The following is a 117,137-nucleotide window of genomic DNA, read 5'->3' on the forward strand; positions in this document are numbered from 1 at the left end:
GGAGCCCACACTGGAACAGGATTCCTGGAAGGACTTGTGACCCCATGGGAGACCCACTGGAGCAGCCTGTTCCTGAAGGGATGCCCTCCATGTGAAGAACTATAGCCTTGGGAGATGCTCAAATTGGAGCAGTTCATGGAGGACTGTCTCCTGTGGGAGGGATCCCATGCTGGAACAGGGAAAGAGTGTGAGGAGTTCTCCACTGAGGAGGAAGGAGCAACAGAAACAATGTGTGATGAACTGACCACAGCCCACATTTAATTTCCTGTCTCCCTGCATCACTGTGGGGGAAGTAGGTGGAGAATTCCAGAGTCAAGTTAGGCCCGAAAACAAAGGAGGCATGGGGAAAAGGTGTTTTTAAAATGTTGTTTTATTTCTCAATATTCACCCTGATTTGATTGGTAATAAATTATTTTTCCCCAAGCCAAGGCTGTTTTCCTGTTACAGTAATTGCTGAGAGTTGTGTCTCTCTCCTTGTCTACATCCATGAGCCTTGAGCAGTGTTTATTTTCCCCTGTCCAGCTGCAGAGGGGAGTGATAGAGGGGCTTTTGTGGGCACCTGGTATCCAGCCAGGGTCAGCTCACCACCAGAGTATCACTGTACTTATATCCAGGCATTGGTAGCTGGTGACAGAGACTAGGAAATAGCAATTTGCTATCTAATATAACTTTTATTCAGACTGTTTATAGCGATCACATTTATTTCTTGCTATTATTCTGAAGTGAAAATGCTCAGTTTTAGATTTGACTGTACTGCATTTACTGCAGAAGAAATAAATAATTCTGTTGGTATTTCTAAAAATATAATTAGTTGATGAGTCAGAGCAGAATTTCATTTTCATAAATGTTAAGGCTGGAAAGACTGGGATTATCATGATCAGTGTGTCTGACCTGTGACTCTGTCATGTCTTAGGAGGCTGCCTGGTAATTCCTGCTTCAGTTTGTAATTAAGATGTATGATTCTTCAAAGGAGACTGAATAAAGGGCCCAAACCACATTCTTGAGATGTGCTGAATGTTATTTCACACAAACAAACAAAAGGTATACTCCACAGACAAGACTGAATATGGTGATTCATCATTTTAATTAAAAAGTTTAAGACCATTAACATTTACTTATTTCTTATAGCTCAGTGCAGACTTTTACAACATCATACATAACTACCACTATGTCTGTGTGTTTGTGTGTATATATATATATATATATATTTATATTTATATATAAGGCAATGAAACATATTTCTATTTATGGGAATATAAGCCTTACCAAGAACCTGTGTCAGCCATGGGAGATGTGTAAATAGAAAAGGAAGCAGCTCAGATAAAATGAAAAATGTAAACTAATCAAACTCAAGATTGCAATAAAAGCTGCCATGAAAGAAGAAAATGAAAACCAAAAATTAACGCCACATAGAGCAAAAGATCAATATTTTATTGACAGACTGCTATATACTAATTGGTCAGTCATTATCCATATTGATTTTATGCCACTGCAATTTGGCTTTGTGCATGGTTTAGCCATGCACACTTTTTTTTTTTTTTCACTTTTCTACGTAAAGTAATGGCTGTCTTCAATATGAATGAAGGCCACTCAAGTCAGCCAAATAACTCTATGCAGTCAAGATCAGAGTCTAAAGAAGAATGACTTAAAGACATGCAAGATGAGGACTCAAACTCTGCTGGACAGTGCACAACCTGCCATTCCTAACATCCCTGCTCCATCCACAATGGCCCAGTACACAACCAGGCCACTGTAACACACACTATGGAAGAAGGAAAAAGATAGATGTTTGTAACTCAGCTCTAGATGACCTTTAATAGTAAACATTTGAGCGCTGGCTTGCATTGAGCAAGCAGCTATAAAGGCTGGCTACCCAGAAACTAAGGCCCTGTTCTGCAAGCAAGAGCTGCCTGGCTGGCAGTGACAATCACTAATTCTTGACATGCTGTTAAAAAACACATGTGAATGTGTTCACATAATGGTGAAATTAATCAGGAATTGGTTCTGGAGAATTTATAGCCTGCTGTCCACATGCAGGAATTTACAAGAAGAGGAATGAACTGTGAATCAAAGACCAAGCAGGTAAGAAAGGTCCTTAACAGGGTTTCAATTGCTGGCAAAGAGGTTTTGAATGAAGGAAAGTACAAGATTAAAGGGACCAATATGAGATGGCTCTTGTGTCAACTAATAAAAAACCACATTTTAGGCCTGTATTTGAAGGTATAGCAAAGACAGTAGAAACAGAGTCTTAAGGCATCTTAGTTATGGGAAAATGTACATCAGCACTATTCAATCTTGGGCAATCCTTACCTCTTGCAATATCTGAAAATATGGGTTTATTTATGTTCTAGAGCAGCTATGCCTAAAAAATTAAGTATAGTGACCCAATTTTGGAAAAGGACCTGTGTTGTAGTGCTCTGGGTGACTTCTTTGGGTAGTAATCCCAGTAAGTGAAGGAAAGTGACCTTTTCTCCATTGAATTTGCCCTTGGAATGGGCCTCTCTGACTCTGTGGTCCTCAGTGTGAAAGCATCTCCTAGTCACAATTTCTACTTGTTTTATCAGCATTTTTTTTGCACAAAGTATGGAAGAGTATAATATTTACAAGGTGTTCTCTTCAATGTCCTGATCCAAGAGAAAAATGCTTGTGCCCAGCTATCCATGCCAAGATCTGCATCTGTGAATCAGTGCTAATTCTTCATCATTATTCATATGCCAAACAGATTTTTCATAATCCCTCTTGGTTCAGACGTGATAAAAGGTAAATTTTTAAGCTTCTAACAGCAGAGTGCAGTGTGTTACAAGCAAAACATACTGGAGTTAGGCTTAAAATACATACAGATCTTTTCTGCATCATTTTATTAACCAGTACGGGGCAGTTGTTTAGTTTTTGTTTATAAGCTGTTGAAAAATTATGATAGCGTTAAACTGCTGTTGGAAAGTTACCAGAATGACTAAATAACTGTAGCAACTTTAATCTAGTTTTCTTACAGCAAACCAATGGACTGCATTGTTACAGAGTGAGAACAATGCAGCTGTACAGCTTTCCACAGAACTATGAAGCACAGCCACATTTGTGGCAAAGGATGTCATCCTGCCGAGTGAGGAATTCCTGGTCCACCAGGGAGACAGAGCATTTCGAGCAGGTAAAGCATTCCCCATGCCACTGATGCTCCTCAAATGAGATGTATTTGGCACCTCCAAGAGCTGAAAGAGAGTATGAAAAAAGAAGAAGATTTGAATCCAGTGTTTCTGGACATGGTTCAGTAATGCAACAGATGACTTTCTGATGTGCAATCAGCTTGTCATTCATAGAGCAAATGGAAAAATGAAAAAAAAATCCATAGTGTGAAATATTCTTTAGTAGACGAATTTAAAAATAACTTTGAAATTTTAACAGTGGGAAACATTTCAAGCAAAGCCACAGGTCATTTGCTAGCATATCCCATTACGAGTTCTGCACACAATGGGTTTATCAGAATGTCCATTCAGGTTTGCTGACCTTCCTGCCAAACTCTCTTGAAATTTATTTGTAATGTGTTGAAATATATAGTTTCTATGCAACTCTGGATGAAATTTAATAATTAAGTTTCTTCAAGATGGATTCTTTTGGAAATTACTAGATAATGGGATTCCTTGAAGAATTATCTGAAATAAAATCTTGAGGACTGGGGAAGTTGGAATAGTTTTGATGTTGGTTTTTTGTTGTTGTTATTGAGTAGGTTTTTTTTAATCATGCATATGTGATTGGGTATTGATTTCTTTGTCCAATGACATATGCAGCAAGCACCTGTAAGAATCAGGCAGTACTCTTCAACAGTTGACTCCACACATAATAGGATTAAAATGCACAACACCAGCAAATGCTCTCAGAAAACTTCAGCTACATTGACCAGTGACATTCATGTCTAATTATAAATCATATGTAAGTATACGAGGATGCATGAAACAGAGCCCTGCTGCACTTGGTAAGCATTCTAGTTTGACAGATGTGCCTTACCAGCAAGCAGTTAATCTGTGTTCAGTTTGATCACATTTGCATTTAAAAACAAACCTGAAGAAATCACAGAGGGGCTTGTGTGTACTGTTCTGGGAAGATGAAAAAAAGAGCCTTTTTTAATATTCCTAAGGAGGAATTTTGCTACAGGAAACACTACACCAAACAATGGAGGAACTTCTTTGGGCACATAAAACAACTCCTCATCAGTTAGGGAACATGTGTGATCAGTGTGTCCTGGAAAGATACAGGACATGTGGCACAGAGAGAATCTCTCTGATAGTTAACTCCTTCAGGCCGTCATTATGATGGGGGTACTTTTAGTGTTTTTTTTCTAAAGTGAAAGTCTTCTTTGAGAGGAGACCGATGATCCATTTCTGTCTGGTTCCCTCTAGATGATGACACTCACCTGTAATGGGTTTCTTGCAAGCAGCACACTTCTTGGCACAAAATCTGCTGAAACAGTCTACACAGTATGGGTACTCATCTTTGGAAATGAATCTTTGGCTAGACAGCTGAGTTTTACACACTGCACACACAAAGCATTCTTTATGCCAAGGCTGGTCATCGTAGGTCACTCCTCCAGAAGTTATAACCTAATGTATTGGCAAAGAAGGACAGAGTAAAGAAAAAAAGGTGTGAATCATAAAGGATTGTCTAATCCTTCATTAGTACTTCCACTTGTTTTCTTTCTTCCAATATACACTAGAGAAGAGAGGGTGGTCACATCAACTTTTTTTCATCTGGATTATCCATTTTACTAATCTGCAGTTGAACTCCACGTGCTACTGGTTTGTTATTCTCAATTTTCTATTACCTGTAATTTGTATAACTTGTATAACCTGTAATTTGTAATAAATATGAAATAAAATTTTTCTATTATACTGTACATAAGTGTTTAGAATCAGGCATGCTCTCAGAGGAAAAATTCTCAATGATAGGTAGTGGGTGAGAGAACTGATGCTGAGATAATCTTCAACCAGTATTTTGCTGTCTCTCAACTGAAACAGTATTTTAAATAGGAAGAAAGACAGTAAAGAAACAGAAGTAAAACAGAAAGTAGAAGAAGAAAAAAAATCATGTTTATCAGTGTCATCAGCTTCTCTTTGCCAGCAATGCACTCACAGCTCTGCACTAGTTATTTCTGAAGAACCAAATTTCTAGTTGTTCAGTGTTTCCCATGTGTGTGGTAAAGAGCTGGTTTCACAGAAGCTGTGATAGACTGTACAGAGAAATTTCTATAAAGATGAGCAGTAAGATAGCCTTTCTACTATCAAGTCACATGCATGACAGGGAATGAATGAATGAATGAATGAATGAATGAATGAATGAATGAATGAGTGAATGCTCTTGGAGCAGGAGAAGAAAAAGTTGAAGAAACTTAAACAAAAATAGTGGTATCAGCAAATTTCCTTGAGAAATGCCGTTTCAGAAAAATAAAGAATAATATTGGATCATGTCAAGCAATAAAGAGATTTAAATAGTTTCTGATCCCTTTAACATTCCATAACATTTTGGGTTACTTTGTGGTTATGTTTGCTTTTCCATTAAAATCTAAAATTTACTGACAAAAATTGACAAAAATTGAAATTTCTGTTTGGCAATTTAATCACTTTGGGCTCAATTCTCATGTATGTATTGATGCAAGTTTCAGAAATAAAATGGTTTTAGCTATTATGTAGGGGGACTATTTGCATTCCTAGAATTTTTAAGAAGCAAATCCTGATTATTTCATGTAGGAGGTGCTCACATCAACGCCTGTAATAAGCATCAAGCATAATTACTGTAATCGTCATGTGTTCATTTAATGCAAATTAAAGGCTAGATGTAGAGACATAGGAATATATTAAAGTACTTTCTAAAGTTTAACTACTGAAGAAAAAAGTAGGCAGCCTATTTTCCTGAAATTAAAAGTGTTTATTAGAGGTAGAGGTTTACAGGTAATCATTACATAACTACAGGAAATTATAAGTTATTTGATGAAGTGAAAAAAAAAATGCTCCCAGAGTGATGCAGGTACTAAAGAATAAGTAATTCTGCCATAAAAAATTCTGCCATAAAAAGCAGCCCAAAACATTTGCCTAGAGAAAAGTATCACACTAGAATAGTATGATTCTTTGAGTATTTTCTTCAACAAGAGTCAATCTTAAAACGTGAGAAATCGAGGGAGGGAAGAACTGATTTATCTGTACCTAGGGAAAAAAAGAAATCAAATCAAGCTTTCTGGTACCCACAAGGGTGTCATCATGTGTTGCCTCAGTGGGACTCCTGACTAGTGTTATCAAAATTGAATGTTACTTGATCTGCTAATTGCCTGATACATTTCAAGAAAAAATAGCCAAGATTGTGAATGATTTGCTCAGTTCAGGCTAATCATGCATATGAATACGTGCAAAAAATTACGGAAAGCGACGTATGCCTTACCAAGGCAAAATTAGAAATTTTCAGGAGAGAAGGGTTTTATATAACTTTCCATTTAACATTTGTTAAAAATCACAACCAATAACTAAAGAAGCCCAAAGCATTTGTTTTGACAAATAAGTTTATTTCAGATATAATCAGTCTTAGATTAGCAAGAGTGGACAGCAGACACTGTCACAGTTGACTTTCAGTATCCAATGTCAATAGGAAGACTCTGATCTTACACCACACATTTCACATGATCCAGCCCTTTCTCCTGTGAGCAATGCTGTCTCATTAGGGCATTTTTTGCATTGTATGTTTAATTACCTTCTTGCAAGCGTAGCAATGGTGAGCAAATTGCTTCTCAAAACAGGGCACACAGTAATTCTCATTGTCTTTGGTGATTAATGGCTTTGTTCCCAGTGGCTGCCGACAATACTGGCAAACGAAACAGGATTCATGCCAGAAACTTCCCTTAAATTCCATTTTACGTGAACCTGAAAAACACCAAAGTGAAAAATCCCCTCGGATATGGCCTTGTAAGTTTTAAATGTTGGGAATGTTCTTGTTTTGAACCTTCCACCTCAGCATCAGATTACCCAAGAAAACAGTTACCTTCAATTTAATACAGCTTCTAAGAATGCACTTGAAATTTCAAGAACATATTCAGTGCCATATAATCATCTGGTAAAAGATGTGCTGAATTGCCTAAGCGCTGATTTTTAGAGACTGTTCTTATATGAATCTTTTGGGGTTTCTTCTTTGTGATTATGCTTGAAGAGCTCAGTTTCTCTCTAACCAGCCAACTCAATGATAATGTTCAGATAGCACTTTTATAAATTAGAAATTAATTTATTGGATGTTTAGTACGTTTATTATTGTCCTGTTTTCTGTCTTTTTTTTAAACTAAGGCTCCTTCTCCTATAAAAGCATTATTTATCTTAATCAGTTTAAATTGGCAACTTTCTAAAAGCAAATATTTTTTCTGTGATACAGCACATTACACTGCCTTCTACCATTCTAGCTCACTATTTTTGTCCTAGACCAACAATTCTTTTAACAAGATGCTTTTGATACAGCACAAGGACAGAAAGTTGCTCAGATAAATGTTTGTCAGAGGAGTTTCAGAGCCTTTTATCTCTGTGTACAGTTGTTCTATCTTAATGTAGAAATATAAGTCTAAGATATGCACATGTATCTGGGAGCAATTTTTCCAGCGGATCTCCATCCATAACTTCCTGCCTGTATGTAGCATCAGGCTGCCGTGCTTTACCATCCTTTCCACATGAAGAAGAGGATTGATGCTATAACTGATTAATCCCACTGTATCTGTTTCCAGAATTGTGGGGCCAGTGGAGAAGCTACTGATTGTATTTAGACACAAAAGGTTTGCAGCTTCATCCCGGTAATCAGAAGGCTAATTTCCCTGTCTTTCACAACTAGGTCTTTTCAATACATAGCTAGAAAGCTAAGGAGAAGGAAATTAATGATATAGGGACTGGCTGGCATTCCCATGCCACTGTTGCACTGTTTCTCACACCTTCAGGCACTTGCTGCAAGGATTTAGATTCTGTGACAAAACAAGAAGCATGGATATACACCAGAAGATACTAATGCAAACCTGAGTGTATTCTGGCACATTTTTGATCACATTTAGTGGGATGCGCCTATTTGACAACATTTTTATAAACTATATACAATTTAAGCAGTTTATAATCATTAAAATGAACACAACTATATTGTTACAATATTTGTTTCAACTAATGCAGATTTTACTTGTAATGAAAAGGAAATGAATGTAAAAACTAGTACAAACTAGTGTTACAGTTTGAATACAACATGGGTAATCTAGTATCAATAGTAAGACTATAATGTTGCACAGCCTGGATCTTACTGTTCAGCATTAACAAATACGGAAAAATAAAAGTCCAACATCACTGCCAAATTTACTGATAACTGTTCCAAAAGTTAGGGACACACTTTCAAGTCAAGGAAGCAAGCAACTTCCTTTTGCAACAAATGGTGTTGTGGCTTCTCTCAGATGGCTGTGAAGAGGCAGGTTTTGGGTAATCACTCTGCTGTATCAGCGTTACTGATGTGGTAGCAATGAAAAGCCTAGAGCATGGCCTGAACAGACACAATCAAAAGCTGATAAGCAGTTTAGTGGAAAGTGCAGAATTTTCAAGATTGCTAATGGCAGGAAGTGAGCCTATTGTAAACATGGACAATATGGTAAAATGGGCTTGTATTCATTTCAGGAAAAATGCTGGTAATGATTTGAAGGCAAATTATCATGTTTTGATAATTTAAACGAAAAATAGTTCTGAGTGAAAGCACTAGTGTAAAGACCAAAAGCACAAGGTCTAGTCAATGTGGAAAACATGCAGATGACTTGTCTAATCTGGCACTCCTGCTCACAATAGCTCGTTTGTCTACCTATGCTCACAGCGGGATATGCTTCCTAAGAACTGCAGCAGAATCAAGGACATCACATGAACACATTGATGAACACATTACCCTGCATTGAACTCTTAATATTTTTATAAGGATTCGTAAGACCTGTCAGTGACAGATCAGAAGTCTCTGCCTGCCTTCTCCCCACTGCTGGCAGAGTGCTACACACAAAAGAAGAGTAGTCGCCTCAAAGCTGTTCAGAAAGTCAAGGACCTTGCAGCTTGGTTATTCCAGGAGATGGTTATTATCAAATATGTGGTTCCATTTCTCAGCAAAGGGCCCCTGTTGTCTTACCAGGCATAATGGTCTTCTGGCAGTGAAAGCACTTGGATGAATACTCATCAGAGTAGCACTCGGTACACAGCAAGACCTCGTCCTTGGCAGCAAATGGTTTCTCCACAAGTGAGCGACTGCACTTGGCACACCTGAAACACCCCTCATGCCAGTGGCGGCCTTTGTAGGCCAGATCCTTGGAAAAAGTAAGTTCATGTTAATGCAAACAATGCAAAAAATTTATTTACAGTGTTTTTATCCTTCAGTTCCTTCCAGAACTAAAACAAAAAACATAGAGCAGTGCAGTGGTGGATCCAACCAGAAGTGTGCTCAGGAAAGGTGTAGGTACTCAATGTCACACTGTTGTGTCTATCTTTTGCAGAGGCCATTACAAATATCCTTCCTTATATAACAATTCTTTATATATAGAGGTATGTTTTTATTGGAAGAATCATGTTGTATATTACATTTGTCTTTCAAGGGGAAACAAGCGATCAACATTTTTAATGTGCACAGACCACTGGAGAGGAAGCCAATATGCTATGGAATTTGAAATGAACCTTATGTATTTTCAATGTCACTATTTCTTCTTCCAGCTGACATAACATAATGCTAAATTAAGCCAGAAAACAATCAATTAAAATCTCATTGAGAACAAATGATTATTAGTAAGATTTAAAAAATCATTGGTTTTGTTTACATCTGATATAAATCTCCCTGAAAACTTGGCAGAAAAAATGTTTGTTTAAGACTCAGTAGGCTTAAGGGATAAAAGAGCTAACAGTATATGTATGAGATCCTGACAAAAAAAATTTAAAAGATCAAACAGAAGATTTAATTTTTCCACAGTTTTGGGTTTTTTTTCCCAAGCGAGGGAAAATGCACCTCTAAAAAACCCTCCCAGCTTAAAAAATAAATCCTTCCAGGGCTCTTTTATAAGTAAGAAACATAAAAGGGCACAAATCCAATCTCATTGTTCTCCTTTATCATGTCCCTGCCTTTTAAAGAGCTAAAAAATGAAAGAAATACCATGCTTCATTTCAGGAGGTGCTGAACACTTATGGCTTTCTTTTGCTTTAGTTAGCATTCTGAACCTTACAGGAACTAGGCTGTCAGCCCAGAGCAGCCAGAGTCAAAGTGAGGAGTGGAAGGAAACCAAGCTCTAGCCCCTTGGCAGAGGTGAGACAATCAGCTGTAGATCTCTGTGTGCCACTTTTCTAGATGTCTCTAGCCAGGTGCCCTCCTTTCTTACCATGTCTGCTTTTTTTCCTCCCATTTTTTCCTTCCACTCATTCCAAAGACACGGCTTTTTGTTTATGATCTTCAGTAATATATATATAGTGTGTGTGTATATATATATATATATATGTTACTCTAGTAATCCTGTCACTTATTTAATTTGTGATTTTAAGGGTGAAATTAAGTGAACTCAAAGCATGTGTGTTCTCCCCGTGAACCTGACTGGTGCTATGTGTTCAACATTGCTGTGGGCAAAATGCTGATGAGAGTCTGAGGATTGTCTTCACCCAAATCAGCATTTTCCTTGGATGATTCCTGTGCTCAGACAATATGCATTGAAGTGCCTGAGCTGGCAAAGCCTTTCAAGAGTTTTATCTTAATGACTTTCTGTCCTTTTATTTCTAAGGAACATAGGCAAAGAGAGCATGGGGAGAAGGTGACCAATACACACTGAAGTTGGCAAAACAAATGCTTTTTGATAGGTTTCATTTGACCTTAAAATTCAAAGTCAAGTATACATGCTCTAAATTGAATATGGGCTACTAGAAACGCTGTCAAAGATCACAGAGGAACTTGAATTATTAATTAATATTGTAAAAAATGGAGCAGTGAAAGGAAAGACAAGGTCAGAAACACTGCACTAATACGCCATCTGTGAGATGATCAAGGTAAGCATGGAATTAAGCAGAAATTAATAAATACTTCATTTCCAAAAGAGAGAGAATATGCAAATTATAAACTTGTTTTCTCAGCTTGGCATCTGCTAGTCAACACCTAAAGTAAAAGTAATTTATTCAATGCTCAAAATATTTTTTCAATGAACATCTCTCAGAAATTCCAAGGTGTCAATCAACCTGATACACTGAATTATACCACCCACCCTATCACCCCTCCAGCACTGTGCAGCCTCTGCAGCCAGTGACTGGAGGTGAAGGATGGAGCCTAGCTGAGGTCCACACATACACCACAGCCTTGCTTGAGGTCCACACATACACCACAGCCTTGCTGTATGCTTGGGGTATATGCATGTGCAGATTTCCTCATCTTTGATCCCAGAGCTTTCCTATTCAGGGAAAATAGTGCTGTTTCAGTCTACTGTACAACAGCTATGCTTAAGTCTCTTCAGCTATACAGGGATATGCAAAGGGGTGGATATGAAATCTGCCATTAAAGAAATTTGATTTGTGTATAATTTAACAAGGAACAAAAAGTGCAGGCTAAATCTTTACCTTGGAGTTGCACTCAATGGGTTGCTTGCACTCTTCGCAAGGGTTGGCGTACAGGCTGTCATAACACGGAACACAGTAAGCGTTTTCTTCTCTTAGTGCATATTTCCTGCCACGGAGAGACTGTAGGCAGAAATGACAGTCTGTGTGACTGCTGGTCATCCTGCTGGGGCCCTCCACGTGATCTGCAGAAGATGGAAAAATCGTGTAATTCAGTGCATGACCATTTGCTCGCTCAAATACTAAATAATGCTGCATTACCTGTGGAAGTTAGACAGGCATTTCCTGGTCATTTGCAGTACCCTGGATTTCTTAATGCTGGGTTGTTCTACAATAAAATGGTAGCCTTTAACAACATATACTGAGAATTGCATTACCTACATGATGGGGAGCAAGAGAGCTGCTTCAGCTTATTAAACACTGTTTCAGGTCAGACACCTGAAGATGAAGCCATCTTAACATTCTCTACGTACAACTACTGGCATTATGAGCATTATGTACTGGATTCTGAGATATGTTTCATCCAGAAATCAGGTAATAGAGATAGAGGCAATAATTCAAAAATGAAACCAACTGCAGAGTTAAAAGCCTAAAGAGAAGAAGCACTTTGTAGTGTGCTCCTGACTTTCTCTTGATACTCCTGTCTTTCTGCTCCTTCCTTTCTTCTCAAAATACCCTGACATCTACCTGACCCAACAAAAGGAAGACAAGGGACTCCAGGATATATGACTGTTTTTTGCAACTGTGCTGCTAATATTTGGTGGTGGCATTGTAAGGTCACACAAATACCCCTGGAGAGCAGAAGAATAAAATATAAAGAAAAATGTACTAACTCATAAGTCAAACAAAATCAGAACTCAAAGAAAGTTTCCCTTGTTGTTATTTGAAAAGATTGTTTTTTCTTACATATTTCTTTATTGCCAGATTCCATGTTGGCAGTACCAAAATAATGTGAGATAGTTTATATTTCTGTGCTAGACAAGTGCAGGAAATACCACAAATCTATTGAGAGTCAGTTGTATGAATTTCCCATCCTTCAGTTTTTCAGGGATAAGAGCTTTGTACAAGCATCCAAACCTCAGCTGCTTAGAGATTTGCAATAGTGAATGTTTTAAGGGTTTTAGAGGTGAAGACTTATTTCAGTCTTCTAATTGCTGATTGGATTATCATCACTTGCTAAAATTGGGTCTTAATTCTTGGAAATGAAGGAAGAAGAAACCAGAAAGTTCATAGTGAAGCAACCCCACAAACATCTGCTGGGCTCGTTGGATTGCACTCTTCATTAAACTTAATGGGTGTAGCTGCAGCCAGCACCAACAAGCATGAATTTCAGAGGAGTTGAAAACAGCTGGGGAAGATCTCCTAAAATATTTACATGTCAGTGACTTTGGGCAGCTGAAATTTTTGCACTTTGAATAACAGGGCAAATTAGTTTCTCTTAACCAGATGCAGAGCCTAAGGAAGAACATACAGGAGACAAGATTTGAGGTAGTTCTTATCCATGACAAAGCCTACATCTTGTCCACTTAGAGTTACCCCCTCAAACTTTGCTTTTATACACTCACTGACTGTCTTATACCCATGGTTCAGTTTTAAAAAGGTATAAATTCCTTTTCTGGGTTGCTGCTTTGGTAAGCGCTAAACCAAAATGGTTGTTGAGCTGTTGAGAAAAAAACAATTACTGCAGGTTTCCACTGGCACCAATGCATAAGGTCAGGTGTTTATTAATCTCTTCTGGGAGGTGTAGTAGTAAAACAGTGGAAAGGGGGCAGGGAGAGAGGCTGTCATACTTATTTCAGACCAAAAGTAATGACTATAATGGAAAACTTGTTGCTTCTGTAAACTGAAAATCTTTGGAGTTGAATGGATATACAGTATTTCTTACTGCCCTTAAATATTTGTGTCAGCCAAGACGGGGTGTAGGAAGGAAATAAAATAATCTGGAACTCAGATCAGTGGGAAAAATGCTTTCTTAAAAATATTTCTGATGTGTTTTATGTGATATCCTTGGAAAAATATTATAATAGGGCTTGAATCTGGACTTCCATTTCCTTAAGATCAAACAGAGATTTGAATGTGTAGCAAACAAACCAAACCATTTATATGAGAAAATTACATCTATCAGCTTGTACATTTAGAGAACATGACATATAAAAACCAGGCAGAGCTCAGTGCATTAAACGCACGATCACAGTCATGACCAAAGTCAAGGTTAAGTTTTGCGCATTCTGCTCTGCATTGGGAAAGAAATATAAACTGGTGTCTGAGGACACAATCAAGGAGTGTTTGTGGTTCACTGGGCTCCATAGTCAAGGTCACAGGACAGGCTTGAAACTGGTTTTCAGAGGATTTTAGTTTCTTCTTTTAGTGGGAATTAAAGTTATGAACTGCCTGGGAGGATAACCCCGAGTGAACCACCTTTCTGATCCCCTCCTTGATGGGTCAGTACTCCTGCTTCCTGACAGAGTTTCATCTCAGCCTAAAAGTGGCAACAGCAAAATCCAAACAGGGCATTAATGGAAAGTTTTGTTACTTATAGTGCATTGGAGCTCATCAACAAATAGCTTCCCATATCTGTAGAATAGCTCTGTTCCTTCATTCTAATGAATGTCAATCAGGTTTTTAAGTTATCAAAAAATCTGCATACCAAGTAATTTTCTTTAAAAAGAAGTTTTCCTGAACTTTGCTTCTTTTCCCGAGGAAATCAGTCTATTCCTGGAAGCCAGGCTGTGTGCACAAACAAGACCCACTACTGTAACACTTCATAACTACTGAATTTGTAACATAATTATCCTCCTAAATCCCTATATGGATAAGTGAGCAAAGTGCTATTAATCTTGTTCTACAGATGAGAGTTGTTGATGGAGAACTTTTTTAAAGTACCCCCCAAGAACAGAGTTGAAGCCTCAGGGTGTCCTTGGGCTGCTCCTCTAGTAAAATGCTCAAGTTGCCCAAGACTTTTCTTGAGAAAGTTTTCAGAATTTGACCATGAATCATCGTAAAAGACCATGTTTGGGAATGAAGCAGCAATGGTATGCAAAAGAATAAAGATTTTTGCAAAACTTTTGGCAAAAGTATGGGTAACCTTTGAGAACTATCTTACCATTAGAAAATGCAACAAAAAAAGGTGAATCTCGTCTCTGCCAGCACCGCTTATCCTTGCTTCAATAAATAAGTAATGGTAACAGCGCCACGCAGTTAAGTAGAATGTTTTTCTTGTGCTTTGATCCTAATCTCTAGAGAAATATGTTTACTTAAAGTTTGCTGGAAGCTAGACTTTGTGTTTTGAAGGTCAGTTTAGAAATCTCTGGAGATCTGATGTTATTCACTCTCATGGAATGAAACGCTGACTCCAGCATTCCAGCTGCTAACTTGAGTCCTAGGCACAGGGAAAGACTGCCATGTTGCCATTCCTTGGGAAAAAATGATTTTACTATTTAAACTGTAACATTTTAAATTGGAAGCTAAATACTGTCGATTTTTATGTACCTGGTAGGCAGGGATATGTGGTATCATTTTTAGTGTTATGAATATTCCAAGGAGGTGCAGAGAGATATTGCCAAGGACTTGAGGATATTGTAACTGGAGTCCTTGGGGTCAGATTTGAGAATGCAGCAGTTTGATGGACTGAATGATAAAAGAGATGAAAATAAATAAAAAAACCCAGATCTGGCTAGTCAGCCTGCTGTTAAAGCAGATTAAGACAGAATTTAGCTACAACAAATTAGGACAGGGACTTTCTGGAGAGTCAAAAGATTTCCTCTAAAATGCAGAGCACTGGAAGACTTCCAGTGAAGAAAGCTGTAAGAACTTCGTTGTGAAGTGATGAATCCTGATAAATATGGAATAATCAGGAAAAGAATGCTTGTTTTCTCACTGGAGCTAAAAAGCAGAGCCAGAAGGTTAATATACCGCTCAATAATTTATCTTGATGTTTTCTATAAATATATGTTAATCTCCCTCACACCATACAAGAATAAAAAGCCCAGAACAGAAACACCCATACTACTCAGAAAGTAATTAGTATGTGTATACAGGTAAAACTATTCTATCTTTCACTTTGTGGCAATTTTAATGGACTAATTCCCAATCTAAATATACCTGCCATTGAACTTCATTATCTTTTTCTCTAAGAACATACCATTATTGGAGGAAGGCACTTTATTAGAGAGGCATAAATAAAGAAAAAAGATGGGGAAAAAAATCCTTTGAACAACACTGAAAGATAAGAGAAACAATTTGATCTTTTATGAGGAAGACACCCCTGCAAGCTGCCCTAGGCACTTGCTCATTTTCAGGTAAGTGCATGTTTTTATCTTCTAACGTGATTTATCTTATTTGCATGAATTTACTGACTTCATTTTCCCTATTTTTGTCTCATGTATTTACATATATTAAGGGTTCTGTAATATTTGCTTTTCTAAAAATGGCTAGAGAAGCAATAGGAACTAGGGGCATAGATTAAAGATCAAGTCAAACCAAGAACCTACAGGAAAGAAGACACAGATACAAACTCTGAATTATCTTATCTCTGTGGCACAGGACAGTAATTCAGCATCAGGTCCTGGAAGCATCTGAGTGAGTGCAGAGCTGTCATTGATGAAATTCTACTTTAAACAGCCAGAAGGGATGCCAAACGGGATGCAGCTGTAACAATCCAACTCTCCTGCTTCATGATCCACAGGTGACACTGTTTTGGCGGGATGTCAAGGCAAAGCAGATATTTTAGAAGCTGCTCTGGTATTTCGGACTGAATTGTACTGTGTTTACACACTGCATGACTACAAGCAAAAAGGGCAAGAGCTGTGGCTTAACTAGGGTATCAAGCATCTCAGGAATTTTGTAATTTTTTTCCTTAATTGGTATTGCTGTCTGCTTTGTTTACACCATACAAACTCAAACGGTGTAGTCATCTAAATTCTTCTCTCTCTTTTTTTTTCTGAAATAATTCTTACCCACATTTTTTACAGGTTTTCACATAGTCTGGTAAGCCAGAGTTTTCTCCTGTGTCATTATGGAGCTCATTCCTTTCTGATTACTGTCAAATCTATAGAACAACATGATGAAATAATTCAGCTGTGCACTTTTGTAACTTTTAATGTAAAATCCTGTCAGTATTCTTAGTTGTACTTCCCATATTGAACCATAAAACACGTTTGAGGATTGCATCTGTTACAAAGGACTCATCTGATAAAGAATACTCAAATTAACTGGTGAGTTAGATGGAACAGAGTGGCACCCACAGCAAACTGGCAGATGACACCCAGTGGGAGGAGAGGCTGATACACCATATGGATGTGCTGTTATCCAGAGGAACCTCCCTGTAACTGGACAAGTGGGGTGACAGCAGGCACATGAAGTTCAGCAGGGGGAATTGCAAGGTGATTCTATGATGGACCACAGGAAATTTATCACTGTTGAATGGCAAAAAAGGGAGGATAAAGGCCTTCACAAACCCTCAGTGTTCTCTTATGGGCGTTAGAACAGGAGTGGGGGCATTCTCATAACAACAAAACTCTTGTCTCTTGCAGATTCCTGGTTTTTTCCAAGTACCCTTTCATGCCTTGACACTCGCCTACAATCCATGATTAGGGAATCATGAATAATACTTCAAAAAGTGTTTAAATAAACAGAAAGTGGAAGTTACAAATGAAAACATGCACTGAAATCTTGATCTGACACTTCCACCAGTGAGTTCATCCCTACTGTGCACATCATAGACTCAGAATTTTAAGGGCTGGAAAGGACCTGAAGGATTATCTGGTTCCAACTCCAATGCCATGGGCAGGGACACCTCCCACTAGACCAGGCTGCTCAATGCCCCATCCAATCTGGCTGTGAAAACTTCCAGGGGTGGGGCATCCATAATTTCTCTGTGCAACCTGTTCCACTGCCTCACCACCCTCACAGTTAAGAATTTCTTCCTAATGACTATAATTAATTCCCCGTCTTTCAGTTTGTACCCATTACTCCTTGTCCTACCACAACAGTGACAGAAGAGTCCCTCTCCAGCTTCCCTCTAGCCCCCCTTGGGATGCTGGTAGGGAGCAGCATCAGAGGAGCATTTTGGAACCATCTCTGCAAGAACAGCATCTGCACAAAATGCCTGCGCAGCCGAGCAGAAGTGCCCCAAGGAAACAGCAGCATCTCAGCCATACACTGACACCACTGGGCAGGGACACACCTCCTTGGAAGTGACACAAGCCTGCCTTTGGGACTGGAAGTTTCCTGGGAAAACAGCAGTAAAAAGAAAGGATACCTGTGATACAAGGGTGAGTGAGTGCCCAGGGGTCACCAAACAAAACAGTCTTGCTACTAACAAGAAGTAAAAGAACTTCAATAGGGAATGCTGATTCTGATAGTAATCTCTAAGGTCTTAATAAGAAAATATATAATTTCTGGTCTTTGCAGATATATTAGCTGTAGAGACCAGATTTACCTACCATAATATTTTATTTCAGGAATACCAAGGTGGATGAAGATTACTCAATTGTGTGAGAAGGGGTGCATCAAATGAATTACAATCCTTTTTTTAAAAAACCCCAAACCTACAACTGACTATACAGCACAACTTTTTCTAGAAGGGTTATTTAAAAGCCTGTGACCTACTTAGAACTGCTTTAAGATATAAAATAAGTAAAAATATGAAGATCATCATCTGCAGCATGGTTAGCAACAAGCTAAAATTGGAAAGGATTTTCATCACACTGTTTAAAAAAAGAAAGACTTGCTTCCCCCAAACCCAAAAGTAAATCCCCCAAGTGATAATCAAGCATCTGCTGCAGTGGCTTTTCCTCTTATCTCCAGCTGTGCTATGCCAACCTGACCTAATTTTCTGAGGAAAAATATAAACCAAGACACAGCACTCTTTTAATAAAAGGATGACACCTTTTCAAAATGAACAAAATCTAAAATTTTTTATTCTCAGCCTTGTGAAGAGATTGTGATGAGTTAGATGGCATTACAGCTTAGGAAAAGCAAAGGCTACTGTCTGTAGTAATGGTATTTAAGATCCCTACTTCAATGATCATTGTTCCCAGGTGTTTTGATTTGTAGGCCAAATATTCCATAAGCCAGTTTTGTTGCTTGCAGTTCTCCATTAGGCTTGGCTGCCACCTTCTTATCAAGCTCATCTCTGAAAATAGGGATGATGTGGCTCTGCAGACAAGGCCTAGGCTGCTTATTACACGAAAAGAAATAATTTGTAAGGTCACTGCTGTAGTCTAAGAAATACTGGCCACTGCAAATGCAGCACTGAAAATGTCTTCCCGTTTTATGTGAGGTCTCTGGGGTGATCACTGCTGCATCACTTTCCAATTCCAAGGGGCAGGATCAAGTAATAATGGAATGGTTTGGGTTGGAAGGGACCTTAAAGATTGCCTATTTTCAACTCCCCTGCCATGGACAGTGGACCGGGTTGCTCAGAGCCCCATCCAGCCTGGCCTTAAACACTGTCAGGGATGGAACATCCTCAACTTCTCTGGCAGCAAGGAGAGGAGGAAGCAGGAACATTGAAGAGAGCTAGAAACAGCCTGATCTCCACCTATGGACTCTGGATTTTTGATGACAATCAACACAGTAGGTATGGGTAGGATACTTAGCATTAATGATGCTCTGCAGTTGCACTGTCTTTGAAATACAGAGGTATAATGATAAAAGCAGAAGCATATTAAAATACATAAGCATATATTGCATCTTCTAGGTAGACAGACCACGAAGCATCTAATCTGGTAAAGAAAATCTGAAAGAAGTGTCACTCTCTGTATTCTACCGTTTTTACAGTAATGAACTGGTTATATGATATAACTGAGACAGATGGTGAGAAAGGTTTCTAGGAGAGCTCACAACAAACATGAAAATATGCTGTGGGTATTCTTCAACAGACTTATTTGTCTCCCTTCTGCTTCCCTCTAAGTGTTACATGACCACCTGCTATGTCTTCTCTTAAAACAGATCACTTAGAACACTGGCATCTGTGTAGCTGAATAATTTATCTCAATTCATAGATGTCAAATTAGGTGATTTTATATTTTTCTGGATTAGGGGTTAATTCTGCAGTTTAGGGTTGTAGTTTTTGGGCAGTGCTATGCACAATTCAGTTATGAATGGTGCAGCACCTGCACCAATGTTGCAGTTACAAAATAGCACAATTCAGCTGTGTGTGCATATCACCAGTGATGTGGAATTATAGCAGGGTGGCTTTTTGCTTTTATTTCCTGCCCTAGGTGCTTTAAGCACACTGTGGACAGGAAAACCTTATTAGTCTATCTACATAGGTGCATCAAGGACAGGCTGCTGGCTTTTGGGCTGGGGAAAAAAAGGTTAAATATTCAGATATACACATTCTTTTACATCATGTCCTGTATTCACTGTTGATAGTTATCCAGCACATTTCATTCTAGCATAGTCAAAGGATATATGGATTCACAATGTAAAAACAGTTTTAGAAGTGGTCTCACAAAAGGAATTTTGAAGGCAGTAAACGTTTTTAGGAGAACCCTTTTAGGAGTGGGACTGGTAGAAAAAAAGAACAGGGAGTGGTAGTCTTTGGCTTTTTGTTTGTCCTCTACCAGGGAGGAAAAGTGACAGTGTCACTAGGACAAATGTAGAAAAAAATGATGGTGGTTTTCCATTTTTTGCTGTTTAAATATGTGGCTTTGTGCACCATTCATTAAGCAGGCAAAAAAATATTAATTAAAGACCTCCGAAGTCTTGAGCAGTTGAGTAGATAACGTGCTGTCAAACAAGAGAGGGGATAACATGGCATTGACTCAGTTTTAACTTGAATCCTCCCACACTGTGGCAGCAACAACGACCAGACCTTATAGAGATTCAGCCCTAGGTTCCTGACAGTGACATTTGCCACCTACTTGAAGCCTTTGTGACTCTTACATTACCTGGTCTGCCTTTTTGGGAGAATAAATCTGCAGAACAATTATGTGACTGGGTATCCTAACATCTCCCTTAAGTCTTAAAGTCTCTGCACCACATGTTAAATGTTTTCTTGCTATTTAAAGTAGTCTAAAAGTGGCTATGATTTAAAATTAGTAGACCATGGTATTCTGTCTTTCTTTATTATGATGTGAGGTTATTGACCCTTCAGTAACTGCCCTGCTGGGATTTTTGTAATGTCCTGATATGTGAAAAAGTCCTTGTTGTTGTTGTTTTGTTTTTGGCACTATGATTTTCTTTCTATGATTATAAATACACCCTATCTAAAAATTGGTTCCAGTGTAGGATTGATGTTATCTGATTGAAGGAAAATTAAGGCTAAAGTTTATCTGAGCACCCAAGACAGTCAACATTTGTTTCAGACAAATAAAACCCATCACTAAATCTTAGAATGCTGGAGGAAATTTGGTAAGAATGAAGAAATTCCTTTCTAACATTAAGGAATATTTAAGAACACGTAATTTAACTCAAGGATATTGTGGAACAATGAGCCCACTGATACCTGTAGAGTCTGGTTGATGTGGACATTTTCTAGTGAGGATGTGAAGAATGCAGCAACAACCATCTTTGCAAACCTCGAATGGATTTGACTGGTTTTGGTAGAGGATGGTGCTCAGAGATCATAATTCTAACCAGCTGTGATGAAAAAGGTTGGTCTGAGGAGGGGGAGAGTGGAACACAGTGCCAGAAACTGCACCAAGGAACAAACACAATTCAAAGCCTTTCTGCTAATTTATGTAAAATGTATTAAAAGTTTTCAGAAAAAAACTAAGCAAGTCATCAAATAAATTACGAATTCTGCTACAGTAATAAAAAAAACCCCAAACAACAAACTCTGTTTGAGCTTTTAATTTGAAATAGTTCTCAGTGCTCTTCAATTTTCAAGCACCAAAATAATAAAGATTGCCAATTAGAAGACCAGCATGAAATAAATTTTACTCTAAACATTTCTTTCCATGCAAGTTAGATTTTTGAACTCTAATTATGCCACAGTTTTGCACGTTTTAGTACATAAATGAATCGTGATGTGGCTGAATTTGAAACTTGAAAAGCTCACTTGAGAAAGACTGAGCTCCATGTTTAAGCCTAATATTTTTGGCTATTTTACAGCCTTTCTTTCAAAGGTTTCATATTGCTTTTCTAACAACACTAATAAAGTAATCCTAAAACACATTTGTCAGCTACTTGTCTACAGAAAAGGTTAATAGTTGTCAAAGCAAAGCAATGGACTTCCTCAAGGTCAGAGAGCAAACCTGTGGGAACAAAAGAAGCCATTCACTGCACCTTTGCCATGAGATGGCTCTGCTCACCAGGCTGTATCCATGGCACTGGCCCGGGATAGTTAAAATCAGTTTACAAAGGCTGCCAGCTGGTCAACTCCCAGTGATAGAGGTAGAAAACTCTTCCAAATTTAGCCAAAGTAATAAAATGTTCCAGTTGTACACTTTGCAATTCTCCTACCTATACACAAAGACACATTACAGGAAGATTAATATTTTTCTGACTGATAAAGCCTCTTAAGTGTGAGGCCAGCTAGGACAGCCTGCTCAGATCCATTACCCACACTACGCTGAGATGTGCAAGAATTAACCACTTTTTACAAGGACCTTGAACAAATTCAAAAGCAACCGTAGGTGGGAAGAAAATTAGCATACTAGCATGAATGAAGTAGACTCAAAGAAAACTCTGAAGTCTAAGAAAGGGGAACAGGTAGGGATGATAGCTGACACGTACTGCATGGCAATAGAGAATGGGGATATTCACAAAAAACTAGCTTAAACCTGCTGAAGCTAATGAACGAGGCACTTTTTTTAGCTAAAGGAAAGATAAAAATTCCTCTCCAGGGTGATTTCTAGCAGAAATTAAACTTAGCCATCATTATGAAAGAACCAAGGCAGCGTAGCTTCCTTTTGCAAGTCTTGTCCTTCACTTCATCTCTGCTACAGAATTTATGTAATGGGGTTTTATTAACTTGTTTTCTTGGAGTTGTGTTTGCATATTTCCACAAAAATGTCCTTACTTGATCCCTCTGACATTTTGCAGGAAAACACAAGTGTATGAAACAAGGAGCTCACAGCCTCCTTTCTCATAAGAGCTGCGTGCCCTGTTCCCAGAAGAATTAATTCAGCCACAGCAGCCCAAGTGGAGCATCAGCAGCATTTCAGCACGCCAGCTTCCAAACTTAGGGCTCTAGAGATTTAATAGAACAGTTGAACTAGAAATGATTAATTTATGAGCATCATTTACCCTAAATTGTCAGGGAAATGTGGAGGAAAAACTCAGCTCACATTTACTCTCCAGGCAATCTAAAAGCCTTGATGGCACCTAGAGCTTGAGTCGGCAGGAGGGCTGCTCCTTCCAGCAGGTTTGGAATTTCATCCTCTGATTTTGGGCTTGATGTTTGGAAGCATGCTGGTTAAAATATTTTTTTCTGTCTATGGTTAGGCGATATTAAAAGTTTTTAACCATTCTTTTGAGAAATAAAAGTACAGTAGGGAAAATAAATTTAAAAACTTGGGATTATTGGTACAGAGCCAACAGAACATATGTCTTACCATGTCAACCAAAAAATACATGCTTTATAAATTATCACTGCTGGCAAATAATTTGGAGACACCATACATCTCTTTCAAGCAGCTTTTGAATTCATTTTTCTCTAACCCTGCAAATTACTTAGTATCATCTCAATATTCTACCAATTAAACATCCTTGAGTCAAAGTAACTTTCCTGATCCTGCATTAAAATTACATGGGATGACCATCAGCAATCTGTTATGTTAATATATGAAATCCACTGCAGTTTGTTCTGTGACTATACAAACTTGTCGCACAAAGAGAAGAAAAATATTAACACAAACAAAAAAAAAGGCATCAGAAACTTGATTTCTAGATGTAAATTCCAAACAAAATTATGATTGGAAAAATAAAGGTCACACAAAGTGTCTTATGGAGGGAAAATTTGGAGATGATACTTGTTTACAGCAATATTTTGACTTCTTATAAAAATCAGCTTGGAAGCTGTTTCACTTCCAAAATCAAGAGCAATCTACATTAGATGTTAAAATTACTTATGCTAGAAACAAGTGACTTAACAGAAAAGACAATATCTAGAATTTTTTCTTGCAAAAGCAAATAGTTATGAAAGATTGCTAGGAGATAAAAATGTGTTGGGAAACAGCATGCTCATTTTTTGTTGGATTGTTCTTTGGAGTAAACATAACTCATCCTCATCTCTTTACAAAGGAAATCCCAAACAATCTTTCCGCAAACCACTGGGTGAGCCAATTAGTACAATGAAAAGAATTAATCAAAAATTAATTTTAATTATTCATTAAGTGTGGTATCTCTTTAGGCACACAAAATTATAAACATAATATATATGTGGAAGTCAGTATCTCATTTATTCAGTACTTTGTGAGGAAAAACTTCCTGCATACTTGCTCAAAATATTAAATTAAGTACCTTCTACACTAACATGTTTAAAGATTATCAGAGAAAGGAATAATGGAAAAAAGCCTTAATACTCACATTAAGTTTTAAGCTGCTTCTCCTGGTAACTTGCACAGCAAAATACAGGAAGAAATAATTACACGTCTTCACAGAAACAAGCATTCATCAAGTCCAAAAGAAACAGAACACTTTGCCAGAGCTATTTGAGGGTCCCATCAGAATTTGCCTGGGTGGGGGAAGGCTGAGGGTCAGTTTGTTTCCCTTAGACCTCATGACATGCAAATATCTAGCTGCCTCACCAATGAATCAAATCATTCTTTGACATACTGTGTTTACAAATTACAAATACATATCATGTAGGAGGTTCTTAAAGGAACATATTTCTGAGAGTTCTCAAAAGGGAAAAAGGCATTTCTGTTAAAAAACAAAACTGTTCAGTGCAAGGGAAAAAAGAAAATAAGATGGAACATTATTCATCCCCAGATACACACTGGTTCATGCACGATGAATCCAAAAGGCCTCGCGTGGGATTATAAATCAAAAAAGAAAGAGAAAAGTTGCAATTACTAAAGTCTGATTGTTGTGTACAGGAAATGGGGGGGCAGGGAAAAAACCTCCTCCGGTTTCAAGAAAGATGTTCAGGGATACAGCAGAACTCAGAAGTTCTGACACGTCCTAAGCATTTTCTGGGCTGTTACAATTTGCTGCTTTCCAGTAGGTGGGAAGGTGCTCACACAGGATTACCTCGGTGTGGCAGCAATAGCGTCCTCTAGGCTCTCTCTCAGTATTTCCTAGTTCTGGCTTTTGAGTCGCAGCCACTTCTTTTGCCTTCTGCTTGGACCCAACAGAGGCCAGGTTTCACAGACAGACTCCTGCATGTACAGAGTGCTCAGAGGTCCTTATACTTTGCATATGACTCTATGCAGACCCTTAATCAAATGCAGCTGAAAGTAAGGACATTGTGTCCATTTTAAAAAGCAGGGTGAAGTTAGGCAGAGGGAAGAAAGGATGGCTGCTTGTGGTATGAACCATAACTGACCTCAAGGCAGATTTTTCCACAACCAAGAGCCAATAGATCTGAATCACTTGGTCTATAACGTCAAGTGGGTGGGAGCTGTTTAGTATCAGAGATAGAAGAAAGAAGGAAATGTTTGAATAGTTTAAATATGTATTACGTTATCTGAGTATTTTGGTAAAATTGCCAAATCTGAACATGTTCTGGAGTTTATCTGTGTCTAGATAGCATCTCACAGTTAAGTCTGATCCTTTGACTACTACTGCCAAGACCTGATGATCTCTGCTTGTGGTCTTATTAAACCTCTCCAGACACGTAGGCATTACTTGAACAAGATTGATCTCTTTCCTCCTATTTTAATTTGTGCTATAAGCTTTATTTATACCAAGCACTTTTCATTTCAAACCTGTGAATTTAGCATATTGAGGAGAGAGAGGGTGAGTTGGGGGTGAATTTGAGTCTAGAATGAGAATTGTAAATAGTTTCCTCTTGTCTTTCTTTCCAGAAAGAAAAAAAACTGATAGTATAGTTCCTAACCAAGTCACCTTTTCAAGTTCATAAATCAGATCCAGACAGTATTTCCCAAGCAGATCTGTTGAGAGAGCTAATGACACTTAGAAATACTAACACAGTATGTTCTTGCCATCAAGGATGAGAGCTTCAGGTGTCCTACAGCACATCACTTTCCCTATGCTTCAAAGACTACCCTCAAATTTGCCTAAGGTGCAGAGAGAGAGAATAACAGAAATGTTATTATTAATAAAACAGTATTAATAAAAGACATGCCCAGAGAAACGTCTAAAACAGAATCAGGGTTTTTCCCAACAGGTACAAGTTAAGTATAAATGAGGAGGTAACCCTGTTGTTCCTTCAGACTATCAGTTAGATGACGTCTCTGGCAGCTCCCACACCACTTCCTGAAATACAAAAGAGCTTATTTTATCTGTCTCCCAACACAACCTACCTTCTTCTTCATGTTGAGGGTTTGGGAAATTCATCAAGCAAATGGTGGTTCTCTTTAAGCTACTCAAGTTACTCATTCCAATTTAGAATATTCATTTTTTAAGGAATAAAACCTCAAAGAGATGGCATTCCTTAATAACTCCTAAAGACCTTGTTTTCCTGACAAAATATCTTTGGCATTTACTGAATATGTTCTGTTATTTGAGCTAGCAGAGAGTATTTACAATGAAGTACAATTGTTCAAAAAGTTTGGGCAGCATGGATTTGGAGGCTCAGAAAGCATTCAAAGGAGAAATACTGTATGTCTTGTTCTTATATTCCTCTCCAAGCACCTACTTTTGGCCTCTGCTGGAGACAGTACTGGGCTACGCTGACCTTCAGTCTGACCCACCACAGTCACTCTTCTGTCATCTGCAAGGGCACTAAACTACCTATTAAACAGGAAACCCCAATCTACCCAGATTTTTAGAAATTTCCATTTTCTAAAAACATTCAAGGAGCAACCACTACTTGAGTAGCTCATGTATTCATGAGCCTACAGAGAACAGAACTACTGTAGTTTTATCTGAACAAGATCTCAGATAGATGCATGCAGACAACAAAACCCAGTGATATTATTTAGAAACCTGTGCCGAATTTTTTAAGAAGCTGTGAAACTAAAGTTGAAAGTTCTAACAGAGCAACAATTTGCTTATTTACAGCAGATCTGCAAGTAACCAACTATAAAAGCCATCTTTTGCCACTTAAGAAAGGCAAGGCTGTTGCTGTATTACTCTACCTATGACTACTATATCCACTCGAATCTGAGAGTAGCAGCAAACAAGGTTGTGAGAACACTTGTCAAGGGGGTGTGTATAGACACATACATGCATCTATACATGTCAGTTTATGAGATTAAAAATATAATGGTGGTGTTTAGACAGCATAAGTGAAGGTGAGAGGCTGACACTAACACTTGAAAACAGAGTAAACACTGAAAACTGTGTTAATTTGTGTACTTTGTAGTGCCTTTAATTTTCCTAGGTATTTCAAAGGGCATTTTTGCTTTGTGAATTCTACCTCTGATTTTATAAGACAAGATTACTCTTCCTCTCATGTACATTCCTCCTAGGGAGAAGAAAAAAGAAAAAGAATTTTGCTAATTCACAAGTTTTCTTTTTCAGAAGATATACTTCTGTATCATAAACTAAAGACTGAATTTCCAAATAAAGAAAAAATACCTGAGACAGTTTTCCCAGGTAAACTTAAAATTCAGTCTCCTTGAGTTCTGTTAGTAGCCAAAAGGTACCACTGAACTGTAGTGCTTCCATTCTATCTACTTCAAAGAATCCATTTTTTAAATCCTTCCTATAAAATAGGCTGGAATATAGCAAGTTGAACACATGATAAAGTAAATTCTGTAGGAAGTTCATTATTATACCAGCATAAAACTCTACCAAACAAAAATACAGGGACACTCAGAAGGGCACGTTAAGTGTAACAGTGCATATCAACTATTGCTGTTTGAAAGCTGCAAGTTGCAAGAAGATCAAACACTGGTGAAGTCAATAGAATGCTCTTCAAATATTTCATCATTTAATGTTATTAAAATAATTTCTTATTTGCATACAGAATTTCATATGGCATATTATTTACAAAAGAGCTTAATGTCATATAAAATTGTTTACATTCATTATAGGAACTTATTAATTATTCCAGGTAAATAACACAAAATCAAACCTATTCCCTGCATACAAACTATTTCTTAAACAAAGTTCAACAACCTGAATATTTTCCATCTTTTATTCCTCACTGTCTTACTGTCAGATGTTATAGCCTCCCACCAAGGAAGAGAAACAACTACCTTTGCTTCTGCCTTACAAATCCAAACTATTCTTGCCTTATGGCTGACAAAAGACCAGCATTGGCATGAATATTATTAAACATTACTGCCTTTTAAATATGTGTAAAATTCTATTGTTTACATCACCAAAATTACCTTAATATTTGTTACTCTGTTACTGGAGTTCCGTACCCACAACTTTCAATTGTTGCAATTTCAGGCTTGGATATATTTATGATTAAGCTCAGAGTATGTGAATTGTTGGAAAACAGAAAAATTGGAGTAGAATTCGCCCTCTTCGAGCATCAGTTTTGGCAAGGATGGGTGAATGACATTTTTAGTGAAAAGAACAAGGTTGAGTAATAAGAGATGAAAAAAGATGTTATGCAAACCCCCTGAAATTACATATATTTAATCAATGGGTATTACTGAAGTAATAGAACTTAGATATTTCCAGTTTGAAAATTATCCTCTCTTAAAAATAAATTAGTAGTATATTTGCCATACAAGAATTATGGCATTAATAGTGATAGAACTCAATTGTTCATATTTTTGCATTTTCCTGAAGACATAAAGTACTGTTCATGTAAATATAAGGCTGGCAAAAAACCTGAGAGAAGCAATATTTCTGTCTATGAAGTATATGTAGAAAGATAATGAACTGAACAATTTTCAAGAAACTCAGGATAAACAGAACACCACAAATTCTCTCAAGAGCTGACAGAATGCAGACAAATGCTTCTATCTGCTACGGGAACTGGACTAAACACTCAGCAAGTCTGCTGAATAAACACCTGGCATGTACAATATGGCAAGTGTAACAGGATTTATCTGCTCCCAAAATCCTAATGCAAAAGTGTCACCTCCTCTGAATTACAAGTTTTAAATGAAGAGCTATTTCAGACGTTAGCAGAATACAGCAGTAGCATGACTGTGCTTATGTTCATGAATTTTCAGTACATTTTGAAACTCGTATCAGTAGTGGGGCACTTCCCTTAAGTTTAACAATAACCACTCGTACTCAAAATGTTTTACTGTCGCAGGCCAGTGAACAGAAACTGAGAACATCCACTAATGATACCAACCCAAAGATGCCCTTCACTGGTGTCCTATTAGGTAACAGAGTATGTTTCAAAACCAGTATTTGAAATTAAGATAGGCTTATAGACACTTATATGCAATCCTTATCTCACTATAAATCCATATCAGAGAAGTAGAACTATCAGCCTGTGTGTGTATGGGACAAAATACACTGTTATTTGAAGAGTAATTTCTTGAGGTCTCACATGAGTATGCCAATTAAAACCCACTGGTTTCATACCCAAAGTGTCCACAACTGTGTTCTGTCACATTTACATTAATGTGTGTTAGAAGTACACTGTAGAAGTAACAAAATTCTATTTGCCACCATCACCCAGCAACTGTCCTTCCCCAGCTGTGATTTGCAAACTATTAGAGGCCAAATTTAAAGTCTGTCAAACATTTTGTTGTCCCTTTTTTTCAGCATAAAAGAAAATAAAGTCTGACTCTATCATGGAGGTGGATATGCTGAGTAACAGTTTTATTCCTCTGTTACAGAAGATTTCCTAGGTCTGAGAACAAGATCTTTGATAGAGGTAGTGATTTCCTGGAGCTCTTTTCGAATGCTTTCTGCTCCTTCCTCCTCTTCCATGTTATCTTTTGTGTCACTGTCTCCGTGTTCAGTTTTCTTAGTCTGGCTGGTCAATTGTTTCACCACTAATCCGTGGTATTTGACTATCAGTGAATGCTGATCCTGAGGGCAAAAAATGAGAACAAACCCAGGGGATGTCAGTGTTACACAGACAGACCTATAATTAAAGATGAAATGTTTTTAAAAAGCATTCTCCTATTCTTGGGCAGAGAGTTAGTGATACAGAAATATATTTCTAATGAAGTATTTGACAACCTGAATTCCAAGAGACATTCAAAGAGGCAGAAAACTGAAAGTGCATCCATGCTGCAAAAACAGGAGAATTAACCACTGACTGCATTAAAGCAATGCAGTTAGTAAACACCGCCATTTTTGGCAGTATAAAATACAGAATCTCAATGTATTTGCTCTTGAAGAGGTACATCTTTCTTTAACACTGGATTAGGAAAGTTTAAAAAGCAAACGTGCTGTAGCTCAGAGGAAAGAAATTATTCAGTTGTAAGAATCCCTCGAGAGAGCTGTCTCTATGGTTAAGTCAAAGGACTAATAACAGATTGATTTTTAAATTTTATAATAAAATTTGATGACAGATCCCTGAAAAGACAGGTTTGCAATGCAGTACAGATCAGAGGAATTGTATATTCTGTATGTAAGTGTGTACTTGAAACCCAAGAGCGTCAGGTTTATGCAGCAAAAATAATGTGAGGCACAACTTTCATGTTCTGTCGAATTAAAAAGGTAAATTCGCCTTAAAAAGAAAGAAAGAATACCTCTGGGATCTTGCCACTTAGGAAATTAATGATCTGTGGTACTGTTCTTCCTGGTGCATGAAGCATGCAGTGAGTTGAAAACTGAAATAACAATACTGATGTCAGGTGCAGAACAAGAGCTGGATCTTCTGTGACTTTGAGCTGCTCAATCAGAGCTTGTCTATGCTGAAACAGGACTTGCCTAAGGAACAAGAATATATTAAACAAAAATATGATTCTATGATTCTATCATATAGTAGTTGATCACAGATACTAAAACTTATTTAACATCAATTAATTTCCTCCTCTGACCATTTATTTATGTGGAATTCCAAAACATTAATAAAAAAACCCCAACAAATTATCACTGGCATAGCTCAGATTTTGAAAGATCCCTAGCGAATTTATACACTGTATCACAGAAAGTAGTGAGCCAACAAAACTAGATAAATGTGAATTCTCCTCTCCTCCTTCTCCCATGGATTTAGAACTGCCTTTCTATTTTACAGTTAAGCAGCTTGGAATCTCTTACACATTGAGTATGACTGCTCCCATACTAACTATCCAGCATTTGTGCAGCAATATAGCCACATTTCATAGAATAATTAAATTAAGGTACCTTTCCTTCTTTTTGTCTCCTTTTTTCACCATAATACCACAAATATCCACTGCAGAATCAAGGCACGAAAGAAAATCTTCTATACTCTATTAAAAATAACATAAATATTTAACCTGTGTTTGGAGATTGTAAAAAACTTTAACTACTGTTCACATTTAATCACACAAAAGATGACTGTGAATACACTTGAAATAAACTACGGAAAAAAAGCGAAAGTAACATGTATTTAGTAGAAATTGCATTTGTTCATCTTACAACAGTTCATATACTTAAATCCTAACTCAAGTGTAATGCGATTCATTAGTCTTGGAAATAAAATTAAAAATGAATGCATGTTCTACAATTACTTACAGATGGATTTTTTATTAAGAAACACCTCAATATGACCTTTGGCATAAAATAATTAATAAATAATTCTCCTTGTGCCTACACTGGCATAATCTGAATGTTTGGGGTTTTTTAAAAACATCTGTAATTTTACTAGTTAAGAAATACATGGGAGAACAAGCAAGAACTCTGGGAACAAAATACAAGAAATATCAACCACTTCACACTGGAGATTCTTGCTCAGTTTTCAATCTTCTCACCTGCCCATGAAAGGCACACTGGGTTCCATATGGCAGCAAGGAGCCAAAGGTGACTATCAGTACCAAAATGGAAGATCACCTTTTCATCTCTGAAAATTCACAGATAAAAAAACCACACTTTCTCTCACTGCCTTACATAAATACAAAAGATTATTTTGCCTTCATCCTTTACAACAGCAGTGGTTATGTACGTGTCAGCTATTTATTAGCATTGTATCAGCAAAACAGAAGATCTGAACTTGATTAACTTTACCTTGCCATTCAGAGAAGTATGTAGTTTAGTTAAAGGACCTTTGGTATCTTCTGGCAGTTTACCTAAAATCTTGATTCTGCCCTGTATGGGACAAGAATGGAAATAATCTGTAATATTAATCGTCTTTTTACATGTAGGCATATGTCAAGGGAAGCTATTACTTATTGAACAAACACCACTGATCTACTTGAAATTTTAGAAAGGAACTTTTATTTCTGTACCTCACTTGTGATTGTAGAGTAATTTTCTGTTGTCATCATTGATTCAGATGCCAAGAAGTTAAAAACCAGATTTGTAATGTCTGTACACAGAGTCTTCAACAGGTGTTTGGCAAGAGTATCATCTGCTAAAAGAAATAAGTGATTAAAGTAACTTCTTTTAGCTTTCTGATTCCTGTGATGTTATCAGAGCACCTTCCTAACTGTGGACTCCATCAACTATGAGTAGTATGAGAAAGTTCTCTGGATACATGAAGATAACATCCCTCATTTGCTCGGACAAGATTCTTAAGGAACATCATTCAGTGAAAAATGCGAGCTTTCAGGTCTATAAGAACATTTTAATGCATTGCTAGTATTTCAAAGATGTATCTGTAAAAGCAGTAAACTAGTCCCTGAATCCTCCTGAACCACCGCTATTCAACAAGTCAAGAGTATATAAAGGAAAATTCTGCAGGACAAGCAATTAAATAGAAGAACAGCCATGTCACTTGAAGACTGAAATGCTGGAATTTTGAAAAAAAAAAAAAAAGAGGCTACCAAATACGTGTCCAAGAACAAAGACTAATGGGAACAAAGGCTATTCCAAAATACAGGAATATCAAGTTGTTTTGCTTCTGCTAGAAGATTTCCACAGGGAAAATTCTAGGAGAAAGCTGCATACAGCAGAGAATCTTGGAAATGTCTCCAGTATTTTCCTAATGCTAACCTTTCAGAGTAACTCCCTGCAAAACCATTCTGACAGACTCTCCTCAAGCAGCAGCTACTTTCAGTACCAAACCTATGAGATTTAAACAGCAGCTTCTTAGAATCAGGTGGTATTCAATTTTTTCACTAGTGGCACAGCTGACAGAATAAAGTGAGCTTAGTAATCTTTTCCTTTTTATTTTTTTCACCTAGACAGTGAAAAATTGGAAGGAATGCAAATACTTGGGAAGGAAAGGCAAAAACACAGTTATCTTGACATAACAGAATATGAAATAAAGAGAATGTATTTCAATCACTGTGCAAAGCAAAGAACTTCAGCATAAAGGCAGTGTTAGGCATACTAAACACATCTCTAGCTTTTCTTTTTAGATTTTACTTTTTGAACTCTTGCTCCTGTCTGACCTTTAACGTAGATTCCGCAATAAATTTAACATCCTTGAAGGAGCATAATTTTTCAAAGTACACATTTTGTACCTGTGAAATGCTTTGCTCCCTTTTCAAATAAACGAATGTTGTTGTACAAGTTTGAGAATTCCTCCTGCAAGTCCTTCATAGCCTGTCTTCTGTTGGCTCCAGAGGAAGATGTTGAAGATGTAAAAACAGAACGCACAACTTCCTGGTAAGTTTTTGTCAAAGGTCTTAGAACAGGAAAGAAGAAAGGAGAAAACATTGAGCAAAGTGTGAAACTGTACAAGGTTTTCCCAAATATATCAGCAATAGAGAAAATTATCTCATTATGTAGTAAATGTCAGGGACATGAACACTACAGAATGGTGAGATAAACAAAAAGAAAATTACGAAGTTAGAAAAAAACCAAAAACACAAGGAAATTAAAATATACTTAATAGCAGATGTTCTAATGTTATAGTATGTATGGTATGTAAGTATGTATAGTATGTACACATAAGACATCTGTAACATGGAGCTGTACAGAAAAAGAATATTGTGGTTCACATCTATCAACAAAGCATTCTTTTCTAAGCAAGAAAACACAGTGAAGTGTAGATTCATCTGAAGTGAATCACCAATTTTCTAACTCCAGCTGAATTATTGAAATTACCTTCTTAAATGTTCAGCAATTTCTGTAATAAGTTCTTCAGGGCAATCCTGCAAGCGAGTCTTTAAAACATCCTCAATTTCCTCTTGTGACATGAAAGGGAACTCCAGCTTCTTATTCCTCCCTGTAGTGGCCATAAACAACACTCACTGACAAAACATTCCATTTAGTATTGCTGCAATTACTTTGTGGCATGAGAAAGCCCCAAAGTTCAAACACCATAGAAGAAATGCATTATCAACAATGGAAAAAAAGGGATGATTGTACATGACAGCTGAATTTTACACATATGAAAAACTGACAAAATTTATCTTTTGATCACTTAAAAGTTTCTGTAATAGACAATTGAAGTAGTATATGAGCATACGCATTTTTGGTGACATTTTTCAGTCTGCTTGGCCCATTAGTTTAGAAACGATAATGCCACCAAGACCACATAGAATTTAAAGTGCAAAAACTGAACTGAGTGTTCCTGCTTGAAGGATTTCACAAGGCTACTGTTTTTATTTTTTTAAACTTCATTTAGTAAGGTACACAATCATGTAACACGGTGTCCTAAACTTGACAGTATAAAGCCTGAAATATGATAAATTAAACCAGGCAAGGTGTTTCAGTAATAAAAGCAACTCATATGTATACCATTTAGCGTATCTGTATTTTGGTTTTGCACAAAACATGAACTTTCCTGGGTGCTGTAGAATTTTTATAAGAATGAGATCAGAACGATGACAGAGAACCAGAAAAGGACATGTTTCAGATGCACCTTAAAACAGGCTTATTGTGCACATAAGTATGGAGATCAATGATGTTCCTTGCTGTGCCACAGTAGTAACGAACATATAAGGCTCATAAACAAGCGAAAAGGGAGGATAAATCAGGTTTTAAAAACATTTACATTTGAATGGTTTCATACGAGTTTACTTCGAGATTGTGGTTCAAACTATATTATAATACAGCAATACAAACAGCAACAAGGGCAAAACAGAAAGTCTACAACAAAAACCAAAAGTGACTGAACATTGTTTTACTCAGTAACTGAGTAGTCCTGAAAAATAATTCCATTTATATGTGAATTATAGTGCTATGTGAGAGCAGTATCAAACAAAATTACTGCACGTTATTTCACACTTCAAATATCATGTTTAAAAGTATTTTTCAATCAGTATTGAGTCTGCACTCTACATTTAAAATGGAAGCACAGATTTCTGGTTCTCCATCAAACGAAAGAACACGATTGCTTCATTTGCAACCACTGTTTGCTCTAAATCTAACAATGTTGGCTTTTACTTAGCAAGCTGTTCATGCTCTTTCTTGTAATAGTGAAGGTAGAGAAATAGGCAACAATAAGGAGTGATATTAAAACTACCAAAACATAAGTTTTGACTGTATATTTTATTCCTAAGAAAAAACTGTTTGATTGCTATGATTTGTTAATTTAGGCCATTCATTTTTCATACACTCACTATGCAGTAGGTGTTACAAAATCAAGTGCAACATTCACCCCAAAATGTACAGCATCTCCTACATAAAATAAAAGAATAAATATAAAATGGTATTATTTCCTTGACTTATATTTCTTTTTTGAAGACTACGTTATATACTTCAGTGAACATGTAATGTACATTTCATTTAAATAGCAACATCACATCCATTGATACAATTTTAACTACATAGTATTCTCATCTTCTTGACATTTTAGCTGACCTTAGCTAAACAGTGGGGGAATAATAGACATGTAGAAAAAAAAGCAAGTAATAAAACCATGTTGAATAGATATGAATACATAGTGCCTAAAATAAAATGACAAACCTGTGGCAGTCCCTTGTGACTCTTCATCGCTGTCAGCATCCTTTCTTCCTTTCTTCTTGGTTTTCTTAATCTTTATCTCTCTGGCATTCCCACCACCTCCTCCTCTCACGCTTCCACTGCCCTCTGGTGGGGAATTACTTGCTTAGTACACAGCAAAGTTGTAGAACTTAAAAAGTTCACAATACCATGGTAATTTATCTGTAACTTGTTAATACTGGATTGAAAACCACAACCTGATTCTAAACACAACCTAGAACACACATTTCAGAATCTTAGGGCTATAACTTTCATTCTTAAGAAAAAAAAGCAACTGAGGCAAAGCTTTGTTTAAGATAATGTCATTAATAAACACAAACACTAATATCAAATGCACATATAATAATAAAAAAAAGTACAATGTCTTTCTTCAGCTAAAAAAAGATGAGATACCAAAGTCCATAATGCAACAGTGAATTTTCTGTTGGCTGAAAACAGCATCTTAGTAAGCATTTAGCATTTTTATTCAATGATGCTAAATAAGTGAGTTTGTAAAAATATTTTAGATAATGTAACTGTTAATTTTTAGAGAAAGAGTCCAACACTATAAGCATTTATCCAAAATATTCTTGGAAGCACACATTCAATTAACTAGAGCACTCAATCTTTTCTGACTTTTCAAGATGACTGTAGAGCAATGGGATGTTCCAGTTCTGATATACTCAACAAATTACTTTGTTCAGAAGTCCTGCAATCAATGTATGCAATTGCAGACAGAATCTCAATTTGCTATACAGTCCCTCTCCACAAGGCAAGCTCTTCTACTCTTTGTTCCCTTTTTCGCAGCCTCTTCTGTTATTTTTTCACTTGGAAGAAATTTAAATATACAAATGTTTAAACATATATATGCTTATATATTTAAGTTTGTTTAAGTTTATATATATGTGTACCACACATATATACACTAAGCCTTGAGAAAGTATGTGTTTTTTCCATTTCCATTTAAATATGGCCCAAGGTTTCAAGTAACTACATTATATAATTAATATTGTTTAAGAAAAGGAAACACAAAGACAAGATGCTATAACTTAAAAAGCTAACTGCATCTGTTACATGCCATAGATGGATTTTTAAGCATCACTTTGCAGGAACAGCCAAAAAAATTAGTGCTTTTCACAAGCTTATTTGAAATGTGACTGCATTACAGCAATTACATTACATAAAACTGTTATGTTGGGGTGTTTTTAGGTAATGCACATAACAGTCCATAATAAACCATTTCAGGGTAGTGCTTGCTGATGGTGCAGCATGTTACCTGTGGGTAACATGAATTTGTCTAGACATGTAGTACAAGCTCAGTAGAGTCTCACTCCTCAGAGGGCTGGAAACCAAAGTCATTCTCTTATGACAGTTCAATTAAAGTTTCAAGCTTCTCTACCTTAGCTATGGCCTAGAAAAAATCTGCCATCTCTTGTGGCAAGAATAAGTTTAATTTTCATATCAACTCAGGCCTACTCATGTTTTTTTTTTTTAGAGTAGAATGTTCTATTTTCCACATGAGTATATTCAATCAAGCCAGATGTATTAGTATTCTTCAAAAAAAAACCAAAACCAAAAAACTCATTCTCAATTTAGACAGTTATTTTGGAATTAACATCTCAAGACTAATAATAAGAAACATATTAATTTTCCTGGATCCGTGAAAAATGGGGACTAAAATTGTATCTACATAGTGTAATAAAACATGGCATAGAGGTCCCTGACCTAATACTGGTTTTATTCAGTCTTATGTGATCATACTGTATAAAATAATAAATGAACACAGAATTCCTTGCTTCTATAAACTATTGTCTTGTGTTGAACTAACTCAAGAGACCTTTATAATACTTCCTCTGCATTTCTAAGACTGAAATTAGTTCTCATAGACGTAGTTGAGATATATCCACATCCACAGTATAATGGCAAGCAGTTGGATTATTTGTTAAATAACTTAAACACAGACTGGAAGCATTTAATAAACTACAATATATTGTCCTACTAACTTTATATTTGAGTATTCCAAAGATAAAACAAGTTTGTTTTGTTTTTTATTGCTTAAGCTGAATATTGATGTTTTACCTGTTGCTTTCTTTCTTCTTTCATCCTTTTTGTCTTTTTTATTAGCATATGAGTTCTCTAAACAAGAAGCCTGTTTTAAATCTTCTTCAGAGATTAAATTAACAGGGTTGTTTTTAATTTCCTAAAATGAAGAATATGCACATCATAGCAAAAAGATACACATAGCAATGGAAGGAACATTTAAGCTATTTGGACATTTACAAGTACACTAATCAAACATCATGTTTTCCAAGTCCAACAAATGAGACTGGGCTTCCTGAGTGCACCAGAATATAAATTTCACCCATTAAATATAGAAACCTGTTGTTCACTTGTTTTGCTTCTTCTCTAGTTGTATTTCAGATAAGATGCACAGAAATTGTGACAGTGACTGGAAAGTCCCATGAGCTTTACTCCAAAGCTAAACATGCACTGCATCTTGACCAATAAAAAACCTACCGTACCTTTTCTGCTTTCTGTTGCATCAGATCAGAGAAGAGCTCAGCACAGCTGCTTAGAAATTTCTCACTGACTGCAATGGTGTCACTGAAGACTAAACCTGAAGAGCTTTTGTTTAAAGATCTCATCACTTGCTGCAGCAAGATCCCAACATCTTCTACTGACAATGAGCTGGGCAGAAGAGTCTAGGGTAAAGAAAATTAAAATACAATAGTCTTGTAAGTGGATAAACAGAATAGACACAGGCCATTTGACATCTGCTAACTATTTAGAAAGCATTACACTTTTCAAATTAAGCTATCATTTAAGAGTACGTGCTATTTTAAACCTTCTAACACGGCAAATCTACATTGCTCTAGAAACACGTGTTACCTCTGGGCAAACGTATGGCAACTTCTTCAAGATGAAGCTCAACAGCTACAGAGCAACACCAAACACAGAACAATAGCAGGACTTAAGAGCAACAAAGGTAGTGCTCTAAGGCCTAAAATCAGGAGTTAGCCAGAACAAAGTGGCTAAGATCCCTCTGCCCACCAAAAGTGTTGTAAGTATTTAGTTGAGACATTTTCTCAAAAAAACAAAAAAGCCCAAGAGAAATATATTGCTCTCTAGAAGAGTACTTTCACACTACTTTTGAAATTAAAGTTAGTCTTACATATCTATAAACTGAAAGCCAGTATGTCCTTCCCCTGTTTTTGTTCCGATCAAATCAAAGGCAAATAATACCCTTTTACTTGTCATTTTAATTAAACTGAATTTACTTCTTTGACAACATAGAATTTCATTATACATATGTGTAATTGCAATAAAGGATAATTTGACAACAACAACTGAAAGGATTGCTTACTGCTACATCTATCCAGCTTCCAGAGGTGATGGCTTCCTCCACAGAGGCTTCAACTTGATCCACAATTTCTTGACCAACACAAGCTGCTCTCAGAAATAAGAGTTGTGCGGACTTGTATCTTTTTTTAATGTAGCCTGCTGGGTCAGGGATGCCAAGTCTATACAATGCATCAAATTCTAAAAAATAGTTAGATGTCTGTTAAAACTTAGTTCCTTCATATACATACAAGATCTTATGGGATGACTTTATTTTGAAAGCAGGAAATGAAGAGTTACACATATATTTTATATCACTAAACACAGCCGTAAGATAATGCTGACCTAAATCTTAGTTCAGTACAGGCGACATCTAAATGTTGTTAATAGAAGTATGCAGATTAAATCATAGACGTGACTTAGTGATCTGAGTTTAGAAAACTGATTTTTTTTGATTCTTATACCATTAAGTTTATATGCAGTCATCTCTTTTCCAAGTATTCTAATATAGCATGAACAATATTTACAATACATACAGTGTCCAAGTGTTTTGTTTTCAACTATTTACCAGTTTATACTTAAGACATGGGGAAAACACTCAAAGACTGACAGACACTCCATCAGTCAAGTACTATTACATAAACACTTACTACTATCGTTGTAAATTATGGTGAACCTTTTCAATCTGCAAGAACTGCTGCTGATACTTAAGGCCTGACATTTTTTGGGACCATAAGGAGACATTCCCTTCTTTATTCAGATCCACATTTTGCCACAGCTTGTGGTGTTTCAAAACACCGTCATCCAGCATCACTCAGCTTGAAGTTACACAGAATGGTCTGCATTCAAATCAGGATACTAGTGCTACTCACTCCAGTTCCACAAATATTATTTTGGAAAAAAATTCTTCCTGATCACTGCATGTTTGGACTATTAACAGCCAAAGTTTGGTTGTAATCTGAACACCTGGCCTGAAACTCCAGCCATGGTGATCTGAAAAGTTTACAATGAGCAAGCTAATCAATGTCTTCAGAACAGTAATAAAAACAGCATTTGTAATTGTTTGTGAGAAATAGTTACTGCTTAGCAGTATGGTCGCCTCTACTGAAATACAGTTTGTTGTGATAAAGTAGCACACATCATTATGAGCAAGACGGTCTTTTAGCAAAGGAATATCAGCCACTGCATTGATTTCCACTCCTCCTTGTGGAGTGAGGCTTCACTCTAAGCACTAGCTATATTAAAGTAACACCAATTACCTACACTACTTTTAGAAACCTATTTCATCTGTAAGAATATGGATTAATTACCTAAGTAACCATTCTGCTTGAAAAAGGAATCCACCCATTTGTTCTGTGTTCTGGAATAGATGTCTGGAACAAACACAGCCTTATCCTGTCTCCCACCGACCACGGTGCCTTTTAGACGACCAGCGTTAACAAGTTCTTCTAGCAAAGCTACAAGAGGAAAATAAATGAAGAGATGTTTCCTAAGTTAGTATATCCATTAATCAAAAGATAGCAATTATTTTCTCTGGTTTGTTTCTTCTTTCTTTCCACCAATTAATTTGTGCTTGCTCTAGTGAAACACTGCCAAGCTCTATCAATTATTTTTAACACTTATCAGAATTTCTTCACAAAAGCTCTGGAAATCAGACAATGTTTTCAAAGAGTGAGCCACAATGCCAGGATCAAAAAGTTTTTCTATGAACATATAACCTAGGTAGTTTTAGCTTTTAATTAAAAAATGCAAACATAGAAGAATCTTTCTCTGGCCAGAAGAGCAAAATATACTATCATTTTATTAATAATTTCTCTTTGAATTCACTGCTTGCATGGTAACCAAAATGGAAAAAAAAAAGATGTGAACACAGAAAATGACATTTTAGGTAATGACTTTCCTAAACTAACACAAACTGTGTGTAACACAGCTGCCAATAATAATCTCTTGAGAATACACAAATATTGCTGACGAAGAACATATTGGTAACTGGTAGTACCAAAGTATGAAGCACTTCTCGATGCTGAATAAGATTTTTTAAAATCCATTTAAGTTGCATACAAACATCTGATTTGCCTCCTATGTTCTGCTCCTGCCTTTCTGTAATACAAGAGATATATTTTAAAAAATCAGTGACATTAACTGCTAACTTTGCTAATTTCCAGAGCTTTATCAGATGTCTTTTTTATACTCAGCTTATGTTCATTTCTATTTCATTAAAAGACAAGTTTTACTCTGGAACAAAATATTTAATGGCATCATATGGCAAGGCTTCTTCATCATTAAATAAAAGCAGCATTTAACACCACAACATGCTTAGTACAGCAGAGGTTTAGCTCATGTATGCAGGAAAGTTTACCTGAAAGACCAACTCCAGAAGAAACAGTACATAGCAAATCATGATAGTTTTTGATATGCTCATAGTGTAGATGAGCTTCTATAAGCTAGCAGCTATTGAACAAAACTGCCACTAGCAAAGATGAACAATACTTACACTGAAAAAATGCAACAGAAAGAGAAACTGATTTAAACAAAATACAGCCTTATGTAATTTAAGACACGAGCCAGAAATCATGTTCTGCCATGGTTCAGTCACATTGAATAAAATGGAACTTATAAGACCAATTCTGGAAGTAAAATTAGTTTCTTATACTTCCTAATATTTTAGTTGCCTTAGAAAATAGAGTCAATGTGCCTATTCCACTTCAGCAAATTGTCAGAAAATACAGATTAGTTCCCTGTTTGCAATTTCAACTTTTTAGTCAAAGTTTTTAGGAAAAAGAATTAGACTTTCCTAGAGCTCTGCAATATTGGTTGAAAAATCTATTAATGATCCAGAGTCTTTAGGGAAAGAAAATGTCAGAAGAAAAGTGAAGTGAAGACATCAATTAAATTAAATTCTGTATTTTATCAAGTGCTAGTTTTAAAACTCCAGGGCAGAGGAGGTTCCCTCAGAGATTTCACAGACCATTGCTACAATTATGTCCAGACAGTATTTTGTTTTAGAACAATAGGATCCCTGTAGAACTACCATAAATTCACATTTATTTTTAAAGGTGGCCAAGTAGTTTGTAGTGTGCTATTAGGTCTCTATCAAAGTCTGGCAAAGATGGTAAGTGTCCCTCTATGTCAGTCCTGTAACAGTAACATAATGCTCAGAAATGAATAACATCTGTGATTTCATTAGGCTTTGTAATTAGTGTTTTAACCTGAAGACATTCTCATGTCTAAAACTACTTTTTATCGTAACTTTATGAGAGCTTTAAATTAATAGCAGCACATCTATGTGAAAGAACCAAAGAATAATATTTATCCTGTCTAAACCCAAATTTTGATTAAATAATTAGCTGTTTGTAAATGATACAAATATTACACCGAACTTACATTTTTATTCTGGAAGAAACAGAAAACTGACAAAGACCACTTTTAAACACACTGCTAACAGCAACAGATATAAAAAGTAAAATTATTAAAAGGTATTTTTCAAGTTTCCAACATTTGTGAAATTGAAATGGTATCTCAGCAAATGGACACAATAAAATCTGGCAGTGAATAAAAAGATAAAAAGCCTTAGAAACTGCCGAGGTAATGAAAGACAGTAGGAAAAGCTAAAGAAAAAGAGGAACAAACTCACTAAAAAAAACCCATAGAAGTACTAGAAGTACATATTGTGATGATCACTGGTGCCAGAAAAACACCAGCACTTAATTCACATTAACACTGTACCCATCAAAACGTGTATATACTTGATGTACTTGAAGGACTTATCTTAAATAGATTGTAACCAAATACTGAAATTTGCCAGGCATTGAGACATGCAATTTCACAGATTTTCTCTTTAATCTGTGAAAACCTGGATGGCACATAAGAGAAAAAAAAGGTGACAATTTTAAATCTATTATGTGAAAGTAGAGTTTTACATGATTTTATTTAAGTGGTAGGATGTTAATTTTTAATTAATAAGCTTGTGTTGGAGAACAACAGGATAAGCAGAGAGATACTACATTGGAGCTAAAGTGAGCAGTGCCCTGAGGGCAAAAGGACCCAATCAAGAGAAGCATTAAGGTTCATGAGAAGAGATAGAAAACCATTAAAGGATTTTAAAAGACCAGCAGCACTTGGTCAGCCAGCATAGAAGACTAATGATGCTTGAAGCAGCATTTTTGAGAGACAGGAGAGGGCACACAAAGTGACAAACAAGTAGAGCCTAAAGATTTCAGCAGCTCAATAGGGAATCTTTATGCATTTCTATTTAGAAAAGGAACTGTGGAAAATAAAAGCAAACAGTTTAAGGATATGTTTTATCTCTCAGCATATAAAGTCATTTAACTAAGACTGTAATAAAAGCTTAGTCTTCATTATCACAGAAAAAAGTCAGTAAATAAAATCCCGAGCAATTAATGCCATTTGGCTACATAAAATCTGTCCCCTTTTGTGTGCTTCACTGATAAAACTGCCAGTAGCTAAGGGCAAATAATGAAAGAGATTAATAAATAAGTACTTCTTGCATCATTCTGCCCCAAGAGGCATCTTGTCAACCAGTGTTTTCATTGCTTTGGATACAGAGAACATTCCTTCAGTTATGGATAGCACAAAGTGTTTAATACCTTCTACACTAAAAGGAAACACTTTGTTCTGTATTTCAGAATTAAGGCTATATACTAAAAAGCTTCTTTGAAAGCATACTTTTAATAATGAAGAATGGATTTCCTAACAGACACACAAAATATTCTGAATGAAACTCACAGTAAAGTAAATGTTCTTGAAATCCATACCGAGTGATCAAGTTACTTACAGGTGTAGGCCTTGGGGAAAAAAGAAACACAAAACAATATAAATTAATGACATGAAACTGACGTGGAGAATCCAGAAGTAAGAGAGGTTACTATAGACGGCAGAACTACATAGTATCTCAGGGTACTACACTGATGTTTGAAAGAGCTTACAAAGTTTTAATTCTGAATTACTGTAAAGTGATAACACAAAAGCTATGATAATTACTGTAAGGAAACTTCTGCTTTGTTAATTTTTCCTCTTCCTACAAAGTGACACAAAAATTTATTGATTTAATAAGAAACACTTATCTATAATCACATGTAGCGACCACATCAATATGTAACCGACTAAGGAGTGGACAGATATTCTACAAAGTAACAAAATAACTATAGATTAACATTTTTTTCAGCTAAAGTATGTTGTATAGTGTATATTGTTATACTTCCCTTGTTCTTCAAAAGAGAGTCCCCATTTCTAACAAGTGAGTCTAGCATAACTGAGAATTGGTCCCAAGAACTGAACTACACTTAGGAGAATCTATCCAGAGGTCGTGTTTTCCTTTTCTTTTTCAATCACAAGTGAATCTGGCCCATACAGACCTATGGCAAAAATTCATTAATATGTGGTTGCAGGCATTGCAATTTACCGAGTAATCGCAGTGAAGAGCCCACGAATGCGTGCTCGATGACGGGACACAAAGGCTTCTGTAAAAATCACCCCACGGTTTTCCTGGTCTAGTTGTCCATGAATAATTCTGCCCAAACGCCTGGATAATGCCTGTAAATAGAAGAATTGAGCTTTTCAAGGCATGCCTTCTTCCATCAGATATATGGATATCTAATGACAGAAAACTTTGCAGAAAACAAAAGTGTGGTTTGCAGATGCACCATGAAACTAAGATTTACCCTTGGCATTAATTTTGTGCAAAAGAGTGACTTAAAGCCATGAATATTGCAAAGATAAACAAAGAAGGTGGCCACAACTAATTCTGCACTTGCCAGGTTGATGGCTTTCATCACCTGTATCAGGAAGTCTCCTGGAAGGTCATATGTCTTGCAGAGCTCCGATATTGTCACCTGGCCAGTTTCCTGGAGTTTATCATTTACTTCTTCTGCTAATTGATCCAGATAACTCCTTTTGTGAAAACAAGAAAAAGATAACACATTAAGTGCGGCATTCAAAGTCAATGCCAAGATCACATACTGAATAACTGACCACTTTTAATATACCTCTTTCTGCTACATCTTTGCAAAAATAAAGTGAAAGTTATCTTAAATTAATAAAGGAGAACAGTAAGTGAAAATGTGTGTTTTTTTAAAAAAGTCTGCTAAGGAGGTAGCTAGTATTAAGATGGGCCATTTATCTACTTGTATGAAAATTTCAAGCAAGAGAAAGAGGAAAACATTATGTCAATGAAAATTGGAAAACAGCTTTAGTAAGCAAGATAGGTCTTAACTATGTCAAGAGAACCAGGAACTACATATTCTTTGACAAGAACAGATCCTGGAGCTCAATCAATAAAAAGAACAACCCCGTAAGAGTATTACTTCAGTGGCTGTTAGTGTGCTGGAAGCAATGAAATAAATAGCTCAAACATCTTAGGCTTGTGAGATAGAACAAGAGGCAGAAGGTTTGTCAAGAGCTGAGGCAAACAGCAAAGCCAGAGAGCAAATGAGATCTGGCTGCTGTACACAAAGACACTGGGTAAGAAACGAAGTCCCTTAAATGCAGGACACTGAACACAGACGTTCAGTAGGACCTTTACACCATGGATTCACTGGATGCTTTGCTGTGATAGGCCTCACCTGCCTAAAGCAGCACTGTTCACCACTAAACAGCTCTAAGATCAGCCAAGAAAAATGTATTTCATTTTAGAAGCAACAAAGCTTGGACATTATTTTTAGTCTGCGTTTTAAAAAATAAATACAGTATGAATTATACATATTGCTCCTGAAGGTACTCACTCATTTATAAGCTGTCCCAGTACAAGCTGAATACCTTTTTCAGATTTAACAATGTCATTAGCTCGGTTTTCAATGTGCAGAAGGTCCACATTTATTACCTAAAAAACACACCTCTTATCAGAACTTTAAATTGAAAATTGTTCTCAAACACTGACATAGTAGTTACACATTCCTATATCTTGAGCAAACCTGCTTTTATTTTTTTATACTATTGCATACAAATACACATAATCTGTGTCTTGGAATAAACCAGCAAGGCTATAGGGGAAAAAAACCTCTCTTTGCAACTGCTAAAAGTTTAAAAGAAATCTATATAATAAAAAAATACCAGAAAGCAGTAAGAGAAAACAGGAAACTGGCTTTCAGAAAAGTTTTCTGTTTCCAAGTAATTTTGCTCAAGCCTGAAGGGAAAATTAGCCACAGAAGAAGACTACTGCAGGACAAAGATTAGTGGAGACAAGAGAATAATGAAGGAAGAAGGAGGATTCAAAGAGGCATGCAAAGTTAATTATGCATGCTCCTGCAGCTTTAAATTTAAATGGGAAACATATTTCTTTTCTGTCTGCCCTCCTTAGTTTGCAAAGAAAGAGTTCATAAACAAAAACTGTATATATTAGTAGTGATTTCAGAAGTCCTAGATTATCACTAAGCAGAGAGGTTTCAATAAAGCAATAAATTGACAGATTAAGTAATCTGCAGTAACCAGATGTGGGCTACCAGCTCTTTATAAAATTTATTCTGTTTTAAAAAAATATCTTAGCTGGCGTATAACTAATGAACTCCATATTCACACTATACAGGGCAAAGAAAATAAAGAAGTATAAAGCTTCTATTACTAAAGTTACCTGTTGTAAGTCGACAATGTTAACTCGACCTTCAAGAGAAGTTAAAACACACATTTAGTACATGAAACATATTTGAACAGATTTAGAATATAGTTCAGCTCAATGTGCACACAAAATTTAATTACTTTTTCTGTAGACCAATTAAACTAGTCCATGAGTACCCAGAGGTTGTTAAAATTTTCTACCTTTGCATGATGCTACTAACAAAACACTCAGCAAATTTTTATTCAGTCCAAACTGTCCCATTGGTATGATACACAACGGCAAAACACAAACTGAGACAAACCTGTGGTAACAGTGAAAAAATGGCTAATCTGTATGTAATAAGAAGTTAATTTTTCTAAACATATGACGCTGTGAAATTCACCCTTAAGTATAAATCAAAGTACAATAAACTGCCTGCTCATTAAAGCCATTGACAAAAAACTGTCTGAACAGTACTTGCTTCCTTATATATCTAAGTCACATCTTTCAATACAGGAGGCTCTTTACACTGGTAAAATACGACCTGTCAATTACAACTTACAAATGTTATTATTACTAACAGTGTGAAAGGAGAATGACTTTGAAATTCCAAGACAAGGCCAAACATCTCAGCCAGGTCCTAAACTATATTAAAATGCCAAATTTCCTTCAAATGGATTTTTATACAACTTTTACGTCAGAAATTCCACATGGGTGAAAATAAACCAAATAATATATCTTGATATGCTTATCTAAAAGCTTGACAGAGATCTGAAGTAAAACTAAAAGAGCAGTAGGTGAATTAATATGCAGACGAAGCAAACTGACCTTTTCTGATAGATTAAGGGTATTGCAGACTTTCAAATCCTTTCTGTGTAACTTCCAAATCCAAAGGAAGAAGGAAAATGCCACACTCACCACCACATACATGAAGCTCATCGCGGATCTCCTTACTAATCTGTGCTGGCGTGACATACTCCTTGCCATCAAGTGTGTGCACTACTTCCAGCTGCTTTTCTGCGATCAGCTTTGTGACAATTTCTATACAGTTCCGTTCTGACAATCTGTCAAAACCAGAAGGAGTCAGCAGTTATTCTAAGGAAGTACCTCCTAAAGAAGATTAACCTTTAAATTGACGTTTCAAACATACTAAACACAGGGAGTACCACAAAGATTGTTTGCAGTTCTTTGCGAATATACTTTTTCAGACAAAATAATTAATGTCTATATCCTGCTTATCACCCACCAAATCATCCATATGGCTTCGCTTAGGCGAGTCAGCTCTCCAAAACTTTTACTCTCCTCCTGAACACCTACCAGCCCTGCCAGCTGTCAGAACGCACCTGCCAGGGAATTTAGGAACGCCTGTAATTAATTAAAGAATTCGTGTCCATGACACTTCTGCGCGCTTTTATTTTATTTTTGCGCGTCTCTGATTCATTTTCCTTTAACAAAAACAAGTTCTGGGCAACGACCTCAACTGGTCAAGCAGACAGAAGGGAGAAACCGAGCGCTGGAGCCGTGACGATTTTGAGCAACTGGAACTTAGCTGTGATTACACACTCAGTCGCTCCCGTGGGCCTGCCCGTGCCCCGGGGTCCCGGCAGGGCTCGCAGCAGCGTCAGGGAACGGCGGAGGGGCCGTGCCTGGCGGGACCCGCGGGGTGCCCGCACCGGGGGCCGCGGGGGAAGGGGCGCGGCAGGCGGTGCCGGCGCCGCCCTGCTCACCTGTGGGCCACCTCGGCGAACTGCGCCCGCTGGAAATCGGCCGCCAGCCGCCGGATCTCCTCCCAGGCCGCCGCCATGGCGCCGCGACACGTCAGCCCCGGCCGGGCGGCGGCGGGCGGCGAGCGGGGCCGGCCTCCGCTGGCAGCGCCGCCCCGCGGCACGGCGGGGCCCCTGCGCGGGCTGGGCCAGTGAAAACAAACGGAGCGAAAGCGAGCTACGGAAAAGGAAACAAAACCCGACGTCCGCACTCGGGGCTGGCTGCAGCAGCTGCATCACGGCGGGGCGGGCAAGGGAGCAGCTCGCCGTATTGCTCGCGGCGGCTCCGGCCGGGCCACGGCTATCGCCGCTGGGCCTGGGCTGTGAGCCCAGCTTTCAGCGTGAACAGCGCTAGTGTCGCCACTATTTTCGGTCGCCACTACTTTCGGTGATTTCCCACTCCAAAAACCTGAAATGAAGTTTAGACCACGAGTTGGGTATGAGGTCAATAATGTCGCCACTTAACGGGACCGCTGTTATGCAGCTGAATTTATTTAGCTGTCCGACCACAGACCTAAAGGCCTTTCCGGCTCTATCTGGAGCTGACTCGCCGGTGGCGATGGCAGAGAGCGCTGCACACAGAGTGCTCCCGCCCCGGGGCTCGGCACCTCCCAGGCGGGACGGCAGCGGGACACTGCAAGCTGCCCAACGCCGGGAACGGGATCCGTCCTGCTGCTCCTCTGCCCTTGTCCCTCCAGATCTCTCGCTGCTTCCCGCATACCCGCTGTTTTCACTGACCCTGACAGCCACTCTGGGACTCTGCCTTCCAAAAGTCACAGGAAAATGTCTCTGGCAGGGTTGGTGTCGCGCTGAGTGAACGCTTAAACAGCGTGAACAAAAAATTTGCAATTGACATAGTAACAGCATTTATAGTGGGATAAGTACATGGCTTCCGTTTTAATGGTCGTTCTCTTTGAGATAGAAAATTGATTTTGCTTGGGCAACTGAGGTTTGCTGTTGGAGTTTGGTCATGGAGCCTTTGCAGGCAGCGAGACAGGTTCCTCAAAGAGCAGCTCTTCCTAAAACATAGATCTAAACCAAGCTCGCTAATTACAGCTGTGTTTCTCTGCAGGCAAAGACAGCAAGGGAGATTGTTTAGTCAGGTTCTTGATTGTGAATGAATCGTATAGTGGAAGAATAGGGGAAAAAATGTGATAGCAATTTTGCGGGCAGTTTTTATGAAGATTATATAGAAATAGGCTACCATAGGGGACAACAGGGAAAAGAACTAGGGACTTAGAACTGTATTCCTTCTACCCAATCTTGAATGGATTTGAAGTCCTTTAATTATAAATGTACTCTACTAGGCAATAGATAATCCCTTTCAGCTAAAATCTGAATCACTGGGCTGGCCAAACTGAGCATCGTAGTTAAGATCCCAAAGTGATGTATAATGGCTGGGACCTTCACTTGTCTGTGTATGACTTGAGTTCAAGCCACAGTTCCCAGATTTTTGGGAATAGTCATCTGTAAATAGAACTAGGTTATTGTGTGTTGTGGCTTTTTTATTTTTATTAAGCTTAGAGTTATATTCACTAGCATGCAAAGGAGGAGCAGATGAATCATAAGTACCCAGCAGTTATAAGCGTTTGATATTTCCAAATTGCAGGTTCTGTTTTGAGTCCGCAATCGAAGAAATTTTATGAGGACTCTTTTCTTTTGAACACGTACATATGCACAATAGATACATTAATATTTTCTATACCTAATTGCTATTCAAGTAGCAATTCTGATTTATTTTTTCTGTAGAAATCAATTATCTTTAGACAGCTTATAAGTTAAGTTAAATCTTGTTTTAAAAATAGAGTAAATGATTCATTTTACTGTACTTGCACAAGCCTATTGCAGTTAATTGAGCTCTAATGTTATTAGCATCTATTTTATGCATGGGTGTGATGCTGAAAAATGAAGTTGATACCATTTATTTTTCTGCAGTTCTGCTGAGTTCACTGATTCCAGAGCTATCACAGTAGCAGAAATGTTTTTGTTTCATTGTTGTGGGTATATAAAAGAAGTGTGAAGGTTATTGTAGCTATAGTGATAGCAAAAGTTTAAATAAACTTTTACATAATTATTTTAATATAGATTGATGGCTATATTCCTTTGACATACACAAAACATTTCTTATGAAAGCCATGCACATTATTGCATTGATTTACTCTAGGAATATCAATTACCCTGTCTTAATCGGGGACAATAAAAGCAAATGATGAAGTTCTGACTCCTGTCAAAATGAATCAATGCTGTCTGTAGGACATGAAGTACATTATGAAGTTTTGTATTTTAGTATTCATGTAATAGTATAGTAGTAATATAGTGGGTGGGTTTTTTGACTACATAAGGTATTTTTAGGAGTATATAGAAAACACATAGAATGAGTAATACAAAATAGGGAAGAACAAAGTTTTTAAGAGGCATGGTTTATCACAAAACTTTTTGCTTGGCATAAAAAATGAATTGGAGGAATTCTGATATGCACAGTATATTTTCCTTTCCCTCAGAAAGAGCAGTGTCGGAATCTTACCTGATATTTACAGGGGAATTGGATTGTGTGCAGTCTATGTTTTTGATAAAAGGAATTTATTAAGACAAAGACAGTAAATAGCAGTGTAACCACTGTTTTGATGAAAAATTATAAATTATGCAGATGAAAATGAATAAATAATTGTGTAATAGGATGTCTGAAAATGGTTTGTAAACTGAATGAAATGGAGTATAAGTTACAATTTTTTAAAATGGTTCTTTCCTTCTGCACATGTCATGATATTATCTTCATAATTTGCATGACATCTTTTTCTATTGAACAGGTGTTTGTGAATTCAAATGGTTTAGCTGTCATTCTTTGCTTGTTAATGCGTTTATTTTGATTTTAGCAATCAAAAAGGTTACTTCTCATTTGTTTATTCTGCAAGTATACAAAATATTAGTAACAATTTTGATGTGGTGATTCATAAGGATTATTCTGATGAAGGACAGGTTCCTAATGACCCCTTCCTTTACCAGAGAGAGCTGGCTGGATAAAGCACAAGCATTTTTTAAATGGTAACTGGCTATTGGACTTTCAGTAGAAGAAGGGTTTTCACCCTGGCTGTTTGTGCCATGTGTAGATTTGGCTTTTTTTCATTTTCACAGTCCGCTTTTAATGCACAGTTATAAATAGCATAATGTTTTGCTTTTCGCTGCACTCTTTTCTCTTTTCCTGTCATTTGCACTGTGGCTGTGCTAATGGGTGGGTGCTTAGCTCAACCTCAGGCAGCCTTTTCTGCATAATTGGTTCAGTTAGGAAACAACACACTTTCAATTAATTAGTGTGATTACCTACCTAACAGTAGGTAGGGGAAATTTGGTACTCATTTGGTTCTTTCTTTGCAGTGAATATTCATCTAAATCATAAAATCTTCCCTGAGCAAAATATTTCTAGGCATACAGAGTATTACATAGCACATATATGTGGAAAATCTCACAAGTAAGAGTACTAAATGCATCAGTAGCTGCCTCATTCATACACTTTATTAATGTGGTTCAGTCATGTACTCATAAAATTATATTCATGTAAGTACTATGGTTGTTTTTACTATTTTAAGTAACTCTTCCTGTTAATATATGTATAGAGCTAACAGATTTTTCTAAGCTTTGAAGTACTGAGTTCAGTTTATATCCTTGTTTGGAAGGGTAGTTCTCTCTGTTTGGATTAGAAGACTAAGTGTACTGAAGTCTTCAAGTGAGCAAATTTCCACATTGTGTTTGACAAAAATGCCTTTGATCTTTTCTGAGGAATGGTTAAATATAATATGCAGAATTTAGAGTAACCATTTGTTTGACCTGATCTGTGAACATAATTCAAGGGAAGAGACATGTATTCCTGCAGTTTTCAGCCATATGCCTAGTTAAAAATTAAATGTTTGTAGAACAAATTGAAAAATACAAAAGCCACTGTAAACTCCCACATTGTGTAATTCGGGTGAATATTTTGATTAATGCTAAATAGAGGATCAATTTGTCAGTAATAGCATAGCATGTCATAGTGAGACACTGCAAACATGAAATATATCTTTCTCTGATATACTGAGCTATCATGGAAAAAAGCATTGAAGTAGTATATAAAATTTTTATTCATAGTGTGCTAGAAGCCCTTGTGAAGTATTGCAAGTTATACAAAGTATATGTTGCTGCATAAATAAACAAGTATTTATACTATAAAAGGCAACAGAGAAAATTTTAAGGAGTTTGTCAACAGAAGGTCTCAAAATCCAATGGCAAGCAAATACTTAAGTAGCACTTAAAACCAGATAATTAGAATAAAAGCCCTTAAAAAATAAGGGAAGTAAAGATTTTTTGTTAATATAACTTAAATATGTAATGTGGACAAGTACGCAGATAAAAAGAAAACCAAACTTTTTTTTATCCCCCGATTGCTTTTTTCCCCCGTGCTATATTTTCAAATACCTTTATGTGATGCTTCCTTTGTATGAAGATTGTTGTAGTTGAGCTGTCAACTAATCTCATCCTAAAGCAGGGAGCTGAGATTTTGCATATTGTTGACAGGCTCTGAAACAACAGCAGAGGTGCCAGCTCAGAGTACAGCATGGGTTCAGGTACTAAAGGTGCTGGAAATCCCTTGCCATAAAATGGGAGAGAACTTCATAAAAGCATAGAATTCTGTATTGCACACAGGAGGGGAAATTTTAATGGAGAGAAGGAACCAGGTTTCAAGCCTACCTGTCTCTCTGTCATGTCTTGACCTCTGAAATTGCCTCTTTGAACCATGTGGTTTCCATCGCTTTACAGGAGAGGAGGCTTTTGATTGCGGTTTCTCTTGCTCTCCCATCCTCCTTGGGATGTTTTCAGCCCTGAATGAGAATAGAAACTTCAGATCACTGCTTTGCCTTCACTTGTATCACTTCACCACATGTGGAGGAGACCACACGTTCCTCATTTCAAAGTACGAGTACTATGTTCTTCCCTCACACTCTCTTCCATCTGGAAAGCTGTTTTGGAATCAGTCTGTCTAGATTATTTAGTCTAATTTCCAGATTGACTTAATGAGCATTAGGGTTTGTGTCATAGTAGCACTTTGGTTGAATTAATCCACAGAATCAGTGTGGCCTAAAAATGTATAATATTTGTGAGAAGGATTACTATGATGCAAGGATGCTTGGGGTCAGATATTTCGGGTAAAGATGGGAGTGTTAATGCCCTGATGAAAGACAATGCATATCAGAATCATGTACAACTATAACTGTCCAAGTTAAAAAGAAAAAAACTTGTAAGATGTGTAGGTACAGTTTATGACAAGGGAATGGAGGGTCTGTTTTACAACAAGAATACGTCTTTGCTTTTAAAAACCTGTAATCTGATTGAGCCTTTAATCAGAAGGTAAAATACTGATCCACAGGGAAAAGCTATAATTAAGCTAGAGACAAACTTAGTTCAACAGAACAATGAGGTTCTGTAACCACTTCAAGGTGTGAGTTACGAGGCACACAGCTGAACTGTTTTCAGCTGGAATTTTCTATGGGAGATGAGACTCAGTTGCATGAAATATCCAGGGTATGGATCACTGTAGGAGATCTGTCCTGTGTGGTAACCTCCCAGCTTGCAGTAGCCTAAATGCTTCTGCTTGTGTTCTTGCATACTACTCGCTAATTTCCTGACTGTTCTTAGCAAAATTTGTTTACATTTGTAAGTGAAATAAACAGTCTTATGATTTGGCTTTTCTTTTGTGAACTGAACAATAAATTTACTTGGAAAAGTTAATTTTAACGTCTTTCTAGAAAACTAACTAGACAGACTCAAAGAAGAAGTATTTTTCAGAGAAAACCTTCAAAGAGTGATTTTTAAAATATTTTTTGGTTGTTTCAACTTAGAGCAGCACTAAATCTCTGAAATTATAGGCATGCTCAAGCAGAACAACTCAACATATTAATTAATTCAGTTCTGTGTTGTTTTGTTTGAAGGTTTGTTTGTGTTGCACACACTGCAAATAGATCTTTTAGATGGATCTTTATGAAATGCCAATGTATGCTGAGAAGCAAATTCATCCTTCCACTAGAAACAACACAGCTTAAAAGAAAAACGTAAATTCAAACCGTCTTCTAAATATGCAACCACAAATATTAGGTTTGAGGGGAAAAAAATCTTCCTGTGCACCTGCAAAAATTGAGTAGAATAATCTTCCTAAGTGCTCCAATAATAACCACTGAAACTAAGGAGTCAGATATTTAGGGGAAAAAATATACCTCAGATTTTGACATTCTGCACAATGAATTAATTATTGCATTGCTTTTTTCAGGACCAGTGTAAATGTTAAATCTCAGAAAATTAGTTTGTGGAGATTTTCCTCTTCTTTTTTCTCCACATGGCACATTGTCGCTATATTTTGAATTAGTAATTCACTCTTTCCCTACAGAAGTCACCATCTTTTACTGTCAGTCTAATGAAAGGGCACAGAGAAACTGCTGCCAGTGAGTAATAGGGGAATTAAAAGCCAAAAAGAAAAAGGGGGAAAAAAAATCCATAGAATCATGAATTCATCTTTCTTATCCCTTCATTGTGGATTGGGAGGTGATGTCAAGATTAGTAGATTGTACAATTGAGATACAATCTACAATTTGAAAAAACAATCTGTTTAACTCTGTTTCTGAGATTGGATTTTTAAATTTAATTTCAAATAGGGAAAAAGCTTTTATATCAGTTTGCAACCTATGAACTTTTCATATAAATTTTTTTTTTCTAACAGAAGTTAACAGATTGCCAGTGTGCAGAGAGCGCTTTACACATAAAGATGTGGCATGGTTTCACTGGTCTCCATCTGCTATGTCTTGTCTTGTTATTAGGCTGCAGGTTCCTAGGGCAGAAATTTGCCCTTTTGTGGCTATATATATATATATCACATCATAAAATGGAAGCTTGGTTTGTGAATACCTAAACAGCTGCAACAGTACAAAGTAGCAAAACAAGGTTCCTTAGTTTTTATGATGGGTTTTAGAGATTTTAGGTGTTAGATCATTTTTAAGGAAGAACCAGCAATTACATTGATACGTATCTGAAACTGTGCATAACATTGGCTCCTTAACACAAGTACAAATTTAAGTCCTATTAGTAACAGAATAGTCTTCTTTATTAATGCCTTCAATTGAAAGTCCCTGAGCATTTTATGGTTTTGTGGGTTTTTTTGTTTTTGTATTTTTTTAAATCTCTTCTAGCAACCTCTTAGTTAGTTAACTTTAAATAATAGATAAGAAATCTTGTTTGGGATCCAGTCTGAGATTAATATTTGTCACCTCTGTGGATCTGGTAAGTCTAACAAAAGGCCTGAAGGAGTCGTTAGCTTTTCTGAAAGTCACATGGAAGACTTTTAAACATCTCAAATGGTATTAGGTTCTTATGCTTAGTCAACTAAAATGAGCATCTGGTCAATGTAGTCAGTGGAGCACAGAGGAAGCTTCAGGTGGCCAGCTATGAGAGGTGGTTTTACAGATATTGAGTGCTGTTTGAGATATTAAAGAGCTACCCTGCTGTCCTCTAGCTGCCACTAGAAGAGCACTGGTCTTCCCCAAGTCCTGTGTCATGTTTGGGAGTAATGAGTTTTGAATAGCTTATGACATCAGAAATAATACAAGGTATCTACTGATGGGCAATGAAATCAAGCTGTCAATATCTGCTCAGTAAGATGATGCTTTCTAGGCTCCTTGGATTATGTGATTAGAACTTTATTAGTTGTCATGAGACCCTAAGTAAGCATCATGATTGTAGGCACCTACCTTTGGGAAGGATTCAGCTGCATGTATGTAGATATGTAGTGTCATTTAGGTTTTGTGGGTGTGGGATATTTCTTCTGCTCTCTCACAGCCCCTGTAGAAATATGTGTCTTCCTCAAGGATTGTGTCACATTTTGCAGCCCTTTGCAGGTGTTTTGAATAGCTGAAAGCATTTTATATACATTGGATGTCTCTGCTTACTCTCCAGCTTTCTTAATCTGATGTGGAATCCCAGCCATTAACTTCAGTTTACACACAGAAGAAAAATATTTCCAATGTTAGCCCCAAATACTGTGATCAGAAGTGGAATTTCTAATTCCTGCAGAGCAAAAAAGACTGGGGGGGCAGGGGGTGGACAGGAAGGCTAACACCAGTTAATTGATAATGAGAAGTTAACAACTTCTGTCTGAGGTACTCATGAGCCAACTGCCTCACTATTTCTATAGCACCTCTGTCCTCTTTTGTTTTCTGACGTGCTTATTCCCTTTCTTATGAAACATACTTACAGTATCAGTACTTTTGGCATTTGCTGAATAAGAAAACTGAGAATTACTGTGTCTAATATCGTGTATGCAGTATTCCAAGCATGATGATACTAAAATGAATAATACATTTTAAATAGTAAAACCACAAATAACTTGGGCCCTTTAAATGTCGAATTTCTGCTTTGTTTAGTTTTTCTAACTACCATAGCCTTGTCAGCAGCTCCTCTCCTTGGAAATTTCACTTTGTTCATTTCAGACAGCATATTTGAAGTCTATTAGCAGAATTCTGAAAAGTCATGGATCTTTTTACTGAAGGCTCGTATATATAGCATAGTGCTTTTTCATGTCTATAGATATTAGTAACTACACACTATATAATGACAGTGTTTGAAGCTCTGGAATATTTGCACTGACAATCTGCCTATCATTGTGAAACCTAGTTTTTCTAGGTGTTTCTGGACATGTATTCCCAAGGAACATGACTACATAGATATCTGATAACAGACTTCAGATAATAGATGTTTTATGCAACCTTTATCCTTTCTGACTTATAATCTTGGAAGTTGTATAAGTTTAAACACTGAGTTTTGAGTCAGTGAAATGAATTAAGTGTCTGCATGGAGTGATTCATCTTGTCTAAAACACCAGATGTAGGGTGAGATGAATTACCCACTGGATGTGCCTCATTCATTTTCTTTGTACATATAGGGCTTAAGGTGACTCATTTTGAAGTAGTCAACTATGAGTTCACTGAAGTTGATGATATTAATCTTCCCTTTTTCTAATTGGAATGTGGAATTCTGTGAATGTGCTAATAAGGTCTTGAGTTTTTCATCAAATCTGCACTGACACTGAACACTCAGATTTAGCTTACAGATGGTGGATGTTTCTGCTCGTCTTTTGGTGTTGCCTCTGAAACAGTATCACAGGAAATTGTTCAAGTTTTGTCCATTACTCAGCCATGAGAATCTGTAACAAAGCTGCTTAGAATAACTTAAGTGCATTTTGTACAATGAAAATATGTGATGCATTTAATTATTCAGCACTCACTGAGACTGTCACCCCAGGTAAAATTTGCAAATGTCTATTTAATTGGTAACCAGTATCTAGTTAGGGTTTTACTTGAGTTTGCTGGGAGGTTGGAATGGGCAGAATGAGCATGTGGCAGAAATGGTGTTCCAGCTATGTGAGCTGTGGCCATGAGGTTTGTTGGGGGGCATGTTTAGTTTTGCAAGAAGGAACCTACAGGGGAAAGGCATCTCCCACAAGAGTTGGAGATGCCTGCACCTGGCTCCTGTTTGCTTTTTAACTGGCATTTCAGGACAACAGTGACCTGGAGTGCTGCAGGCCAGAGCCACAAACAGAGACCTGGCACTTAACTTCCTTGACAAATGGGTGAGCAATAGTTGTCCCTAATGTTCAGCAGAACCTGAACTTAACTCCAAAATGATGAGTTTTACTTCTCTGTCTATATTTTAAATTTTTTTTATTAAAGGATTAATTTTTTGAGTTCTTTATTTGCTTTCTTGTTCTACAGCTTTTTTGATTCACTCCTATGTGTTCTCAGAAGCCATGAAGGTTGAAGCTATGGAGGTTGATGTTTTATCAAGAAGAGAAATTTCAAGTAATGGAATTAAAGTCTGAGTAATATGTCAGTTTTCATGGAAGTTCATAAAGAAATGTTTCCCATGGGAAGGACCACATACTGGAGCAAGGAAGGAGTGTGAGGAATTCCCCCTGGAGGAGGAAGGAGCAGCAGAGACAACCTGTGATGAACTGACCACAGTCCCATCTCCTCTCCTGCCTAGCTGCTGGAGGAGAGGAGAAAGAAAATTTGGGATTAAAGTAAGCCCAGGAAAAATGGGTCCATAGGTGGAAGGTGTTTTAAGATTTGTCTTTATTTCTCATTATCCTACTATTATTTGTTTGGTAATAAATTAAACTAATTGCCCCAAGTCAAGTCTGTCTTGCCCATGCTGGTAATTTCTGATCTCTCCCTGTCTTTCTCTTGACCTACGAGCCTTTTGTTGAATTTCCCTGTCCAGTTACAGAGCAGGGTGACAGAGTGGCTCAGTGGGCACCCAGCATCCAGCCAGTGTCAATCCACCAAAATGTGGAGGAAAAATCATCTTGAGGGAATGGAATTTTAAAAATTGGAGAAAACAGTACAGTGGATTTCACAGAATCTTAATTGTGTTGTCAGAATCCAATATTTTAATCCAAATGAACGCAAATCTATTTTCAGTCTCAGAAATCAGCAACCTTTCATCCTCTCCTTGCAAAAAATTTCATCTAATGAAATCAGGGATCTAGACCTTTCTTAAGGCAGTCATTCTAATTCCATATAGTAAAAACCTCATGCCACGAAGTGCAAAACAGCTAATGAAAGAAAATATGTATGCCAATGGATTAAATATGCTTTTACTGACCTCTGATTATTCTGCAATGGGCTATGAGGAGTGTAGGTTTCATGACAAAAATGCAGCTTGCAGGTAGCTGAGACAATAACTTAAAAAAGATTGGAAAGTAGAGTGCACAGAAATCAAAGTAATGTTTATAACCATTGAGTCTATAATATCTAGAATGATTTACAAATAAGTTCCATTATTTTACTCTTGGGTTTTGCACAGAAGAGATCTGTAAAATAAATGCCAATGAATTTGAGTAGCTGAACTTAACACTGATAGTACAGCTTTTCATTCCCAAACATTTCAGAAACTCAAGGATTTGTCTTATAGAAAATAAATTCACAGTAGTGAAGACTGCTCAAAAGTAGAGGAAAATTGACAAATACCTTATAAATTCATAAATTAATTTTGATATCAAAAGAATTACCCACTTAAACATGTTTCTTTTCTGCATGAAGTAACATCTGCAAATTGGAGTCAAAGCTTGGATTCTCACATTCCATGAATCTGAATTGCATTGCTTATTTATATAAAATGAAAGATCCCTGAGGTAGTGAACCTCTTCCCTTCTGGGATTTTGTTTGCTGTTTTTAATTTTATTATGTTCTTCATGGCTAACCAGCTGCCTTAGGATGACTCCAGAGGTGAGTAGAATAAATGCCAAATCAAATGGACTGACATTGTATTAGAGCAATAGAAAGGGAAATCTGAGACCACAGATGATGAACAAAATGATACATGAATACAATGGAAAGATTCATATCTCCAGAGAACAGATCTTTTAAAATGCAAGACCTGTCATAGAAGTACCTTTGAATCAAAAGTCAGCATTTGTAATTCTTGCAAGTGTCTTCTGCCCATGCTTCCCAGTGGGACTGAATTTTTTTGGATTATGCAGTCTACTGTTAGCCAAGAGATGCTCTGCATGCAAGTGCTGTTTGTTCCATTTGTACTGCATTGTCAGCAGTGGTAAAGCCATGAGTGTTGAAGAGGAACAGCTGGCCTAGAGCAGAAAGTTGGTCATCCTTTTTTATGTACTTCAGTTCTTGACAGAGTGCTTCCTGGGAATTTTTTACTGATCGTCTCAGTTCTCCTTATGGCAAGCCCAGAAGGCACTAACATTGTTCTCCTGTTCTTCTGCTCTCAGTTGAATAACAAATTGAAACAGATATGAATAGAAGGAAAGAATAAATGTTCTAAAATATTGGAATCTTTGCAAGTAGCTGATATGTCAGGTAAAGAGCAATTAAAATGCTTTAATTATGACATGCTAAGAAAACCAGTACTTTATGGAGTTAGGTTGCATATGAACATGTGTTCACCTTGAGGACAGTCCTACAGGTGTCAGTTTATTGGGGACTAATGTCTCAGGAAACCCAGAGTAGTATTTGTCTCTGCTTTTCCAGCCATTTGGGCAGTGAAGTCCTTACTTTGAGGGTAGGATGGAGGAGTGTATGTCCTCACTACATAATGAATTGTCTTTCCAAAGAAAACATAGTAATGTTTTCATTGTGTGCCTGCAATCCTGCTGGGATTGCCTTCCCATCCTTTGAAAGATGCTCTCTGCTTCACTCTATTAGCTGAAAGTCAGATGTCTTTCAGCTTCATTGAATCCAGGGTAGGTTGCAAAGGCTGACTGCTGAAAACCTCAGCTGTGCAGCCAGCAAATGCCCCACAGTGGCTGCTGGTTTAGTAGATTTCAGCTGCTGGTGAAAAATATGAGAACACCAGTGGCTTTTAACAACCCAGGGAATTATAGATCAAAACTAGAGCAGTTATCTAGAACAGCACTAAAAATGATGTGCTGAAATAAATATGAGCCGTTTGAGGTTCCAATGAACTTCATTATAATGCCACATGGAGTACAGCAGCTCTGGCATTGTTCAGTGGAAGCAGACTGTGGAAGTGTTACTGAGAACTCAGACCTGATACTCTTTTCTCTGATCCTATAAGATGAGGGGAAATTAATATTTCTTCCAAGATGCAGCCTTGGCAATACTTTCTATTTTCTCTAAACAAGCCAGCAAATAACCTAAACCCCTAAAGACCTCCCAAACCTCACCTAAAACTGGAATGAATTCCAATTTAAATCATTAAAACTTGTCTGTGTTGTGAAAATAATTTATCATTGCTCATGAGTGCTGGCATTTAATTCTCCCAGGCAGCTACCTTTTGGATTATACATGTGGATCCTATACTTGTGTGAATCCCACCATATTTGTACTTCCCTGTTTATTAGTTTTAACTCTAAAGAAAAGGACTGTTATGAATAGTATTACAATATAAATTAAAACCTTAGGAAATAGGGGTTTGTGGGGCTGATGAGAAAATGAAGAGTGAATATGGGCTCCACTGATTCTCATTTTTCCCTAATGGTATAGCAGTGCAAAGTCAGACAGCTTAGCTGAAATTGAATGGAAGAATCACACAGGCTGTTTAAGGCATTGTTTTTCAATCTGCTGGTTGCTTGATTTGCCCTGAACTCATTGGCCACCCTACATATCAGATACTCAGTCTTGCTCCTGATCTGTGAGTTTCTGACATCTTTATCCTGGAGGGTTTCTGTGGGTGACCAGCAGGAAGAAGAGAGGTCTAGAGATGGATTAGAAAGTTGGGCAGAATGGAGGATCTGCAGGTCAGGTTTCAGTTTCAGACAGAAGGGAAATACCTTCTGAAGGAGATATTTTCAGTGATATTGTCTGCTCTAATAACCCTATATTTAACTAAGACTTGTTTTGCTTATTACCTTTGACAATTGTGTCTGATTGTGTCTAATGTACCTCTAACATTACATGCTTTGTGATCCTGGAAAATGGCATAAAGGTAGGTGCTTTTCAGAAACATACCTATAACTTTAAAATTTATTTCCTCTATGGACTCATTTCTAGGATAACTTAATCTCAGGTCACTGCTACTTATCAGCAATCTGTCTTCCCATTCTCTCCTTTGCTGAAGTAATCAAATATGTCTGTAGGATATTGTCAGCTCCTTTCTGACACAGTTAATGATAGTTCATCATGTGAGTCTGCTGTGAGGCTTTGGAATTGTTACCTGCATTTCTCACTTTCTCTTCTTCTTTCCTCAGTTGGCTTTCCATTTCTCTATCTAAGGTCTAAACTCCAACATGTTTTTCACAATTTTTTTCAGTACATTTCAGAGAATGAAATTAAATTCCATCAAGAAAAGGATTAACAAGAAACTAGGTGATCAGTCCAGGCTAAGCAACTGCATATTTTTGTGCTGTTCTGGTAGAAAGGAGTTTTTTTCTTAGTAGTGCACTAAATTCCATGGGTTGGTAATAGCTATCCAGAATACCTGAACTAAGAGGCACCAGATCTTCACTATGCTAAAGGATATAAATAAAATAGTAACTGGTGAATAGAGATGTGTGAGTGGAATGAATGGCCAGAATTTAAATTCATCTGGTCTGGAAGACAGTTTTCTTTCCCTTGCAGAAGAGAAAGTTGGCCTGAATATTATGGCAGATGCAACAAAATTGCCGATACACTGCCCCATTTGGCAAAATTCTAAGTAGTGCATTGCCTGTGAGTCATTTCCATACTGTTTGTGCCAGTGCACAGCAGTGTATGCAAACGGGGTTTCCAGTACAGTGCAAACTGATGCAGACTGGTTCTGTAGGTTGGAATAAAATCTGAGCATGTGCAATCCACTGACAGATCATAACACTAACAGGCCAGATGTCTATCTAATAATAGACATCACAAACCACCACAATGGTGGAGATAAGGAGAAAAGGTAACTACCCAGTAAGGAAAGATGGGGCAAGATTTACAAGAGCGTGTAATGACAGGACAAGGAGGAATGACTTCAAATTGAAAGAGAGTAAGTTTAGATTAGATATTGGAAAAAAAATATTTTCTGACAAGGTGATGAGGCACTGGAATTGGTTGCCTAGGGAAGTTGTGAATGCCCCATCCCTAGAGGTGTTCAAGGTCGGGTTGGATGGGGTTCTGAGCAACCTGGCCTAGTAGAAGATGTCCCTGCCCATGGCAGTGGTGTTGTAACTCGATGATCTTCAAGATTCCCTTCCAACCAATTCATTCTATGATTCTGTGATTCTATGATACTGTATGTGACTGAATAGATTTCCTGATGGCATGCTTATAAAACACGTTAGAACCTTACTCTGTTGCCTATCCTAAGTGATTTTTTTTTATTTCAGTAACAATGCCCTTAGAGGGAGCCTGGGAGAATAAGCTGCTTTATCTTGTTTTTACTTTTGCCATTCAGCATAACTATTTTTTCACAGGAAGATATGGGCACTTAAACCATAGTTAACCAACTGATTCAGAAACTGTTCAGAATCAGTTCCACACCTATTTTCACCTCTGTCTTGAGTTCTGGCTTTCTGAGGACATGAGACTATTCAAGGGCACAGATCCAAGTGAAGTGCAGCACTGTTAACTCTCTTTCTAGCATGATTTTAGCCCATGCCAGGTAATACTTTTTCAGACTTCCAGGACGTAGTCTGGAGAGCAGTACAGGCCATGCAGCGTTTCCATTTTGGATGAGGTCATCCTGTTTGGTGGAAAGAAAATGCAGGTGCAGGGTTGTGACTTTGTTACATGTATCTATGACAGTAGTCTCTACTGCAGGCAGCAGAGATATGAATCCATTCATTAGAAGAGAACTGACCACAAACCAATGTTGTAAACTCCTAATTTTACACAGAGGGGCTGAGCCAGTCTTAGCTCCAGTGCTTCCTGGAGAAGAGAGAATCCTTGTGTGCACAGCTCTGCAATAGGACTCAGATGCAGCCTGACAAAGCAGGTGTAAGTGAGGTTTACTCACCTATTGAGCAGTAGGTCTTGGCTATTGGCTATTTCAGCTGCCACCAGCTGGGAGGATTGTGGGGCTCACTGTCTTTGCAAGCCTGTTCTGCACCATGCAGCACAGACACAAGGTAAGGCAGTGCTGGTTTAGTTCAGTCAAGCTGTATCCCTACCAACATGGAGAAAATTGGCTTAACCCTTCTGCGCCAGCAGTCAAATACAGTAAAGTGCTATTCACTGTCATTAACTAGCAGGCAGAAGAATTGCAGATCAGCCTGTCACTAGGAGCATGACCGTGTTCAGAGCTCAGTGGAACTGGAAGCCATCAATTTGACAACAGGCCAGCAAAGGGAAAGGAAAGAAACATAACCTGAAGTTGAGAAAGAAACAACTAGAGTGTGAAGAAGCAGTAACAATGTTGTGGAGGGGAAAAAAAAAAGACACCAGAGACTTTTCCATCATAGTCATATTTCTTGCCCCCATTCTGCTTGCTAAAGTATGCATGATAAAGTATTGCTTTGTAATGATTGTTACTTACTCCTAATTGAAATCTATAATCCCGTTGCAAATGCATCCAGACACATTTAATCAAACCATATCCTGTTGAGCAAATTGAGGTTCAGAGCTCATTTCTAAACAAATAACACATAGTGTCAGAGTCCAGGCATGGAATTAGGCGTCTTGTAGCAAATGCTGCCAGGTCCTTCAGGTTAGCTGAGAAACTGGGTTGCTGCTATTTGCAATTTCTAAAGCATAGCAGGACAGCTCATTTTCCAGCCTGCCTTGGATTTCCAGTTAGGCTTCCTCATGGGGATATTTTGTCTTCTACAATATTCTACTGATGGAGAGAGAGAAAAGCTTAAATATGCTTTCTCTATGACTTTTTGAGAACTGGCGGGCTTTTTAATAAAAATTGACAGCAAAGTTGCTCAACTAGAACATCTCATTCTGCTGGCCATTATTTTTCAGACCTGAAATTGAACTGGAAATAAATCTCTTTTTTAAGTATTCTCATAAATGGGCAGAATAGCAGCTCCAGTTTTCTTTCCCGTGCTAAGTTCCACCATTCCACCTTTTGGTGTAAGATCTGACTTTGACCATTACAGAAGGAAGACCTTTACAAATTTCAAGGTCCAAAATTGCCTTCGACTTGCTTGACTACTCTTTCACCTTTTCCTGCTACGTACTCCCCCAGAAACCAACACCTCCACCTCCACACAAATTGAATATTCCTGCCTGCAAGTTACTACTCTATAATCCTTATTTTCACAGTGTCGTAATGCCAGACTCTAGGTGGCAGCATCTGTGAGTGAATATGAGATGTTTTTCTAAACTGTTTATTTCAAACATTGATAATCATTGTAGAATAGTCTTCCTTAAAGCACTTTTTTTTTCTTCCTGCTCTTTATTTTCATCCTATAAGACTTAGTAATGTACTTAATGTACAGGTGTTGAAAGAATTCAAATCAGCATGTTGACAGAGCTTCCATGATAATTCAGTGCTTTGCTGTATCTTGAGCCACAGATGGAGAGCAGCACGGGGTGCTGAGCCATTACAGTCTGAAACAGAAAAGACAATGTTTGGGTAGAAAATATGCGGTTTTGCTGCTGCCATAGAAGGTAAGGTGTGCCTCTGTGTCTTGGCTTTTCATCAGCTGCTTATGCTGTAACAGTTGATGCCTTATCAGGGTTATAAAAGCCCAGGCTGGGAGCATAGCTCTTTAAATATTTTTCATCACAAAAACCAATATTCAAGCTGGGTAAAACAATGTGCAGAGGGACAGCATTTATTCTAACAAGCATAGGTATGGTGGATATTACTGCAGTCTAATGATGATCTGAGATACACAAAGCAACAAGCAACCAAGCTAGGGTCTGAGCTTAGCACAAACATACCTACAGCATAATTCAGGCAAGGAGCTTATCTGCATCTCCTGGACCAATGGGCATGGATGGAGGTTAAAACAATTAAAACTTATTGATATGCCGAGGACTGTGACATCTATCTCAGACTGTTAGACTAGTAAAACTTTAAATGGAATAAAAATACCTTCTTAGCTTCATTTATATGTTATGTTCCCTTTTTCCTCACAAAAGGAGTTTGAATATAATAGCATCTCTTTTAATCCAGCAGCTACAGCTCTAATTATAGCCCCATTGCCATAGGACAAGTACATGGACAAGCCTGTGCCCTGATACAATGAGCTTGGCCACTGTCACTACCTGGGCAAATCTCTTTTCAGCTGTTTCCAGTGATACTTTGTAGAGATTAAATCAGTTCTTTACATCATTTGTACAGGTACTGCCTGAGGCCTGAACAATTGGATCCCCCAGTGCAATGAGCACAGTCCCAAAATAGTTTTATTTTGTAACGATCTGGTAATACAATACGACACAGCACTATTGTTACTCAGGGAAAAAAAAACCGAAGATGAGTAGCTAGGTCACCAGTCCAAGCCCTTACCTATGTTTGTAAATGCACATAAAGACACATATTTAAAACAGAGGATTAAATTTGCTTTCTATGTGTTCCAGAATAGGCACTGAGAAGGGGCTGAGCTTGATATGTAAGCAAAATCAATCTTTGTTTGCCCTCAGCTAACACTCCTGCTCACCTGTCTCCAAATCTATGTAAATAGAAAGTTACTCTCTATAACCTACAAAAGAAAGTAACAGCTGCTGAAATTCATATTTATCCTTAAAAATTTCATTTGTCTCAGGAGGTAGCTATACTTCTCATTAATATCGAACAGACAAGGTCTTGAAAATAATGGTGCAGATACTTTTTTCCAGCTCTTAAGATGTGTTTAGAATTTTGATTGTGATATTCTTGCTTCTATGATTAGCACGTGGCTGGGTATGCATACATTTGCAGAGTAGAATCCTCAGAATTCCTGTGCAGTCAGAACAACAGAATATACCAGAATTACTTTTGCTTTTGTAATTCCTTTATGTATGTTCATAGTGCTGTAGACTACTGCTGTATAGTTACACAGTTCCTAGCTAACTCCAGTACTTTTCCTCCCGTGATAGGCAGAAAGACCAAATACATCCTCCAGATGCTCCAAGCCCTTGGGGGTCCAAGACTAAGTTCTCTGGGAAGCAAGGATGAACTACTCTCTCCGGACACTTTCTTATAAGTAAAGTACAGCTACTACCAAGGAGGGCAGGGGAGGTGTCCACAAAAGGATTTAACCAGAAGGAGGAATTCCTTCATCACCTATACTTCTAATTGTGAATACTTGTCAATTATGCTAATTTGATAAACTTATTAAACTGTATTCACCTTATGTGAGCTGGGTATTTTTCCATATCTACCCCTGGAGGTCTCCATTAAAGACCAGCCTTCATATTACCTCCTATACTGATATTGTCTCAAAAGTGTATTGTTTTATTCCTAGGTCTTTAAGGCATCACAACATACCTACATTTGCCTCAGTCTTATTCTCTAGAAAACAAGAAAACCATCTGAAAAACTTTTCAATATCATCTAGCTGAATGCTGCTCTGTCATGTTTTCTTTGTCTGTAATAATTTCATTGTAATAATTAGTGATATGATCAGTGATACTGTGCAGTTCTGTAGGATTCGTTTTATGCAGTGCACGTATATTATGCTTTCCTTTGAATATATACAGTATTGAATATAAGGATGTTAAGAACTTTGTATATGCATATATTTAAATAATAATGAAAATATGTTAAATGGGGAGAGTCAAGAAAATAGTGCCATACAAAACAACAGTCATTTAATATACAAGCTCCTGTACTTTACTCAAAATATGGCTCTGAAGTTCTAAAGATTGTAATGCAGAATGTGAAAGAGGATTTTGAGTAATGCCTGATGCAGAAGGCAAAACAGTGGTCTGAATTCTGACTTGATTAATAAATGCTCTGCTCATAAAGCAGAAGCAACATGGGTATAAACTGGGTCAGCTTTGTGGAAAGTAGTCTCAAGAAGCAAACCAAATATGAGCTGTCACTGCTATACTGTTAGGATTATTCCCATAACCATTGATGCCATAACCATTCTTATTTATGTGAGAGCCTTTCAGAGAGACTCCCTGTTTCACTTACACTGATTTGCTCATACCTAGACAGGAAGGTGTGGTGGGTTTCAATCAGGTCCTGGTATGGATGCACTAATCTTTATGGTCATATTTAGATGCTGGTCTCTCTCTTGCTCTTAGTGAACTAAACTGAAAAACAGAATTTGAGCCTCCCTCAAGTTATGAAAATTAAATTCTGGTTCTTACTGCAGAGAGCCTAAGGCATAAGCATCTCCCTGAGAAAGAAGGGGTTTATTACAAAAATCTCCTAAACAGGCATGTTCAGGCTAGCATTGTTCAGTCATCCACAATTTGTTTATGGAAGATTATCCATGCAGCCAGAAGCAATAGAAAAGTTATGTTTATGTTCTCTCAAATATAAGCTATGTCATGTGTGCTAGATTACAATCATAAAGCTGTTGGTTTGGTGCTTTGCTTTAGCATATAGCAAACATAAACACATAGATACTGTGATGCTGAGTGTAAATGAAATTATAAAATTAAAAAATTATGTAGAATAATTATGTAAGATTTGTTTATTTCCTCAAAAGACACTGAAAACAAATTCAGTTCATTCTAATCACTACACATGGTTCTAAGGCTTTCCAGTTGTTGCAGATCTTGACAGAAAACTTTGGAGCAGATATATATGTGAACATGTGTGTAATGCAACAGATACTCGAGAAAACAGTATCATACAAAACAAGAACATGTAGGCTTTTCATTGTTGAAATAATTCTAACAAGGTAAGGGTATTTGTTTCTGTATGTTGGAAAATGGGGGGGGTGGGGTGGGATAAAGGGCAAAGGTCCTTTACAAAGGACCTTGTAACTTTGTCCTCCTCAATTTTGGTACTTAGCCTGAGTGAATGTATGCCTACGCTGCAAGTCTATGGTTAGCACAAGGAATCCTTACTCATGGTACCATGCAAAGCACACGAATCTACCATTACACTGTTGGCTATTTAAGGCGAGTAAAAATGGAAACACTTTACATGTTCAAACAAATGTGTTGCTTTCAACAAAAACCTAGTGCAATAGGAACCTCAGAAAAAAAAACATGCCAGCCCAGTCATGACAAAAATTTCCTCATGGGAGAATTTCAGAGTTCTTTTGCTATCCATCACCAACCTCCTTGCCAGTGGAGCTCTGAAAGTTCTTTCTTGTGGCTCTAGCCTTAGGCAATAACTGTAGTTTGATCTAAGACAGGACTAATATTTCAACCAAAAATAATCAGTATTCCTAAAAAAGAAAAAAAGATTACACGTAAGTCTTTACTTAACTGTAAAAGAGATCTCCAAAGTGTCATTTCATTATTTCTCTTTCTCACAACAGTAACCAAAGCCCTAACACCAAATTCTACACATCATGTGAGTATCACAAAAGACAGGTGGACTTTATCTATACTGAAAACTGGCCAAAAGAATACTTTTTTTTTGAACTCACAATTCCCTCTGACAGCCCCTTTCCAGAATTATCCTCCCTGGAGTTCTGAGCTAATTCTTCTCCTCAACAAACCTAACATTAGAGTGCCCTAAGCCTAGGAATCCCTCTCCATTCAGATAAACAATTAGATAAATACCAGTTCTTACGTAGCAGTGGAGGATACATTGCAGCCTGACTATAACTTCATTTCAGATTTCTCTTTGTCTCTAAACCTCCTCTGGCATGAACATTAATGCTTGACTGATGCATAAACTAAAAACAGTGTTCCATGCAAAGATTCTTCCAAGGAGAATATTAGAGTCTGCCCATGGGTTTCTTTATCAGCTGCTGTCCAGATGGGATCAAACTTAGCTGTGGACTTTCAGTCAAAAGTAACCTTAACCCAAACCCTGGAATGAACCTCATAAAAAAAATGCCAGTGAAGATGAAAAATTCCTAAGGAAACAATTATTTTTGCACCACTCACTTCCTTTTACAACTCTAATGATTGAGAGAAAAAGCCTAGAGCTATAGCTTGAGTGGTAGAAGCAGAAGAAGGGCTGTCTGGTAAAAAAAACCCAAAAAACAACCCTGTAGGCTTGATCTCCCCCTAGAGTAAATCCTTTTCTGGATAAAACAAAGAAGGAAAGTACCTAGACTTATTTTATATTTCAGATTATATTTAGGAATAAAATTGCAATAAACTGTGGGATAGCTGTTTTTAGGACACTGAAAAATCTTTTAAGATAAGGAACAGCTGAGACTTGAATTTTCCTCTCAGGAATCTGGAGCCTCTGTTAGAAGCAGGAACTGGGGCTGGAGCAGTCACCTTATCACTTGGGATCCACTTGAAGGAGAGCTTCAAAGAGGCTCCCACAAGAAAGATACAGGCTGAAGAAAGAAACCTACACCTCTCTGGGCAGCCCCTTTGCAATGCCATCCCACTTCCAGCTGTAGGTCTCTTTCCTGACCCTAATTCTCTTCCTTAGCTGAGCCTTCTCCTTGGCTGAACCCTAGCTCAATGCCCAGTGCCACAGCAGGGATGAGCACATTTGGAGGGAAAAATTCTTTTGACAGCTTTGTTTTTCAGCCCCTTTGCAGCCTCTAAGCACTGCTGTAGATTTTGTCCCTTTTCTAACCCTTAATACTGGTCCTGGCCTTAGCTGAGCCTTAGTTTGAGACCCAGTGTCCTGGCCCAGATGAACATATTCTCAAGGCACAATTATTTTTACAGCTTTGCCCTCACTTTTTCAGCCTGTTTGCATCTGCACTCCAATGGGAGGTCTAGATTTTCTCTTTCATCTAATTCTATAGGAATCATAATCCAAATCCTAGGCACATCCATATTCCCAGACAAGACCAAGCTGAGGAAAATTTCAGGGAATTTACTAATTCTTCTACCACCCATCCCTGCCCTCCACCACCTTTGTTTTAGCTTTGCCTTTGTAGCACTATTTCAATCAGAGTTTTATGCTTTCTCTCTTTCTTAGACCTAATCCCTACCCATTGCAGGTGCTGCTATCAGCTTTCTCACAAAAACCTTAAAAGCTTACCGCATTCTGACCTTTGTGCCACTGTTTCCACTGCCAGAGTTGAGTATTTCCATACGAGAATTGCTGCAGCAGTCCATCCTTCTTGGTTTGCTGGAGCTTTTCCAGAGCCCTCAAGGCTGTGCCACTGGGGTTTCCCTTCCTCTCTTTCCTTATGTAGAGAGACACTGCCTTGCCTCATGGGTGCTAATATTTGAAGACCATTTTGTCCATCCAGTCCCAGCTCTTTGAAATGTAGGATCTTTTTCTTGTCAATGAAACTTCGAGTTTTCTTTTTGTCTTAACTATGGCCATAACCCTACGAACAGAGGGAGTTTGTAGGCAAGGAAATTCAAACTTTATCCAGAAAAAATTTCCTCAGACGTATTTTTGCAATTCACACTTTTATTTTTCAGCCCCTTGAACCTAGAACTCTGTATGTTGTATTTTTTTTAATGTGTACCACCTTGTTAATCCACCCTACCAACTAGCCACAACTAGTGTGTGAACTCTGTGCCAGTGTGCAGTGTCTCGAAGTGTAGATTTTACATGCATTCATATTTCTTTCTCCATCTTCATCACAGATCATCCTACTGTATTACCTTTTGGTATTTTTTTTTCTTTGAAGCTCTTACTTCCATTTTAAAAGTTACTTCTGTTGCACTATGACAATATTGTATGTTGTTAACAAAACTGACTGATAAAGGAACATTTGAGGGAGAAACAAAGGTTTCTGTTTAGGTTTGTCATGTTTGCTCTTCAGGCAAAACTGTCTTTGAATTCCACAATGGGCTGCAGTCTATCAGAAAAACAATAATTCACATGGGAGTTTTGGGAGCCCTTGACAGCTCCAGCTAGCTCCTTAAATCAGTCGGTTTTGAGGCCATTGTGTTGCAGCACTTGGTTATAAAGATCATCTTTGTATTGAGTCAAGTGATACTGCTTCTTGAATAATATTAACACTACTTGCTGCATTGATATATGGATAGAGAAGTATGCAAAATATTTTTTCTTTCAATAAAAATGAAGTTCATGCTAGTTTTATCATCTGAGTAGTTTTCTATTGCTATTACTAGCACTTTTCATTTAACTCTCAGCAAGTTACATGCACATCCATAGGAAAATCCAGTCTTGTAGGACTGTCTCTACAGAACCAAATTAAATATTCATGAATTTGAATTTATAATATTTTCAATTTGACTTGAGGGGAGGAGCTTTTGATGCAGTAAATAACCACACAGATATTTTTTTCTTCTGAATTACATAGAGATAATGGCATATAAATCTGTCTTCTCTGAGTAGGCCCCTATTGATAGTATTTGGATTTTTTTTTGCTACATAATTAGCTAGAGTATCATATTTTATTTAAATGGTTTGACTACTTTCAAGCTTGTAAGACAACTGTGGGTTGGACTGTGTCTGTTGGCAGTGATAGATGGCATATTTGAAGAATTTTTCCTTTTAACCATTAGATAAAGTCATTGGCAGGAAGAAAATTCTGTTAAGATCACTGAAGGGAAGGTATTGTTTCATTTATGTTTTAGCTTCTTTTGTTCAAAACTCAAGAGAATATCAGTAATTAAAATAAAGAATATTTCACCTTTTCCTGCAGCTCTTCCTTATCTCTTCCCTATCTCTTCAGATTCCTTCAAAATGCAGTCTTGCTGTCTGAAAGTGCAGCATTCAGCTGCCATAGACATAAGGAAGCCAGCATTTCAGCAATTGTGAGGTGACTTATTAATCAGTTGTCACTTCACTCATGCCTATGCTTGCATAACTTGTTCAGATGCCTGCATATTTTCATGCATGTTGTTCCCCCAGATGGTATAGGTTTCCTGGCAGAGGTGATTATTTTGAGCAAGAAGGTGGTTTTTTTCTGAATTATGTAGATTCTTGCAAGAACTATACACTGTTCAATTTCTTGGCTATGATGAGACAGTGTTCATTTTTCTTTATGGACAGCTGCAGGAAAATATGGAAAAAAATTTTAATAATTAGCTGAAGAAATCTAGCTCAAAGAATACAAGAGAAGCCTGGACTTTTGTTACTGGAAATTGGGAATTTTTCCTTGATGTTACATCTTGAAATCATCTTAGCTAATGATTCTCCACTGAAAATAAAATCTAACAACAGAAGACCTGTATATCTATGCCCCTTATTGTCTCAAAGATTATTTATAAGATGGATTGAGCACTTGAGAAACAGATAATCTGAAGCTTTCATCAAGAGAATATTTGCTGTGTTACTTTCAGAATTAGTTGTGACTTCATCAGAAAATAGATATAACTCAGAGAAAACTTGCTATATATTAAGTCATTGTTCAGGGAAGCAAATTACAACTGTGTATTGTTTCCTGTCGTAAATTGTTTCAACATTGTAATGAAAGTTCTGTATCATCATGGTACATTCATTCACTTGATAGCAAAGATTTTAAACTGTGAATTTCGTGCAGTGCCTGGATATGAAAACTTAGGCTGCTTTTGATTAGCAGTTGTTTCACTCAGGAAAAATTGCTTTTTTATTTAAACTTATTGGAGAATATTAATGAAATGCTTTTTACACACATTGCTATTATAATTTTAAGTAAATTGGCAAAAGAGGATTAGCCTTCTCTACATTTTACTTTGATCCTCAGCTTTTCCCAAAGATCAGTACAACTTCATACATTTGAATTATTTATATTCTGTCTTTCTGGTAATACAAAGTTATTAGTTATCAAAATTGATGTAAATTCTTAATTTCTATAAGAATATGGAAAACTATAATTGCACTAATTATGTTCATATAGCAACGTATACTGTGCTATTCATTTCTCATGGTGTGAAATATTAATTGGATCATATTTGTGGAAGTTCATATATATGATGACTCCAATTCTTTAAAAATTTCAGAAAATAGATCACAGAATATTCTGAGCTGAAAAGGACCCATTAGACTCATCAAAATCCAACCCATGGCCCTGCACAGAGCTGTCCCCAAGAGTCACACCATGTGCCTGAGAGCATTGTCCAAACACTTGAACTCTGTCAGGCTGGTGCTGTGACCACTGGGGAGCTGTTCCAGTGCCCAAACACCCTCAGGGAAGAACCTTTTCCTGATATCCAACCTAAACCTCTCCTAGCACAGCTTCAGGCCATTCCCTGGGCTCCTTTCACTGGTTATCAGAGAGAAGAGATCAGTGCTTGCCCCTCCTCTTCCCCTCAGGAGGAATTTGTAACTGCAGTGAGGTCTCCCCTCAGTCTCCTTTTCTCCAGGCTGAGCAGACCAAGTGCCCTCAGCTGTTCCTCGTACGACTTCTCCTCAAAGCCCTTCACAAGCTCTGCAGCCCCAGCACAATTGGTTTTGCAGCTATATCACAACCCTGTCTCATTCACTTTTAGATTTTGCCCTTGGGGCTTCTCTATTGTTAATCTTATCTTCTACAGTTCTCCATCTGACTGAGTATTTCTGAATCTGTTTTTAATTGGATTTCCCCAGCTATATTAGGTAGGTTTTTTTTTTTTTTTTTTTTTTTTTTTTTGGAAGATGAAACTAATTTTGCTTCTTTTGATTTTGCCACAGATTTTTAATCTTTCCAGATCTCTTTGTGTCATATCATCTAACTCATTGCTTTTTGCAGCTCCATTCAACAGGACTATTTCCAAATGAGGTTGTTCTCTCTAGCTACTCAACCATCCCTGAAGAGCTGACTGGAACCAGCACTAACTGATGTCCAAAGCCAGTTAGTAAGCCACTACCTTGCACTCCTACTTAGCACTTAATTAGTTAACCCACATAATAACTAGTTCGAATAATTCCTCAAAGCAGCCTTTTTTACCCATATTCTATCTTAATTTTTAGTCTACGACCACAAGTGATGATGAAATTGCTGGTACTAAAATGTATTTTGTGTCTGGAATATCCATAATGTGTTTCTAGTCATTAATGGATGATTAAAATATAAATGAGGAGGAAATATTCTGATTTGCATAATAACATGCATGACTGCTTGTTGATTTTTGCATATCAGTAAATGGTAATAGTTTTTATTTATTTATTATTTAAATTTTTTTCCTGACATTTAAATGAGACAAAGCTTGAATTCCAAATAATGCTTATGCTCTTCTGCTGAAACACAATATAAAGAACTTATTGGAGAGAAGAAAAATGTGGAAGATTTGTTTGATTGAATAATTAATTTTTTCATCTGATTAATATTAATTACTTATGTAATTTTAAACGGCTACATAGAAAGAGGTGAATAAAATCAAGTGAGATTTGAAATAATAAAAGGTGTCTGTCCTGTAAAGTCAAATTTTATTTAATCTGTTAGTGTACCAACTGTTTAATGATTGTATTCTGCACCTTTGGAGTTATTAATTTTATCCTAAAGCAGTATAGGCTTGTTTTCATGTGTAAGCTCTTCAAATCTGAAATATGTCACTTGGACCTAGCATTCTTCAGTTTAATTCCTACACTGAAATGAAAAGCCACAAAATGTCCAATTGTGCTATATAGTAATGTGAAAATATCAGATGCTAGTAATTTCTTTTGTTTTGTTGTGTTTCCTTCTTGTCTTCAAAGGTTTAGGTTCTGACCTGCTGCAAGGCTGTGTGATGCCTTGTCATGCAGACAGTGATTGTAGTGATGGGTTGCAATTACATTGAGCTAGACTGCCTATATTAACTTTTTGTTATTATCTGCCTGTGGAGTGTATTCATTAACTGTGCACTGGAAACATCCTGAATGACAGAAGCATCTTCTGCTGCTTGATTTGTGCCCATGTATTTGTGTATGTGTAGAATGCTGGAATAGCAGGTGGTCAAATGTGAAATTCACCTCAGAGAAACAATGTACTGTCAGAAACATCAGTTTCTACAAAATCTTTTAATTGCAAAGAAACCGTCAAAACATCCATAGTAACCACAGTCAGGGTGGCTGACCAAGTGAAAAAGTCTGCTGTGAGCTCTGTTACTATGGATATCTATAAAATGCATGCAGGAGTTTCTAGTTAAGTTTAATTTCTTTTAAATTGGAGACCTTTGCCATGTGCTTATAGCCAAAGTGAAGAGACAGATCTTTGCTTGCTGCATCTGTCTCCTTCATCAGTTGCACAAAGACAACAAAAAAACACTGAAAAGGGAGAGAGGCATTCTCAATTAGGACGTGTTATGGAAATATGGAAGGGAATATGAAAATAATCAAGGGTGTGTAACAGGCAGAAACAGCATGAAGTAAAAAATTAATAGCTGTATGGCATTGCTGGGAGATTGAGACTTGTCCCCAAGTAGAGTACAAGTATAGCCTTCTCACCTATATGGTACCACACCTTAGAATATTTCTTCAGTTCATAGCGTATATGGAGGAGCAAACTGGTCTACTTCTGATGGCAAGTGCCTTATGAACACTGGAGAATCTGTCCTTTGAGAACTGAATTTACTTACAATTCCTCCTAGCACCTGCTGCCTGCTGCAAATAGCCTTACGTGTGTCTCTCAACTCTGCAGGTTGTGGAGAGTCTCACAATTTTTTTAAGGTACACAGACTTTTTTTTCTGTTATGAGGTGACTGGAAAATAGTGAATGTATTACTGATTTATATTTTCTCATCTCTGAGTTCAATGTGTGAAACACTAATGCATTAACAATATTTATGGATGCTATAAAGAAGATGAATTCACTTGTAATGACCACTGATGAGCTGTTTTTCCTTATTGCTTCATTTTTTTTCATAAGAAGATTTAAGTACCTAGCACTTCATATTCCATGGAGAAAATACAAGGATTTTATTCCCTTCTTACATTTTCCAGTGTTGACATGGAAGAAAGCTGATGGCATCCTGCGCTGCAGGAGGCTGAAGATTGCCAGCAGGTCAAGGGAGGTGATCCTTCCCTTCTTTGAGCACTAGTGAGGCTACATCTATAGTACTGTGTCCAGTTCTGACCTTGCCCCTAGAAGAGAGACATGGGCAAGCTGGAGAGTCCAGTGACGGGCTACAAAGATGATTGGGTGTGACATGAAATAAGGAATTGCCACTAGATGTGACAAGTCTTGCAGATCCTATTAATTTAGCTAATGTTATCACAACTATTCATTTATCCTGTGTCCTCTCATTAATTTTGACTCTTGGTTACTTTCATCCATTTCAGCAACTAAGGAATGAAAGGTAAAAAATGCTGACAACAGTTCACTGGCTTTCTATCAAAAATAGAATTGGTCATCCACTGTGTACAGCTGATAGAAGTAGAACTCCTCTATGAAGATTTACCCGTTGCTTCTTTTCCTTAGCAAATCCTGCCCAGAACATTACACTAGTCAGTAACCAGAATAGCTTTATTATCATTCATGTGCTGAAAGCTTTGCAAAGCAAAAAGGATGCCCAAGTATAGAGGTAGCTCACAATAAGGACACACATAGTGGCCGAAGTGAAGGACCAGCTGGCTGGAGTCCTGTTTCTGCTATCCAGTAGTGTATGACAATACAGAAGAGAGCCAACTGTCTGTGGCTCCCTTGCTAATCTGCCCTGAGAAGCTTGAAAAGGCATATAATTTGGTGAAGATTACTGGCATATGTAAAGCTAACTCTGAAGGGTGCTACCTATTGTGTTTAAATAAAAAAATCCATTCAATTCAGACAGAAAGAAGATACTCCTAGAGACTTCAGGTTTGCAAGTGTAGAGATATGGGTTCTGACAACCCAAATTCCTCTTCAGGCTCATTGAACAGTGGCTTATATCCACTCATCTCTGAAGGATCTACCAGCAAGAAACACAATGCTGGGCAGGAGAATTTCAGTGTTTCAATTACACCACCAGAATCCGTGCTAATGAAAAAGTTCTAATGCTTGCCATCAGCTTTCAGGAACCATAAAAAGACATAAACCCCAAAGTCAACAAAGGAGAAAACCAGTCATGGACAAAGTGCATGATAGAATCATATTAACTCAGAATAAATACATGCCACACTTGCTAGAAGATAATTTCTCTTGGGGAGAGAAACATACAAAAAAGTTTACTTCTGAGGGAAAGAAAGAAAGATAATACCATCTTCAGCAATCTGTGTTTGTGATTTGTGGGTTGCTGGAGGCAAAACACAATATTTTCAAGGAAAGACACACGATCGTGACAATTTTATGATAAAAAATGGAGTAAAGCGAAACAGAACAAACAGTAAATCTGATTTTATTCCAAAATCTAAATCTCAGGCTCTGTTTCTGTCACCAGTGCTAATAATTTGGTGGTCCTTGTTGAAGAAAGGTCATTGTTGTGGTTTCACTTACAGAACAAAAAATATTGAGCAAACCTAAGGAGAACAGAGATGGAAAGAAAGAAGGGGTTTTTTGCCTTTCCCTCGTTGTCCTGATCTTCAGTCAGGAAAGAGTGTAAAGCTCAGATATGGAAAAGAAACTTAGTATTTTTTGACTTCTGGACATGCAAGTGTTTCAGGGCTTTCAGCCGCTAGTTTGAAAACAGAAGCACAGAGAAGGATCCACAGTGGCTTATCCCATCTGAGGAGCTGTTGTGCTGGATTACTATTTTCAAACTTCAGTGAACTGCTTAGAGTCTGTATTGCTGTCTCACAGCTGTGCAGCCAAATGAACAGCATCAACCTGAGAAAGGGTACCCGTGTGATGAAGCTGTGATTTGCACATATGATTGCTTGTTGCATTCAATGAAACATCACTTAGCAAATGGGAATTCCGTGTTCCTCCTAACTGTGAGTACCATTTCATGAACACAAATTAGATCCTACCAACGCTGTTCTTGGTTAATTCTTCATATTTTACCTTCTTTTATTTCCCACAGGAAATAAACTGTGGTTTTATACAATTAATAATTTGTGATTGCCATTCACTTTCTTCAGGTATCTCAGACTTTGTTTTGTCAGGTTGAAACAGAGAGTGAGAAAGTACTAAAGATGTTTTACACTTATATGTAGTGCCCTGCAGTAGCTTTCACTTGTTAGTTAATGCTATGAATAGTGTTAAAAAAGTGTTAATGGTTTCAAACAGTCATATGAGTTTCAAACACTCATAGAATAGTTAATTACCTTACTTATAAAACCTTGCTAGTGTTTGGTGTAATAATAAATCACTGTATTCTTATATTTCTACTATTTTTGAAATTTATAGTTATTTTATGAATCAGTCCATGTTATCTGTGTCCCAAGTACAGAAATAGCAAGGGAAATTGTAGATCCACTAAGTGATACCAAGAGACTGATTTGTAGTAGATCCTTATATCAAAAATTTAATTTTTTTGGAGATTCACACTTCCAAATGAGTTTTTAACATTTCCATAAAGTTTCAATGACTTATTTTTCCCTATCAGCTGCTATTCATCTGCTGCTACAGAAAAGAAGTAATGTACTGAGAATATAAAGGGAGATACTAAATTGTTGGTCCATAAGGAGAACTAAAGTTACTGAATACTGGCAATGCTGCTGCTTGCTTGGTTACCCTCTAGTAAACTTTTCAATAATTACAGTTTCTAGAAAGGCATTAGAGAAAGAAACCATACATCTTGCAAGCTGTTGGAAAGAGAACTGAGAAGACAACATGTGCCTGGAATGCTGGCTGCTTGCTGTTGTAGAATATATATAAGTCTTAATAAAGAGGCAATGGGCCATAAGAAAAAAGAATCTTCTTATATATTACTTAACAAATAATGCCAGAAAAACAGTAGCAATATCCAGTTGTCTGATATTCTTGCTTAGGAAGACACTGATAAACTGCTGGACACTACAATTCAGAGGGGAAAAAACATCACACAGGTTCAGGCTGAACCACAGATACAAATATTTTTGTGTAAAAGCAATGGATGAAAGAGTTGAGTGTGTATATAGAGTTCCCTGTGATGAAGATTTTAAAAAATTGAGATAATGTCTTTTAAATACTTTGATGACACAAAGAAAGCAAATAAGTGGAACAACATTGTTAGAAATGCTGTATGAACACAGGAGAGAGCAATTTGATGAATTCTGAGACAAAAACTGCAGATCAAAAAATGTTCAAAAATATGCACAGCTAAGAATTTTTATATTCCTATATGATATCAGAGAAAGAAATCCCTAATCAAAGGCTGAATCTCTTGTGGATTATGTGAATCCAGTTTTCTAGGGAGATTTATGAGAGGAGCATCATTATCTCTATAGAGATATCTCCTATTGAATTTCAGTGAGAGCACTGAAGTAAAACAGCCATCAGTTTGGAACAAGTGTATCAAGCTAAAGGAAGACAAGAAATAGGACAAAGATTGAATAATGGAGAAAATAACCCTCATAGGCTAGCATGCTGGAAAGAGCATCAAAAATTCAGGAAGAAAAAGCACTGTGCTTTGGGCTGTAGCACAGATGGAAGAGGGAAAAAAATCCAAGTCAAATCCTAAACTGCAGGTAGCCCAAGGATAAGAAATTCTCTATGTACACTAAATGAAAATGTGGAGCTATATAATGAACAGAAGTGCATGTCTAGCAGATCTATACATTCTCAGTGCATAGGCTTTGCTGTCACCAATTCTTCTGACATATTTAAGACCAGTTCAGTGATCAGTTAGGTTCTTGCTGGATAGTTCATCAAGTTGCAATAGCCTCTCAGTGATAAGTGGTAATATTAGCTTAAAAAATGTGATGAAGTAGTGTGGATATTAATTAAGCCCTGCTCTCTAGACAAATAAAAATATCAATAACAATCTCATATAACGAAAAAAACAATACTAGATTTAGAGAAAAACTTTTTTACACAATTTTCCTTACTATAGAAATTAGTTCCAAAAATCTGGATGTCAGCTAACTTAAAATATGCTGAAGCTTATTTTTCAGAGGTAAAAATAAAAGAATAGTTAATAATCAAACATTTTATGCTTGCTATGGAAATAAATATTTGGGATCATATGGTACATTAATGTTTCAGTGATAATGCAGAATTCAGGATTCTGGTCTTCTATCATAATTTTTCATACAGCTGCTGCTGCTGACTGCCCTTTAACTGAGAACTCATAATGTGTTTATCCTTCCACTCCTACCAAGAAGTGTTCTTAAAGCAGTTGAGGCAGAGAAGTGGGTGCTTTAGAGATCTCTCTGAAGAGAAATCTTGATGACCATAGTTTATGCACAGAATTAAGCTAGACAATAACTTCTGAAGGCCTTCAGAAACACCTACTGCTTTCCATTCAGTGGTTATTTCCATTCAGTGCTAGAGCATGGAAACAGAATCACTACTTATCTAAAACTGAGGTTCAAATGACAGGCTTCAATTTGCTTGTCTAAACTGCAGACTAGATCTCTAGTCTAATGAAAACAGCTGGAAAGTGTAGGAAAAGTACCTTGCATGTGTAAAACCTGAAGAAAAGCCACCTCTAGAACCACATCCATTGGAGCCACTAGCCAATCCAGATGGGAAGGGGCTTGAATTTCGAGCTGGAGTTAGCTTTTTAAAATTTTTTTTAAATTTTAAATTTTAAATTTTTTTCCCTTTTTTATTTTTTACCTACAGAAGTCTATGATGTATTTTAAAAGTTCATGGGAATCCAGGCTTTCTTAGTGCCAGAGGCTACATTTCATCTTGTTAGAAGTGTTGAAGGCTAATCACTTGTTCCCATGCTATGGGATTGCAATCAAAGATGAGATTGTTACCAAAAATCAGAAAAAAAAACCTCCTTAACACCAACATAACATTAAGAAGCAGGCATTCTTTGCTTACCTGGATGCATGAGGGGATGTGTTCTTTAAAATATCATGCATGCTGAGTACAGAAAAAGCTTCTGTTTCTATACTATATTTTGCATACATATTCTTTGATTTTCCTGGAATAAACATACATTGGATGATCATTTCTCCAAAATTTTCAACATGTATTCCCTCCCCTTTATGCATGTGTTCTTCTGTCCTGGGGGTCTCTTTCATGGTCCCTGGTAGTCGTGACCTCAAAGTTGTACTTGGCTGCTTGGTGAATCGGTAAAAATTTGGCATAACTGAGCTGGTTATTTTCCATTCTTCTTCTTGGTTAATGTTTAACATGATCCTACAGAATAAGCATTGTGTGGTTCCATAGGCCAGTGGTTTTTGAAGAATAAGCATTCTGTTAACCCAGCAGGTGTGCAAACAGTTCTTAATCTGGCAACAAGAGCACAGAAATTCTAACACAATGTTACTAAGAAAAAGTGGAAAATTGTTGGGCTGAAACATTATTTCTCTTGAAGCTATTAAATGCTCACTTGAAGACAGTGAAGGAAGATTAATTCACTTTTACCCCTCTATTTATATAATTACAAATGTAAGATGGTTTTGCGAGTTGAATGACTCAATTTTTCTGTTCGTTTTGAGAGATTTTTAGTAATTATTATTATACAGAAATACATACAAGCCTGAAAGAGTCATCTGCAGCCTGAACAGAGCCTGCATCCACCCTCAGCTGAAGCAGTTAACTCAGTGGGAATCTTCTGTGGCTACAGATTAGTCCCTCTTTCTATACTACATACATTGCACATCATACATATTTTAGTGTAATGTATCCTGCCTGAATGGACTCAGTTTACTGAGCAATTTACCAACCATGATGGTGTTTCATCACCATTATTTAGGCTTCCACTCATCTTTGCATCAGTTGATACAATTTTATCAGCAGTAGGTTTATGTTATTTCCATATCACTGAAGAAGATTACTGATTAGTGTCAGCTGTATTGTCATACCCCACTAAATTTCCATAGAAAATAGTCATAGGCCATTATTTTTATAGATCTTTCTCTTTTGTCATTATTTTTATAGATCTTTCTCACTGGATACCAATATTTTGGAATTAAAAGTTCTTCATATATTGTGCTGATTTTGATACGTATTACAGAGAGATTTCTTAGATTCAGGAATGTGTAATGAAAACTAAAGATGACTAAAAATGACTAAAGAATTGCATTCCAGGGTATTGATAAATTCACCTCTTAGGAACTGGGAGAATCTAAGTGCAGATTTCTCTCTTTTATTCAGGCTAGAAATTGAATTCCAACCCAGATTACCCATATCCCAAACGTAATCTCTTGCCTTACTGCAGTCATTCTTAAAATGGTCTCAATACCTGTTTCTTGTTTTATGTGTAGACTTAAATACTCTCTGAGTGAGAAGGACAATATGCTCTGTCATAAGATGTTTGAATTTTATAACAGTTTTTTCCACAAAATGTGAATGCTTATTGCATTGCATTGCATTGCATTTGCCATGGACAGGAAAGCCTTTCTTGGTCTGTCTTAGTAAAAGTGCTAAGCAATGTTCTCTACTGACTTTTGGAGGTTTATTATTTGGATGATTAATTCATTGCTCATAAATACAGCTGATTTTTAAATTGGTATTTCAGATGTCAATGCTTAGCTATTCAATTATACTCGTGCAGTTATCTTCATCAATCAAACCTGTAATTTCAACAAAAATGAAATCTTATTTGTTTGACAAGGCCTATTTTCATTCTAGCGACACCAAGGGACATTAAATATACTCTTATAATTTAATTCTCTCTTACCTGCATCTTGTTCCAACCTTTTCATAACAGCAAAGGCAAGGGGCATGATTAAGAAATGATGAGCTACTTTATTACATCAAATAGGAAACGTGATGCAATAAAGGGTGAAATTGCTTAGAACCGAATGCTGTGTAAGGAAAGACACACAATTCTTTCACGGTCTCATCCACATTTTCAAAAACAATAGGAAAAAAACCCCAAACAAACAAAACCCCACAACAAGCTCGAAGAAATCCTGTGAAGTATATTCATTTTTGGGAAAAAATTTTGGTGTTCAAAAAGCAACTGCATAGGAAATGTATCAAAGAGCATAAAAAGACCTCTCATCTTCAATTTTCATATTGGGCTGATTAGAAGATTATCTTTCTTTCCCTTTGTTGTTAAGTGGTGATAAAGCATAAAGCAACACCTCAGTGACCCTTGGTTCTCAACATGCCCTCAATTTTATTATGCTTTGATATGTAATAGTTCTTTGCTGATGTGATTCTGTGTAGCTCACATAAATGAGTTGCTCAGATGAATTAGCTGCTTTCAATCAGTTTGTAATCTAGCCTGAAATAGATGACTCCAGTTACAGAGTTATCAAACATCAGAATACTTCAGTGCCTGACATCCTGCCATCTGACTTTTTAAAATAGTCCAGCTATTAACGTCTGTCCTGCAGAGCCTTGTCTAAAGTCTCTACACAACCAAAGAATCAAAGGAAAAAGTTCTATCATTCTTTAGAACTATCTCATATTCTCCTGTGTTAATCTAAAATCATCAACTTGCACCATACCAGGAGATGGACAAGAAGATTTTATTTCTTTTAGCTAGAGGAGGCCGACTTCTACACAACATACTTTTTCTATAAAACTATGTTTTTATGTTGATGATTTAAATTTAAAAGAAATCCATTAGAAATGCCTAAACACTTATTTTTGTCACATTTGGAATAGTAGCTTGAGTTCGGCATTAACCTAGGTCTCCTCCTGTCAGTGAAATTTCATAACATCTGTCCATTAGGTGGTTAGAGTCCTGCCTCCAGGCATTCTGTAATCTACGTTGCCCAGATGGATTATAACTCCCATGGTGCCTTATAGTAGCCTTTTGATTGAAACATGTGAAGAATCACGAGTGTCAGTGTGCTGTGAAAGATGAAGTTCTGACACTGAGCACTGCTTATGAAGTAGATTATGAACTGGTGATGGTACAGCTCCTGTGAGACCATGTGGGATGACAGATAATCCAATTTAATGTCAAACTGACTCATAACACAGTATTTAGCTATTTGTGAATCAGGCATTTTAGGAACTTTTTGATGAGAAAAAATCCTCAATATTTTGACATTGATTTGGAACAAGAAATTGCTTTGCTAAAGGATTAGAAATTCAAGCTTTTGCTTATATTATTTGTGCAGTATAATGTGATACTTTACAGGCTACAAAATCCTACTAAAAAGGCAACCTGAGTCACAGACTACCTTAGATCATCTTATTCCTTCTGCCTTCTCCATCATTCCACTAAATATTTTTTAACATTGTCTTCCTCCTACTACTTAAGAGATGAATTCTGCAGACATTAGAAGTCATGCCTTCCTTCCTTTTCTTCTTACTTTTACAAAAAGTCAGTGAAAATAACACAACCATGTTTGAAATATTGTTAAGGGGAACTACCAGTCTAGGTGAAGAATATTAGGTTTTTTTACCCTATTTCAAAGGCAAGATAGTCCAAACTTCATCCACAACTACTACATCCCTCTTACTTCCTGACTAATAACTCAATGGGAAGATAGGCTTCTGTGGTAATTCCCAATTCAAATGATAAATGAGCTACTGCTTACAGAAAAAAAAAATAATACAACATAATCACAGAGAAAGGGTCCAAAAACGTCTAAAAAGCCTTGCTGCAAGATAATGACTGTCAAATAGTGATAACTCATGCTGTCAACAAATAACATTAACAGCTCCTGTTTAATGAATAGTAACTTGAGCTGGAGTGTGACATTCTAGAGATTAAAAAGCTTAACACTTGCACGGTCTACAGTTCTGCTTTTGTAAGTGGACTACAATTTGCAGTTTTGACCTCTGGATCAGTACTTAAGCTAAAAGGAGAAAGGTTTCTAGCTATGATAGCTGTCTATGGTTTGGCATAAGAAAAAGAAAAAAGTTCTTCCTTTAAAATTAACCTGCCATTGAGGCTTCACTAAAAAATTTCAAGTATTAAATAAAGAAGTTGTATTTTCACAGGGAAATGAGAGCATTTGGATTTTTCCCCTAATTTTATTGTAAAAAAGTAGAAATTAGATAATTCCTTCATCTAGCATATGTAAAGCTTCATGGTTCCTGAGAGTATTATATATTTTTAGATATTTCTATCCAGATTCCACCCAGAAAATGCTTAGTTGTCAGCTGCTTTTGGCTTCCCCCGCAAAGAACCCACATAATCTCTGTGGCCAATTTTAACTAAATTTGACAGACAGATAAAGATGTGAAACATATACCCTATAGTTGTTGTGAAATAGAAAGATATGAAGAAAGTGATACTGAAGAAAGAGTAGTTCTTCAGTAAAGAAAAGGGTAAAGCCAGAGATGAACTTTATTAAAGACAGCAAAGGATCTACATGGGGCAAATATGTAGGAATGAACTGCAGGAAAATCCTTTATCAGAATTCATGTTTTCAGAATATTTTGGGTCATCCAAGGACAGGCCATAGACCCATGGGAAAGCGCCAGGCTCATATCTTCCCTTTTTGGCTTCAGGTTTGTCATGACATGGAAAGACACGGAAATGTTTTATTCAGGCCTCTGGGACAGCACTTAGGAATTTCTGTACGTTTTTCCAGTCGGTTTTGCAATTCTCCAAGGCCAAGGAGTGAGGCAGGAAGCGCTGTGTGTCCTGGTCAGTGGCTGGGTATTACTGGGGGAAGGAACAAGGATAAGAGCTGGGGGTCTGCATGGCAAAAGCATGCAAGTGGTCCCCGTGGTTAGAAACAACTTTTTCCATGCCTATAATTTTAAAAGGCTGATTAAACGTGAGACTTTTCACACCAAGTGCCTGAGAGAATGGCACTTGCTCAGCAGCTGCTGTCTCAGGCACTGAGAGTTCAGCTTCCGAGGCTCATTGTAAAACCATCAAGCTATTTTAGCACATCTAAATTATCCTATCTATTATCTTTTCACACTACACATTTCTATGGCTGTGGGTATATGTCTCCTGAATGAAGCACCACAGATGGAAACAGAGTTGAAATTAAAGCATTTGAGACTCCATCTAGCAAGAAACTCCTTTTAGTGGGGGTTGAGAGCATTCACCATCTCAGTGAACCAGATCTCTGGTTCTGCTTCCACCTTTTGCTCTGGGAAAATGCAAGAGTAAAATTATTTAATAATCTGTTATTTTAGAACTGTTCCAATGGAAGTCTTGAAAATTGAAAAAGAATCTATTTTTTAAAATTAAATTTTCACCTATTCTCACATTTTAACCTGGGTAAGTAAACTGGAATTTTGTCATGCAGTACCACTTTTTCACTTCAGGTTTACATTAAGAAAGCAATAGAGCTCAGACTGGACAGGCAATATTAAAGCTATTTGTACTGATTTCTGTGTTTCTGTAAGTGATGAGCAGAAGTCCTAACATAGGAGACATATTTATTTAACAGTATGAAAATCACATCTGTGCTCTCAAGCACATAATATTCTGAGGTACATAAAGCAGCCTTATAAATGATTCTGTGTGTTAAATCCTTTTACATTCTAATCCTTTGATAGGATATGTGAAGCCTTGCACCTGGGGAGGAATAACTCCATGCCCCAGTGTATGCTGGCAGCTGACCAGATGGAGATCAGCTCTGCAGGGAAGGGATAAGGATCCTGGTGCCTAACAGCTTGGACATGAGGCAGGAATATGTCCTTGTACCGAGGAGGGCCAACAGCCTCTGCACTGCTAGCAGGAGGAGGGAGGCAATCCTTCCCCTCTACTTAGTGAAACACATCTGCAGTGCTGCATCCACTCCACAATGCAAGAGACAGCAGGAGAGAGTCCAGAAAAAGGTAACAAAGATGATTGGGACTGCAAGATCTTTCCAAAGGGGGCTGGTCAGCCCTGAGAAAGGGGTGTATCTGGGCAATATGTGTAAATACCTGATGGGGCAGTGTTAGAAGGGAAAGCCAGACTCTTCTCGATGGTGCTCAGAGGCACTGGGGCACAAACTAAAACACAGGTGGTTCTATTCAAATATAAGGAAAATGCCCTTTACATTACGTCTGGGTGCGGCTGGCAATCAAAGCGTTCACCTCCTTCATCCAGACCTTGTGACTATGAAGATAGAACACAAAGGAGCTCTTAGATATTGCAGGGACTTCTTAGAGAAAGATCTCCATTGTACAACAATCTGTGATGGAAAGCAATTATTCTATGACCATGATCAGTGGACATGAGCACTGCTTACCATAATTGCTTGGGTAGCTAATATGGCCCTTGCAAGTTGGACATCCTGCTCCTCTGTTGCATTTAGCTGTATTTGAACATGTTCATAGGAAGTGTCTCCACCAGAATTTGAACTGGCCATAGTAGGGATGTCAGGGTCCCATCTTCTGGCTGCAGTCATGTAACTCCCACGTTTGCCTCTGGTGCTACTGGTGCTTGGGAAGCTGTAAAAGTTGGGGAGACAACAGGTTGGGGAATCAGAGGTGCTGCAACTTCCTGATTTAAATCAGCTAGAACTGCACTTGAATACAGTGCCCTAACCCTTTAAAGTCGTGTTCCGTTGTATGTCAGTCTGAACAATAAAATTTGACAGCAATAAAGACTGAGCAGGCAGGAAAGCTGACACATGATGTAAAGCCAGTCACAGTCCTTCTTATAAGCTGTCATTGCATGTGGGTATGAGGAATGAACCAAGTCTTGTTTTCCTTCAGCTGCCTCTGACCTCTCTCCCTGCCTTTCTGTTGAGGATTTTCCCATCCCTATTTCTCTCACAGCACCTGTATACTTCATAGCTAAGCCATGCTTGCTTTATATAAAAATGAATTGCAATGCAATGCAATATACAATTTTATTTCTAATCTCTAAGATAAATTATTCACAAATATTGAGGTAGTTTTGCATTGTTTGATTAGTAAAAAGAGGAAATGTTAACTCTCAAAATAAGTAAGCAGTGAAGTCACATCTATATCTTCCAGCCACTTTTTCATATTGTAACTTCTGTATCTTCATAAAATAAAATCTCACTTTCTCTAGGGCAGGATGAACTTGAATTTTACTGTAGGGCCCTTGGTTTTTGCAGAATTCATGCTCTGAAATTCATGTGGCAGAAGCAGGCCAAGATAAACAATGGATTTATTACCATGAAGAGAAAGGCTATAATCTCTTGTCATTTTTTTATGCACTCAGAACTAAATCGTCACAATCCCTGCTTCATAGTAAGGGAAATTAGTTTTATTTTGCTGGTGACTGAGGTTTCCCTTGTAAGACCAGAGTCACTATTTCCTATGGATTCTTTTCTTTGCTTCGATATCTAATATGGGATGAATTGCATTGCAGTGGAAATGGGAGATGTCTCTTCTACTTACCTTGTCCTCATCCCAGCCCTCAAGCATGCCAGAAGTGAATATCTTTGAACTTTTGCCTCTTTGTTAAGTTTAGTAGAAGGTGGCTTGAGATTTTTTGAAAGGGTAGGTACACAGATGAACACAAAGTGACAAGATGACAGTAGCCTCTTCCTCTGAAAATGGAGCTGAGGAATGAATGAACCTTGATGCAGAGGAAAAGCCCACTCTTAGGTATTGATCTTTAAGACTGGGATAATCCTAATGGCAACATGATAATTATCATGAGAGCTTTGAGAGGAAGGAATTCATAGTACCTACCTGAAGAGGAGAAATCTGAGGATGGGCTAGTCCAGGTTGCAAAGCATTCTGTGAGAAAAAGGCAAATGAGAAAGTGACTGAAATGATTTCCTCCATCCTTTGGTAGTTTCACAGGAAGAAAAAATGTAGTGAGAGAGACTTCTGAAGCTGGATCCCTCCCAGTCTTTCTTTCCTGTGAAGGAAGTGAAAATGCCACTTTATTTACAGTCTTGTCAAACAGATTACCTAAATATCTGAGTGTATATGGCTTTTAGTGTAAGAGATTCCTTCCCACTCATGTCAATATATGCACATGCACAGTCAGTCTTACATAGATGTGTGTGGTTGTTTTTTGTATGCCAGATATTGTCAGTGACAGATTGCCATTAAAGACTGACAAAGCAAAATGAAGAGCAACAAAGAATATGTTGGCTCATTCTCTTTTAAGCTAAAGTGTTTAATGTTTCACAAATTTTCAGATTGTCTTTTTATTGAATTTTTCATTTGTAATAACACTAAAATCAATACAGTTTTCAGGTATATATTTAATGAAATATCCTAGTGAGATTCTCACTATAGTGTCAGGCATGGTATGGAATTACAGATCCTTATGTCTTATGATACACCCAACCATGTGAAATCAGCATTGAAAACCAAATCTAATTTGTCATTTACGATCACAGGAAACTGAAGGATGAGAAGAATCCTTACCCTTAACATATTCACCTCAAGTTGCCTTCATCTAGAGTCTCTTTAAGTTTTCTTAAAAACAAGTCTCCAGATACTTAAACAGATGAGTATCTGTAACTCCAGGGAGATAAAAGTCAAATTTTAAATCTTCATTATGTAATAGTTTAATATAAACTAGAAAGATATACTTAACTTCTTCAATGCAAGGTTAATAGACATTATTCTTCATATGGAATCAGTAACACTACTGGAACACTGTATCCTGCCTTCTCTGAAGTTGTAATGAAACTGTGGGATAGATCTCGGGAGCTATTCTTGACAGATAGCCAGCTGTAAATTTGCCAGAGTTTTTACAGTTTACTTACCTGATGGACTCCAGCTTTCAGTTTCCTTCACTTTGGAGCACAATTCCTCCGAAATAATGGACTAATGGAAGTGAGCATCTTTTTTTTTTTTTTTTTTTTTTTTTTTTAATGCTTCCAGAAAATTCTGAATGTTCTTTCCCATGGGGAGAAAAAAGAATAATTTAAAATATATCTGTATACTTTGGGTTTTTTTGTGTGCATGCTTTTGTAGTCTGTTAAGTGTATTGAGTCCTTCTCAGACTGATGTCAGCTTGTGCCTTTAAATGTAGAAGTCCCTATTTTGGACATATAATGAAAGAAATCCTGTATTTTCCTGTATTTTGAGTCGGCTTTGCATTGTGAACCAAAATATGGTAAACGGCTACAATGTGGAGATTTGTTTAAAAAAATGCATTCCTGATTTAAACTAAAATGCTAAAGTGGATCACCCAAATCCCACTTTAGCTTTCTCCTACTGGAGTTTTATCTCTGTAAATTTCCTCATGAAGGAGAATGGATAAGGTTTTGAGCAGATTCTCTAGTTTCTCTTATCTCCAGATTACCTCTCTTCTCCAAACTTCAGAAATGCCATTGAAATACACTCAGAAAACTGATGCTTAAGCCTAATGTGGTGTCAGATTGCTTGTGCTGCTCAGACAATGCTGGGCTGACAAGGCCCTTTGGTGTAAATATCCCCAACAAATCAATTAGAAACACGGAGGGAAGCAGAAGTGCTTAAAAATGATGCAATCAGGAAAAGTCAGGGAAAGACACAAGTGATGTCAATTCCTTGCTAAAGGTCAGAAATGCTGCTACCTTTGAACCTTTTAGCTCAGACTTCAAAAGTGAAGAGTTGCTCACAAAGGCCCTCAGAGGATTTTAAATTCTGTAAGTTTCCTGAAGCTCATGTTGAGCTCCCCAGGCAGAGGAAGACAAGGTGTCATCCTGCTTGCTGGGCATGGCCAGACCTGCAATCCAACAGGGATTATTTTGCAGACAGAGTGACTAACTTATCTGTTCCATACTATGCAATTTCTCTGAGTCAGAATGAATTTCAACAGTTTGGCCCTGAAACAAGGCAAAGATTTGGGCCAGCTTCTTCCACTGGGGGGGTGGCTCACCTTTACTCATCTGCAACCTATGAGTTTATTAATGGAGCCAAATATAACCAGTGGCCTTCTGTGACAGATGGTGAATCATGTCTTACTTTCAGTGCATGAATTAACATTTTAAAAAGCTTTTCAAAACACTGTTTACTTTAGCAAGTGAAACATAGTAACAAGGATTTTCTGAAGTCTGATACTGTAACTTTGGATACATTTAAAGTTCATTATCTGAGTAAAAATCTAGAATTATTGTGTCATTAACAAGGACATTACAAGCTGCCATTTGTTTCAGAATGATGTATAGTTTATGATGTTGAAATTGCCACCACGCTGGTCACAATGGTTTGCCTTGAAAATGATTTATGAATCGTGACTCTAGAAAAAATAATTTCTCTCACATAGCTTGTTAAAAATCAGTTCTTTTGGCATTTGTTTTCATCCGGAAGGATATTTCTTAGTCTTCAAAATTTTAATCTGGAACCTCCTAAACACTACCTCTTTGATTTAATAATAGATTAAATATTCCCATTGTAAGTTATGCTGTCTTTCAGCCCATTTTTTTCCATATCATGTTTAAGCAACATTACCAAAACATGGTAATGCACAATGCCCTAGATAAGATGTCAGTCACTGAGGGGAGCTTAAGTTACATATCTAAGCATGAATGTGAATTAGGAGATCCAGTAAATAATTGTAAATGCAAATGTAAATGCCTTGCAGCATTTTCTCTCCCCCCGACAAAAAGTTGCGTTTGCACAATAAGAACAATCAACACAGACTGAGCCCATAGCAGATATTCAAACCACAGGGCACAAGTTATATAGAGCTACTATAGTTTTATTATGTCTTTTCTCCATTCATATCACATGTGGGATAATGCTCATCATTGTAATCTGTCATACAGGAACAGCAGCTTGCTAAATTTGAACTCCAGTGAGAACAGAGAACAACTGCACATTCTTGCCCTTCCCTCACTTCTTTTCCAGCTGCAGGTGGGAGGATCTTTCTCTTGGACATGGAGAAGTTGTTTGATGAGATTTGGATTCTTTTTCTTCAACTGAACTATTTCGTTGTCTGAGACACTGAGATACGTTCATGAACTGGTGATATGTGAAATTTGGAAGAAGCACAGAGAATATTAAGTATTGATGTATTTAAATAAAGCAACTCAGGACAAAAATGTAGTTGAATGGAGGCAAAGCTACTCAGGCCCACTCTTTGTCCTACGTCCAAAATAAGAAAATTCAAGTTCTAGCAATGATCTTGGAAATCTCATTACTTTGCAGAGCAAGAAATCCTAGCAGAACCAGAGTACACTGCGCATTGTATATAAGATATGGACCACACAAGAAATCCTACTAAATTCCTGCATTCCTTTTCCACTGTAGAAGTACAACCATGTCAAGGTGTCAGGATACTGAGGAGAAAAGGATGAGATCTGACCTAAGGCAGTTGTATGCTGTTATTAGTAAACAAGAATTAATGACGGAATATGTACAGACGTTCATGGATTACAGTGTAATTACACTGAGCAGATATAGAAGTAATTAACTGGTAAACTGCTGTGCTGTTTGGAAGACAGAAAAGCCATAAATTTATCTCATAATCACACAGATACCACACAAAAATTAATTGCCATGTAATTATATGATCAGCATTTGCCATATTCAAACAGTATTTGTGCCCCTTTAATTTGAAGTGCCACTTCATTTTAAAATATTAAAATACTAAACCTTCTGTGACTGTGATCTAAATCTAGAGAAGTAATTGCTGTGTGTGGTAAAGCATGTAAGAAAAAAAGTCAGTGAATGCTGGATGACCCAGTTCACTTTCTACATGCAGAAGGAAAAAAATTAATTCTGGCTGGTGGAATTTCACAGTGTCCCTGTTTTGGATTTTTTTTGGTGTGGTCTTTAAAATATTTCTGTTTTGACAGACCTAGAGGTTTAATCTAGCCTAGCTCAAGACAGCAATTAAGTGTATGCTCAAACCCAGCTAATCTGCTTGAAGACAGGAGGTTTAGAACATACTTTAAGGTCAGGGCAGGATTCAGTGCTGTGTTGCACAGAAGTAAGTCATGGCTCTGAGCTATGTTTTTTTCAGAGGTAGTGCAGTGATTTTCAGCATTATTGGCAAGATATAATATGCTGCTATAAAAAGGCAGTTCAGGTTTTGACTGACCCTGGGTTACTCCTGCCAGAGCAGCACGAGAAACAGAATGGGACAGAGGTGGATGAGGAGTCAAGGGAGAAATCCTGGGGAAACCAGCTTGCTGTTTCAATTGAGACAAGAGGGATGGCAATGGCAGAGCATAGGGTTTGAAGTTTCTGTGGAGGCCAGGGCACCATAAGCAGTGACCTTCACCTCTCAGCCTCTCCTGGATGGCAGCAGCAAAGAAAGCTGAATTTTTTCGGGGCTCTGGAATAGCTGTGGAGAGCAGTGAGCCATATCCAGATCACTCTCAGCAGTGTGCTGCCTGGGACATCTGCCTGCCTGGGGTCTGGGATCTGCTCAGTTTGCATGAAGTGAGAGATGTTTTTGCTTCACATTGGAACAGTACAGTTGCTTTGTATGTGAGGTCCTGGGCAGTGGCCTGTTGCCATGTCTTAGCATTGGAAAGCAGAGATTGCTTTTGGGATTGAGAGGGAAAACTAGGCTCTATTGTCTTCTGGTGTCCACTGCTGTGGGAATGTGTTTATTATAAGAATATTTGCCTTATGGTGATCTCTCAGACCATCAGCTATCATACATATTTTCAAGTTGATAATAAATAATCTTTTATATACACTTTGGGTGATAAAACAGAAAAACTTTGCCTGCCCTCAAAAAAACCTTGGAAGTTAGTACAAAAGCAGCACAGAGCAAATAATTGACATGGATCAAATAAAAACTAATGAATTAATTGCAGCAATGTTATCCTTGAAACTTTATAAGTCTTCCTTCCACTCACTGTTTTTATACCTAGTTCAAGTGGCAGGTTCCATCAGTGCTTGTCATTTATGAACATTTATATATGAACATCTGTGCTGGTGAAATTTTGATGACTTCACACAATGCAAGGCAGCGAAGAATGAGGAAGGTGCCTTTCCACAATCCTGAAGCACAAATGCAAAGATTCATCTCTGATTATTCCTTCAAGGCAAGGTCATTCCTAAGCTCTCTTCAAAATCTCCATCATCCAGAGCTACTGGAGGGCAAGTATAAGATGTACAGAAAATCCAAACCAGGATCTGTTTGATATGGTTGGCTACTCCCTAACTCTATTTATATTTGGGAGCTGAAATTCTAGGTCTTGATCTGAAATCTGCTCCTTTCAGTAACTTCAAAATCAAAGGCTAGAGTGGATTGTCGTTTTCCAGAGTCAGCTAGAGCAGTATCATCCTGAAGCTCCATCAGGATATAGTTTACTTAACATTTTGCTTTTTTAACTTATATTTTTCTTTATTGTCTCTTTTTTGTGGACACATATTTTAACCATTTTTTTCTAGTTTGGTTGTAGATTATAGAAGTATGAATGGTATTCATCATTCTTTGAGGAGCTTATGAAGACATCTATTCAAACACATGGATAGGTCATAATTTTTGTGCTCACAGCATGAAAGGAGGTACAGTGCTGGGCAAGAAAGCTAAACTTTGAATGGATATTCATGGTTTTATATTTTTTAAAAAGAAAGAATGAAAGACATCCCACACACCACCAAGCAATTCTGAGTATATAAATAGAGTGTCTTTCACCCTCTACTTTTTTAACTCAGAGCCTTGCAGTCTCTGCATTCAATGCTCTCCTGTCAAATGAGATTAATTTTTCATGCTGGCAACTAACAAGCGTGGAAGATCAAATCCTTAAATAAAATCAATAACTTTACTCGAGTTAGACCAAAATTAATTGATTTTGCTTACTACTTGTGGTCCCAAACTCTCCTAGCTCTCAGTGGGGGATTTGTTTAAATAACGCTTGTTGTGTGTCCTCTCCTTTGCCTTTTCACCATTTAAATTATTCTCTTCTCTGAAATTCTAAGTTAAGAAGCCTCTAATTTCTTCTACCTTTCTACACTGGATGAAAGAATACTGTGTTTAAAAAAACAAAATGCTGCTCATTAATCATCAATAGTCTGAGAAAATGGCTTCCAATTAGCTCTAACCATGAGCAATGAGTGGGATAGAAAGAATTCTTTAGAATGACATTGTGGCTTTTAAATATAAACACTTGTTTACTCAAAAAGTAGTCTGGGATTTATCAGAATGACAGTTTCTTTAGGTGTTCTTACAGCTGGGAAATTACTTGTTTGCTTTGTTCTATTTCTCACAAGCTGATCAAGGGGTAAAAGCTGTCCACAGTTTTGTTTTCCGAGTGAAGTTTTAGAGGACTGTATAAAATATTCAGTTAGGGTGTCCTCTAGTTGTACTGATAGTTATACTGATAGAAATCCAAAGAGATTGCCAATGAGGAGTTATGGTGGTAGATCTACAGAAGTACAGAGACCAGAACTGAGTGTAGGTATTTGTATGTCTAGGGAAAAACATTTATTAAATGGTGTATAGTATGAACCAGAATATTCACATACTAATAATGAACTAAAATATATGGAGCTACTTTTATGTAATTTTGCTGTTTGTCACAGCTAAGCTCAGTTGCTTATCTTTGGACATATAAAAAATGAAAAATTTTGAATCATTTATCCTATTTTCAAAATACCAGTTTGAAATGTGTCATGCTTTAATACAGCCAAAAACCACGTCCCACACAGCTGCTCTCTCACTTCTCTGACAGTGGGATGGGGGCAGAATCAGAAGAGTAAGACCAAGAGAACTTAGGGGATTAGATAAAGACAGTTTAACAACTAAAGCAAAAGCTGCACATTCCAGCAAATCAAAACAGGGAATACGTTCATCACTTTGCATGGGCAGGCAGCTGTTCAGCCATCCCCAGGAAAGCAAGACTCCATCACTTACAGAAGTTACTTTGGGAAGACAAATGCCATCACTCTGGAGGTCACACCCTTCTTCCTTTTTCCTTTTTCAGCTTTATATGCTAAGCATGACACCCTATGGTACCCTATGCTACCTGCCATGAAGGAAATTCACTCCAGGCAAAATGAGCACAAAATGAAATTTGATTAACATATAGGTTGGGATAAGATAAAAAATGAAGAAAGGCATATACTTTGGTATTCTTGATAGATTAGATCCATCCTTATGAAGGTGAAACAATCTGATATGATCTGTTATTCATACATTGAAGTGACCATACTGTATGGAATTGATGTGGGATGCTGAAAACCCTTGCTGGAACTCAGCCTTGTAAAAATTGAACAGCAGGAAGTGGTGTGTTTTTCCAAGACCTTATACAGACTTTCTTTAAAAACAATTGTTCCCTTGAAGTTCTTCTGCTCAAGTCACTAATACTTGGTAGAGCACCTACATAAACTGACAGGATTTCCACATGAAGCTGAATTTAAAGGGCAATTACTATTACTATGTATCTCTGAAACCAGAACATTTAGTCCCATAATTCTTAATGTTAAGGCTATTATTAAGATTGAAAAAGTTTGGTTACTGTCTTTTGAAATGCAAAACGAGAATTATATTCCCAATTTTGCTTGGTTTCTATTTTCTTCTCTAGATTTTCTGAGCATAGGATAAGAACTGTGGGTCATAAAAATACCATCTGCTGAGACAAAGACACCAACTACATAATTTCTGAGAAGGTGGTACAGCTGCCAGAACTTCCACTGTGTAATGTGTTGCAATTAAGGATATGTGGTTGAAAATGCTATATAGCCTTCTGGCGTTTTTTCCACAGAAAGGATAAAAGACAACTTTCACTTACAATTACAGAAAGTTTTTCACTTAAAATCGTTTTGAAGACTTCTGTTTCTGGAGCTGAAAGACATCAGAATTCATATACATTCGTGATATGTTCCTGACACTGATTTTATGAAACCCTGTTCTGATGGTTCTTAAAACTTTAAACAAAAAACAGTACAAAGATCAGAACAGAATTACATCAGACAGGAAGGTAATATTAACGTTAGGGAAATATGTATATATACAGTGACACTCAGGATAATATTGTTACCAAAGATTGTGCTCTAATTTGTCACAGCAGCTCCACATAGTTATTAACCTAATAATCATGTTAAGGACTGTACCTGCAGAGCACTTTAACACTCGAAGCTTTGTCCTTGTGGGACATATGGCTCCACAGAAAGGAAATGTAAGACACTTTTTTGGCACAACGGAAGGAGTCAGGGTGAAACTGAACCTTTCATCTCCAAATCACTTCATAAACAAAACCAGACACTGTAAATATCACTACCCCCATTTCAATAGATGAGGAGAATATAATTTACTTTCACACTGTCATGAGTCACTCCGAGCAATTTCAGGACTGCTCAGTTTCAATTTCTTTGCTCTTGACAAAAATAACACAGTGATGAACAGACTACTATTACAGCCTCTTGTCTGTAATTATTTCAAGATACAGGCTATTTACATTGGACAATGTGTGTGTGCATACAAAAAACCTATGAAGGTAGGACAGCATGTATTATGTGGTAGTCATGCACATGTAAAGCTGAAGAATTAATTAAATGTAGAAATTATTTGTCCTTTGTTGGAAGCTTAAACTTTAATACTCACAATGTTAGTTATTTAATCTGGATGTATGGTTGTACAAACTGGTAATTTTAACTTCATGTATATTTATTGAATTGTCATTAAAAATAATTAATAATATGAGGCATATAGGATTTCAAATCCAGTGGCAATAACATAAATGCCATAATAAAAATGCATAGATTATATCACTGCAGAAAAAATAACCCATACAAAAGAGGTTAATAGTTTTCTTTATTATTTATTGACATACATATGCAAGTTCTTTAATGTCTTTGCCTTTCCAGAACACAGTCAATGTATCTTGCATATCAATAGAGTTCTTATATTATAAATTTGGAAATCAAAACCAAGGAATTTATTCTTGCCATCATTCTGTATTGTAATTATTTCAGGCTTTTTGATAATGATTTGTGCTTGCACAATTTGTTGAATAGTAAATATTAGTAAAGCTAATACTAGATGAACTCATTGAGCTAGTCAAGCATGTAAGAGCTAAATTTAAAAGTCTGATATAATATAATATCTGTTACTGTTTTGTTTTTGGTTTGAGGTTTAGTTGTATGTTTGGGGGTGTTTTTAGTCGTTGTTGTTTTGTTTGGGGTTTTTTCATGTCAGTAAAAATTACAGTAAAACAAAGTTGCACTTTAAAAATCTGACTTTACTTGCTTTATTCCATGCCATTCTTATGCCATTATTCATTGGGTAATTTCCAAAAGTTGAGTTGGGGTTATTCTTCTTTATCTGGATTTATTAAGATAAAACTCCTTTTATTTTTTAAGAATTTGGATCTATTTGAGAAGAATGTTTACTGCAATAACAAGATGACTTGTGTATTTTGAGTGGAAAGACAAATAGAAGAAAAAGCCTGGCATACTATGTTGAACACAGTTAAGTATTTTTCTAGGTAAGTGGAGTGCTTCATAAGCAAGAGACACTGAGGGTGATTTCATTCAGCATAGTTAGAATTCATGACAGGCTCCTCTAAAACACCAGATCTCTTTTGGCAGTTCTGGCTTCATTCTGGGTCTCAATTTCCTTTTTACAAGGGCATCATTTCTGTCATGGCTTGATGAGGAAAGTTTTAACAACATGACTGCTTGACATGGCAACAGATGATGGGGTTTTTATTTTTTGAAAGGGTTTTTCTTACATCTAGAGCAGAACAAAGTGTGTAAGGAGACTGCATGGTAGCATGATGAGGTCTAAAGGTTTTAGCAACATTAGTGTTTGAATCTCACGTGAGTGATCAGACTAAAAGTCAATCACTCAGGTCACACGGAGTTAAAATACACCAGATAGAGAAACGAAAGCTTCAAAGACTTTTAGGAGTTCTAAGAAGACTCGTGGTTGCCGCTCGTATAGCTATCTTCATGTTCAAGCCGTACAAACTAATAAGTCAAAAGAAAACTGCAAAAAAATGCAATTAAAAAGAAAATGTCCAAAAGCAATACTTATACTCTCAGACATATAAAAACCTTGGATATTTCATCAGTGAAGTTTTAACCAAAGTAACCTTGCATATGCATGTTAGAAAGACAGGAAATGTGATTCACTGTAATCAATGAAGAATTCACTGAATATTTAGATTTAAACATTTTTTTCCCTTCCAGTATAATACAGTTGCTTTCGAGAAGGAGGCTTTGAAGGAAAAGTTATATGATAAAGGTCCACTATAATCTTGAATCATATTACAAGTATATGCTATATATATGCTGCATATAAAATATTCCATCAGTATTATATATTTAATTAATATTATATATGAAATATTAAAGTAATACTGTAGCAGAAGTCTTGGAAGACAGGTCTTCATCTCTATTGAGAAACCTCTATAGAGATTTCACTAGAACCATAATTAATGCATAGCTAGTTATAAGAGAGTCTGCAGTAGCCCTTCAGTCTTTCTGTCTGGAGATACCATAGCAAAATAGAAATACCTGGTAAGAATACAGGGTTTACATGTTAACCTACAGTAGAACACAGAAGCTGACATAGCTTGCAAGAGCACGTGACAATCTCTCTACCCCATTCACTGGCCTAAGTCAGTGGGGTCCAGAGCTTCAAGGTCCATGCAGACACTAAATAAATCTGTGTCATATTTCAAAAATTATTTTACCTTCTGCAAAACCACTGCAAGAATATTTCCCTAGATAAGCAGTATGGATAAATGCAGATGTGGACATCAGCCTAGTAATATAGAGGCAGCCGTTGTACTCAGAATAAATACCAATTAGACACTGATTTTGATTTTGCTTTTGTGGAAAAACTTGTCTGCAGTTGCAAGTTCTGCATTTGCATGTGTGAGACTCTGTATGACAGCTATAGCCCTAAGCTTGAGCTCCAAGTAGGATTTTAAAATATCAGTAAGAGCCTGCAACCTGACATCCTGGCTAATAGTGTCAGACCATAAATATTTATAAACATATATACTTTTGCAGAGATGTTTTTGTACTTTTACAGAAGCTTGTTTCACCTGTACTGTAAGTCAACAACATACTTGCCAGCTTTAAACTCAAAGCACCATGCCTGGAGTATTACAGTAAGCTTTGCTCCAAGCAAAGTGCTGCCTAAAGAAGCGATGGGAATTCTGGATGAGACCTTGCTTGCACTCTGCCAGCTCCATGTATAAGCATAACAAGCTCAGGGCTGTCTGCAAAGATCTGGCAGATCCTGAAATTAAGCAGATTACAAGCTTTTCACTGAAGACTTAAATAATGGCTAACTCCCCAGTTTTGAGAGCAAGGGTGAGACCAAGCTGTATTTGAGCAACAGTAGCCTTAAGCTAGTATTTTTTCTTCATTGTGAAGTGCTTGTGTGCAAGGCCAGCACTGCATCCTAGAGTGTGAATACAGCACAGGTATATTTGAGGGTGCTTGTCATGGTTTGGTCTCAGCTGCCAGCTCAGCCCCGTGCAGCCCTCACTCCCCCCTGGTGAAACACGGGAGAGGATTGGAAGGGTAAAAGTGAGAAAACTCATGAGCTGGGATAAAGACAATTTAACAGGTAAAGTGAAAGCCGTGCACAAAAACAAAGCAAAACAAGGAATTAATTCAACATTTTCCATTGACAGGCAGGTGTTCAGCCATCCCCAAGGAAGCAGGGCTCCAGCAAACATAACAGTGACTTGGAAAGACAAACAACATCATTCAAAATGTCCCATACTCCTTCCTTTTCCCCCAGATTTATAAGCTGAGCATGACACCATATGGTAATGGATATGTCTGTGGTCAGTTGGGGTCAGCTGTCTCAGCTGTGTTCACTCCCAACTTCTTGTCCACCCTCAGCCTCCTCACTGGTGGGGTGGGGTGAGAAGCAGAAAATGTCTTGACTCTGTGCAAGCACTGCTCAGCAATAATGAAAAAAATCCTATCTTATCAACACTTTACAGGACAAATTCAAAATATATGCCCCTACTAGCTGCTATGAGGAAAATTAACTCCATTCCAGTCAAAACCAGCTCATCACTGTGGCAAAGAGACCTTGGTTTAACAAGCATAATTTTTCAAATATTTTCAAGTTTTTATGTATCCTAATTTTATTTTAGTGTGGAAGGTCTTTTGGGGCAGTAACAATATATATCTGTCTTTGTGTGCATGTTCAAAGTGTATATATATGTTCTTATTTTTAGATGCTCCAGGAGAAAAATAGTAAATGCATTAGAATAACAGAGGGGAAGTCAAACACAGACACTGGAGACAGGACGCATAATATTTTTAAGAGAGTAAGGTGAAGGTAACACAAACTTCCTGATCTAAATTCCAGTAGTCCGTTTGTTTTTCAGTGTTCATACTTGCATCATTCATCAAATATTCTCTTAATGCAGGCAGAAATCATGTGGGAAGAAACCCTGAAATCCTTATTTTTTAGCCAAGAAAACCGTGAGAGAAATCAGTTATTCCTGAGTGGATTCAGACCAGCAAACCATGCTTGTTATCTGTTGTTTTCCCCAAATTCTATAAGATATTAGCCTGCTGAATGCAGATTTCAGGCACGATTAGGTCCTGCTGTGCAGAGAAGTGCAGCAGGGGGTTTTGACCCTCCTCTCTTCACTCCTCCCTCCCCTGCATCCTGCACTTGTGCAGGGCAGTGCATGGCAGGGCAAGCCAGAGCCTCTGTGTCTGTGGTGCCAGTTTGGTTGTTTTCTTCTAAATCTCCCAAGGACTGAATTCTCATTCCCCGAGTCTAAAGATTCAGGCTGCTGTGCAGTACAGCTGCACACTGCTGGCTATTCAGGGCTCACAGTAAATGGACAGTCTCACCCTCAAAAATGCTGGATTTTCTCAATGAGAGAAAAGTATTGCTGGAGAAAAGACGGACACATTTAAAAGTCCTGTAAATAGCTTAGCTCTGTTAAACTTGGTGGAACTTTACTGCTAAGATCAATTCAGGATTTTGATATTTTGGCAGAAATGAGCCTTGAGGTTCAGCCATAGTGAGTTCATTGTTACTGTTATTTTCTCTCCAGGTTTCACAGCAGGGAGAAATGAAATGGCTGTGAAATCTTGTTAGCTATCTGAAGACCATCTGTATTTTCTTAATGAATGCTGCACTCCTCTTGGAACGATGAAATATGCAATATTGTATGTTGACTTTAAACCAAATTGTGCGGAATTGAAACTTTGCATATGCACTGAACTTCCCTTTATTTAACAGATTCTCCTGCGAAATCTACCAACGTGATATTAATCATTTAGCAGCTGCAACAAGAAGGAGCTCTCAAAAGCTTTGACTTAATGTCTTGCTCTGGAGTAATTACTAGGCTACAGGCACTTGATTCTATGTAGGGAGGAATTCTGAATTTTGGCTCATTACTTTTTATGATGACTATGTCCTTTAGTGTAAACCTTTCATTGGTTGTAAGCAGCCTGTCTATACTACACCTATAAAACACAAGGATGGGGGAGGAAATATTATACTTGCAGCCTACCAGAAATCCTTTGAAATCCTTTGAGGAAGCCTTCAAATAGTACCAAATGTTAATAAAGAATAGCAGTAAAATATTCAGCTTAGTTTCGCAAAAGAAGATGGATATTTCATAAGTGTCCCAGAAGACCTATGAAATGTCAAAGCTTATAAGCCATTAAGCATTAGTCTGCTTTGATTCTGAATTCAGAATTGGTATGCTTTAATTTTTGCATTATCATTAACACAATTATGCAATACATTGAGGTTTCATAGAACCTTTTAAAAACCAAAATAGCATGAAATGTGTTTGGGAGATAAGAGACAGGTTATGCCAGAGAATGTCCCCTGCTCTCACAAAAATAGTTCACACTTCATTATATGAGTATTGTGGGATCTGGGACAGGTTCACAGCCCCTCAGAGTAGATGCACATCCAAGCCACAACCTCACTCCCTGTTGGCAGAGGAGGTAGGCATGAACCACGTTTATACATCTGCCTGACCCTGGTTTCCATTAAAAGAAGGTTTGTACTGCTGAGGTGAAGACCCATGGCACATTTTCCCACATTCTCCAGTTTGGACAATGAGGGATCAGGACTGAGGAAGGTGACATAAACATACTTGCACTGTGAGCTAGATGGCCAGGGAAACAAAGAACTTATTAAAAAGTCCAATTAAATTAATTTCTGTATGTACCTAAAACTTGCTTGACCTTGTCCACTCATACTTGAAGAAATGGGATAGAATAATTTGGCTTTATAATCTATAAATTGCTGCGTTTATAAGAAACCTCCAGCTATAAATCATGTATGGGAAAGAAAAACTTATCTAAAATAAGTATTCTAATAAAAACTGTCAGGGACCATTAACTTCAGGCATTGTTACTGCTCTGTGAACGTTGCAATTAGGCATCTGCTAAACTTTGAAACATTAAATAGTCCCAGATTAAATGAACTAACTGTTTGCATATTCAACACTGATTGTAGAGTGTTTGCAAAACCACCACCACAGTGGAGACTGTAGACAGCTGCTTTTGACTATTGCTTTTTCTTACATAATTAAGTGAAACGTTCCCTATTCATTTGTATTCCTGCACATAAGACCATATCTTGGACGAAATGCCACATTTGCATCAACATAAATGGAAGGTATGGAGATTAGGACATCCTACAATACTTCTGTGTAACAGGACATTTAATTCTTGAAGAGACCTTACCTTTGAGCTTGGAGAAGCTGAGGTCCAGCTGAGGAAGCTCCACAGGGATGTTCCTGTATTAAAGCATCACAAAGAATGAAAATGAAAATGAGCCACAGGTTCCCTGCTTAACTATTTGACACTGATGCTCAATAGAACAGCAAATAAAACTATGGCAAGAACTCTTTTGTTGCCTAGCAGTTCCTCCTCCTTTTCCTTCTCCTCACTGTTTAGTCTTGAAATTCTCCTTCCTAGAGGTCTCTCACAGAGCAAAGTGCATGAAAATCAGGCACATCACCCCTGCCTCATAGGACAAAGTCCACAACATGTCAGAAAGGAACACAATGGCATTTTTGAGGACAAAGGAATGAGCTTTCTGCCAGGGAATGAAGACATTACTTGATGGGAGGAGTGGGCAGGAGGAATTTGTGAATGTTTTTAGGTTAGCAGAAAGGTTATGTGAGAATATGCACTTTAGGGATAAGATCCTGCCTCATCTCAGTGCCCATTGTGTCTAGGCAGAAGGACTGACAGCATACCTGGACCCCAAACCTTGAAGCTTGGAGGTTGAATCTCCTGCTGGCTCTAATTCAGAGCAGGACCTGCCCAGTGCTTCTCCTGCTGCTGAGCCACAGTGGCTGCAGAAGAGGAGATGCCTCAGTGCAGCTTTGATAGGTGTGTTTGTCTCCATGGTGACTTCACCTGAAAAGAAAACTGCTGCATTAGACAGGAATTAATTTCTGCTGTTGGGTAGCCCCTGGATTCTCTGATACACAACTTTCCAATTCGCTGTGCAGGAGTTTGCAGAATTGGGAGCTATTTCACTCTGTGTCTCCCTGGAATTTCATGCTAGTTCTTAAAAGGAGGACTTGCAAAGAAAACCTGAATGTTTTGTGAAACAACTTCTATCACAGACTCCAACATACAAGGATTAATCTCTTAAGTGAAGCTCTGTGTAAACAGGAGATCTGTTTAGAATTATCCACCATGTTAATAACACTCTAGTATATATAAGCCAGGGAACTGTATCTTGGGATGTTGTTAAGACTGTACTTTCACTTCTTGTCATATATGCACTGGTTTTCCAATAATATCAGGTTAGGATATAGGATTACTTACAGGCTCTGTTTTTGAAACTAAGGAGCAGTTACTTAGGTTGCTTATGCGTGGGTACTGAAAGTGAAATGAAAAGCAACAACTGATAATGACGGTAGTTCAGACTGAACCAGAAAATAGCACGAAATGGGGCCTTGTTGAGTTTGCTGTTTGAATTAACCTTTCCTTTTTACTGTTAGGACCTTGCCATGATCTGTAGGGGTGTTGGTGGAGACGTGATGATCTTTCTATGACCATACAAGGCGCCCTTTGGAGTGGGATTTTGTATATCATAGTGATTCCATATCTTTTCTGTAGAGTTCAGAAATCCTGAGCATTCAGTGAAGCTAACTGCAACCTGTACCTTTCCCTAGACCCACAGACACAGATGTAGCAAGGAGAGATTTGCTTCCACATGCTAGCAAGGATTTAATCTTGTGACGTGTTGGATGTCTGTATCTCATCTTAAAGTCAATCAAAGTTGAAGGCACTCAGGCTACTCCAAGACTGAATAAACAGAGTATAATGTCTTCTATAAAGGAAAAAGAAACTCCATATATTTACTCTTAATGTTGCTTGCTTCTAGAGCTAGTAATTATTTTGAAACAACACTGGTGCTGTTTTTTGTAATATCTAATTTATTTTTTTTTGCAATACCTAATTTGTATCTAATATCTCTTGCCCTTCTAACAATCAATTTGTAAATAGTCCTGCTAAAAGTATAGAATTTTGATGTGGGGCCATGAAAAGTCTTTCTGCATTAAACTGAAAGCTAGGAATTATATCAGGTTCTTTCAAAACTATTGATGTCACTCTCAAGGCTACCCCTGAAGTTAGATGATGTTTAGAAGTTAAGATGATTCAGTTATTAAATCAACTGTAATATTTCTGCCTATAAAATATCAGGTGAAATTCTAGCATGCTAATTAATTGTTATTTTTTTCCTCTCAATTCACAACACTGCAAAGACAGGCTGTTTTTAGTACTCCAATGTTTTATTCATAAATGCGCTTTTAAAACAACAATAAATTTTAAATGCCACTAAAGCAAAAATCATTGAAGTTAGAAGCAGCTATAACTACTTCCTTTCAACCAAAATAATTAAATAAGGATTATAGTATTATTTATTTTAATGTAGTTGGAATTATCTTTCCTGACATAGAGTCTTTCCCCACTGATTACCTTTATTTTAAGTTAAAGAAGAACAAGAAGAAAAAATAAAAGTCAAGTGTCCATCAGGCAGCTTTGTTTTGCATAGACTTCACAGCACAGAGAATGAAATAGAAACCATCTCTGCAAGAAAAGTGCTTTATAATTTAAGAGTGAAGTACACAAAATCAACTGCTCTGTGTTTATTGCCTCATATGCCATATGAAGGATATTGCCACTCAAACTTTTTAAATAGCTCTTCAAAATGGGATTGTTCTGTATAGCTTGCAGCTGTTTGCATTTTTATAAGTCTGGAGGAAATGTACAAATTATGGACAGATTTGCACCCATTCAGCTTTGTATCTCAAAGATGTTTTAGAGATCAAGCCAATGTAAAAAAAAAAAAAAAATCAGCTAGGAAGAATAAACTTGGAAAGACTTGACTTTGCCTTACAAAAATGGTACAGCAAGTCAGCTAGGTTTCCTTTTCATCACCATTAATTTATTTGAATGTAAGTTCTGAAAACTCTGTGGTTTTTAATGAGAATTTAAACACAGAACCTGGATAATAACATTAGGTGACCTTTTATCACTGATTATATAGCAGTGGCAGAAGTCAGTTCTCTAAAACTCGGTGCAGGTCCTGGAAGAGATATTTAGATTATTTCAGCCACCAGAAGTAGAGTATTTTGGTTATCACAATGCCTACCTTCAGCTTTTCTAGTATCTCTAGTGATAGTACCCATTGACTTTCAAATCCTGCACTACATTTGTCTGGGATCCAAAGGAAAACTCCAGCCCCATTTTATTTAGAGAATGTGATGTAGTGTCAAGGTGAAACACAAGAATATTTAATTCTGTAACAACTTCTTTCAGCCTTCTCTTAAACTTTATAATTGTGTATTCTCCTAGTTTCCAAATAGCCCTCAGGTATAACTAGCCATTTCATGTTTATCCTTCAAAGCTAACAAGCAGAAAGCTGTTTGTATCTTGATTTTAGCCCTTGCTCCAGAAAATTAACATTCCCACAGAAAGTCTTCCTCTGCAATTTACTCTGTGTTTTACACATACCATAATCCTTTCCCCTCCCTTTACACTCATTAATGCTCTCTGCACACTACAACAGTTCTTTGATCATTCAAGGCTGAAAAATCTGTGCAAATCAAAATGATGTTATTTCATGCTGGACTTCTAAGGTAGTATATGCTTCATCTAATTTATCTGCTCAGGAATTATATATTTATATGTATAAATTATTTATATATTTATATACTTTCAGCCATTTACCTAAACTTCATATACAGTAAGGGGAGAGACACAGGTATCTTCAAGTATATATTGATCTTAAATATCTAAAATACATATTTTGTTAGTCATTCCATAGAGATATTTGAAAAGAGAGAGCCTAGGTGTCTAGACTTAGATGTTAAACTATATGCCCAGCCTTAGGACAGCTGAGCTTAGGTACTATAAAACAACTTTACCAAGAATCTAATTGGTTCCTTTGTGCTCATTCCAGCTGTGAGGCCACTGGTCCCTGTACATTACCAAATTACTTCCTGCTTTTTAATTTTTTCTTGTCTTCCAAGCCAAATCAGTTTGTGTAAACATATTTCCAGTCAATCTTTTGCTGGATATTGAGGTGAGAGGCAGCTCAAATTCACATCAGATGGTATAACTGAGGACGTGCTAGAATAGTTAACTTGCTGTGAAATAACATGAAAAAGTAGTAATGGTCTTAGAAAAAGTGATCTCTTCAGGGTTGTTTAGATCTACCCAGCTATTTCACATTGCTTATGAACTAGGTTTTTTATTTTTGAGATCTTTGATTTCAGAAATAGTTGATGTCTCAATACCCCTAGAAATTTTGTGTGCAGAGCAAATGCATGGAGTATCATAACAGACACTGGGCCTCTATTATATTTTCCTTGAAAATAAATGGAAAAAGATTAATAAAAATGAACAAGTCTGGACAACAAAATACAAACCAGTAAAAGTATTCCTTTTCCCCTCCTCTCTTGAAGTATTTATTTCATGTACTTCTTATTTTTGTTTCTAACTGAATCCATAAGTCGAGAATAGCAAATTTTGTGGATTGTGAATTGTAATTTCTAAGAAAAGTCTTTTCTGCTTTACACTTCTCTGACAGATGCTTCTTTTTGAACCAATCAGGCTTTCAATCATTTTCACTCCCATCTTTTATGTAATAAAACCCAATTTCCCAATGTTGCTTCCTTCTTGCCAGTTCTTCTAGAATAGCAGTGAAATTCTGTCCCATTTGCTGCTTTGCTGCTATGACAATGAAATTGTTGTGTTTCCAGCCCTAAGCGATGCTTTTTTTTGCCCTGCAAGCAGCAGGGAGCTGGTGCTGAGCTGTGGTGCTGCAGGAAGAGATGTCTTTTCTTTAGCTACAGCCAGGCATCACAACCCCACACATGTGGGGAAGGATGTGACAGGTAGAAATGTTCCCTCGCCAGTTGGTGGGACATTAGGAGAGAAAATTCTGTGTACCTTACATAGTTGCAGCCATTCCCCCTTATTCACATTTCTGCTACCAGTACACTTTTGTAAAGTTCCTGAGCTTTGAGTTTGGGCCCATGAGCTTTCCTGGAGCAAACTGACAGTGGTGGGTGACAATTCTGTTTCACTCCTCCCACCACACAATATTGGTCACCTCACAGGATAGATCCTTTAATGAATGTATGTTATGTACAGCAATCTAGTTCAGCTCACTGTATTATCAGCCAAATACTTTCAAAGAGAAACCAGAAAGATCAGAATACAATGGCTCATTATAAATGGAAAGAATAATCTAAAATTGAAAAAGTAAAATTCACTAAATACAAGTTCGGCTATCAGGAAGGCAAAATCAAAGGTGTAAGTACAAAATGAGTAATAACTGAGTTGTCAGACATACTGCACTGAAAGCTGTAAGAGTTGTAGCAGATCACAAATGAAATATGATTCCCTGCTGAGATTTTATAATGAAAGAAAAAGCATCTCTCATTCTGTGGTGTATTAGCAAGAATGGTGTATAAAGGGACAAATTACTTCCTCTGTTAAGGGCTGTTGAGAAACTGGAACTTGGGCAACAGATTTAAAGAACAATCTATAAAAACCTAGTGAAAGACCACTGAAATTAAAGAAAAAGCACATGGGAAGCAGTTGGGTTTATTTGATCTAGAAAACAGAACAGATGGGAAGATGGTAGCAAGCTGTGGCTACCAAAATGTAAGTATAAGGATATTCTCCATAGTGATCAGAGGTAAGAGAAGAGTTACTTTGCAGAAAGTACTTTGCATTCAAGGCAACTACTTAGAGGAAAAACACTTTATTGCTCATTTGTAGCATGAGCAGGTCCTTCCTGGGTGGTTTCTGGCACCTCATTGGCCAGAGATGCTGTAGTTAAAACCAGTTTACCTCCACTAACATGTTCTGTTCTTAAGTTCTCTCCCTGACAAAAATGCTTTTGGTTCTGTAACATAATCTCTGAAACCAGCCAGCCTTTAAGATTAGTGGCTGTTTTATTCATTTACTGTGAAAATGTTTTAAAAGAGATGAATTTAAATTGTCCTAACTTGAGAGACAATGCAAGCACAAACAGAAATACATGGAAGCTTATTTATTCTATTCATAATTTACTGTGGAATCTTGCCAAGGTGAATTACTTCCTTCCAAAATATTTAGTTGAAGGATGAAACAGATGGGCAGGGATTTTTTCTTGCTATGTGTCTATTAAATTATAATTTATGCCTACCAGACTATGAGCTTTGTCCAGCTGGGAACCCATACATATGCAGATTCGGTTCTACGAATAGATTATATGCTTAGTAGGTAAGTCAGTGGGTATAAATCGAAAATCAACACAAAAGAACTTAGAAAACAGACTAAAATCAAAAGATATGCTGACATAATTTTAGAACAAATTCCAGTGGAATTAGCTTTATATAGTTTTGGAACTAAAATAGATTTTTCTCCAGCAGAATCTTTGTTAAGCCTCATGGGCCTAGTCTTGTTGCAGAATAATCTAGCATGTGTTAATTGTGTGGTATATTTGTTATGTTCCTCAGTGAAAAAAAAATCACCTAAAAAGGCTGCTGGGCCACAATATTTTGATAAAGAATTCTGCTTGTAGGTATTACCAATGAGTCCAGACGCAAACTATACCTGGAAATTGAACATGACAAAGTACAAAAGAGGGATAAAGTAGAATATTTTCCTTGATAGTTAAAGAGATATTTAAAAGTAAGCAAGCTTTATTACAATAATCAGTCTTGCCTGCAGTTGCATGAGGGTTTAATATTGTGCAGAAGTTGATCCAATAATCATATACATAAAAAACCAATAATCCTGTTGCAGTTAATCAGGTCCATTCAGGAAAAAAGGTAAGTGAACATATTCCTACAGTCAAAGTTTATGAGTACCATGGGAACAATTGAGTGTTCCCATCCCAAGAATGAAATAGAAGGGTCTTGTCAGCTTATTGAGGTTTCTTCCAGAAAAAGGAGGAAGAAAGATCTGAGGATCTGCCTCAGGATCTGAGGCAGAAACAACAACAACCAAAAGTATTTTAAAATATACCCCTTTCATTTATGCTTAGTGAAGACATCTGATGGTATGGTCTTGCTGCCATGAGATTGATTCAGAGCAGCTTGGGATATTCGACCTAAATTCAGCTCAGAATAACCTGATTTTTTTTGTAAGAAATGTTGTTCATTCAGCTAGTTCTAACCATCTCTCATGTTTATGTGTAAGCTGTGTTGTTATGCAAATTTGTTTTACTGAGTTTTGATGATGAGGTCATAACCCATTGCTTTAGAGAAAAATGCTGTGTCAGTCAAGAGTTTTGAATGGAGAATGTTATTTTCATTTATTGTAGGAAAATTAGAACATAAGAAAATAGTGGTGGGGTTGTAAATATGCTAGGAATGCTTTATCTTGTCTGTGTGACTTTTAGATCTTAAATTTTAGATCTGCTTGGTTCCACATTTCTTACTCAAAACCTCAGAAAATCCAAACCAAAACAATGTCTATCAAATTATTCTGTTTTGGGATTTTTATCTCAATGGTATGGAATTTTTGCAGCATGTTGACCTAAATAATGAATTAATATCCTAGCTTCCTTTTGAAAAGTGAAATACAATATGTCTGAATTAGGAATATCTATTTAGTTGTGTTTGCAAACATGTAAATATTCATTTGATTCATTAAAATTCTTCCATGCTGGATATCTGATCTGCCATGAATTTTTCTTATGTTTCTACAAATATATTCAGTCCCAGTTTAGTAAAAATGTGTCCCAAAATTAAAGGAATTTCAGCAGATGCTTATTTGACTACCAGTTCTTGTTCTGTGTAGCTTGTATTTGGAAATATGTGCAGAATCTTACCTTCCATTTCAATTATATGGAAGCTATTCTTTTTGCCTGAATAGATATTGTGTGCTGTGGTTTAATGAATGGGCTATTTAATCAAGAACTATCAATTGTCCAAATACCTGAAAAAGATTGAGTTCCCTCTTACACAGTTGAACTCTACAGGAGGGCTTTCACAGTAATCAAGAAGAGGGAGGTCATCAAACAGCACAAAATTTAGACATAGATTAGATTCACATTTTATGTCATACCAGTTGTAAAAAAATTTGGTTTAATTAAGGAGGAATTGCTACTAAAAAGGGGCAAATTCACATTAAATGCAGGAAAGCAAATTGTTAGAACTCTGCCAAACTGATCATGGAAAAAGATTTTCCCTAAATTGAGTTTATGACTATTTTAGCTTAATGTGATTACTATTCCCAGAGAATATGACAATGCCTTTTGCAGGTGGTGGGATTTGATACTGTTTTAGTCCATGAGAAAGTCTGTTCTCAAATTTAAATAGGTACCTAGTATTAAATACTGAAATCTATACTTCAAATTTAGCTGCATTTTTCTAGTGAAATATGTCCATGACCGTTCTTTGGGACTACCTACAGTAGCCACATATGTGTCCACACCAGTCAATCTATCCTCCAGAACAGAATAGTCACATATTAAGGGGCTCTTGGCAAGATATGACTCCTGAAATATGCTAGGGAGGTACTGGGAGGGTAGCAGGTGGTCTGAAGCACAAGTGGGAGCAGAGTTCTAATAATAGTATTAGTACTCTAATAACGTAGTTATCTAGATCCCTCTAACAATGTAACATACTGCATCAGATTACAAAGCCTGGGATTTGATGGAAAAAGTGACTTTGAATCTCTGATTCCCACTGTCTGTATCTACATTTGAATATTTGGCCTATAGTTTTGCCAAAAGCAGATTTAAGGGAGATTTGTGCATTCCTCAGCTGCTTTAGGGGCAGGCTGGGAAAGAATTTCTATGGGGTCAAAAGTGGTGGAAGTCTGTAGATCCAAGCAAGGATGAGTCTTCCAACAATTATGAGAGGACTGAGAGAACTGTATCTTTCACTCATCTGTGACTCCAGGAGGCTGATGTTGGCTCTGGAACTAGTTAACAAAAACAGGCCTATATTGTACAGAAAAAGGTCAAGAATTCCTCTAGTGATTCCATCCTCAATGTAATGATGCTGACAGCAGTAGAGAGGCAGCTCTATCCACACACTGCTGTCTCCAAGGTGTGCAGTTGGCTTGTCCCTGGCAGCACGTGGTTTAGCACTTCTGCAGGTGCAGACAGGTAAGCTTTCAATTGACTCACTCAAGAGACATACTTGGAGATAAATGATGCTGTTACACAGGTCTGCCGCCTGCTGCCATGTCTGAGGCTGGCCAAAAGGGGTGCATGCTGCTGGGATGTGAGGAGTGAACACTGTTAAATAGCTAAGACAGGGATTTTAGAAGCTGGTCAGTGAATATAGTGCTGACATTGGTCTCCAGAATGAAAAGCACTGGCCACCTGTGGGCCAGTTTTGAGATGCTGTCATGGAAAGCTCACCATGGCACTTTTGTGTGAGGACATAAGAAGGATCAAACTGGGTAGAGTAGGAGTCTCTCCAGCCGGGTGGTTTGTCTCCAAGAACAGACACAAGCAGATGTCCAAATGTGCAATATCGTAGGCTGCCGAAGAATCATTTTTTAATGGGTGTTTGGCTGAATGCTTATTTGTGAGCAGCTTGTGTTTGAGTGAACAGTTGGGAAATGGTTGTCCTTTAACAAGAATTCTTAGCTGTCATTCTCATGTTTGAAACATTTTATCTGGACATTTGAGAAGCAGAGTTTTTGTATGTGAGACAAGAAAAACATTGTGTGAAAAGAGCTCTATGTGAAACTTACAAAATCAAGACAGTTGGAAGAAGAAGGAAAAGGTTTGAAATTGAGTTAAAAGTGAAGCAGCAGTTGTTTCAGCATAGAGCCTGGCTTTGCCTTTCATGTTACATGGAAGGTGAACGGTTGAACCTGAATTTCTCTAAGTGTGTAAAAATGGCACATATTTATACTGATTTATGGTAGAAGGAGCTATGTATCAGAATTAGATATATTAGATATTCCCTAAGGATATGAGGCTTAAGGGATTACTTTCTCTCCTTCTCTGCTTGTCTCTACCTGTTTCCCTTTCTGCCATCCTCTTTCATGCTTCCGAACTTCCTAATCAGCATATCAGCTGATTTCACAGTGTTAGTAATGCAAAGATAATATGTTCACATTATTATGTTCATCAAAATGGACAATGGAATAGTCCAAGCAGACCTCTAAAGTCCTCTTTCTGAAAGAGAATCTGATTTATGAATGCAGCCCCCCAGAGACATAAGGAAATCCACAGCAGAGAACAATTATGAGTGCCCTAATTGTGAATAAAGCTTTAATCAGATATCATGACTAATTATATGCTAGAGAATCCAACTACAAGACCTGAATTCATAAACCAGGCTTCATTGCTTCCTCTGCTAGAGGATCTTAAAAGGAATATATGCCTGTTAAGAGGATGGGGCTGCTGATAAGCTTTGTTGAAAGACTGCTGTAGAGGGACATTGCTATTTTGGTAAACAGAGTGAGGAAGAGCACCATACTGTCTGGGTTAAAAAATAATGGTGAAGTGGGATATTTTGAGAAACTTTTAAAAACCAGAACGCATTGTGAATGAAAACCCACAGAAGCAATTAGCTTCAGAGGAGATAACAAAGCTTATTATCATGTATTCTTCTGTCCATAGGGTGTAGTGTCATACAATGGAGATATTAGAACAATGAAATCAACAATGCCTTGAAATTAATGTTTCTGGACTTCACAAGCAATTTCAATTATATTATGCTAATATGTTAAATTGGGAAAACAAAAGCTATGTAAGACTTTTAGATAACATTAGGGTGTACTGAGCTGGTAAGTGAATGAAGGGAATTCTCCTGTAGTGGGAATAAGTGACTGAGAAACTCTTAAAGAATGTAATTGGGAAATGCTCTGAAACTAAGCAATCAACCACTGGGAGAACAATAAGAAACCACTACAAGACCCAAGACACTACCAATAAGGGACTCCCTTGGGGAGCAAGATGGAAAAGTTATCAAAAATTTATGAAATTTTGAAGATGGTGTGACTGAGCATCTCAAGCACCGTGTAGATGTCTAGTCACTCAGATTCAGGAAGGATAAATTCTTCCTAGCAGCTAAGAATATCAGGGGATAGCAAACCCATGATGTGGAAAGCAAATAGAAGAACAAACTAAAAATGGAGACAGGATGCAACACTATGGAAGCACATCATGAGCCTAAACTTAGGGAGGAGAAAAGTATTTTCCCTCCTAAGATAAAGAGAAATGCTCTCACAAGATGAGACAGACTTTCATGAGAAGGAATGTTCTGACTTAAGAAACTGAGATTTCAGAGCAGCAAAACACCTTCAAAAGTAATTTTAAGCATAAGTATGATTTGGACGCTCAGATTTGCTGAGAATTGCTAGTTCTGGGTGTCCTGGCCTAGAATGTGTCCTTATCAGTCAAGTCTTAAATCTTCCATATCATGTTGCCAGCAACAGTATGAAAAAAAGAGAAGGCTACTAAAAAACCAATTGGTAGGAAGAAGACAACTCTCCCTTCAGTAAGGGTTTTCCAAAACCTTAAATGTTTCACTGATGACAGGATATAGTTGTCTTAAAAGGATTGTGCTGAGAGTTTAAGAGAATAATCTTTGAGACATTTTAATCAATGTTGTGATGAACTGTAAAATTATGCATTAATATCCACCCCGGGGAGGTGCTCCCAGGTGACTTAGTCACGCCCTTCACTGTGGATTAAGAAATTTAGAAAAGTGCCTAAGGCCTGTTTTCTGACTGACTTTCATGGAGGATTCTAGAGATTTTCTGAGTTGAAAGGTTTAGCAGATCCCTTGGAGAAGTGCAGTGGTTTGAAGTGAGTTTGCTCAGCTGCTGGGCCAGTGCAGACAGGGGTTTGTATTTTTGTACAGCCTTGCTGTACAACAGCTGAGCTTCTTCACTCTGCTCATGACTGCAGTGGGTTGTGCAGACAGCCCAGATAGCTCAAGTGTAATGTCACTCATTAACTCTGCCTCAGTTCTCTAATGCAAAGATGAAAACATGATATTTATATAATAAGTTCTATGTAAAAATAAAATGTATTTATAAAATAAAATATTTATTAAAGGCACCAGTTTTTCTGGAAAGTAAAGGCCGTAATTCTGAAAACACTTGTGCAGATGCTTTACGTAAGTGTGAAAAGAGTCTCAAAACCATTTAAGCCTACAATTTGCAACATCAAAGGAAAACATTTTAATAGATGCTGAAGGGTCCCCAACTCTTTGATCTCCTTGGTTGAATGGGACTGGTAGCTGTGAGAATTATTATCATTTTGGTGCACATTCCTGCATATTTTTGCTGATAAGATAGAGCTCATAAACTATATTTCGATTTACAAATACATATTTGAGCCTTACAAGAAAGATAAATGAGCTCCGCCTTGCTATACAATATGTTTATCTGCAAATGCATTCATCTTGAACACAAACTAAAATTTAATGCATCAGAGACATGTAAAATCACTACAAAGATTAAGGTTTTGATTCTGTAATTTTTGTAAGAGGTTTTGAGTGATCATATTAAGTGCCATTGCTTACAGAGCTTTTTAATATAAAAAAAAAATGGAAGATAAAAGAATTTTTCAGACATCCAACATAGAAGACTTGAAAAATAATGGAAACAAAGAAAGCTGCTCTTTTGAACACATTCTGTTGTTGACCTAGCTCTCATATGGCTAATAGGTGGCCTACAGGATTAATCCTGCACACAGGCAGTGCTATCCAGCTCTCAGGAATGCTTGGAGATACATCTGCACTTTATGATTTCTGGGAAGATTGTGCAGGGTGCTGGAGAGTTCTGTGGATTCAAAGAAGCCAGAAGTGCCAGACAGATCCTAGATTGAGACTCGAGGGCTGTGCTGAGACAGAGCTGATAAGCTTTGCTGTACACAGCCTGTTTGTGCAGATATCACTGTAGTAAATTATATGTTATGTCTAAATGTATTTTGGTTGTTCTTTCTCCTATTAATCAGGGAGTATTGGATAATGGCCTAAATTATTATCCTGTGCTATTGGTCTGTCCCTTCAGCATTGCTCGCTGTCTTTGAGCTCAAGACTGGACTGGTATGGTATAAGCATATGACATCTTGGATCTACATTTAAATAAAAGTTTCAAGGGTAAAACCGCCCCTCTGGATGTAATGGTAACATCCAGCTGATTGCAGTGCAATATATTTGTTTGACAAGCAGAACTGATTAAACAATCACCCGATTGCCCATGTACCTTGTTACATTTCATGTCTGTGCATTAAACTCAATGTGAATTAAATCTAATCCAGTGACAAGGAAAGGGCAGTGGCATAAGGGTATAGGGATCACTACTTCAAGATTACAGAGCCTTATATTTGTAGCTGGAAATAGATTTTTTTTTAATGTCAAAATGCAGACCGAGAATGTAAAGATACACAGTCAGTGTAGAAGGACAGGGCATGATATGTCTGAGGAAGCCACATGGATATAAGATGAATAGAATATCAGAAACTCTGGTAACAGGACGGGGCAGCTTAAAAAGCAGAGTGAAGTTCATAACTTGACAGTGTGTACGTCTTAAAGACAGAAATCAGCCATTAAATGATTGCTCCTGTTGCAGGAATAATGTAATTGTGGTATGGCAACAGTCTCTGACTA

The 117,137-nt window shown here is 37.3% G+C and overlaps 2 protein-coding genes and 1 long non-coding RNA gene across 6 annotated transcripts; all 3 read right to left on the reverse strand.

The window, feature by feature from the left end:
* Positions 1-1,065: 1,065 nt before the first annotated feature.
* FHL5 (four and a half LIM domains 5) lies at positions 1,066-27,377 on the reverse strand. Of its 3 annotated transcripts, XM_088162031.1 has the most exons (7): positions 24,072-27,377; positions 11,853-11,919; positions 11,595-11,776; positions 9,148-9,322; positions 6,727-6,896; positions 4,406-4,592; positions 1,066-3,206 (listed from the first exon to the last, which is right to left on the reverse strand). In XM_088162031.1, exons 3-7 carry the CDS (start codon positions 11,751-11,753, stop codon positions 3,055-3,057), a joined length of 843 nt encoding a protein of 280 aa, XP_088018157.1. In that variant the 5' UTR covers positions 11,754-11,776; positions 11,853-11,919; positions 24,072-27,377; the 3' UTR covers positions 1,066-3,054. The 3 variants fall into 3 exon arrangements, with proteins under 3 accessions (XP_088018157.1, XP_088018156.1, XP_088018155.1); XM_088162030.1 differs by lacking the exon at positions 11,853-11,919; XM_088162029.1 differs by having other exon boundaries at positions 11,595-11,919.
* Positions 27,378-29,327: 1,950 nt separating this feature from the next.
* On the reverse strand, positions 29,328-48,192 carry UFL1 (UFM1 specific ligase 1). 2 transcript variants are annotated; one of them, XM_014883644.2, is made up of 19 exons: positions 48,096-48,192; positions 47,287-47,432; positions 46,405-46,433; positions 45,560-45,657; positions 44,615-44,729; positions 44,242-44,372; positions 43,566-43,624; positions 40,130-40,276; positions 38,845-39,020; positions 38,003-38,182; positions 37,560-37,680; positions 35,466-35,588; positions 33,660-33,780; positions 33,074-33,237; positions 31,895-32,016; positions 31,674-31,754; positions 30,834-30,919; positions 30,236-30,416; positions 29,328-29,567 (listed from the first exon to the last, which is right to left on the reverse strand). In XM_014883644.2, the coding sequence occupies exons 1-19, from the start codon at positions 48,170-48,172 to the stop codon at positions 29,355-29,357; spliced, it is 2,370 nt and encodes a 789-aa protein (XP_014739130.1). In that variant the 5' UTR covers positions 48,173-48,192; the 3' UTR covers positions 29,328-29,354. The 2 variants fall into 2 exon arrangements, with proteins under 2 accessions (XP_014739130.1, XP_014739129.1); XM_014883643.2 differs by having other exon boundaries at positions 31,895-32,019.
* Positions 48,193-52,577: 4,385 nt separating this feature from the next.
* Positions 52,578-112,976, reverse strand: LOC148224427 (uncharacterized). Its single transcript, XR_015802592.1, has 6 exons — positions 104,286-112,976; positions 103,768-103,820; positions 88,909-88,956; positions 87,489-87,690; positions 52,851-52,981; positions 52,578-52,679 (listed from the first exon to the last, which is right to left on the reverse strand). It is a non-coding gene; the product is annotated as an uncharacterized LOC148224427 (long non-coding RNA).
* Between the last annotated feature and the right edge of the window lie 4,161 nt (positions 112,977-117,137).

Source organism: Sturnus vulgaris, chromosome 3 (assembly GCF_052056855.1).
Source record: "Sturnus vulgaris isolate bStuVul1 chromosome 3, bStuVul1.hap1, whole genome shotgun sequence".
Taxonomy (NCBI): domain Eukaryota; kingdom Metazoa; phylum Chordata; class Aves; order Passeriformes; family Sturnidae; genus Sturnus; species Sturnus vulgaris.

Excerpts from the sequence above, each read along its gene's own strand:
- UFL1 (XM_014883643.2), bottom strand. The coding sequence starts at position 48,172 with ATGGCGGCGGCCTGGGAGGAGATCCGGCGGCTGGCGGCCGATTTCCAG. Across the intron at positions 32,020-33,073 it reads GGGAGCAAAGCATTTCACAG|CAGATGATACTCTTGCCAAA; the intron begins GTACAAAATGTG and ends TATTTCTTTTAG. Across the intron at positions 31,755-31,894 it reads ACTCTACAATCACAAGTGAG|GGCAGAATCAAGATTTTAGG; the intron begins GTACAGAAATAA and ends TGTCCCATACAG.
- FHL5 (XM_088162029.1), bottom strand. The coding sequence starts at position 11,849 with ATGCAGCATTATTTAGTATTTGAGCGAGCAAATGGTCATGCACTGAAT. Across the intron at positions 9,323-11,594 it reads CCATTGAGTGCAACTCCAAG|GATCTGGCCTACAAAGGCCG; the intron begins GTAAAGATTTAG and ends ACTTTTTCCAAG. Across the intron at positions 4,593-6,726 it reads ATTGCTACGCTTGCAAGAAG|GTTATAACTTCTGGAGGAGT; the intron begins GTAATTAAACAT and ends CCAATACATTAG.